Source organism: Dendrobates tinctorius, unplaced genomic scaffold (genome assembly GCF_039654945.1).
Source record: "Dendrobates tinctorius isolate UK_male_01 unplaced genomic scaffold, ASM3965494v1 ptg000045l, whole genome shotgun sequence".
NCBI classification, from domain to species: Eukaryota; Metazoa; Chordata; class Amphibia; order Anura; family Dendrobatidae; genus Dendrobates; species Dendrobates tinctorius.
Genome location: NW_027361713.1, coordinates 13,927,851 through 14,072,029, shown reverse-complemented (window position 1 = coordinate 14,072,029; position 144,179 = coordinate 13,927,851).

Sequence of the window (144,179 nt, the reverse complement as noted above, 5' to 3'; positions counted from 1 at the left end):
TTCAGTAAAATGGCGCCGGATCGCGCTATGAGCATGCGCGATTCCGGCCGCACTGCTGCCCCGGCCTACGGCCAAAGAGAAGTGCCATTGCAACGCTCCTCCCGGTCAGGTAAGTATGTAAATATGGCGCCCAAGATCGCGGTATGCAGTGTGTACGTGTACCGCCATCTCCGACGCCATATACACTCCTTACCGTTGGATGCCTCATTCTGTCTGGAGTCTGACTGCGCAGGCGCGTCACGCTTGTGCAGTCTATAAAGGCTTCAGAGAGAGTGATGCTTAGCCCGTTATATTATAGATATATATAGTACGTATGTACACATATACATGTATACATACAATCAACTATAAGAATGCACTAAAGCCAAAATTCTCGTTTAAACCTTGGGGAGACAAATTCCCCAACCTGAAAATCCATATGCTTTACCCAGGTAGTGACTCAAGTAGAGAAGTTGCAGGAAAACAAAGGTTAAACAGGAGGACAGAAAATAACATGTGCGTCCTATGAGATCCACAAAAGGAAAATGGAGTCTCCCTCATCCCAGAATACACTGCTTCGTTCCCACAAGCATTGCTTCAATCACACAGTGCATTGCTTCTGTTAAAGTCACAGACTGTAAATGCTATCACTATCAATACACTGCTGTAAATTGAGCTACCACTAGATGGTGCTATAACTAACCCAGCACATAATACAAACATATTGCTTTATTTAGAGCACATAACACAACATATTGCCCTATATCAGCGGGCAAGAACACTCCCCGCTTGGCATCAACTGATGCCACTTACAGGCTCTTTAGGCAAAAGCGATAGAATTAGATCTGCAACTGGTCTGAGGAATAGTTTACTCTCCCCAGCCTTCCACACTTTGACCTTGACATTGCGCACCTTCTCATCTTTGCTTGGGAATATCTTGGTGATGAGGCCCAGAGGCCACTCATTTCAATGTGACTGACTGTCCTTCATGAGCACAATATCACCAGGTTTGATGTTCGGCTTGTCGATCTGCCACTTCTTCCTAGGCTGTAAGGTGGAGAGGTATTGCTTTCTCCATTTGTCCCAGAAAGTATTCGAGAGACTTTGAACTTGTCTCCATTGATGTCTGTAGAGGTCCTTGTTGCTGAATTCTCCCAGTGGAGTGCCGGGAGTGTTGGTTTTCTGAGCAAGTAACATGGCGGGAGTGATAATAGTTGGATCAAGCTTTTTCAAGACACTGTCGCCAGAAATGGGTTGACCCTTGCTGAGGTTGTCTATTTCTTTGGCGTAACACTCACGTTGTATGGTACGAATGATCATGTTCTTGGCATTTTCCAGGTTTGGAGCAGTAAAGGCATGCTTGCAGTGGTGCCATCCTTTACAAGGTTTCTGACTGGTGGGTGATGTTGATTTGTAGGACAGAGCCACATGAATTAAGCAAGCAATGGCACGAACAAGCGAGTTCCACTTTGAAAACCTGCTGAAATGGTGGGATTTGAGGTAATTGTCTGAAGTCAACGTACAAAGAACGGATACCTGAAGGTGGATTCCTTCATCTGCATCAGGGTCTACCAGTTCAAAAGGTGTCTGATTCGTCACTGTAAGGCGTTGAACTGTATAAGAATTCAGGGCCCATAAACCAGGTTGTGTCCTTAACGTGTCTTGATTCAACAGATCTAGTAGATGGTCCACAGGATTGTGGTGTGTGGACACATAGCGCCACTGTTTAGGGCAAGTGGATCTCCTGATCCTTAGCACCCGATTGCTGATGTAAACATAAAAGCTTTGAGATCCGTTGCAAATGTACCCAAGCACTACCTTGCTGTCTGAGTAGAATTCAACGTCCTTGATTTCCAGGTCCATTTCTGTCGAGATAAGTTCAGCTAACTCTACTGCTAGCACAGCCGCACAGAGTTCCAGCCTGGGTATTGTGTGCTCCTGGACTGGTGCAAGTTTTGTACGGCTCATAACAAGCCTTACATGGCATTGTTCTTTAATGCCAGTAGTTTTCAGATATGCTACTGCTGCAATCGCTTTGGTTGAGGCATCGCAGAAGATACAGAGCCTTTGCATCTTGACTAGAGTTGAGTGAAACGGGTCGGTCAATTTCAAAAATCGCCGACTTTCGCCAAAGTCTGGTTTCATGAAACGAAACCCGACCATAGCGTGAGGTCGGCCATGATGTCGGCGACCCGAGAGTCAAAGTCGCATTTCAAATGATGCTTCCAGCGCCTTTTTTCAGCCAATGATGGAGGACGCACACTGTGGGCAACGCGATGACATAGGCAGTGGCCAGCACCATCTTGGAAAAGGGCATTGAAGTTATTGGCTGGCTTTGTGTGACGTCACAGTGGGTATAAAAGGCTGTGAACGCCGACCGCCGTCTTACTTCTGCCGATCTTACAATAGGGAGAGGTGCTGCTGCTGCTGATTCTGAACAGGGAGAGCGTTAGGCAGGGAAGAAGAAAAAATAAACTACTTCTGCTAACAGCACCTTTCACTGTACAGTTAGTGTGCAGTGAAAGGGGAGGATTTTTGTTGTGTGCAGCAGCGCTGGTGGTGATTAGGCTGCCTTTTAAGGCTACCTGCTAGCTGCATTGCTGTGTGCACACTGCTGTTGAAACTGCTTTTTTCAAAGCACTCCAAATTTTATTATTTTATCCTGGTCAGTTACTGAGCGTTCATTTTTTCACACATCGTCTAGCGGTGTACGCTCCTCACACACTACCATGTATTCCGGCTGGTATCACGGACAAATAGTAGCTATCTGGGTGTGACTCTGGAAGAAAAGCCGAGGAGTTTGTCCGTTTTTCCAGACCTACACCGTAGATTTGTGTCCGTTGTTCAAACAGTTTCATATATCTGCTGTTTGAATACAGTCAAAACTAGACAGAGACAGCGTGTGTCAGTCCGTATACAAATACACAGAGCTTGACAATTTTCCATACAGACACCGTACAGCGGTGTACTCTCCTCACACACTACCGTGTATTCCCGCTGGTATCAAGGACAAATAGAAGCTATCTGTGTGTGATTCGTAAAAAAAAAGCGAGGAGTTTTTCTGTTTTTCCAGACCTACACCTTAGAGTCATGTCCGTTTTTCAAACAGTTCCGTATATCTGCTTTTTGGATTACGGAACAATACATACTGTGAGCGCGTCTTTGACTAACATAATATATACGTTGATATAATTTGTTTAATACACCTTACACAGCTGGACGCTCCTCATACAGTAGCATCTCTATGCTGGTATTTTGGTTACATTTTCCCATACATGAGGAAGTATGATGGAACAGGCCGCAGACGTGGGCAGGGGGGGCGCGGCTGGTACTGATGGTGGTGGTGCATCGGCTGATTCTGGCAAAAGCACAATAGTAGCTAAGTCAGGTGTTGAGCCTGCGTCATTCTGTGGCCCAAGAAGGCCTGTAAGGTTGCCTTTTCTAGGAGTAGGAAAACCGCTTTTAAAGCCGGAGCATCAGGAACAGGTTTTGGCGTACATTGCCGAAACAGCCACCAGCTCTATTGCCTCCTCTTCTGAACAGCATCTAAGGGGCACATTATACACTGGAGCATAACAAATGTGGCCCATTATATATGGAGCATTATTAGAGCCCATCATACACTGGCGCATCATCCATGAGGCCTATCATGTACTGAAGCAATGTAAATGGGGCAGATCAGACACTGGAGCAGCATCTAAGGGGCACATTATACACTGGAGCATTTCAAATGGGGCCCATTATATATGGAGCATTATGTGGAGCTCATCAGATACTGTATGGAACATTATATACTTATTACTCTCACCCACAAAGCCCTCCATGGCGCAGCACCACCCTACATCTCCTCCCTTGTTTCAGTATACCACTCTACCCGCGCCCTCCATTCTGCTGATGACCTGAGGTTAGCATCCTCAGTAATCAGAACCTCCCACTCCCATCTCCAAGACTTTACACGTGCTGCGCCAATTCTTTGGAATGCACTTCCCAGGTCAATACGATTAGTCCCCAATCCCCACAATTTTAAGCGGGCCCTGAAAACGCATTTATTAGACTGGCCTATCGCCTCAACATATTAACCTAATCTTTCCCTGTGTGGCAAGTTTTACCATAACCAGGTTCCCCGCATCATGTTCCCACATGCTTTATGCATCCGTTAGCCCTCTGTGTCTGTACTGATACACATTATGGCTGGTCCATACAATCAGGGCAACTGTTACCACCCACCTTTCGTGTCTCCCTTTTTTTCCTCATAGACTGTAAGCTTACGAGCAGGGCCCTCATTCCTCTTGGTATTTGTTATAATCGATGTGATTATTGTTATGCTGTAATGTCTATTGTCTGTACAAATCCCCTCCGAAATGTAAAGTGCTGCGGAATATGTCGGCACTATAGAAATAAAATTTATTAATATTATTATTATTATATGTGACTAATTATTTCGTACAGGAAAGATGTATATCTTTGTACCATATCAACCACTGAGGACTCTCAATTCTGAATATTTAATTATTTGGTATGGAGAAATATACGGGGCTCATTATTCTGTATGGCGCACGATGTGGTGGCCATAACACTGTATGGAGTAATATACTGTCCTGTTTTTGAGCTATTGTACAATTTAAAACAGATCAGTCATGTCATGTAAGCAGTGAAGTATGTGTCATTGTACTATACCTATATTTCTGTGGTGTATCGGAGCATCATGAGTTGTGGTATGTGTTAAAGGGGCGCACTGACACTCTTTGGCCCAGGGCACACGAAAACCTGGAGCCAGCCCAACCCCCCCACAACTTTAGCCTAATAACCCCCAGTTTTCAATGCATAACTATAATTAGGAAGTAAATTAAGGTTGACAAGCTTCAGTTATAAGAATTGATGTTTTTGACATTGAAATGGGCACTGTAGGTATGTTTACTGTCTTCCACTCCCTGCCGACTTTGCTTCCCCATTGACTTGCATTGGGTTTTGTGTTTCAGTCAGCCTCTGACTTTTCCCTATAGTCGGCCGATTTCGTTCGACCCGACTTTTGCGAAAGTCTGGTTTCATGAAACCCGACTCGACCCGAAAAAAAGCAAAGTCGCTCTTCTCTAATCTTGACTTCTGTTGATGGTATGGAAGCATATGGTCGTTCCACATAAAGATTTGACAAGGCCTCCAAAGATTTCTTCCATCTTACCCACAAATCTCTCTTCTCTATGGGAAGCAGATCATCCCATTCAGACATCCCTTTGGTGAAGTTTCTCAACATCATTTTACCTTGGATAGTTACAGGGGTTTGAAATCCTAGAGGATCGTACTGGCTGTTTATCATGGACAGGACCCCTCTGCGCATGAAAGGTTTTTCTTCTTTGTTGATCCGATAGGTAAATGCATCTCTCTTCAAACTTCAGACCAAACCAAGGCTCCGTTGCATGGGAAGGGAGTCTGTGTTTAAATCCAAGTCTTTCAGATCAATTGAGTAATCTTGAGAGGGAAAAGCTGCCATGATTTTTTGGCTGTTGGAAGCAATTTTGTGCAGCCTCAAATTGGACAACGCAAGCATTTCTTGTGTCCTTCTTAGGAGACTAACTGCCGATTCATCTGTGGGTGTGGATTTCAAGTAGTCGTCCACGTAGAAGTCCTTCTCTACAAATGATCTAACATCCGACCCGTACTTTGCTTCGCCCTCTCTGGCTGAATGTCTAAGACCATAGATTGCAACAGCAGGGGAAGGGCCATTCCCGAAGATGTGTACTCTCATCCGATACTCCACGATGACTTTGTAGGGGTCATTATCACTGTACCAGAAAAACCTCAAATAGTTTCTATATTCTTTCTTGACAAGGAAGCAATGAAACTTCTGTTGTATGTCAGCCATGAATGCCACTGCATTCTTGCGGAAGAGAAGAAGTACTCCTAGAAGTCTGTTACTGAGGTCTGGGCAAGACAAAAAGACATCATTTAGCGAGACACCTTCATATCTGGAGCATGAGTCAAATACTACTCTTATCTGACCAGGTTTCTTAAGATGATAGACGCCAAAAATAGGTAAATACCAACATTTTTCGGAATCTCGATGTACAGGTGCAATTTCTGCATGACCATTCTGAAATATTTTCTCCATGAAGGCAAAGAAGTGCTCTCTCATTTCAGGTGCCTTCTGAAGTTTGCGTTTGAGGGAGACAAATCGACCGTAAACAGGTTCTCTGTTGTTGGGTAAGCATTGCCTCTGGGGTTTAAATGGTAGAGGGACCATCCAACTCTTTGACTCATCTCTTACCATCTCTCGATCCATGATGTCCAAAAACAGCCTGTCTTCTATGGACATTGCTACCTTGTTGTCTTCTCTGGTCCATCAATGGATGAGATACATCGACGATGTATGGTTCATCTGGGAAGGGAGCACTATAGCGTTGGAAACTTTGATGTACAATTTGAATTCAAATGACAGAAATATTAAACTAAATCACTGTATTGCAAGAAAACACTGATTCTTACCAGATATGCTTTACCCAGATAGTAACTCAAGAATGCACTAAAGCCAAAATTCTCGTTTAAACCTTGGGGAAACAAATTCCCCAACTTGAAAATCCATATGCTTTACCCAGGTAGTGACTCAAGTAGAGAAGTTGCAGGAAAACTTTGTTTGGAAGAGCTTTGTTTGGAAGAGTTTGGAAGAGCATAAAGCTATGAGAGAATTGCAACAATGGAAGGATATAATTTTCAAACCGGCCGATAAAGGCGGAAATTTGGTAATCTGGCCTTGTTCCTCATATGAGAAGCAGGCTAAAAAACTTCTGGGTGACACTAAATGTTATAAAAAACTTTCTTCAAACCCAATCTCCGCTTTTCAGGCCGATTTGATACACATTTTGGAGACAGCATTTCAAGAAGGTATCATCCCAAAAAAAATGCTTTACTTTTTTCAAACTCTGTCTCCCAAATTGCCTACCCTGTATCTCATTCCCAAAATTCACAAGGACTCCCACGACCCCCAGGGGAGACCCATTGTCTCGGGAAATGGGGATCTTTGTGAATTGGTATGTGATACAGTGGATTTTTTCCTTAAACCTCTCGTGGGCACTTTTCCCTCCCAAATAAGGGACACCTCATCTGCCTTACAGCGACTAGACCATATAAATCTTACCGATGATATGGTCATGGTCACGGCGGATGTGGAGTCCCTTTATACATCCATTAAAAATTAAGATGGCATCACAGCTGCTTCATTATTGTTGCATTCTAGTAATTTGGAGCCATGCTTGATAACTTTGATCCTGACAATTTTGGAATTCATTTTGACGCACAACTGTTTTATTTTCAACAAGCAAATATTTCTTCAATTGCAAAGGCACCGCAATGGGCGCATCTTGCGCACCATCCTATGCTAACCTATTCATGGGTTCCTGGGAAAGGGATATTTTCTTATGCAACCCAGTGGTAAGAATAGAGCATGTCCATCAATGGATGAGATACATCGACGATGTATGGTTGATTTGGGAAGGGAGCACTATAGAGTTGGAAACTTTGATGTACAATTTGAATTCGAATGACAGAAATATTAAACTTACATATAAAACTGGCCGTTCTCTTGAATTTTTGGATATCCAGATCAATATCACATCCAGTGGTGAAGTCACCACTGATGTGTACCGTAAACCTACGGCCACTAACTCTTTATTGGATGGTTCATCCTCTCATCTTCCCTCCACTACTAAAGGGCAGTTTTTACGTGTCAATCGGATCTGCTTCAATGACGAATTGTTTGAAAAACAGCCAACTGATCTTCGATGGCGGTTCAGGAATAGGGGTTATTAAAGCCGCATAATTCAAAATGGCTATTGTAGGGCAAAAAGTACGTCATGTGGTGAACTTTTATACAACAACAAGAGTAAGGTAAAATCTAATGACATCAGACTTATAACGACATACAATAGCCAATGGTCTGATCTTTTTAAAATTGTTCAAAACACTGGCCTGTCCGACCCTGCTTTACAAAAATGTCTCCCTGAAAAACCGTTAATAACGGCTAGTCGATCAAAAAACGTAAAAGATTTATAGGTAAGAAGTCACTATGAACCACTCAAGAGCAATGAAGATCAGAATTGGTTGGCAGTAAAAGGCTTTTTTCCATGCGGCCATTGCAAGGCTTGTAATAACATGGAGAAAAGCAAAACATTTTTAAATGCCAAAGTAGACAAAGTATACACGATTAGACACCACCTGTCATGTGGCTCTAAGGGAGTTATATACTATGCTCAATGTCCGTGTGGCAAAATATATATCGGCTTAACCACAAGAGAGTTACGGATTAGAACCAGAGAACACGTAACGGATATTGAAAAAAGTGCATCTGTGGAAGATCCCTCTGGTCTTAAAACACTCTCTAAACACTTTTTTATCCACTATCGTAGTAATTTCAGTCTACTTAAGGTAAAAGGGATTGTTAGCGTTTCCCTGGGATCTAGGGGTGGTGATTTGGGCAGAATTTAAGCCCAGATGGAGAGCAAATGGATTTTCAGGTTGGGGACTTTGTCTCCCCAAGATTTAAACAAGAATTTTGGCTTTAGTGCGTTCTTGTAGATGATTGAATGTACACATGTATATGTGTACATATGCACAGTATACAGTATATGTACATATATATATATATATAATATAACGTGCTAAGCATCACTCTGTCTGAAGCCTTTATAGACTGCACAAGCGCGACGCGCCTGCGCAGTCTGGCTCCAGCCAGAATGAGGCATCCAGCGATGAGGAGTGTGTATGGCGCCCGGAGATGGTGGTATGCGTACTGTACATACCGCGATCTCGGGCGCCATACTTACATACTTACCTGACCGGGAGGAGCATTGCCGCAGCGCTTCTCTTCAGCCGGAGACCGGGGCAGGAGTGCGGGCGGAATCGCGCATGCGCATAGCGCGATCCGGCGCCATTTTACTGGACACATTTGCAGTGTGTCTTTAGCAATATGGCGCCAGACAGCGCTAAGGGCATGCACGTACTCTGGCGCCAGACTCCTCCCCTGGCCTCCAGCAGAATGTGACAGCGCTGGAGCACAGGAAAGATGGGTGAGTAAAAATGTTTTTTTTTGTATGTGTGTAGTTTAAAAGAGGTGAGGGGGACCATACTGTACATATCAGGTTAAGGGGGGTGAGGGGACCATGCATACCAGGAAAGGGGACCATGCATACCAGTACTGGGGGGGTGAGGGGACCATGCATACCACGGAAGGGGGGTGAGGGGACCATGCATACCGCGAAAGGAGGGTGAGGGGACCATGCATACCACTAAAGGACGGTGAGGGGACCATGCATACCACAAAAGGGGGGTGAGGGGACCATGCATACCACGAAAGGGAGGTGAGGGGACCATGCATAACATGAAAGAGGGGTGAGGGGACCATGCATACCATGAAAGGGGGTGAGGGGACCATGCATACTACGGAAGGAGGGTGAGGGGACCATGCATATCACGAAAGGGGGGTGAGGGGAGCATGCATACCACGAATGTGGAGTGAGGGGACCATGCACACCATGAAAGGAGGGTGAGGGGACCATGCATAGCACGATAGGGGAGTGAGGGGACCATGCATACCACGAAAGGGGAGTGAGAGGACCATGCATACCAAGAAAGGGGGTGAGGGGACCATGCATACTTCGAAACGGGAGTGAGGAGACGATGCATACCACGAAAAGGGGAGTAAGGGGTCCATGCATACCAGGATTGGGGGGTGAGGAGACCATGCATACCAGGATTGGGAGGTGAGAGGACCATGCATAGCAGGATTGGGGGGTGAGGGGTAGCATGCATACCAGGATTAGGGGGTGAGGGGACCATGCATACCAGGATAGGGGGGTGATTGGACCATGCATACCAGGATGGGGGGGATGAGAGGACCATGCATACCAGGATAGGAGGGGTGAGAGAACCATGCATACCAGGAAAAGGAGGGTGAGAGGACCATGCATACCCAGATAGGGGGGCTGAGAGGACCATGCATACCAGGATAGGGGGTGAGAGGACCATGCATACCAGGATGGGGGGTGAGAGGACAATGCTTACCAGGATACGGGAGTGAGAGGACCATGCATACCAGGATATAGGGGTGAGTGGACCATGCATTCCAGAATTGGAGGGTGAGAGGACCATGCATACTAGGTTTGGGGTTGAGGGGGCCATGCATATCAAGATTGGGGGGTGGGGGACTATACATACCAGGATAGGGATAAGGGAGTACCATGCATACAAGGATTGGAGGGGGTGAGGGGACCATACATACCAAGATGAGGATTAGGGTGCCATGCTTACCAGGATTGGGGGGGTGAGGGTACCATGCATACCAAGTTAGGGATGAGGGGTGACATGCATACCAGAATAGGAGGGGGGCAGCACATACTAGGATGGGAGACCATATACCAATAAAAATGCTCACCACTTGGGCGTAGAACGGGTTCATAGCTAGTATATATATACTGTATATGCATACTGTATATATATATATATATATGTTGTGAACTCATTTTCTGGTTTACCTCTGGCTTCTGATGAGGGTGGTGGAGCTGGCTGTGTTGACAGAGGAGTCGTGAGTTCTCCATCCGGGCTCCCTCTGGTGGTGACAGCAGGTAATGAAGCTGATCTAAATGGCAGAGACCTGCCACCTGAGGAGGAGGACTGTGATTGGACATCAGGAGTCTCTGACTGGATTTAAGACAGCTGACTCCCTAATTTTGTGCTGGTGATTTTTTCCTGCCTTGAGGTTCTGGTTTCCAGTTCTATTCCTGCCTTCTCAAGCTAAGTGTGCTCTGCTATTTTTTCACATGAGATTTGGTCTGGTTTACTCAGTTTTTGTGGTCAGCCAGCCTCTGCTGGGGCTGTGCTGAATTTCCATTCTTATGTCTCTGTTTATGCCAGTTTGCTTTTTGTCCCTGATCAGATTGGTTTCTTTTTGCTCTGTCTTCAGAATATACCAGAGTGATGATATAGGGAATTGAAGTCTAGCGACTTCAGGGTTTTTGTTATCAGAAAGTGTTGGACATTTTTTGGCAGGGTTTTGTGCGTGATTGCAGACAGCATCTTTCCTTTCCTGTCCTTTCTAGTTAGTGTGGGCCCCATCGTTTGCTCAGCCTATTTTTCTATCTGTGTTTGTGTTTTCATCTTTTCTCACCGGCAATACATGTTTGGGGGCTGTCTATTGCTTTGGGGTCTGCTCTGGGGCAGTTTATATTTCCCCTTTTCTTGCTTTAGGCTTATTTAGTTCTCCGGCTGTGACGAGGCGTCTAGGATCATCGTAGGTACGCTCCACGGCTACTGCTAGTTGTGTGGATAGGATCAGGGGTCTGCAATCCGCTTAGTTACCAACCTCTCTGGTTTTCTGGGGCTTAGCTTGTTTTTTGTTTTTCCTCCTCGGTGACTCATTCATAACATATATATATATACCGTATTTTTCGCTTTATAAGACGCTCCGGATTATAAGACGCACCCCAAATTTTGAGGAGAAAAATAGGAAAAAAACTTTATTTTTAATAAAATGGTGGTGCATCTTATAATCCATGCGTCTTATTGCTTTCCAGGGGTGGTGATGGAGTAGGCCGGAGTGGAACATTGCTGCTGGGATGAGGGGGTGTTTTGATGTGCAGCGTGCCGCTGCTGGTGTCTGTTACTGCCGCCGCCCTCTGTCCCCTGATGCTTGCCACCACCGCCACGCTCTGTCCCCCGGTGCCTGCTTGCCACCACCGCCGCACTCTGTCCCCCAGTGCTTGCCACCACCGCCACGCTGTCCCCCGGTGCCTGCTTGCCACCACCGCCGCGCTCTCCCCCGGTTCTTACCGCCACCACCGCGCTCTGTCCCCCGGTTCTTACCGCCACGCTCCTATCCCCCGGTGTTTGCCGCCATCGCCGCGCTCTGTCCCGTTCTGAGGGTACTTGCCGCGGCACTCTGTGCCCTGATGCTGCCGCTGCGCTGTCCGCCACCGCCGCGCTCCTGTCCCCCGGTGGTTTCTTCCGCCCCACCGCCGCCGCCGCGCTCTGTCCCGTTCAGCGTGGGGGGTCTCTGTCGCTCCATGCCTGCTTTGTTCCTGAAAAATGGCCGCCGCGCATGCGCAGACGGACATCTCGGCACTGAAATCTCGGGAGATGAGATTTCAGCGCTGAAATCTCATCTCCCGAGATTTCAGTGCCGAGATGTCCATCTGCGCATGCGCGGTGGCCATTTTCCAGGAAGAAAGCAGGCATGGAGCGACAGAGACCCCCCACGCTGAACGGGACAGAGCGCGGCGGCGGCGGTGGGGCGGAAGAAACCACCGGGGGACAGGAGCGCTGCGGTGGTGGACAGCGCAGCGGCAGCATCAGGGCACAGAGTGCCGCGGCAAGTACCCTCAGTGGCAGCGCAAATGTATATCCTCTTTTTAAGACGCACCCCCTTTTTCCCCTCAATTTTGGGGGAAAAAAGTGCGTCTTACAAAGCGGAAAATACGGTATACCACGAAAGAAGGGTGAGGGGACCATGCATAGCATGAAAGGGGGGTGTGAGGACCATGTTTACCAGGATATGGGAGTGAGAGGACCATGCATACCAGGATAGGGGGGTAAGGGGACCATGCCTACCAGGATTGGAGGGTGAGAGGACCGTGCATACCAGGATTGGGGGGTGAGGGGGCCATGCATACCAGGATTGGGGGGTGAAGAGACCATGCATACCAGGATTGGGGGGTGAGAGGACCATGCATACCAGGATTGGGGGGTGAGGGGCAGCATGCATACCAGGATTGGGGGGTGAGGGGCAGCATGCATACCAGGATTGGGGGGTGAGGGGACCATGCATACCAGGATTGGGGGGTGAGAAGACCATGCATACCAGGATAGGGGGGTGAGAGGACCATGCTTACCAGGATACAGGAGTGAGAGGACCATGCATACCAGGATTGGAGGGTGAGAGGACCATGCATACCAGGAATGGGGTTGAGGGGGCCATGCATACTAAGATAGGGGGGTGGGGGGCCATACATACCAGGATAGAGATAAAGGAGTACCATGCATACCAGGATTGGAGGGGGTGAGGGGACCATACATACCAGGATGAGGAATAGGGTGCCATGCTTACCAGGATTGGGGGGTTGAGGGTACCATGCATACCAGGATAGGGATGAGGGGTGCCATGCACACCAGGATAGGAGGGGGGCAGCACATACTAGGATGGGAGACCATATACCAATAAAAATGCTCACCACCTGGGTGCAGAACGGGTTCATAGCTAGTATATATATACTGTAAATGTATACTGTATATATATATCTAATATATAAAGCTCAATGTGGGTGTGTATGTATGTATGTATGTATGTGTGTGTGTGTATGTCCGAGATTGGCATCCGCACCGTCGCAGCTACAGCCACAAAATTTGGCACAGTCACACGTCTGCACCCCGAGCGTGTCCTAGGCTATGTTGTGAGGCAAAATTTTTAACCCTGCACGTTCCAAATCACCAAACAATTTTGCCCCTATCTACATAATGGGGAAAAAGTGTGTGTGTATCAAGTCCCGCCCCTCATTATGATGTCATAATGGTTGCCATGGCGACGCTGATGTCATCATAGGTTCAAAGCCCCGCTGCTCATTATGATGTCATAATGGTTGACTATGGGATGGATGATGTGTGATGGGTATATGGGCACTGGACTATGGGATGAAGGATATGTATGATGGGAATATGGGCACGGGACTATGGGATGGAGGATGGGTATATGGGCACTGGACTATGGGATGGAGGATATGTATGACGGGTATATGGGCACGGGACTATGGGATGGCGGATATGTATGATGGATATATAGGCACGGGACTATGAGATGGAGGATATGTGAGATGGGTATATGGGCACTCGACTATGAGATGGCGAATATGTATGATGGGTATATGGGCATGGGACTATGGGATGGAGAATATGTATGATGGGTATATGGGCATGGGACTATGGGATGGAGGATGTGTGATGATTATATGGGCACTCGACTATGGGATGGAGGATATGTATGATGGGTATATGGACGCGGGCCTATGGGATCGTGGATATGTATGATGGGTATATGGGCACGGGACTATGGGATGGAGGATAATTATAATTTGTTATAACTAACCACAGTTACTTACTATGCCCGGGCAGCGCCGGGCTCTTCAGCTAGTGTATATATATATATATATATATATATATACATACATACACATATATATATATATATTGTGAGGTGCCAAGAGGAGAGGTACTAGAAAACAGGTATATTTCTCCCCGTTTCATTTCATATGTCTCCCTGTACTGATGATGAAGCCAGTTTATTTCACTGTAATCCAGTCCTGGTTTCCTTAGTGATCAGCATGGAAAGGACTGGTAGTTCCCCCTCCACTTATTCAATCCAGGTTTTGGTTTCCTGACTGGTCCAGCTGATATAATCAGGAGGAGCTGGGATCTCTCAATCTCTCTCCTCTGCTGAGCTGGGAGCTGACACAGTAAGATTACATGGGCTTGTTTGCTGTTATATAGGTTTATTTTGTAGTTAGCCTGCTATTGTTAGTTAGTGGCCAGACGGCCTTAGATGTTTTATTTCATGTTTGGCATGTGTAACATTGAATAACAAGTGTGCACAATAAATATGCTGTGTCCATATTCATGTGGAACTTGCTAGTCTGCTGAAGTGACTTCATAGCCACACGCTTGTGCCAAAGCAAAGATCCCAGCTGAGCTATCTATTCCCCACAAATGGTGTTTCGAATGCGGGCAACTGTGGCTGCTGGACTGTGACTGCAGAGAAAACGCTGTGTATGTCCTGGCTGAAAGCTTCTGCGCTTTTGAAGAGCCAAGAGTCCAGTAATATGGAGGAACTAGTGAAGCAGTTATTGCAAGCAAATGTGCAACAGCAGCAGACTAATGCTTGCTTCCAGAAGGCTCTGGAGCAGCAACACCAGATGCAGCAAGAGCAGTTGGACGCAATAAAACAGGCCTTGGTTCGGCAACCCCAAGATGAGGGAGACCGTGCACAAAGCGTTGCTAGTGCGCAGAAAGCCGTACAAAAGACTTTGCTTAAAATGACCGCAGACGATGATGTGGAAGCATACCTCACCGTGTTCGAACGTATTGCAGAACGTGAGCACTTACCACTGGACAGATGGGCTGAGGTAGTTGCTCCGTTTCTGAGCGGAGACCCACAAAAGGCCTATTACGATCTGAGTGGAGCGGATGCTATGGACTATATCAAACTCAAAGGCGAAATCCTGGCAAGGCTCGGAGTAAACACGTATGTACGCACACAAAGGGTGCATTTATGGAATTTTGTGGAGCATCAGCCAGCCCGCTCACAAATGCATGATCTCATCCATCTAGTAAAAAAATGGCTGCAACCAGAGGCTTTGACGTCCGCACAGATGGTGGAGCGTGTTGTTCTAGACAAGTACCTGCGGTCCTTACCCGCTAAGATCCAGAGGTGGGTTGGACAGGGTGACCCAACTACCCCTGACCAGTTGGTGAATATGGTCGAATGCTACAATGCTTCTGAAAGCCTACTCCAAGGGATGTTAGCACCCCCCTGGCTCCGCAAGAAAGCGCTGGAGAGTCCTGCAAAACCTACTTCATCTTCAAAAGAAGAGCACGTCACAATGAAGGGTGGCAGACCTACAAAGGACTATGGAGGTGGTACGGGCTCACAGCAAGCCAGCAGACCTCGTCTGAGATCTCCATCGAGGAGGCAAGGGCCTATACAATGTTGGCGATGTCGCGGGCTTGGCCATGTAACAGCTAACTGCCCAATGACTACAGAGCCAATGGACTGTAACGCTATGAGGCGTCTTTCGTTATATGTGCAGTCAGTCTGTGTGGCGGAGACCCTCACAGGAAATGAACAACACGTGTGCCACGTCGAGATTGACGGTTATAGTGTGAATGCCGTCTTGGATTCCGGCAGTCAAGTAACTTTGGTACATGCCAGTTTGGTGGACTCTAGCGCCCTAACGAACTTAACTGTGGGCATTAGTTGCATCCATGGGGATACTAAGAACTACCCCACTGCCTGGGTTACTCTTGCCACGCCAGTAGGGACCAAAAGACATCAGGCGGCAGTCATAAAGTTGGGACACAGTGTAATCCTGGGGAGAGACTTTCCCTTATTTTGGGACTTGTGGAACTTCAAAAGTGGCATGAACCCTCTAGTTGAAGATGGTACTCTGGAGCTAGCCCCTGAACCATTGCAGCAAGATGACGGAGAACCCATCTCAGAGGAAGTACTAGAATCTGCGGACTCTCCTCTGGCTGTGTATGCAGGCGATTCAGACCAGCTAGAGGATGTTTTAGAAATGCCTGATCTTGAGGTTGCCCGTGGCAAGTTCGGGACCTCCCAGCACCAGGATCCTACTCTAGCAAGGGCGTGGGAAAACATAAAGGTCTCCGAGGGAAGACCATTGTACCCAGGGGCTCAAAACGAGTTCCCACACGTGGCGGTGCAGCAGGATATGTTGTATCACATAGACAAGGTGCGAGGGGTGGTGGTAGAGCAACTAGTGGTACCTAAGTCCTTTCGCCAGGTAGTTTTGGAGTTGGCACATAAACATCCCTTGGGAGGACACCTGGCGGTAGAAAAGACAAAACACTGTATTGTGCAACGTTTCTTTTGGCCGGGTCTAGTGGGAGACGTGACCCAGTACTGTCGGTCATGTCCTACGTGTCAATTAACCGCACCTATGTCACATTTTAGAAGCCCCTTAGTGCCCTTACCAATAATAGAGGTGCCCTTCGAGAGGATAGCAATGGATATAGTTGGTCCATTAGTTAAATCTGCCAGGGGTCATCAGTACATTTTGGTAGTATTGGATTACGCCACGCGTTATCCCAAAGCAGTGCCCTTGCGGAATGCCAATGCGAAATCAATTTCAAATGAGCTGGTTAATATGTTTTCCCGCACCGGCATTCCGAAAGAGATACTTACGGATCAAGGGACCCCCTTTATGTCTCGTATACTTAAGGATTTATGTAAACTACTAAAAATCTCCCATTTGCGTACCTCAGTATATCACCCTCAGACTGACGGTTTGGTGGAGCGCTTTAACAAAACCTTAAAGGGAATGTTGTAAAGGGTGGTGGATAAGGACGGGAGAGATTGGGATGCCCTACTACCATACCTCCTGTTCGCTATACGTGAGGTACCCCAATCCTCCACAGGCTTTTCACCTTTTGAGTTGGTTTATGGGCGGTGTCCTAGAGGCCTGTTAGATATTGCCAAGGAGACTTGGGAACAAGAGGTGACTCCTTATCGCAGTGTAATTGAACACATAACACTTATGCAGGACCGAATTGTGGCTGTTATGCCAATAGTTAAAGAGTGTTTAGAGCGCGCACAACATGCCCAAAGCACAGTATACAACCGAGCGGCAAAAACACGAGTCTTTCAACCCGGAGACAGGGTGTTGGTATTGGTGCCTACCGTAGAAAATAAATTTCTTGCGAAATGGCAGGGACCATACGAAGTGCTGGAACGAATAGGTGAAGTAAATTATAAGATACACCAACCAGACAAGAGAAAGCCTGAACAAATATACCACAAAAACTTGCTTAAGGCCTGGCGGGACAGGGAGAGTCTGGTGGCAGGAGCTGCCCTTGAGGATGGGCCTCGAGGGGCACCACCTTCTAAGGTAAAGGACCCCCAGGTAGCTCCGTCAGAAGTGGGTATTGCAGACACGCTATCCGAAAGCCAAAAACGAGAGACCAGGGAGTTCATACAGAGGAATGCAGATATTTTCTCGGAACTTCCTGGCCGGACTCACCTAATTAAACATGACATTGTTACTGATCCACAGGCGCGGGTATGGCTAAAACTATATCGAATTCCGGAGGCTCGGAGACAAGCCATTGCCCGGGAAGTGAAGAAGATGTTAGAGCTCGGGGTCATTGAGGAGTCCCGGAGTGATTGGGCTAGCCCTATCGTACTGGTGCCCAAACCCGATGGGACTATCCGATTTTGTAACGATTTCCGGAAAGTAAATGAAGTATCGAAATTCGATGCCAAGAGTCGATGAACTGATAGAGAGACTGGGTTCGGCCAGGTACATATCCACTATTGACTTAACAATAGGTTATTGGCAGATTCCCCTCACGGAATCAGCCAAAGAGAAAACTGCCTTTGTTACGCCCCAGGGATTATTCCAGTACCGAGATATGCCATTTGGGTTGCATGGTGCCGCAGCCACCTTCCAACGTCTAATGGATATTGTCCTAAAACCCCATGGCCAGTATGCATCCGCGTACTTGGACGACATCATTATCTTTAGCGATGACTGGGACACGCATTTATCAAAAGTATAAGCCGTCTTAGACTCCCTAAAAACAGCTGGGTTGACTGCCAATCCCAAGAAATGTACGTTGGGATTGGAAGAGGCTTCCTATCTGGGATATAGCATAGGGAGAGGCGTTGTGAAGCCTCAAGCCAATAAAGTGGACGCTATTCAAAATTGGCCATGACCGGTAACCAAAAAACAGGTTGGAGCTTTTTTAGGGATCGTTGGTTATTATAGGCGGTTCATCAAACATTTTGCGACCATCGCAGCTCCTCTCACAGATCTTACTAAGGGGTCGAAATCTGTCACAATAAAGTGGAACGCAGAAGCAGAGGAGGCCTTTCAGTGATTGAAAACAGTCCTCTGTGACCAACCAGTGTTGGTTGCACCAGACTTTAAACGGGAGTTTATTGTCCAAACGGACGCCTCTGGGGTGGGCCTCGGCGCAGTTTTGTCTCAAGAAGTAAATGGCGAGGAACACCCAGTGGCCTATCTAAGCAGAAAGCTTACGAGAGCAGAAATGAACTACAGTGTAGTTGAGCGGGAAGCCCTGGCTGTGAAATGGGCCCTGTGCACCTTGCGCTATTATTTACTAGGTCGCCAGTTTAGACTAGTGACGGACCATTCGCCCCTAACGTGGATGTCCCGGGCAAAAGAAGGCAATGCGCGGGTGACACGCTGGTTCTTAGCATTACAAGGGTTTAAATTTTCCGTTGAGCACAGGGCGGGCACAGCGCACACAAATGCAGATGCGTTGTCTAGAACGCACTGCTTGGTGACTCGTCGTGTCCGACCCCACGGGCTCGAACAGAGGAGGGGGGTGTGTGAGGTGCCAAGGGGAGAGGCACTAGAAAACAGGTATATTTCTCTCCGTTTCATTTCATATGTCTCCCTGTACTGATGATGAAGCCAGTTTATTTCACTGTAATCAAGTCCTGGTTTCCTTAGTGATCAGCATGGAAAGGACTGGTAGTTCCCCCTCCACTTATTCAATCCAGGTTTTGGTTTCCTGACTGGTCCAGCTGATATAATCAGGAGGAGCTGGGATCTCTCAGTCTCTCTCATCTGCTGAGCTGGGAGCTGACACAGTAAGATTACATGGACTTGTTTGCTGTTATATAGGTTTATTTTGTAGTTAGCCTGCTATTGTTAGTTAGTGGCCAGACGGCCTTAGATGTTTTATTTCATGTTTGGCATGTGTAACATTGAATAACAAGTGTGCACAATAAATATGCTGTGTCCATATTCATGTGGAACTTGCTAGTCTGCTGAAGTGACTTCATAGCCACACGCTTGTGCCAAAGCAAAGATCCCAGCTGAGCTATCTATTCCCCACAATATATATATATATATATATATATATACCACGAAAGGAGGGTGAGGGGACCATGCATAACATGAAAGGTTATATATACCGTAGCATTATGGTTTTAGTGTGGATTTAGGGTTTTGAGTACATTTACTGCTTTTATATGTTTTTATTTTTAAGTTTTGAACCTAATTGGTATTTGCCCTTTTCCAACTAAATATGTACTTTTATATAGAGGATGATGTCTTTTTGTCTTGCACGCTTCGAATCTTATTATGGTTCTGGAATAATTTCCCTCTATATGGTCATTGATGAAGATGGGAGAATCATGGACAGCACTATGGCACTTTATCATGCACTGGAATGAAATAATGAAAAAATTGATGGAGAAAAAAATATAATGTTCTTTTGTATGTAATTTAATTGTTATTATAATTAATAACTGGCTGAAGAGCCCGGCGCTGCCAGGGCATAGTAACTAACTGTGGTTAGTTATAACAAATTATAATTATCCTCCATCCCATAGTCCCGTGCCCATATACCCATCATACTTATCCACCATCCCATAGGCCCGTGCCCATATACCCATGATAAATATACTCCATCCCATAGTCGAGTGCCCATATACCCCTCACACATCCTCCATCCCATAGTCCCATGCCCATATACTCATCATACATATTCTCCATCCCATAGTCCCATGCCCATATACCCATCATACATATTCGCCATCCCATAGTTGAGTGCCCATATACCCATCATACATATTCGCCATCCCATAGTCGAGTGCCCATATACCTATCACACATCCTTCATCTCATAGTCCTATGCCCATAAACCCATCATACATATCCTCCATCCCATAGTCCCGTGCCCATATACCCATCATACATATCATCGATCCCATAGTCTAGTGCCCATATACCCATCACACATCCGCCATCCCATAGTCCCCTGCCCATATACCCATCATTAGTGTTGAGCATTCCAATACTGTAAATATCGGGTATCGGCAGATATTCGCTGTATCGGAATTCCGATACCGAGTACCGATATTTTTTCAATATCGGATACCGGAATCGGAATTCCCCATAATGCAATGAGCCACTGTTATGGCTGTGATTGGCTGCTGAAATGATGTCATCATGATGCGTGGTCAGTGCCGACAGCCAGGGGTCTGTACGGGCCTGCCGGTGGCCTGTGCCGGCTGCCGGGGGTCTGTACGGGCCTGCCGGGGGCTTGTGCTGGCTGCCGGGGGTCTGTACGGGCCTGCCTGGGGCTTGTGCCGGCTACCGGGGGTCGGTACGGGCCTGCCAGGGGCCTGTGCCGGGGGTCTGTATGGGCCTGCAGGGGGCTTGTGCCGGCTGCCGGGGGTCTGTACGGGCCTGCCGGGGCCTTTTGCCGGCTGCCAGGGGGTCTGTACGGGCCTGCCGGGGGCTTGTGCCGGCTGCCGGGGGTCTGTACAGGCCTGCCAGGGGCCTGTGCCGGCTGCCGGGGGTCTTGTGTGTGTGCAGGCATCGTCCGATGGGACTACAAGTCCCATCGGGCGATGCCTGCTACAATGACAGTGATTGACGCATTAGCCAATGATGGGACAGTAGTAATCCCATCATCCAGCTAATGTGTTCAATGTAGAAAAAAAAAAAATATATATATACATGTTACATACATACTACATACATACATACTACATATATACAACATTCATGCACACTACATACATACTACATATATACAACATTCATACATACTACATACTACATATATACAACATTCATACATACTACATACATACTACATATATACAACATTCATACATACTACATACTACATACATACTTCATATATACTACATTCATACATACTACATACATACTACATATATACTACATTCATACAACATACATACTACATACATACTACATATATACTACTGTTGTGAGTTCATTTTTCCCTTCACCATTGAGGTCTGATGAACTCCCTCCTCTGGTGAAGGAAGGTAGTGAGGCTGATTACCAAACACATGGGCAGCTAGATGATGACTGGGTGGCTGGAATTGAGGACTGGATATAAGGCTGCCGACGCCCTTCTTCCTGGCTGGTGATTTTCCTGCTGGATTCTTGGAGACCAGTCTGATTCCTGCATCTCAAAGCTAAGTTTTTCTGCTCTGCTTTGTACTCTTCAGTTTTGTTTTTGTTTTGCCTTGTTTTTTGGGAGTTCTGCCATCCCCGGCCGGGGGTGAGCTGAACTCCATTTTTGTCTCTGATCTGTTGATATTTTGCTCTGTCTTCAGAATATACCTGAGTGCTGATATAGTCTTTTGAAGCCTAGCGACTTCAGGGCCTGTTTTTCCTATCAGTCGGTTGGCTCATTTTGATAGGGTTTTTGCGGATGGCAGACAGCAGCTTTCCTATCCTGTCCTATGTAGTTAGCTTGGGCCCCATCATTTGCTCAACCTATCTTTCTATCTGTGTTAGTGTTTTCATCTTGCTTCACCGTCATTACATGTTGGGGGCTGCCTATTGCTTTGGGGTCTGCTCCTAGGCAGTTTAGTTTTTCCCCTTTCTGTCTTTAGGCTATATAGTTCTCCGGCTGTGATCGAGGGGTCTAGGGCACCGTAGGAACCCCCCACGGCTACTGCTAGTTGTTGTGGATAGGTTCAGGGGTCTGCAATCCGATAGCTGCCAACCTCTCTGTTTTTTCTGGACTTAGCTGGTATTTTGTTTTTTCCTCCTTCGGTGACTCAGAAAAGTGTCAGAATTTTTTTTTTTTTGTGTGTGCATATTTTTTCCTCTATATCTCTGAGGCCGTAGGAGGAATTTTTCTCTCAATGGAGATGAAGCAAATGTCTGATCGTGTGGAGCAGCTCGCTGCTGAAGTGCGGGGAATTTCTGCCTATCTTGCTCATTCACATGCTGCTGAACCAAAGATTCCTACTCCTGAGGTATTTTTGGGGGATCGGTCTAAATTCTTGAATTTCAAGAATAATTGTAAATTATTTTTTGCCTTGAAGCCTAACTCGTCGGGGAACTCCGCGCAGCAGGTTAAAATTGTCATCTCTTTGCTGCGCGGCGATCCCCAGGATTGGGCGTTTTCTTTGAAACCTGATGATCCTATTCTGAATAATTTGAAGGCATTTTTTCAAGCCTTGGGGTTGTTGTATGATGAACCTAATGCTATTGATCAGGCTGAAAAGACCCTGTTGGCATTAAGCCAGGGTCGGGATTCGGCAGAGTTGTACTGTCAAAAATTCCGAAACTGGGCGGTCCTTACTACCTGGAATGATGGTGCCTTGGCAGCCCTCTTTCGGAAGGGTTTGTCAGAAACTGTAAAAGGTACTATGGTGGGATTTCCTGTTCCCTCTGGTCTTGACGATTCTATGTCATTAGCCATTCAGGTGGATCGGCGTTTACGTGAACGCAAAACTACACGAGAGATGTTACCACCTGTTGAACAAATGTCTGAACCTATGCAATGTGATAGAGTTTTGTCTAGGGCGCAAAGTCAGGAGTTCAGAAGGCGTAATAAGTAGAGTTGAGCGAAACGGGTAGGTCAATTTCAAAAGTCGCCTACTTTTGGCAAAGTCGGGTTTCATGAAACGAAACCCGACCCTAGGATGAGGTCGGCCACGAGGTCGGCGACTTACGCGCCAAAGTCGCGTTTCAAAAGTTTGTTTTGCGCTCTTTTTCAGCCAATCAGGATCCACGGACACTGTGGGCAACATGATGACATAGGCACGGGTCACCACCATCTTTCAGAAGGGCATGCAAGTGATTGGCTTGCTTTGGTGGGCGTCACAGGGGGTATAAAAGCGCGTGCACGCCGACCGCCATCTTACTTCTGCCGATCTTAGCATAGGGAGAGGTTGCTGCTGATTCTGTAGGGAGACCGTTAGGCAGGGAAGAAGAAAAAAAAACTGCTTCTGCTGCTAGCGATTGTGCCTGTACAACACACCAGTCACTGTGTGTGCAGTGCAAGGGGAGGCTATATTGTGGTGTATCAGTGGTGTTGGTTGTTGGGCTGCCTTCTAAGGCTTCCTGACAGCTGCATTGCTGTTTACCCACTGCTCTGCAAACTGCTTTTTTAAAAGCAATCCCAATTTTTTTTTTTTGTCCTGCTGAGGTACTGAGCTGCAAACTGCTTTTTAAAAGCAATCCCAATTTTTTTTTTGTCCTGCTGAGGTACTGAGCTTGCATTTTTTCACACCATACAGCGGTGTACGCTCCTCACACAGTACCGTGTAACGGCTGTTATCACAGCCACAGTGAAGCTATCTGTGTCACTCTGTGAGAATAAGTCGAGGACATGTTCCGTTCTTACAGACCTGCACTCTAGGGAGATTCCTACTCTGCCCAATTCTACATACACCTTGTAGTTTGTGATACACTAGCCAATTTCTGCCTGTGACATAGCGCTGTGATATTCAGTGGGCCTCACACAATCCAAAAGTGTCCAGTGTCCACAAGTGTCTGCAGAAATTCAAAATCTCACTTATCCTCTAGTCACTTTGGTCACAGCTGTGACATAGCGCTCAGATATTCAGTGGGCCTCACACAATCCAAAAGTGTCCAGTGTCCACAAGTGTCTGCAGAAATTCAAAATCTCACTTATCCTCTAGTCACTTTGGTCACAGCTGTGCCATCGAGCCTGTGACATAGCGCTCAGATATTCAGTGGGCCTCACACAATCCAAAAGTGTCCAGTGTCCACAAGTGTCTGCAGAAATTCAAAATCTCACTTATCCTCTAGTCACTTTGGTCACAGCTGTGCCATCGAGCCTGTGACATAGCGCTCAGATATTCAGTGGGCCTCACACAATCCAAAAGTGTCCAGTGTCCACAGGTGTCTGCAGAAATTCAAAATCTCACTTATCCTCTAGTCACTTTGGTCACAGCTGTGCCATCGAGCCTGTGACATAGCGCTCAGATATTCAGTGGGCCTCACACAATCCAAAAGTGTCCAGTGTCCACAAGTGTCTGCAGAAATTCAAAATCTCCCTTATCCTCTAGTCACTTTGGTCACAGCTGTGCCATCGAGCCTGTGACATAGCGCTCAGATATTCAGTGGGCCTCACACAATCCAAAAGTGTCCAGTGTCCACAAGTGTCTGCAGAAATTCAAAATCTCACTTATCCTCTAGTCACTTTGGTCACAGCTGTGCCATCGAGCCTGTGACATAGCGCTCAGATATTCAGTGGGCCTCACACAATCCAAAAGTGTCCAGTGTCCACAAGTGTCTGCAGAAATTCAAAATCTCCCTTATCCTCTAGTCACTTTGGTCACAGCTGTGCCATCGAGCCTGTGACATAGCGCTCAGATATTCAGTGGGCCTCACACAATCCAAAAGTGTCCAGTGTCTGCAGAAATTCAAAATCTCACTTATCCTCTAGTCACTTTGGTCACAGCTGTGCCATCGAGCCTGTGACATAGCGCTCAGATATTCAGTGGGCCTCACACAATCCAAAAGTGTCCAGTGTCCACAAGTGTCTGCAGAAATTCAAAATCTCACTTATCCTCTAGTCACTTTGGTCACAGCTGTGCCATCGAGCCTGTGACATAGCGCTCAGATATTCAGTGGGCCTCACACAATCCAAAAGTGTCCAGTGTCCACAAGTGTCTGCAGAAATTCAAAATCTCCCTTATCCTCTAGTCACTTTGGTCACAGCTGTGCCATCGAGCCTGTGACATAGCGCTCAGATATTCAGTGGGCCTCACACAATCCAAAAGTGTCCAGTGTCCACAAGTGTCTGCAGAAATTCAAAATCTCCCTTATCCTCTAGTCACTTTGGTCACAGCTGTGCCATCGAGCCTGTGACATAGCGCTCAGATATTCAGTGGGCCTCACACAATCCAAAAGTGTCCAGTGTCTGCAGAAATTCAAAATCTCACTTATCCTCTAGTCACTTTGGTCACAGCTGTGCCATCGAGCCTGTGACATAGCGCTCAGATATTCAGTGGGCCTCACACAATCCAAAAGTGTCCAGTGTCCACAAGTGTCTGCAGAAATTCAAAATCTCACTTATCCTCTAGTCACTTTGGTCACAGCTGTGCCATCGAGCCTGTGACATAGCGCTCAGATATTCAGTGGGCCTCACACAATCCAAAAGTGTCCAGTGTCCACAAGTGTCTGCAGAAATTCAAAATCTCACTTATCCTCTAGTCACTTTGGTCACAGCTGTGCCATCGAGCCTGTGACATAGCGCTCAGATATTCAGTGGGCCTCACACAATCCAAAAGTGTCCAGTGTCCACAAGTGTCTGCAGAAATTCAAAATCTCACTTATCCTCTAGTCACTTTGGTCACAGCTGTGCCATCGAGCCTGTGACATAGCGCTCAGATATTCAGTGGGCCTCACACAATCCAAAAGTGTCCAGTGTCCACAAGTGTCTGCAGAAATTCAAAATCTCCCTTATCCTCTAGTCACTTTGGTCACAGCTGTGCCATCGAGCCTGTGACATAGCGCTCAGATATTCAGTGGGCCTCACACAATCCAAAAGTGTCCAGTGTCTGCAGAAATTCAAAATCTCACTTATCCTCTAGTCACTTTGGTCACAGCTGTGCCATCGAGCCTGTGACATAGCGCTCAGATATTCAGTGGGCCTCACACAATCCAAAAGTGTCCAGTGTCCACAAGTGTCTGCAGAAATTCAAAATCTCACTTATCCTCTAGTCACTTTGGTCACAGCTGTGCCATCGAGCCTGTGACATAGCGCTCAGATATTCAGTGGGCCTCACACAATCCAAAAGTGTCCACAAGTGTCTGCAGAAATTCAAAATCTCACTTATCCTCTAGTCACTTTGGTCACAGCTGTGCCATCGAGCCTGTGACATAGCGCTCAGATATTCAGTGGGCCTCACACAATCCAAAAGTGTCCAGTGTCCACTAGTGTATGCAGAAATTCAAAATCTCACTTATCCTCTAGTCACTTTGGTCACAGCTGTGCCATCGAGCCTGTGACATAGTGCTCAGATATTCAGTGGGCCTCACACAATCCAAAAGTGTCCAGTGTCTGCAGAAATTCAAAATCTCACTTATCCTCTAGTCACTTTGGTCACAGCTGTGCCATCGAGCCTGTGACATAGCGCTCAGATATTCAGTGGGCCTCACACAATCCAAAAGTGTCCAGTGTCCACAAGTGTCTGCAGAAATTCAAAATCTCACTTATCCTCTAGTCACTTTAGTCACAGCTGTGCCATCGAGCCTTTGACATAGCGCTCAGATATTCAGTGGGCCTCACACAATCCAAAAGTGTCCAGTGTCCACAAGTGTCTGCAGAAATTCAAAATCTCACTTATCCTCTAGTCACTTTGGTCACAGCTGTGCCATCGAGCCTGTGACATAGCGCTCAGATATTCAGTGGGCCTCACACAATCCAAAAGTGTCCAGTGTCCACAAGTGTCTGCAGAAATTCAAAATCTCACTTATCCTCTAGTCACTTTGGTCACAGCTGTGCCATCGAGCCTGTGACATAGCGCTCAGATATTCAGTGGGCCTCACACAATCCAAAAGTGTCCAGTGTCCACAAGTGTCTGCAGAAATTCAAAATCTCACTTATCCTCTAGTCACTTTGGTCACAGCTGTGTCATCGAGCCTGTGACATAGCGCTCAGATATTCAGTGGGCCTCACACAATCCAAAAGTGTCCACAAGTGTCTGCAGAAATTCAAATTCTCACTTATCCTCTAGTCACTTTGGTCACAGCTGTGCCATCGAGCCTGTGACATAGCGCTCAGATATTCAGTGGGCCTCACACAATCCAAAAGTGTCCAGTGTCTGCAGAAATTCAAAATCTCACTTATCCTCTAGTCACTTTGGTCACAGCTGTGCCATCGAGCCTGTGACATAGCGCTCAGATATTCAGTGGGCCTCACACAATCCAAAAGTGTCCAGTGTCCAGTAGTGTGATCAGAAATTCAAAATCTCCCCTGTCCTATAGACACCTTGTACCTTGTTTTACATTACTATATAGTTTGTTGGATTTTGTCTACATTTCTACCAAAAATGAGGAAGGCTGGTGGAAGAGGCCGTGGAATTGGGCGGGGGTTGGCAGCTGGTAATGATGGTGTTGGTGGTGGATCTGATGGTAGTGGCAAGAGCAAAATAGGACCGAATGCAGGAGGTGTTGAGCCTGCGTCATCGTCTGGCTCCATAAGGCTTCGAAGGCTTAGTTTTCTAGGAGTTGGCAAACCGCTTTTAAAGCCAGAGCATCAGGAAAAAGTTTTGTCTTACATTGCTGACTCAGCCTCCAGCTCTATCGTCTCCTCTTCTTCAGTTGTAAAAAGTATAAGCACTGAGTTATCATTGGAGGCTCATGTTCATGAACCACACCTTTCCTTGTGTCCTTCACCCCAACCAAGATTGAAGGATGACGCAGGCCATACTACTGATTACTCCATGGAGCTGTTTTCACATACCATGCCTGGATTATCAAGTCAAATGGTTAATTACCCAGGCCAAGATGAATCTGACATGGAGTGCACTGATGCACAGCCGCTGATGGATGATTCTGCTGGTACATTCACTCAGAGCACTACATTGTCCTCGCAGTGTACAGAGCCAGATTCTGACCCTGATGAGACTCAGGTGCCCCTTCCCGCACACTATACCACCATACATGGTGACACAGAGGAAGGTGCACATGACATTGAAGAGGAGGTGATGGATGACCCAGTTGTTGACCCAGATTGGCATCCATTGGGGGAAGAGGGTGCTGCTTCCAATAGCTCAGATGAGGAGCATCCACAGCAGACATCGACATCGCAACAGCTGTTATCTGGCAGGCCCGGAGCACTCCAAAGACAGGTTCCAAAAATCAAAAGAGTTGCTGGACAGCTTGTCCAGAGGGTCCAAAGATCACAGTGTGCTAGGCCGCAAAATGTCTGCCAAAGTAGGAAGAGTGCAGTGTGGCACTTTTTTGAACAAAATCCTCATGATCAGGCCAAGGTTATCTGTAAGAAGTGCGCAAAGACCTTTAGCCGAGGGAAAAATCTGAAAAAATTTGAATACCAGTTGCATGCTTAGACATTTAACCACCATGCACTTGCAAGCGTGGACACAACACCAAACCTCAAGTGCCACATGTGCAACTGATCACAACGAAGGTAGTCAGCAACGCTACATTGTTTCCCCCACTGTAAGCCCACCGGTTAGCACAGCAGCAAATGTTGAGGTGTCGTTGCAAGGCCACAGCAGTTAGGGAATCCCACTCTTATATCAGCGAAAGACTGATTCTAGGCCATCAGAAAGAACACCAACTCCATCACCATCATCAACCCTCTCTCAGTCCGCCCTGTCCACTGCTACTTCCACCATATGCAGCTCTCAAGTCCAGCTCACCCTCCCAGACACTATGAGTAGGTCAAGAAAGTACTCAGTCTCTCATCCGCGTACACTGGGTTTGAACGCCCACATTGCCAAACTAATCTCGTTTGAGATGATGCCCTTTCGGTTGGTGGAAAGCGCAGCTTTCCGGGAACTCATGGCCTATGCAGTACCACGCTATGACCTACCCAGTCACCACTTCTTCTCTCGCAAAGCCATCCCAGCCCTCTACCATCATGTGAAAGACCGCATTGTCCATGCACTCAAGCAGTCAGTGAGCGGAAAGGTGCACCTCACAACTGATGCATGGTCCAGTCGGCATGGCCAGGGCCGTTACGTGTCCATCACTGCGCACTGGGTTAATGTGGTGGATGCAGGGTCCACAGGGGACAGCGGTGGTGGGACAGTGCTGCCTAGCCCACGGTATAGGAAACAGTTCGACCCTCCTCCTCCTCCTCCTCCAGAAGCGAAAGCTCGTCCACAGAGCGCAGTTGTACGAGCACTCCATCTGCAGCTGCCACTGTTGCACACGATGTGTCCCCCTATCGAGCAGCTAGTGGAAAGCGTCAGCAGGCTGTGTTGCAGATGATGTGTTTGGGCGACAGACACACCGCCGAGGTGCTGGCCGAGTACTTGAAGCGACAAACTGAGTCATGGCTGGGCAGTGTACATCTTGAGGCAGGCAAGGTAGTTAGTGATAACGGCCGTAATTTTGTGGCAGCAATAGCCCTTTCAAAACTCAGCCACATACCATGCTTGGCTCACACCTTGAACCTGGTGGTGCAGTGCTTCCTCAAAAATTATCCGGAGTTAACAGCCCTGCTCCAGAAGGTGCGAAGACTGTGCGCGCACATCCACCGGTCGCCTGTACACTCCGTTCGTATGCAGAAGCTGCAGCGATTGCTCCACCTTCCCAACCACCGCCTCATTATCGACATTGCAACAAGGTGGAACGCCACCCTGCACATGGTGAAGCGGCTGTGCGAGCAGAGGCAGGCCATAATGCATTTGTGGGAGGATATACGGCCAGGCACTTTGAGAGCAGACATGGAGTTGACAGGTGTGCAGTGGTCGAAGCTGAAAGACCTCTGTAAAGTCCTTCAGTGTTTTGAGGAATGCACACGGCTGGTAAGCGCAGACGACGCCATCCTAAGCATGAGCATCCCACTTATGCGTCTGCTCATGCAAACTTTGACGCACCTTAAGGAGCAGGCTTCTGCAGCCAATGTTGATGAGGAGGAAGAGGAGGAGGGAATCCTTGATGACATTCAGCCATTGTCTGCTCAGGGACCTCTCCTGGACGAGGTGGAGGAAGAAGAGGAGGAGGAGAAGGAGGATGATGGGGATGATTACTTAGGGGAGGAGGATGCATCTCGTGGGGCAAGTGAAAATGTTGGTGTGGCAAGGTCTGGTACAAGGTTTGTGCGTGACTGGAGGGATGTGGATTTGCCAGAAAGTGCTCCTGCAACCAGCACTCGCAGTGCATCATTGACACCGGGAACATTGGCCCACATGTCAGATTATGCCTTGCAGATCCTAAAAAGGGACCCCCGCATTGCCAAAATGATGAACGATGATGACTACTGGTTGGCCAGCATCCTGGATCCACGCTATAAAGGCAAATTACAAAACATCATGCCACAGGAGAACCTTGACCTAATATTGGCTAATAAACAAGCAACTCTGGTAAATCGGTTGCTTGAGGCATTCCCAGCACACAGCAGCGGTGATGGTTCTCACACGAGCCGTACGGGCCGGGGGCAGCTTGGCAGAGGTGTTCGTGGTGCACACAGCAGAAGTGGCGTTGGAGACAGGGGTTTCATGACAATGTTGTGGACTGATTTTTCAAGTACCGCTCACACAACTGGTAATACTGCATCGATGGAAAGTGACAGGAGACAGCAGTTGTCAACTATGGTTACAAACTACTTTTCCTCCCATATCGATGTTCTCCCACACAGGTCATTCCCCTTTGACTATTGGGCCGCTAAACTGGACACCTGGCCTGAATTGGCACAATATGCCTTACAGGAGCTCGCTTGCCCAGCTGCAAGTGTGCTATCGGAAAGAGTCTTCAGTGCAGCTGGATCAATCCTGACAGAAAAAAGGACCCGTCTGTCAACCCAAAATGTGGATGATCTAACCTTCATTAAAATGAACCGTGCATGGGTTTCCAAGGATTTTGTCCCACCTTCCCCTGTTGACACATAGGGTGACAGAAAAATGGCTTGCTTTGGTCCACCTCTTCCTGGGACTTGACCTATTTCGCCTTTTGCATCAGCTGAATGTCCAACATCAACATATGCCACTTTCAAAAACTCCCTAAGTGTGCTGCCTCCCCCCCCATGGCCGGGGTCACCACCTAGCGCACGACACCGTGCGAGTGCCGTTGCCCTGGACAGGTGGGTAGGCCGACTCTTGGGCGCGGGCACTGGCACAGGGTCCCTCATAGTGCAATCAAGTGTCTCTGACAGTGGTGGTGCACACCCGCCGTCAGACACACCGCCATACTATGAGGGGCCCAGTGCCAGTACCGACACCCACGAGTGGGCCCCCCTTGCTTGGGCAGGGCCCCAGCATTTGCAATCTTTACCTCTCCCTGCTCCTCCGCTGTGTAGTCTGGGTCGTCAAATCCATACTGTGCCTGGCACCATTTGAGCCTGCCTCCTGATGTATAGACATATATTTTGAATGTGTACGCTATCCATACATGTTATCTGGGGATACGGTACCCTTTCTAACCTTTGTGCAATCACGTGCAATCCATACTGGGCCTAACACCGTCTGAGCCTGCCTCCTGATGTATAGACATATATTTTGAATGTGTACGCTATCCATACATGTTATCTGGGGATACGGTACCCTTTCTAACCTTTGTGCAATCACGGGCAATCCATACTGGGCCTAACACCGTCTGAGCCTGCCTCCTGATGTATAGACATATATTTTGAATGTGTACGCTATCCATACATGTTATCTGGGGATAGAATCATAGAATCATAGAATCATAGAATCGTAGAGTTGGAAGGGACCTCCTGGGCCATCTGGTCCAACCCCCTGCTCAAAGCAGGATTCGCTAAATCATCCCAGTCAGATGTCTGTCCAGCCTCTGTTTGAAGACTTCCATTGAAGGAGAACTCACCACTTCTCGTGGCAGCCTGTTCCACTCATTGATCACTCTAACTGTCAAAAAGTTTTTTCTAATATCTAATCTGTGTCTCCTCCCATTCAGTTTCATCCCATTGCTTCTAGTCTTTCCTTGTGCAAATGAGAATAAAGTTGATCCTTCTACAATGTGACAGCCCTTTAGATATTTGTAGACAGCTATTAAGTCTCCTCTCAGTCTTCTCTTTTGCAAACTAAACATTCCCAAATCCTGCAACCTTTCCTCATAAGACAGGGTTTGCAGACCGGTCACCATTCTGGTCGCTCTTTTCTGAACTTGCTCCAGTTTGTTGATGTCTTTTTTAAAATGTGGTGCCCAAAACTGGACACAATATTCCAGATGAGGTCTGACCAAAGAGGAGTAGAGGGAAATAATGACTTCACGTGATCTAGACTGTATGCTTCTGTTAATACATCCTAGAATTGCATTTGCCTTTTTTGCTGCTGCATCACACTGTTGACTCATATTCAGTCTGTGATCTATTAGTATACCCAAGTCTTTTTCACATGTGCTGTCACTTAGCCCTATTCCTCCCATTCTATATATGCTTTTTCCATTTTTATTGCCCAGATGTAGTACTTTGCATTTCTCCCTGTTAAAAACCATTCTGTTAGTTGCTGCCCACTTCTCCAGTTTATTTAAATCTTTTTGAATCCTCTCTCTCTCTTCTCTAGTATTAGCTATCCCTCCTAGCTTTGTGTCATCAGCAAATTTAATCAGTTTACCCTCAATTCCTTCATCTAAATCGTTGATAAAGATGTTGAACAATACAGGGCCCAGGACAGAGCCCTGTGGTACCCCACTTGAGACATTCTTCCAACTGGATGTGCAGCCATTTACGACCACTCTTTGGGTCCGATCACTAAGCCAGTTATGAATCCACCTAACAGTTGCCTTGTCCATTCCATACTTAATCATTTTTTCAATAAGGATTGTATGAGAGACTTTGTCAAATGCTTTGCTGAAGTCAAGATATACTATATCTACAGCATTTCCTTGATCCACCCAATCAGTGATACCGTCATAGAAGGAAATTAAGTTAGTCTGACATGACTTATTAGTTACAAACCCATGCTGACTCTGTTTAATCACTTCATTCTTATCCAGGTATTGACATACATGTTGTTTAATAATTTGTTCAAAGATCTTTCCTGGTATAGAAGTCAGACTCACCGGCCTATAGTTACCTGGGTCCACCTTCTTCCCCTTTTTGAAGATAGGAACAACATTTGCTCTTCTCCAGTCTTCTGGCACTTCTCCTGTTCTCCAAGAATTTTCAAAGATTATAGAGAGGGGTTCAAAAATTTCTTCTGCTATCTCCTTCAGTACTCTGGGGTGTAATTCATCTGGACCTGGAGACTTGAATTCATTTAGGCTAGCTAAGTGTTTCCTCACTATCTTTCTGTTTATAGATATCCTGGATTCTTCTATTCCCTTAATAGGACAGTGAATAACAGTTGATGTTACATTTCCTTTCTGAGAGAAAACAGATGCAAAATAGGAATTTAAAAGTTCAGCCTTCTCAACATCCTGTCTTACCATTTCATCATTTTCATCCTGTAAAAATCCTATGGCATCTTTGACTTTTCTTTTACTTTTGACATATCCCCAATATCCTTTATTATTGCTTTTGACATCTCTTGCAAGCCTCAATTCATTTTCAGCTTTAGGTAATCTGATTTGTGCCCTGCAGGTTCTGCAGACAGCATTATATTCTTCTTTAGATATGCCTCCCTCTTTCCATTTTATAAACATTTATTTCTTCCTTTTTAGCATGTGCTTAAGTTCTGTGTTCATCCATCCTGGTTTCCTTAACTGCTTCCTATTCTTCCCTCTTTTCGGAATTGTTAACAACTGTGCTTTGAGAATTTCATTTTTCAAGATTTCCCATCCTTCCTGGACATTTTTGTCTTTAAGGATATCCAGCCATTGGATCCCTCCAATTCTCTTTCTGAATCCCTTAAAATCTGCCTTTCTGAAATCTAACCTTGACGTCTGAGTCTTCACAGGTCTTCCGCCTCTAGTTATCCAAAATTCTAAAATAGCATGGTCGCTACCTCCTAGGGTCCCAGCCACTTTTACCTCCTCAACCATTTCCTCCCTGTTTATAAGGATTAGATCTAAAGTAGCAGTTCCCCTTGTTTTCTCCCTTACCATTTGGAAGATAAAGTTGTCAGCAAGAGAGGATAAGAATTTCCTTGACCTGTTAGTTTTGCCTGAGAGAGATTCCCAACAAATGTCTGGATAGTTGAAATCTCCCATGACAACTATGTCATATTTTTTGGAGAACTTGGCCATTTGATGCATAAAGAGTTCATCCATATCTTCAGCTTGCACAGGCGGCCTGTAGTAAATGCCTACAATGGTGTCCTTTCCATTGTTCTGTCCTTGTATTCTTACCCAAACAGTTTCCACAGAACTCCCAGTCTCTGAAGCTTCAATCTCTGTGCAGATATACGCGTTTCTAACATACAATGCGACACCCCCTCCTCGTTTATCAAGTCTGTTTCTTGCAAATAAGTTGTATCCTTCTAGTCTTGTATTCCAATCATGTGTATTGTCCCACCAAGTTTCAGTGATTCCAATGACATCATATTTCTTTTCCTGTGTTAGTAGTTCCAATTCTCCTTGTTTGTTGCCCATGCTTTGTGCATTAGTATAGAAACATTTTAGTTTGTGATTGGTTTCTCTTTCTCCAATATTTTTATTAATTAGATTCTTTCGTCTTTGTTCTTCCTTTCCACTTCTAATAGCAGAGTTCTCAATAGCATTTGTCAGGTGTATGGCTTTTTCTGGTCTTTTGCTTCCCTTCCCATGTTGTTCTAGTTTAAAGCTCTCCTTACAAGTGTAGCAAGGCGACTTCCAAATACATGCTTTTCAGTCTTCGTAAGGTGCACCCCATCTCTAGCAAGTAGTCCATCGTATAAGTAGTTCACTCCGTGATCCAGAAATCCAAATCGTTGCTGACGGCACCATCGACGTAGCCAGTTGTTCACCTGCAGAATCTTATTCCACCTCCTTGTTCCATGGCCATCCACTGGGAGGATGGAAGAGAAGACCACCTGCGCTCCCAGTTCTTTCACTTTCTTGCCTAAGTCTTCAAAGTCTCTGCAGACGGTACCCTTTCTCACCTTTGTGCAATCACGTGTAATCCATACTGGGCGTGAGAACGGCTGGCGAGCTGTTAAGCAAGCTACAGCACCTGTGGTTTGCACACGTAAGTTTTTCATTTTTTCAGGAATGACGGTTAGGCCTAATTCCGGAACTGCGGTTGACCTGCACTTACTGGGAAATCATTGTTCGCGGGTAATAATTGTAATCAGTGATCCCCATCACTAACGTTGTTCAGCGGGTTATCTGCACCTGTAAGCGACAATCGCTGGCCTTTTCAGTGTAGCGCACATGCAGCCACGGACATGTAAGGGCATGACACACCAGTTATTGGCCAATCTCATGTGCCAGAGCCTCACGTGTCCCTCTAGTAAGCCGGACTCAGACCGCGGGGCATGACGGAGTCTCGTTCGTTAACGGAATTAAGCTTGCAATGTGTGCATCTGTTCTGTAGCTGGCATGGTTGAGGTTTCCCAGGTGGAGTCGAATTTAACCGTAGGCTCCACTCCTGGGGGTGCCCTTCTGGACATTCCTTTAAGGTTCAGCTTTGCAACCATACTGCCCACGTAAAACAAACACTTTGCCTTCATGAACGCTGTTTGGAGGGTCATGACTCGTGGGAATAACGCCGCCCAATCAGTAAACCTGCTAGAGAGATCGTTCGTTGCTCCCAAGCATGAGATCACACTCCCTAGGAAGAAGGTAATGCCACTGTGGCGACCGTACTCCTGGGGGCGACACAAGTGCACTGATGCCCAGCCACTGCTCGATGAATCTGCTGGTACATTGACCCAGACCACTACATTCCCCTCGCACGCTACACGGCCTGAATCTGACCCTGATGAAACTCAGGTTACCCTTCCCATATACAGTTCCATCTTACACGGTGACAAAGAGGAAGCTGCAGATGAAAGTGCAGGTTCGGCCCACCCGCCATCAGACACGCCACCGTACTATCAGGGGCCCTGTGCCAGTGCCGTCGCCAACGAGTGGGCCCCCCCTGCTTGCTCAGGATCACAGCACTTGCAAAGTTGAAATACTGTGCAGTGAGATGGAAGATGGGGACGACGAGGAGTCCAGACAAGTACAGGGATTCCCTAGCGAGGAGACTTATTTGATTGTTTTCAATGTTGGGACAGCAATTTTTGGGGAGCACTATACTCTGGAGAATGATAGATGGGGCCCACCATACACTGGAACATTCCAAAGGTGGACATCAGACACTGGAGCAGCATTTACAGGGCCCATTATACACTAGAGCATTAGAAATGGGGCCCATTATGTTTGGAGCATTATTTGGGCCCATAAGACAGTGGAGCTTCATCCATGGGGACCAACATATACTGTAGCATTATGTGGAGCTCATCATATACTGTTTCAAACATTATATGGGACCAATGATTCTGTATGGAGAAATAGATGGGCCTCGTCATGAGATGTAAAAAGTGAAGTATTTTTCATTGTACTATACCGCTATTTCTCTGCCGTATCGGAGCATGATGAGTTGTGGTATGTGTTAAAGGGGCGCTCTTTCGCCCAGGGCACATGAATTGGAGCCAGCCCTCCGCCCCCACAACTGTAGCCAAATAACCCCCATTTTTCAGTGCGCAACTTGTATTATGAAGTTAATTAAGGTTGACAAGCTTAAGTAAGAAGAATTGATGCTTTTGGCATTCAAATGGGCACTGTAGGTGTGTTTCCTGTCCTCCTCTCACTGCCGACTTTTATTCCCCATTGACTTACATTGGGTTTCGTGTTTCGGGACGACCCCGACTTTTCCCTATAATCGGACGATCTTGCTCGACCCGACTTTTGGAAAAGTCGGGTTTCACGAAACGAAACGCGACCCTAAAAAACCAAAAGTCGCTCAACTCTAGTAATAAGCTGTGTTTTTTTTGTGGAGATGCCTCGCATATTATTTCTGTCTGCCCTAAACGAGAGAAACGTTGTGCACACACGTTTTCTGTGGGTGGTGTTCAACCCAAGTTTCTTCTGGCAATTACTCTGATCTTCTCCCTGTCCACATTTTCCGCCAAGGCTTTTGTGGATTCAGGAGCAGCTCTTAACCTGATGGATTTGGATTTTGCTAAACGTTGTGGATTTCCTATGACACCTCTGCGGACGCCTATCCCTTTGAGGGGTATTGATGCTACTCCTTTGGTGAAGAATAAACCTCAGTTTTGGACCCAGGTGGTAATGCGGGTCGTCCCAGACCATAAAGAAAATTGCAGATTTTTGGTGTTGCATAATTTGCATGATACCATTGTTCTGGGGTTTCCCTGGTTGCAAATTCATAATCCAGTTCTGGATTGGAAATCTTTGTCTGTGGTGAGTTGGGGTTGTCGGTGTGCCCTTGGTGATGCTCCTGTTTTCTCCACCTCTCCCCAGTCGCATGATGTTCCTGACTATTTGGCTGACTTTTATGATGTATTTAGTGAGAATGAGTCTGCGTCTTTGCCTCCTCATAGGAGTTATGACTGTGCAATTGAGCTGAACCCGGGGTGTAAATTCCCCAGGGGTCGGCTTTTCAATTTATCTGTACCCGAGCACGAGGCTATGCGATTCTATATTAAGGAGGCATTGGAGAAGGGTCATATTAGACCATCCTCTTCACCCTTAGGTGCTGGGTTTTTTTTCGTGGCCAAAAAGGATGGTTCATTGAGGCCTTGTATTGACTATCGTGCCCTCAACAAAATTACTGTTAAATATCAGTATCCGTTACCCCTGATTTCTGATCTATTCTCCAGAGTTAAAGGTGCTTGCTGGTTTACCAAGCTTGACCTCAGGGGGGTGTATAATCTTATTCGCATTAAGCATGGGGATGAATGGAAGACGGCGTTTAATACTCCGGAGGGACATTTTGAGTACCTGGTGATGCCTTTTGGGCTCACTAATGCCCCTTCTGTCTTCCAGTGCTTCATGAACGATATATTCCGAGACTTTGTGGATAAATTTTTGATTATCTATCTGGATGATATTTTGATCTTCTCCAAGAATTGGGACTCTCATGTGGAACATGTTCGGACTGTGTTCCGGATTTTGAGGGAGAATTCCCTGTATGTCAAGGGATCGAAATGCCTTTTTGGGGTACAGAGGATTTCATTTTTGGGATTTATTTTGTCTCCGTCACCTATTGAAATGGACCCGGCCAAGGTACAGGCCATTTATGATTGGGTTCAGCCCACTTCTTTGAAGGCCCTCCAGAAGTTTTTGGGTTTTGCTAATTTTTATCGGAAATTTATAGCTAATTTTTCTGGTATTGCCAAGCCATTGACGGATTTGACTAGGAAGGGTGCTGATGTGCTGAATTGGTCTCCGGAGGCTGTTTCTTCCTTTCAGGAGCTGAAGCGAAGTTTCACTTCTGCTCCGGTTTTGCGGCAACCTGATGTCTCAATCCCGTTTCAGGTGGAGGTGGATGCTTCTGAGATTGGTGCAGGAGCGGTGTTGTCCCAAAAAGATCCTGTGACATCTAAAATGAATCCTTGTGCTTTCTTTTCCCGAAAGTTCTCCCCATCCGAACGTAACTATGATGTGGGGAATCGGGAACTGTTGGCCATGAAGTGGGCATTTGAGGAGTGGAGACATTGGTTGGAGGGAGCCAAACACCAAGTCATGGTCCTTACTGACCACAAGAATTTGATTTACCTGGAGTCGGCCAAGCGCTTGAATCCTAGACAGGCTAGGTGGGCCTTGTTTTTCACACGTTTTGATCTTGTGGTCTCTTTTCTTCCGGGCACTAAGAATGTCAAGGCAGACGCCCTCTGTAGGAGTTTCCTTGCTGATTCTCCTGTTGTGACTAAGCCTGCTACCATCTTAGGCGAGGGGGTAGTTCATTCTGCCATCTCGCCCGATTTGAGACGTGCCCTGGAAGAGTTTCAGGAGGACAAACCTGAGCGTTGTCCCAGTGGAAAGTTGTATGTTCCTGACCAGTGGAGGAAGAGAGTGATGTCTGAAGTTCATTGCACTGCATTGGCTGGTCATCCAGGTATTTTTGGTACTAGAGTTCTGGTGAGTCGGTCTTCTTGGTGGCCCGCCTTGTCTCATGATGTCAGGAATTTTGTGCAGTCCTGTGGGACTTGCTCCCAGTCTAAACCTTGTTCTCGCTCTAGTGGCTTGTTGATGCCTTTGCCGGTGCCCAGGAGGCCATAGACCCATATTTCAATGGATTTTTATCTCTGATATGCCTGTCTCTCAGAGAATGACTGTTATTTGGGTGATTTGTGATAGATTCTCTAAGATGGTCCATCTTGTACCACTCCCTAAGTTGCCATCTTCCTCTGAGTTGGTGCCCTTGTTTTTGCAACAGGTGGTTCGCTTGCACGGGATTCCTGAGAACATTGTATCTGACAGAGGAGTGCAGTTTGTGTCTAGATTTTGGCGGACTTTCTGTTCCAAGCTGGGAATTCAGTTGTCCTTCTCCTCTGCGTTTCACCCTCATACCAATGGGCAGACGGAGAGAACAAACCAGACTTTGGAGTCGTATTTGAGATGTTTTATTTCTGCCGATCAGGATGATTGGGTTTCATTTTTGCATTTGGCCGAATTTGCTTTAAATAATAGAGCTAGTTCTGCTACTTTGATGTCACCTTTTTTTTGTAACTTTGGTTTTCACCCTCGATTTTCTTCAGGGCAGGTGGAGCCTTCTGCCTGCCCAGGTGTTGACACTGTGGTGGAGAGAATGCACCAGATCTGGGACCAAGTAGTGGATAAGTTGTCTCTCTCCCAGGAAAAGGCCCAGCGGTTTTCCAACCGGCGTAGGACCGTTGGTCCACAGTTTAAGGTGGGTGATATGGTTTGGTTGTCATCAAAAAATATCGCTATGAAGGTGGCTTCTCCTAAGTTTAAGCCTAGATTTATTGGACCTTACAAGATTTTGGAGATTATTAATCCGGTCTCTTTTCTGTTGGCTCTTCCTGTCACATTTAAAATTCATAATGTGTTTCATAAGTCCTTGTTGAAGAGGTTTGTTGAACCAGTAGTTCCTGTGGTGGCACCTCCTGACCCTATATTGGTTGAAGGTAACATGCAATATGAGGTAGAGAAGATATTGGATTCCCGTCTGGCTAGACGGAGACTCCAGTATTCGGTTAAGTGGAAGGGTTATGGTCAGGAGGATAATTCCTGGGTCTCTGCCTCTGATATTCATGCCGAAAGATTGGTGCGTGCCTTTCAGCGGGCTCACTCGGATCGCCCTGGTGGCATGGATGAGGGTTCGGTGACCCCCTCCTCAAGGGGGAGGTACTGTTGTGAGTTCATTTTTCCCTTCACCATTGAGGTCTGATGAACTCCCTCCTCTGGTGAAGGAAGGTAGTGAGGCTGATTACCAAACACATGGGCAGCTAGATGATGACTGGGTGGCTGGAATTGAGGACTGGATATAAGGCTGCCGACGCCCTTCTTCCTGGCTGGTGATTTTCCTGCTGGATTCTTGGAGACCAGTCTGATTCCTGCATCTCAAAGCTAAGTTTTTCTGCTCTGCTTTGTACTCTTCAGTTTTGTTTTTGTTTTGCCTTGTTTTTTGGGAGTTCTGCCATCCCCGGCCGGGGGTGAGCTGAACTCCATTTTTGTCTCTGATCTGTTGATATTTTGCTCTGTCTTCAGAATATACCTGAGTGCTGATATAGCCTTTTGAAGCCTAGTGACTTCAGGGCCTGTTTTTCCTATCAGTCGGTTGGCTCATTTTGATAGGGTTTTTGCGGATGGCAGACAGCAGCTTTCCTATCCTGTCCTATGTAGTTAGCTTGGGCCCCATCATTTGCTCAACCTATCTTTCTATCTGTGTTAGTGTTTTCATCTTGCTTCACCGTCATTACATGTTGGGGGCTGCCTATTGCTTTGGGGTCTGCTCTAGGGCAGTTTAGTTTTTCCCCTTTCTGTCTTTAGGCTATATTGTTCTCCGGCTGTGATCGAGGGGTCTAGGGCACCGTAGGAACCCCCCACGGCTACTGCTAGTTGTTGTGGATAGGTTCAGGGGTCTGCAATCCGATAGCTGCCAACCTCTCTGGTTTTTCTGGACTTAGCTGGTATTTTGTTTTTTCCTCCTTCGGTGACTCATCATAACATACTTCATTCATACAACATACATACTACATACATACTACATACATACTACATATATACTACATTCATACAACATACATACATACATACTTCATATATACTACATTCATACATACTACATACATACTACATTCATACTACATACATACTACATACATACTACATATATACTACATTCATACAACATACATACATACATACTACATACATACTACATATATACTACATTCATACAACATACATACTTCATACTACATACATACTTCATATATACTACATTCATACAACATACATACATACTACATACATACTACATATATACTACATTCATACAACATACATACATATATACTACATTCATACAACATACATACATACTACATACATACAACATGTGTGGTGTAGTAACCACTATGTCCGCTAGGGGCACTGTGTAGAGGTTCCAAGGGAGAGGATGAGTGGCAGAATCCTGAAGGATGGTTGTGTATCTCAAAGGGGGTGGCTTTGAGATGGAGACTTAGTTATGCGTATTGATCAGCAATGGTATTGCTGAGGTGTTATTTCAAGGTATAAGGGAGAAGTCTCTAGGTAACTTGGGAGTTGGGCGGGCCAGTAACCTACAAATCGCCTGTAGTAAAAGACTATGAGTGTGTGAAGGACCTGTGATGAGGTCATAGTCACGTGACCCGGTGGGTGTGGCTATATACCATATAATGTGGCCAGGGTAGGCCACATGGGGTGAATGCTGGGACCTGGTTGGTCCAGTGTGGAAGGTCCTGCAGAGATGGACCTTCCTCCCAGACAGCACTGTGAAGTGGCTGTGAGCAATGGCGATGTGTGCCTGAGAGTTCCCTGGAGGGAACGAACGTGTGCGGAATGCTGAAGCCGCATGAGGAGCCCTGACTTGGGTGAGATAGTTGTGAGGCTAAGAGAGCCTGCGTACTGGACATTGATAACCAGAGTGAAGCATTATAATGGACGCTATGCTGGTAATGCTATTAAGTGAACTTTCTGTTGCTGCTGTGGTTTATGAGGCGCGAATAAACCGCAAGGATTGTATGATTTGATGGAAAATCCTGTGCCGGAACTGTTTTTTGCTTGCTGCAAGCGAGAATCCCCTAAGTAAATGACAGCGCTACCTCACACATGCTACAGACATACAACATACATACTACATACATACATACATAGTACATACTACATAATAATAAAGTTTATTTTTATAGCGCCGACATATTCTGCAGCACTTTACATTTCAGAGGGGATTTGTACAGACAATACCAAGAGGAATGCCCTCATTCCCTGCTCGCAAGCTTACAGTCTATGAGGAAAGAGGTAGACACGAAAGGTGGGTGGTAACAGTTGCCCTGATTGTATGGACCAGCCATAATGTTAAGTGTGTAACAGTACAAACACAGAGGGCTAATGGATGCATGAAGCATGTGGGAACATGATGCGGGAAACCTGGTTATGGTAAAACTTTTGGCTGTGCCACACAGGGATAGATTAGGTTAATGTGTTGACATACATACTACATACATACTACATTCATACATCCATACAATACATACATATAGACATACAGTACATATAACATAGAGTATATACTCACCAATACTTGTCACTTTGATCCCCGAAGCCAGTGTCATCTGTGGAAAAATATGAATATAACAAACAAACAATATACTCCCTGATCCACAGAAATCCACGCGTGTCTCACGCCGATCTCCCGTGGAGAACAGCAGCGTCAGCTGATGCGACCGCTCTCTACGGGGCTCCAGGAATCCAATGACGGGAGGTAGGTATCCTTCCGCACTGTATTCCCCCACCGCTATAAAAAAAATAGTCCCTGGTCTCACTTTATGGCAAAAGCTGCGTGGTAACTTTCTCACACAGCAATGCCAAAAGTGAGACTAGGGACTAATTTTTTTACAGTGGCGGAGGAATACAGCAGCCGGAACAAGCCCCCGGCAGGCCCGTACAGACCTCTGGCAGCCGGCACAAGCCCCCGGCATATGGTACTTTAAGGACTTTCTAATATTGATATTTCTAAGTTTTTTAGGGAGTATTCTTTTGTCCTTTTTTAGGGAATATAATAGTGTCCTTAATTGATTTTTAAATTTGTAAATGGGATCACCCTCTAGGAAATTTCAACATTTCTGTTTTTTTTCAGTCAAGATGGGGTGCATAGTGTACATTAATGAGAAAAAAAATGAACTTTTTAGAATTTACCAAATGGCTGCAATGCAACAGAGAGTGAAAAATGTAATGGGTTCTGAATAGTCTCCGCACCCACTGTGCGTGGGTACTGAGATGGGTACAGCTTCAGCTTGCCTTTTTTTGCCAATCTTTTGTTAGCATTTTTTTAAACCAAGTATATTACAACTGTATCAAATCCATACATCAAATACATATCAAAGCTTATCTGCGTTATGTGGATGATATTTTTTCTGGTATGGTCAGGGACGGCAGAGCAATTTTTTGAGTTCATTGATTATTTAAATCATTTAAATACAGAGAATATGAAATTTACCCCAGAGGTGGTGACAAAATCTGAGTTTTCTGGATGTTAAAGTAATGGTAAAAAATGGGAAATTCGTAAAAGAGACTTTTAAAAAAACCTACATCCACTAATTCTCCACTCGACCAAAATTGTGCCCATCCCCGACATGTGAAAACAGGACTGCCTTGCAGCCGTTACCTAGGAATAAGGAAAATTAACAATGCAGATGGTTCTTTTTGGTGACAGAGGAATTGCCTAATAATTCCAGAGGAAAAGGTTATCCTAAAAAATGCTAAGCAATGCTTTTAATAGAGTTAAAAACTACACGCAGCATGATTTATTGGGGAATAAACCAGTAAGGCTGGGTTCACATTGCGCTAGGGCAGTCCATTTAATGGACATGTTTTTATGTAGCCAAAACGCAATGTAATGGACATTTTAATGCACCAATAGACTTTCATTAGTGTAACGCATTTTATTGCATGTCAAAATTTGCATTCATTTGCAATTTTACGTTATTTTGTGACGCACCTTCAAACGCCGACTGTGAACGCACGGGTAGCTGAAGCGATATTTCTGCCATTGAAGTCTATTGTCAACGCAGGCAGACACAAATCAAGCAAAATGTCAAAATGAAACCATGCGTTGGATTGTGTTAATGAAGGTTTTCCATGTGGTCATGTGACAGGAAATATGATTTCAGCCATTTTGGAGCATCCACTCTGCAGACACACTCTTCAGAACGCCAGCTACACAGAGTGTCTAGTGTGTGCGTGACCTGTGGCAATGTAAGTACAATTATATAGGTATATAGCCATCCTTTGAGTGTGTAGTGGACATCCGATGTATGTGTACTAAATGTATGGTTTTGTATGTACACAGATGTTGGATAGTGAGGGATCTAGCAGCAGCAGCATGTCTGCCATCTTCTCCTCGGAATCAGTAAAGTCTTGCCCTTTATAAAAAGCCCTAAAAAATGTTGCGTGACACTCTAGGGTATAGAGGGGAATCATGTGTAATCATGTTTTTATTGCAAATTATAGGAATCTTCAGATCCGAAACCAACTAGGCCACCCCCCCAAAAAGCAATCAAATAAAGCGGCCAAAAAGGTACATGCCAGAAAATATTTTTTTTTTCTGAATAAATTGCAACATGAATCGTAACTCCTTTTTCTTCTAAATTGTAGGTTATTACAAAACAACAACAACAAAAAAAAACAGCCTCGCCGTGTTGCATCACCTCCCGTGCAGTGGTAATTATCACACAAAGTATACATTTTTATCCAACCAAAATTAAATTTTATTTTTTTTCACAAAATCATTATAGAAACAAAACATAACAGTTTAAAAAACACATGAAACACCACAAAACAACTTTTAAAACCCTTTTTTTATCCTAACAAGCTATATTCATTTCATAACATTAAGCAAAACAAGCAAGAATACATGGACACCCCCTAACATATATATTACTACAAACAAATAACATTACAATATCATTTTTAAAAAGCTGAAAGTGTTGAAAATGTAAAAATTGCTGAAAAAGGGGGCTGAAAGATATTGTTGTGTAGGGAATGTGATAAACATATTCTGAACAAATCCACTTATAATTTTTTATAAAATAACTTTGTGTTTACATAGTCCAAGCAGCCATCCAAAAAAAGAAGACACATTGAGGTTGATGAAGAGCCCTAGGACATTGAAAATGAGACTCTTATAGCATTGGTGCAGGTAAATCCTTCCATATGTGATCAGAGTGACAGCTCGCACAATGATAATATTAAAAACCGGAGATTGTGGGAGAAAATAATTTGCGAGTTGGATCCGCCTCCTCTAAAAAAAAATTGGTAATTAATGGTCAACTGAAATTTATGTTCATTAAAGATTGATAAAGAGAAATAAATTATTTTTTGGCTTTGTTTTTTTATTATAGCTGATGCAGTCCATATTCGTTGGAGATCAATAACAGATCGTGACTACCAGAACTGCCAAAACACCCCCAGTGGATCTTCCAGGAAATGAATCACCCCTTATGTTCACTACGAGCAATTGAGGTTTCTGCAGAAAACATTGTCCCAGCGATCGTAAGTAAACATAATTTTATTGTTTGTGTTGGTAAAATGTGTGAGAGCAACAAGTGTTTCTGAAAATCTATATTATTTTTTTTTGTTAGAATGATCTGCAGTACAGCTGCGCCTCAAGAGTCAGAGGCACCGGAGCGATCTTGCCAGGAAATAAGCCAACAGACGGGCACTGAAGATGTGTCTGTCCTAAGTCAGCCACAATCAAAGGACAGTAGTACTGTGGCTAAAGTTGTCAGTGCCCGTTTGCAAGCACAGCGTGGATGCAAGCGATCATCTGCCAAAGATGAAGTCGATGCCATAATTGTCGATGGACTCCAACGTTTAGAGGATCTGTGTCACAGCGAACACAGAGATATAAGGCAGGAAATTAAGGACTTGCAATCACGAGAATCAGTGTACGCAGCCAATGATTGGAAGCTCCTGTTTTTTATCGTATGTCCCTTTAGTCCAAAATATACCGCAGCACAGAAATTTACTGCTTCGACAAAGTTTTAACGATCTAGTAAAGGAATTTTTGGCCCCTCAGGAACCCACTTCCTCTAAAACAAAAACAAGTGCAAGCCACTGTACCATGGACATGGTGGCAAGGGTTGCCTAGCCTGGGCCTTTTTGACAACACAAAGGATGAGTCTACTTATGTTATTTGCCAACTTTGCAAAAAAAAAACTCAGTAGATGGAAAAAGTGCAATAATTTGACTACGACATGCATGAACCTTGACATGCGCAATCAACATGCGTTACTCTGGCAATCCCACTATGATAAAATGCATACCAGCAGACTTCAACCACCATCAGCTGCCCCATCAACTGCATCTGCTGCTTCTTCCTCCTCCTCTGTTACCATGCCAAGTATTGTCACACAGGTCTCCGACCATAGAACTTCTGGTTCTTTACACACTCCAGTCAGGTTGAGTGAGAACCTGTCAGCTGTAACGGAAGCAGACATGCCTGCTGTTTTGGACTATTTGAAGACTTGGGTACTGTTCGTCCGTCCATATGCACCGATTGTTCTGTCTCTGACATAATTAATGACTCTTGAACTGCCTATGTTGATAATGTGGCACCCCCAGGAGTATGGTCGTCACTTTGGCTTTGCCTTCCTCCAGGGGAGGGTAATGAAAGGCTTGGAGGCAACGATGGGTCTCTCTCTCAGTCAATCCATACATGCAATACAGTTCCACTCCAGGCCAGCAGGGGGAACTCTGAACCAGGATTAAGGGGAGGAGTGCCCTCTGAGGGCCAGGAGGGAGGAGCAGTCAGTTAGTCTGCGGAGGGTGAAGTGTGCAGACGTGGAGAGAGAAGCTGGAGGCTGAGCTAGGAAGGAGAGCTCCCTCAGCTTGAGAGCGCATGAACTGGAGCCTGGTCTCCACGGTTGTACGGATACTAACGGTCCTACAACAGAAACCAGAGGAGTAGGAGGCTGTAAATGCCCTACTCCCATCTAAGACTTGACGCACAACAGTAGCTTGGATAGTGAGCCAGGACTCAAGAGAGAGGAGTCCCCGAGAGAGGCTACAGCTGTCTGCCGTGCAAGCAAGGTTCTTGGGAACATCTGACAGGAGGAACTTCAGTGTAACTCTGTACTTGGAGTACTTCATTCAAATAAGCACTAGGAAGGAGACTGCACAGCCCGTCTGCTGAGAGAGAATCCCTGAGTTGCTTCCAGGCTAGCCTGCTCCGTTACCATCTGTAATCAGGACCCTGGACTGCAGTTATCAAGTAAAGGTACAGAAATTGCACCCCGATGTGTCTTGTCTGCTTCCTACCCTTACAGTACTGCTACATCCCCATGCCAACCTCTTCTACACTGCCCTGCGACTCTAGCTTCACCTGTGGGGAGCTTTTACATCCTTGCTGCACCCTACCATCAGTCCCAGTGGATCTGCATGCAGCGTCGGCTTAACGCCTCATTTGCTGAGCACCACAGGTGGCGTCACGAACTATTCCATTCCATTAACTACATTCCCCCATTAATTGGGCGCTCAGGGCCACGGACCGGGTCTCCGATGCTGTGACACATTCCCCTGACACTGGCCCGGTACCGAGTACCCCACAGCCCTGGGAGGGCGACCCAACTTGGCGTCACGAACAGGATTACGGAGCCCGGTACCCCCCGGGTCCTGTGTGCCATAGACTGTGTTTGTGCAAAAAGACTGTGTGTATAATTGGCACCAATAGCCGCCATTACCGCGCTGCTTGGTGAGCGCGGGATGAAAGAGGCAGGCCTCCGTGGGCGGAGCCTGCCGCAGAGCGCGAAGAAGCGAAGTGCCGCGTGAGAAGATAGGACAGCGAGCAAGAGAAGGAGGAGCTGAGGCCTACAGCCCGGAGCGTTGGGCCAGTGAAGCGGCCACCGGTGAGCTCCCTTAACGTTAACTAGGGGGGAAGAAGATGTCAGCGCCAAACAGTGATACAGCGGCAGGCGCCGTTGTCAACCCCGCAGCACCGCCAGGAGGAGCGCCCGCCGCAGCGGTCTCCATAATGCCGCTGTCTATGCCCTACATACCGGGAGTGGCCTGGCTACCACAGTACTCGGGTGAGTCGCATACCCTGAGTGAATGTAAAGAGAGACTGTGCAGCTTGTTTAAAGTATACCCTCTGTCTGAAAGCCAGAAAGTGAATATCCTGATTGGACAGCTAACGGGTGCAGCACAGAGAGAGGTGAAAGTCTGGCAGGACACTGATAAAGAGACTGTTGCAAAGATCCTGGCCAAGCTGAGAAGCACCTTTGACACTCGCACTGCAGCTGAAATCAAGATGAGGTTCTTTGACTGTAAACAGAAGGCGCAGGACTGTATCAGGGTTTATGCTCTGAACCTGCAGGAGGTGCTGCGAGCAGTTAAGCAAGTTGATCCTGACAGTGTGAAGGAGGAAGATAAACTGTTAAAGGAGCAGTTCATTGAAGGACTCCTATCCAGTACCCACAGAGGACAGTTGCAGAGGACAGTTGCAGAGGACAGTATAACCCTGCAAAACCCTGATCTGGACTTTGCTGATTTTAAGGACAGGGCTATTCGGGTACTGCAGGAGTCCACTGACAGCCATCCAGCGCCCCCTAGGCGCCCAGCGATCACCTACCACCAGGAAGCAACATCTTTTCCTTCCATCCCTGTGGAGGCTGATGCACAGACTCTGGATAAAGATCCAACTGAGGAGCTGCGTCTTCAGGTCCAGGAGTTGACCAAAGGGATGGCTGCACTTACGAAAACCGTTCAGTCCCTGCAAGTGTCCTCCAAAGAAAAGATCCAGCTTGCTTCCAGTCCAGAGGATGTCCCGTGGCTCCGGAGGAGTAGAGCCCCACCACTTTGAGGAAGGAACAATGATCGCTATGACCAGGACGGACGTCCCATCTGTTGTCGCTGCTACAAGGCAGGTCATCTTGCAAGATATTGTCCTTTAAATGAGCAACCCCTGAGGCAGAGGGCAAACCCCCAGGAATAGGATCCCCAGGCCCAACGAACTGGAGAACCAAGTATGTGGGAGGGAGACCAATCCTTCCTGTGGTGATTGACGGCATCCCCATGAACGCTTTGCTGGACACTGGCTCCCAGGTGACCACTATGATGTACATTCTGTACAAGAGGTATTGGGCTGATTCAGAACTTACCCGTGGCCCCACTAATGAACTGACAGTAGTTGCTAGTAATGGTCAGTCTTTACCACAGATAGGACATAAAGAAATTACTGTCAAAGTGGGGCGGGTAGAGCTAAAGTCCCAAGGTTTAATAGTTGTTGATATTGACCGACGTGAATGTAACCCCATGATGACTCTTGGCACAAATGTAATTGAAAACTGTCTGTCCGAGGTTATTGGCTTGTTGCAACAGGTGGCTGAGACTGCTGTTTCCGGACAACAACGAATCCTGCAGAAGGAGATCTGAGCCCTGATGCAAAGGCAACAGGTAGAACTCTCTGGCGGAGAGATTGGCAGCGTCAGAGTGAGTGATGCTTTCCCCATTGCAATACCCCCCAGATGTGAAATGTTGGTTTGGTGTCGGGCAGCTATAGGTCTTAGAGGGAGAGATTACCAGGTGTTGGTAGAACCAGTATACTCCGAGAGCATGCCCACTGTCCTGACAGCCAGAAGGGTGGTTGACGTACGAAAGGGGAGAGTACCTGTATGCCTTTTGAATTGTGGGGAAGAGGAAGCCACAATACCTCGGTACACCACAGTTGCCAAGCTGCTCACCGTTAATAACAACTCTTTGCAAGCAGCAGAACCCTTGGTCTCATCTGATCAGGTGGAGGACAATGGCTCTGTGAAGCCGCCTGAGGAGTGGTGTCAGCAACTGCAGGTGGGAACTGACTCTACACCTTCATACCAGAAAAATGGGGTTTACAGAGTGACACAAGAGTATGAGCGGGTATTCAGCAAACACCCACTTGATTTTGGGCAGGCAAAGGGGGTTCAACATCATATCCCCATGGGAGACCATCCACCCATAAAGGAGAGGTACAGGCCTATACCCCCAACACAATACAAGTGTGCTAAGAGTATGTTGAGGGAGATGAAGGAGGCAGGGGTCATCAGAGACAGTTGTAGCCCCTGGGCAGCTCCAATAGTGTTTGTAAAGAAAAAGGATGGTACCATGGGAATGTGTGTTGATTACAGGAAAATTAGCAGCATTACACATAAAGATGCCTACCCATTACCTAGAATTGAAGAGTCCTTAGCTGCACTTAAAACTGCTAATTACTTTTCCACCTTGGATCTCACCAGTAGGTATTGGCAGGTTCCCGTGGCAGAGGCAGATAAGGAGAAAACAGCATTTACCACTCCAATGAGTCTCTGTGAGTTCAATTATATGTCATTTGGGCTCTGCACTGCTCCAGGAACATTTCAACGGCTGATGGAGTGCTGCCTGGGACACATGAACTTTGATACATTCCTGTTGTATCTGGATGATGTCATTGTTTTCTCCAAAACCTATGAAGATCATCTGGAACACCTGGCTGAAGTGTTTGAAGCTTTGTCCAATTTTGGCCTGAAGGTGAAGCCCTCCAAGTGCCACCTCCTGAAGCCCAAGGTGCAGTACCTCGGTCATGTGGTCAGTGCAGAAGGTGTGGCACCAGATCCTGACAAGGTCACAGTCATCCGGGACTGGCCGAAGCCCAGCAACCTTCATGAAGTACGCCAATTCCTTGGACTGGTAGGCTACTACTGAAGATTCATCAAGGGCTTTACTGAAATAGCCACCCCTATCCAAAATCTCCTGGTGGGGCAGTCTAAGAAGACCAAACAGAAGAATTCCACCTCTGAATGGACTGAAGAGTTGGAAAGGTCCTTCACCAGATTGAAGATGGCTCTCACAGGAGACGAAGTTCTGGCCTACCCAGATTATGACAAACCATTTGTGCTGTACACAGATGCCAGCAACGTGGGACTAGGAGCAGTACTGTCGCAGGTACAGAATGGGAAAGAAAGAGTGATCTCCTATGCCAGCAGGAAGCTGCGCCCCACTGAAAGGAACCCTGATAATTACAGTTCTTTCAAGCTGGAGTTCCTTGCCATAGTCTGGGCTGTCACCGAAAGGTTCAAACATCACCTAGCCTCTGCCAAGTTCACTATCTTCATGGACAACAACCCTTTGACGCATTTGGACACTGCAAAACTAGGTGCACTGGAACAGCGATGGATAGCTCGGCTATCGAACTATGAGTTTACCATCAAGTACCGGGCAGGGCACAAGAATGCCAAAGCTGATGCGCTGTTCAGAATGCCTAACCTACCTGATGCCGAAGAAGACCCTGAGGATCTTGAAGAGATAGCGCTACCTCCCTTCCACCGGCCACTTGCGGCCCAGCGTGAGTGAGGAACCGACGGTCTGGCTTGAAGGAAGTCACTCTGAACCCATTGCCCCATCATGATTGGGCAGAAACGCAAGATAGTGACCCTGCAGTCCGCCTTGTGAAGGAGCTGCTAACACGCGCTGACTCACGTCCAGAGTCAAATGCTCCTGAAGAAACTCACCAGTTGTGGAAGGAGAGAGGCCGGCTGTTCATTTATGAAGGGAAGCTGTGTCGGAGGAGTATCAATGCCCGTACTCATGAGCTGGTTTGGCAGGTGATAGTCTCAAAGAGAGAGGCATCAATGGTCCTGGAAGCATACCACAATGGAGCTGGACACTTCGGAATGAAGAAGTTGGAAGTATTGCTCCGAGAGAGGTTCTACTGGGCTGGTATGAGGAAAGCCATTGAGAGGTGATGCCGGGAGTGTGGACAATGTAACCTGCGCAGAAAGGATTGGGATAGTCAGAGAGCTCCGCTACAGCCAATTATCACCAAACAGCCCCTTGAGTTGGTAGCCCTGGACCATGTGAAGCTGGTTCCAAGCCGGTCAGGCTACATGTATGCACTTACCATTGTGGACCACTACTCAAGATTCCTGGTAGTTGTGCCTGTCAAAGATCAGATGGCCAGGACAGCAGCCAAAACATTCCAACAGCACTTCCGTAGACCACATGGGTACCCGGAGAAAGTGCTTAAGGTCCAGCTTTCGAGGCAGAAGTGTTCCAAGAATTCTGGAACCTATATGGTTGTAAGAAGATCAGGACAACACCGTACCACCCACAGACCAATGGCATGTGCGAGAAGATGAACCAGGTAGTGATGGATCTCCTGAAGACTTTGCCCTTGGAGGAGAGGAATCTGTGGCCAGAGAAGTTGCCCGATCTGGTAGACCTCTACAACCATATTCCAGTGAACTCTACCAACTGTACCCCAGCCTATTTAATGAGAGCAAGACCTTGTAAGCTGCCTATTGACTTAGACATGGGAGTCCTGACACCCGAAGTAGCGTCCCCAGATGCTGATTGGGACACGGAGAGGCAGCAACAGTACAGAAGAGTTCAAGAATGTGTGGAGAGAAGTTTGGCCCAGGCAAGACAAAAGCAGGAGAAGCTTTACAATCAAAATGCACCTGCTGTTCCTTTGTCGCTGGGAGAGCAAGTCTTGAAAAGAAAGAGAAGATTGCACAAATTGGATGATCAGTGGGAAGCTGAACCTTATACCATTCTGCCCTCGAACTTTGATAACACTGGTATGCCTTGTTAGTAAAGATGGAGGAGAGACCTCAGCAGCGGTATCGAGAGGTTATTTGAAGTTATGCCCTGACCAGTTAAAAGAAAGAAAAGAAGAACCAGATAACATCCAACCCATAGTGGAAGAAGAGAAGGTCAGCACAGTGCTTGGGGAATTCCCTGTGAATTGGACTAAAGTAAACGATGCTATAGTGATGCCAGTGTTGCTGTTTCCCCAATTGGTAGCACAGGAAGATGTGACTCAAGAGAATCAGGAAAATCGGGTAGCAGATGCCACACCAGCAGTGGAGCCAGAGAACCCTCGCCCTGCCAGTGGTGAACCTGTTGTCCCCTTGGTGAGTCTAAAAGTTCACAGTCTAGTATCCCTGTGTGGCATAGAACCCTCAGTAGTGTATCCAGTACATTACCCACTACACCAGTCTTACGCAGGTCTACCCGCACTACACAAGGTATACCATCCCTTAGATATCGCATATAGCAAAATAAATGTAAATGTTGAAATTGTGTATGTGTAAATATGTAACTGTTTTTCAAGTGTTGTGCCTACAGGTAACCTGTAAGAGTTTCCTTTGGAATTTGTTTTATGGACACTGAACCACAGGACTTGTGGGTGGTCAAAAACTTTCCTTGTAAATATTTCACCATTTGCCCAGGAATGGACCATGGACATTGATGCTTGGACTTATCATCATAGGACCATTTTTGAAGCACTGGGTTTTTGTACATTTTTCATTTTTAAATCTTGTACAATTATTATTGTAACTTTTCATATGTTCATGTTTTTGTTCAGCCAAGGAGTGCTGACTTGCACTAGGGCGGAATGTGGCGCCCTCAGGAGTATGGTTGCCACAGTGGCTTTGCCTTCCTCCAGGGGAGGGTAATGCCAGGCTTGGAGGCAACGATGGGTCTCTCGCAGTCCATACATGCAACACAGTTCCACTCCAGGCCAGCAGGGGGAACTTGAACCAGGATTAAGGGGAGGAGTGCCCTCTGAGGGCCAGGAGGGAGGAGCAGTCAGTTAGTCTGCGGAGGGTGAAGTGTGCAGACGTGGAGAGAGAAGCTGGAGGCTGAGTTAGGAAGGAGAGCTCCCTCAGCTTGAGAGCACATGAACTGAAGCCTGGTCTCCACGGTTGTATGGATACTAATGGTCCTACAACAGATACCAGAGGAGTAGGAGGCTGTAAATGCCCTACTCCCATCTAAGACTTGAGGCACAACAGCAGCTTAGATAGTGAGCCAGGACTCAAGAGAGAGGAGTCCCCGAGAGAGGCTACAGCTGTCTGCCATGCAAGTAAGGTTTTTGGGAACATCTGACAGGAGGAACTTCAGTGTAACTCTGTACTTGGAGTACTTCATTCAAATAAGCGCTAGGAAGGAGACTGCACAGCCCGTTTGCTGAGAGAGAATCCCTGAGTTGCTTCCAGGCTAGTCTGCTCTGTTACCATCTGTAATCAGGACCCTGGACTGCAGTTATCAAGTAAAGGTACAGAAATTGCACCCCGCTGTGTCTTGTCTGCTTCTTACCCTTACGGCACTGCTACATCCCCATGCCAACCACCTCTACACTGCCCTGGGACTCTAGCTTCACCTGTGGGGAGCTTTTACATCCTTGCTGCACCCTACCATCAGTCCCAGCGGATCTGCATGCAGCGTCGGCTTAACGCCTCCCTTGCCGAGCACCACAGGTGGCGTCACCAACTATTCCATTCCATTAACTACATTCCCCCATTACTTGGGCGCCTAGGGCCACGGACCGGGTCGCTGCTGCTGTGACAAATTCCCCTGACACCGGCCCGGTACCGAGTACCCCACAGCCCTGGGAGGGCGACCCAATAACATACAATGATTGATTGTTGTATGTATAGAATGTTCAGATTTCTATAGTTTAATGTTTAGTGCTTTTGGCTCCATCTAGTGGCTAAAGTCATAACTGCATGTTATTATGCATTATACTTCCTGTTTCATTCCCTCCAATTCACAAGGTATCTTGGGTAAGTTTGCAAAGTACCATGGTCTATTCCAGCCCCCTTTTTCTCTTCAGTCAGCCATTTCTATCAAGTCTGCATACTGGAAGCACCTCATCCTTCTACTCCCCTTGCGTTAGCATCGCTGGTACGTGACATGTTCCCTCTATACATCCCTATCTCTCATATTAGTCAGCTTAGTTAGTTCCCCCCATTCAGCTAATAGTGCAGATTGTGTATGTCTTTGCATATTGTGTATTCCTATGAACACAGCACTGATTCTATGTAACTGTCTTGTATTGTAGTTTCACCATCTATATACCTACGTTCAATAAACCACAGATTCACTCTCCCTTCTCTTCAGTCACAGATTCAGTCTCCCTTATTGGACTTGTTAACCCCTTCATGCCCAAGCCTATTTTGACCTTAATGACCAGGTCATTTTTTGCATTTCTGACCAGTGTCCCTTTATGAGGTAATAACTCAGGAACGCTTCAACAGATCCTAGCGATTCTGAGATCGTTTTTTCATGACATATTGGGCTTCATGTTAGTGGTAAAATTAGGTTGATAATTTTTGCGTTTATTTGTGAAAAAATCAGAAATTTGGCGAAAATTTAGAAAATTTTGCAATTTTCAAATTTTGAATTTTTATTCTGTTAAAACAGAGAGTTAAGTGACACAAAATAGTTACTAAATAACATTTTCCACATGTCTACTTTACATCAGCACAATTTTGGACACAAAATATTTTTTTGTTAGGAAGTTATAAGGGTTAAAAGTTGACCAGCGATTTCTCATTTTTACAACAAAATTTACAAATCCATTTTTTTAAGGGACCACCTCACATTTGAAGTCACTTTGAGGGGTCTATATGGCAGAAAATACCCACCATTCTAAAAACTGCACCCCTCAGTCTACTCAAAACTACATTCAAGAAGATTATTAAGCCTTCACGTGTTTCACAGGAACTAAAGCAACGTGGAAAGAAAAAAATGGACATTTTAATTTTTCCAACAAAAATTTTCTTTAGCATCAATTTTTTCATTTTCACATGGGCAACAGGATAAAATGGATCCTAATGTTTGTTGGTCAATTTCTCCTGAGTACATTGATACCTCATATGTGGCCATAAACCACTGTTTAGGCGCACGGCAGGGCTCAGAAGGGAAGGACCGCCATTTGACTTTTTGAATGGAAATTTAGCTCCAATCGCTATCGGACACCATGTCGCGTTTGGAGTGCCCCTGTGCACATAAAATTGGAGCTCCCCCACAAGTGATCCCATTTTGGAAACTAGACCCCTTATGGAACATATCTAGATGTGAAGTGAGCACTTTGAACCCCCAAGTGCTTCACAAAAGTTTATAACACAGAGCAGTGAAAATAAAACATAATTTTTTTCCTCAAAAATGATTTTTTAGCATGCTATTTTTAATTTTCACAAGGCTAACAGGAGAAATTGGACCACAAATGTTGTTGTCCAGTTTGTTCTGAGTACGCTGGTACCCCATATGTGGGGGGAACCACTGTTTGGGCACACGGCAGGGCTCAGAAGGGAAGGAGCGCCATTTGACTTTTTGAAATGCAAATTACTTCTAATCGTTAGCGGACACCATGTTGTGTTTGGAGAGCCCCTGTGTACCTAAACATAGGAGCTCCCCCACAAACTGCACCCCTTAAGGTGCTCAAAACCACATTCAAGAAGTGTATTAACCCTTCAGGTGCTTCACAGGAATTTTTTGAATATTTAAAAAAAAAATGAACATTTAACTTTTTTTCACAAAAAAATACTTCAGGTTCAATTTTTTTTATTCTAACCCTAACCCTCTTTCCAACCCTAACCCTAATGGAAAAATAAAAATAAAAATAATTTCTTTACTTTATTAGTTGTTCCTGCCTATGGGGGTGATAATCGGGGGGTTTATTTACTTTTCATTCTATTTTGATCACTGTGAGAGTTTATTACAGTGATCAAAATGAATGAAAGGAAATTGCAGCAGGCGGGCACACTGCGCATGCGCCCGCCATTTTCCAATATGGCGGCGCCCATGGTCCAGGACCGCGGGACACCGGGAGCCATAGCGGCACTCTGTGAGTACCGGGGGGGTGGGAGAGGGGCGATCGGAAGGCGGGGGGAGCGAAGGGAAGGCAGGGGGCAGATGATGACAGCGGCAGCACATCGCCGCTGTCATTCAGTGGCGGGGGCAGATCGCCCCTGTTAACCAGTGGGGGAGGTCGGATCGGTGTCACCAGCCATGTCCGATGCTACAGCAGCATTGGACATAGCTGGATTGTAATATTTCATCAATTTTCATTGATGAAATATTACTATCGCTCAGATTGGCTGTTTCACTTTTAACAGCCAATCAGAGCGATCGTAGCCACGTGGGGGCGAAGCCACGCCCCCCGTGGTGAAGTACAAAGCCCCCTGTATCTGCGGGTCGGGTGACCTTTCCGTGACCTAGGTCACCTGACCCGCAGGGGGGGCTTTGAAGTCATGACACAGGGTATGCGTCATTGGTCGGAATGGCACCGACTTTCATGACGCATATGATGTGTCACTGGTCGTGAAGGGGTTAAGCTATATGAATCCCGTTCATTTAGTGAAGACATGACAGTGAAACGGCAGCTCTACAGCTAGTGGGAATACAGAGAGAAGAGCCTTCCGTCTCCTCAAAGACTGTATCCATCAGCAGCGCAGTTGCCATTGCACGCGCAAATGCTGAAGCCGCCAAAATGCGGGCAAGCTATGCTGAAGAAGAGATACAACTTAAATTAGAGAAAGCACGCCTAGATGATCAAGAGAGAAAGGCACAGTTAGAGAAAGCACACCTAGATGATCAAGAGAGAAGGTCACAGATAGAAAAGGGTATGAGTGGATGCAGCCTTAGAGAGCCTAGCTGCAAAAAAGGAAGCAGCTGCAGCACTAGCCAAGGAAGAATCACTAGAAGCCGCACACAACCCTGAGCTGCATAGCCGTAGCATTACGTCTAGTCTGAAGTTGCCACTGCAAGATTCACCACAATGCACATCTCAATATGTTAATGAACATCCTGATCCAAACTATAACCAAGATCACGACACATCCAGTGAAATGAGCGAGAGTCATCATGAGGCTTAGCTCCAGGAAAATGTGGAGCAAAACAAATCTGCTAATGTCTACCTTGCCCCTCGTCAGGTAACCAGCGTGATTCACCTTGCTGACACACCGCATGTCAGACCGAAGCAATATGACACCAGCTGGCACCACCCTGAGGATACTAACAGGTATGAATGCACCTCACATCACTATCAGGGTGACCCATCACCAGTATACTCTGCTGACAACCGGTTCACAACAGAACTTGCTAAAATCTTCACACGATGTGATCTGGTTACCAAGGGACTCATGAAATTCACTGACCATGCTGAAGGTTACAGAGCTTGGAAAACTTCCTTCCAAAATGTCACTAGAGACTTGGGGATACAACAAAGGGAAGAGATAGACCTCCTAGTCAAATACCTGGGAGAAGAGTCAGTCAAACATGCAGTAAGGATCAGAGTCATTGATATAAACCACCCTCAAATCGGCCTTAAAGAGATCTGGAAGAGGCTAGATGAGTGTTACGGCTCTGCAGACGTCATAGAGAGAGCCATGTTCAAAAGAATCAATGACTTTCCTAAAATATCTAACAAAGGTCTCCCAAAACTAAGAGAGCTAGGTGACCTGCTACAAGAGGTCCTAGTTGCCATATGTGCAGGTGACCTACCAGGACTTGCATACCTCGACACAGCCAAAGGTGCTAACCCTATAGTCCAAAAGTTGCCCTACAATCTACAGGAGAGGTGGCTGACACGTGATTCCACGTACAGATACAAACACAGTGTTTCATTCCCTCCCTTCTCCATTTTTGAAGACTTTATACACAAACAAATGACAATCAGAAATGATCCCAGCTTTGATTTTGCAATGTCATATGCCGCACCACCACCAGCTGCAAACCCACGCAGAACATCTGTGGCAGTGCACAAGACTTATGTTTCTTTTTCAAGTTCCAATTACAGGTCTGCTGGCCGCTCTCAGAGACAAAGGTACAAGAACCTGACAAGCAGTGCCTGCTTCATCAGAAGCCTCATCCTCTCCTGAAATGCAGAGCCTTCAGAGGAAAATCTATGCCAGATCGCAGAAGCTTCCTGAAAGAGAAAGGTATATGCTACAAGTGCTGCTCATCCACCACTCATCTCGCCAAGGATTGTAAGGTCAGTGTAAAATGCACAGAATGTGGCACCACAGATCATAACACTGCCCTACACTCTGGCCCAGCTCCATGGAGTGCACAAAACACACCATCTGACAGTGAGTATGGTGGGGAGGAAAGGAGCACTGATGCAGCTATGCCAGAGATCACTTCACAATGTACTGAAGTCTGTAAAGGGACAATAGACAGTAGAATCATAGAATCATAGAATCATAGAATCGTAGAGTTGTAAGGGACCTCCTGGGCCATCTGGTCCAACCCCCTGCTCAAAGCAGGATTCGCTAAATCATCCCAGTCAGATGTTTGTCCAGCCTCTGTTTGAAGACTTCCATTGAAGGAGAACTCACCACTTCTCGTGGCAGCCTGTTCCACTCATTGATCACTCTAACTGTCAAAAAGTTTTTTCTAATATCTAATCTGTGTCTCCTCCCATTCAGTTTCATCCCATTGCTTCTAGTCTTTCCTTGTGCAAATGAGAATAAAGGTGATCCTTCTACAATGTGACAGCCCTTTAGATATTTGTAGACAGCTATTAAGTCTCCTCTCAGTCTTCTCTTTTGCAAACTAAACATTCCCAAATCCTGCAACCTTTCCTCATAAGACAGGGTTTGCAGACCGGTCACCATTCTGGTCGCTCTTTTCTGAACTTGCTCGTTTGTTGATGTCTTTTTTAAAATGTGGTGCCCAAAACTGGACACAATATTCCAGATGAGGTCTGACCAAAGAGGAGTAGAGGGAAATAATGACTTCACGTGATCTAGACTGTATGCTTCTGTTAATACATCCTAGAATTGCATTTGCCTTTTTTGCTGCTGCATCACACTGTTGACTCATATTCAGTCTGTGATCTATTAGTATACCCAAGTCTTTTTCACATGTGCTGTCACTTAGCCCTATTCCTCCCATTCTATATATGCTTTTTTTCATTTTTATTGCCCAGATGTAGTACTTTGCATTTCTCCCTGTTAAAAACCATTCTGTTAGTTGCTGCCCACTTCTCCAGTTTATTTAAATCTTTTTGAATCCTCTCTCTCTCTTCTCTAGTATTAGCTATCCCTCCTAGCTTTGTGTCATCAGCAAATTTAATCAGTTTACCCTCAATTCCTTCATCTAAATCGTTGATAAAGATGTTGAACAATACAGGGCCCAGGACAGAGCCCTGTGGTACCCCACTTGAGACATTCTTCCAACTGGATGTGCAGCCATTTACGACCACTCTTTGGGTCCGATCACTAAGCCAGTTATGAATCCACCTAACAGTTGCCTTGTCCATTCCATACTTAGTCATACAGTAGGTCTTGTTCTAAAATATGCATCGTCAGAGTGTACCCAAAGGGTCTTAAAGACAAAGCTGTGAGACTGTATGCCATCTTGGATGATCAAAGTAATCGATCCCTGGCTAGATAAACATACTTTGACCTATTCAACATCAAAGGACCAAGCACTCCATACTCATTAAAGACATGTGCAGGTACTGTGACAACAGCGGGCAGGAAAGCCACTGACTACCAAATTGAGTCCTTAGGTGGACAATTCTACCTACCACTACCTACAATCATCGAGTGTAATCAGATCCCAGACAACAGATCTGAAATCCCGTCACCAGATGTGGCAATCCAGCACGCTCACTTGAAACGCATAGCACACCTTATACCGGAACTCGACCATCAGGCACAGATAATACTGCTGTTAGGAAGAGATAACCTGCAGGTTCATAAAGTGAGAAGTCATATCAATGGACTTCACAATGCTCCCTATGAGCAAAGGCTAGACCTAGGATGGGTCATAATAGGAAATGTATGCTTGGGACATATGCACGCCCCATCTTCTGTGACAAGTATGCTAACAAATACATTAGAGAAAGGACACCCATCTCTGTTTCAACCTTGCAACGATTTCCATGTCAAGGACCTACCAAACAGCATCCAACTACCCAATCATTTAATAGACTTTATTCATGACAGCAGTGTGGTGTCAGGAAGCTATGATGATGAGTTGGGGTGCACAGTCTTCCAGAGAACTAAACAAGACAATCAAGTAGCAATGTCAGTAGAGGACAAGTTATTCTTAGAGGTAATGGACAAGGGACTCGTAAAAGATGAAACCAATAGCTGGGTTGCACCTCTTCCCTTCAGAACCCACAGACCACATCTACTAAACAACAGAGATCAGGCATTCAAATGTTTCTCCTCTCTCAAACATAATCTGCAAAAGAAGCCAGAGATGAGAGATCACTTCTTCTCCTTCACGTCAAAGATTTTTGAGAACTGCCATGCAGAACTAGCTCCCACTCTCAGACTCTGAAGAATGCTGGTTCCTACCCATGCTTAGAGTATACCACCCTAAGAAGCCGGGCCAGATTAGAGTGGTGCTTGACTCCAGTGCTAAGTTTGATGATGTCTCCCTGAATGATGTACTACTGACAGGACCAGACCTCAATAACAAACTGCTGGGAGTACTTATGCGCTTCCGTAAGGATTCCATTGCCTTCATTGGATACATCCAGCAAATGTTCCATTGTTTCCTTGTGAGAGAGACAGGAACTTCCTAAGATTCTTCTGGTACAGAGACAATGATCCTACTAAAGAAGTCACAGAGTACCGCATGAGAATGCACATCTTTGGCAATAGCCCTTCTCCTGCAGTTGCCGTCTATGGACTCAAAAGGTCTGCTCAAGAAGGAGAAACAGAATATGGATCAGATGTCAGACAATTCATAGAAACATACTTATGTTGATGACTGTCTATGCCTTCAAATGAGACTGCCTTCAGTCTTCTCAGGAGAGCCCAAGAGATGCTTGCTTGCTCCAACTTCAGGCTTCACAAAGTAGCCTCAAACAGCCAAGAACTCATGAAAGCATTCCCTGCACAAGACTTGTGTAATTGTCTCAGAGACCTAGACCTGGGGTCAGACCCCGCACCAATGCAACGCAGCCTCGGGCTTCTCTGGAATCTACAGTCAGACACTTTCACCTTTCAGGTCAGCCAGGAAGAAAAGCCTTTCACACGCAGAGGTGTCCTGTCTACCATCAACAGCCTGTATGATACCTTGGATTTTGCAGCTCCTGTTACTATACAAGGCAAAGCCATACTAAGAGACTTAACTAAGAAGTCTTCTGACTGGGATGCACCTCTGCCACCTGATAAGAGAAACCAGTGGGAAGTATGGAAGAACTCTCTAGCAGCCCTCTCCAACCTGAATGTACCAAGGCCATACACCCCTGTGCCATCTACAGAGATACAGAGCCAAAGACTGTATGTATTTGCAGATGCTTCTGTCAAAGCAATTGCTGCTGTTGTCTATCTCAAAACGGTGGACTCCAAATGTCAGAGCCACATTGGATTCGTTATGGGGAAAGCCAAACTTGCTCCACAACCAGAGAATACTATACCAAGGTTAGAACTTTGTGCTGCAGTCTTAGCCATCAAGTTAGCAGAGTTCATTGCATCCGAGATGGATATCGACCTGACACAAGCCAAGTTCTACTCAGACAGCAAAGTAGTCCTGGGATACATCCACAATGAAACCAAGCGATTCTACGTTTATGTCAACAACAGATTGCTATGAATTAGGAGATCAGTTCATCCAAAACAGTGGCATTACATTCCTATGGACCAAAACCCTGCAGATCGTGCAACTAGAGCAGTTGACACAAGTCGTCTAGAGAGCACAATATGGCTCTCAGGACTAAAACTATTGTACACTGAGGAATGTTGTCCAGACACCTTTGAACTTGTGAGAGAGGACTCAGGTGATGAAATTCGCCCTCAGGTGTCTACACTTCATACAAAGACTCCAGCTACTTTCCTCACCCAGAAAACAGGACTATCCAGTCTCCAGGAGGATTCGATGCTAAGGACCTCTACATGCGCCAATGGAGGCAGGTACAAAGTCTCACCGATACATTCTGGGACAGGTGGCTCAAACAGTATTTGTCTACCCTGCAGCCACGGACAAAGTGACATCTACCAGGCATAATCTTTGGATTGGTGACTTCATCCTTGTGAAAGACTGTCAGGCCCATCGTAACCAGTGGCCACTTGGACTAGTGACTGCAACATTTCCGAGTAAAGATGGCAATGTCTGCAAAGTCAAACTCAGGATGGCGAAAGTAGATGGACCTAAGACATTCTCCAGACCAGTGACTGAGTTGGCCCTATTGTCTTCAGAGGATCGTAGTGGTGGCATCCGTTCAATGCCAGACAGGGAGTGTTCTGTCTCCGACATAATTAATGACTCTTGAACTGCCTGTCTTGATAACATACAATGATTGCTGTATGTGTAGAATGTTCAGATTTCTATAGTTTAATGTTTAGTGTTTTTGGCTCCATCTAGTGGCTAAAGTCATAACTGCATGTTATTATAACATTATACTTCCTGTTTCATTCCCTCCAATTCACAAGGTATCTTGGGTAAGTTTGCAAAGTACCATGGTCTATTCCAGCCCCCTTTTTCTCTTCAGTCGGCCATTTCTATCAAGTCTGCATACTGGAAGCACCTCATCCTTCTACTCCCCTTGCGTTAGCATCGCTGGTACGTGACAAGTTCCCTCTTTACATCCCTATCTCTCATATTAGTCAGCTTAGTTAGTTCCCCCCCGTTCACCTAGCAGTGCAGATTGTGTATGCCTATGTATATTGTATATTCCTATGAACACAGCACTGATTTTATGTATTTGTTTTGTATTATAGTTTCACCATCTATATACCTATGTTCAATAAACCACAGATTCAACTACAGTCTCCCTTATTGGACCCTGGTATAGAGGTTTAGCTGCTTGTTAAGCTATATAGGAAGCACGTTGGGGCTGCGTTTTTCGGGAACCCTTAGCGAGGGATAATGGGTAAGAGTGGTTATTTTCCATAGCATCTATTGTCGATGTATGGGTTGTCAGGGATCAGATGGGAGACCCTGCAACATGTTATGGCATATTTATTGATCATCTTTTTCATGGCTTACATTTGGGCACATGCACTTTAAGCTGTGCATAACTATATATGAGATTAGTGTTATTTCATAACCACCTCCCCACCTCTTGATGTTTCTCTAAGGCCCGGTCTTGCTTGTCTGTTCCTTCCCCATTTATAAATCTGTTTGTATGTATATTTATATATATTTTGTATCATCTACTTATTGCCTAAATAAAATTTGGATTTTAATATTTGGATTTACACTCAGTTTTTTTGTTAATCATGTTTGAAGGAGTGTACCAATTGGGAAATTTCTCTGGTCCTCATATAATTTGATCCAATTGTGGATCACTTACAATATATCTACAATGTATTCTGTTCTAATTTGTTTATTAGTTTGAAGACTTCCATGGAAGGAGAAATCACCACCTCTTGTGGCAGCCTGTTCCACTCATTGATCACCCTAACTGTCAAAATGCAGATGTATCGAGTACTGCGAGATCATTGAAATGTAAGGCTATGTGCACACGTAGTTGAAGGAGCTGCGGATTTTCTGCGCAGATTAGGAAAAATCCGCAGGTAAATCCGCAGGTCAAAAGACCTGCGGATTAGCCTGCGGTTTAGCCCTGCTAAACTGCAGGTAAACCGCAGGTCTTTTGACCTGCGGATTTACCTGAGGATTTTTCCCAGGGCCAGAAACGCTGTGGATCCTCAGCATATCCTAAGGATGCAACATGTCAAAAGCATCAGGTGACCTCAAACAGCTTCTAGGAAACCTGCTTTGGGGGCACATGTGTAATGAAGTAGAAAAAAGAGAAGACACACTCAGTTAATGCCAAACAGAGTGGCTGCGAGAGAACATGTGACGTATACTGACCACGAGTAGGTTACGTCCGAGAGTGGATCGCGGCACTGGAGCTCCCAGGGGCAAGCGCGCCAGGTGGTGCCGACCCCTATACAGGGGCCGTTAGGGGCAGGCCCTCGGAACACAGATGCCGCGACTGCTAGACCCAAGAGGGGAGGCTCAAAAGACTGAGTGAGGGGTGCAGGACTGAGCACGGAATGAAGAAGGGAATAGGAAGTACAGAGTGGGAGCAGGACGGAAACACGGAGTATAGGACTGGGCACTGGGGTGCAGGACGGAGATACGGAGTACAGGACTGAGCACTGGAGTACCGGACGGAGACACGGAGTACAGGACTGAGACACAGAGTACAGGACGGGGCACTGGAGTGCAGGACGGAGACACGGAGTACAGGACTGGGCACTGGGGTGCAGGACGGAGACACGGAGTACAGGACTGGGCACTGGAGTGCAGGACGGAGACACGGAGTACAGGACTGGGCACTGGAGTACAGGACGGAGACACGAAGTACAGGACTGGGCACTGGAGTACAGGACGGAGACACGGAGTGCAGGACAGAGACAGAGAGTGAGAAGGGGAAACCCCTAAACCCTGGGCCAGGATACCGTAGGAAAGGCACGCGATAATCAGGCGTCTCCACCATGTTGGAGATGCCTGATATACCCCGTGCTGCCGGCTGATTGGGCGCCTAGGCTTCTGGGCGGGCGCTCCAGGGTTAAGAGACCTGGAGAGCACGCGGCCTAAGGCGCCCACAGGAAGCAGGCACGCGCCGGACAGAGGAAAAGGAGGAGGCGGGCACAGAGCGGGGAGGTGAGCACCGGTGAGTATAGGCAGTGGCAGGCCCCAGGGCGGTGGTGGCTACCGCCGCCGACGTGACAGAACATAGCATCTGCTGTTCAAAGACGATAGAGAAAGTGAAAGCAGAAATGATTGCATTAGTAGGAACCTAAAATTAAATTGTATAATACCTTGGGAAAGAGTTTGGAGAAAACACCAGGTCAGGTAATAGCTGTGGCGCTGTAATTATAAATGGCCCAGCAGGGCAGTGAAGGGGAGGAGTTGGCACCTGAACCTGTAGCAGAACTGACGTGTGTTACAGGAGCAAGCTGATGGCTATGAGAGACCAGACCCGAGTGAACACCATAGAGATACCAGATCTAAGTGACAACATCAGAGATAAGAATCCCAGAGAGATCAGACCCGAGTGAAGGTCTTTTATTGAGCCAGCTAGTTTACCAAACCTTTCCTTAGATTTTGTTTTAAGTTCAGATCTCTGCATAGGGGTCAAAGGGTAAAAATTGACATTCTTCTAAGATCTGCCAGATAGGGTGGCTAGTGCCAAGTTTGTCCGTTTTAGCCTCTTTTTTCCAATGGACTCTGACAGACACATCTCTCTGGTATTATTTGTTTCTAATCTACTTTTCTCTCTCATTTTTAAGTCTTTGTCTTGTTTTCCTCATAGACACAGAAATGTAAATAGACAACTATCAAGCCCACTGGCCCTCGACACTGTGACCTAGATTGATGAACAACTACCAACTGTTGTCAAGGGTTATATGTAAGAATTTAAAAGTTTGTCCAAACAGATCTCTCAATAGTCCGTCAAAGAGATCAAGATGCCGTGGTGCACTGATCCTGGGTAGAAGGACCCGCAGGATTGCAGGATGTGGAGAAACGTGGCGGGTAACCATGCAGACAAGTTTGTAGAAAACTGCTTTGCAGTGAATTCAAAGTAACTAGCGCAGACCCGGCTGGTGGCAAGCAGAGAGGGAATTACGGATGATTGACCCGAAACTGCTGATGTATCGGGGTTTTGACATCACTCCCATACAAGAATGTCGGGCTGATAGAGGGCTTGTAATCTAACGCGGATTATACTGCCATATGAAATCCACATGGTGTATTTATATGATCCGTGGTCCTAAGCGCCGTTTGGACAAACTTTTTAAGAAATATAAATAGGCAGCTTAATCCTTGAGAAAAATCTACTTACTGATGAACTATAATTTTTGATACTAGTATATGTGATTGTTTATTGATATACCTCTAATTCAGTAACCTATCTGTCTTCTGTCTACTTAACAGACTTGATGCTTTTGAATTCATCAGACTGAATTATTTAAAGGGAATCTGTCACCTTATTTTTCGCATATATGCTGCGGCCACAGCCATTAGGGGTTTATCTACAGCATGCTGTAGATATGCCCTCAATATAACCTGAAAGATAAGCAAAACAAGTTAGATTATACTCACCTGCGTAGGTCTGGGTCCGGCACCTCCCATCTTCATGTGATGACGTCCTCTTCCTTGCTTCCTGGCGTGGCTCCTTCGCAGGCATACTGATTTACCCTGTTGAGGGCAGAGTAAAGTACTGCAGTGCACAGGCGCCGGGCCTCTCTGACCTTTCCCAGCGCCTGCACACTGCGGTACTTTGCTCTGCCCTCAACAGGGCAGAGAATTACACCTGCATAGGAGCCACGACAGAAGCAAGGAATAGGACGTCATTGCATGAAGATGGCAGGTGCCGGACAAGGACCTGCGACATCCATATGACCGGACCACCCCCCCGGGTGAGTAAAATCTTACTTGTTTTTCTTATCTTTCAGGTTACATTGGGGGCTTATCTACAGCATTATAGAATGCTGTAGATAAGCCCCTAATGGCGGTGGCAGCAGCTTATATGTGAAAAATGAGGTGACAGGTTCCCTTTAAAATGTTTTTGCTATATATATTCCAAATAAACTTTGCACCTTGAAAAGTGAATTATTTACTGCACCTTCATTCTGAACACAAGATTGCCTCACCAGACTTCTGACTTGATGCTTTAGTGGCACCTAAGTGTGACAATGCTGTCTCTTTCATTTCCTCAGTAAGATCCATGGATTTTTTTTTCACTGCCTTTTCTCCACTTTTTCCTCCTTTCTTCTTTGTTATTTTTTTTGCAACTGTAAATTGTAAATACGAAACAACAGAATGAAAGACATTAATTTCATCCCTGGAATTTTGAATAATACTACAACATATACATTTTTGTCTATCATCACTGGTTGAAAAGTTTCTATAATTAGTGGAGGGAAACACAAAACTTGTCCATGTGTAAGGAGGGCAAGGGCTTTGCCCTGCAAATGTTGATAGTGTTGAATATTCTCTGTGCAGTATGCATGTTGTGTGTGTGTGTGTGTGTGTGTGTCTTTGTGTCCACGCAACATTAGTTAGACAAGTCAGGTGTAGTAATAGAAAAGGGCCACTAGATGGGGCACTGAGCTCAACTAGTGAGAAGACGTTAAAAGGGTTAACTTAAAGGAGTGGCTAGACAGGAGGAAAGGAGATAGATTTCCCTCCAAGAGTTAGTTGAGCTGCAGTTAGCGAATAGTGATGGGAAGTTCGGCTCTTTTTGGCGATCCGGCTCATTCGGCTCCGCTCACCATAAAGAGCTGGCTCTTTTGGCTCTTTTAACTGCTTTTTTTTAATATTAATCCGTTTTCCCCAGTCCTCGTTCCAGGTCTTTGCCTGTAAAGTGAGGGTCTCATTCTCCACCTGTATAAGGATCTAGTGAGGCAGTGTAGACTGTTATTCAGCATTGCTGTCTCCTCAGATTGTCAGCTCTTGTGGTCAGGCCTCGGCTCCTTGGTTGCAGTCTTACCATGTATTCCTTTCTAATCTGTGGCGTTTTTTGTACATGTCCTGTCTGGATTAGTAAGTGCTGCAATCTGTGTTGGCGCTGTATAAGAGTATAATCCGTAAAAGGTATGTTGGAAGCACTGTGCCAACACACACACACGCACACTCCAAAATATGTAAGCAAAGCATACTGAATGGTAAAATCAGACACTAAGAGCAGCTGACTGGCAGGGGTGCTAGGTGTCGCACCCTCACTGATCAGACATTGCTGACCTATTCTAAGGCTAGGCCGGTTTCACATTTGCGCTTTATGGCGCTGCGACGGCCTGCTCACGGCCGCCCCCTGCCGGCTCCCTGCCCGCCCCATCCAGTCATCGCCGCCTACTAGCACACATGGTCGCTTGCGATCTGCGCACCCTATCTTTAGCATAGGGTGCGCAGATCGTGCGCTGGCCATGCGCTAGTAGGATTTTGCTGTGCGCTGCGCACTTTTGAAGGTGCGTCTGTGTGCGCCGAACGCAGCATGTTGCATTTCGGCGCGCTCGGCGCATCTTCAAAAGTGTGCAGCGCACGCCAAAATCCTACTAGCGCACGGACAGCGCACGATCTGCGCACCCTATGCTAAAGATAGGGTGCGCAGATCGCAAGCGTCCATGTGCGCTAGTAGGCGGCGATGACCGGATGGGGCGGGGCTTAGCGGCGGCCATGCACAGGCCGTCACAGCACCATAAAGCACAAAAGTCATGGACAACCTCGCAGGTGTACTTATGTAAAGCCTGCAAAATGATTTGGACTAGGGCCAGTTTTGTTTCCATATTACACTGAAAAGATCCTTTCTGTTCACCCACTGGCACCCTTCCTCCTGACTCCCCTATTACTGCATTGTAATAAAGTCATGTGCAGTAAGAATAGTCTCATATCGGCACTGGTGATCTGATAATGAACCAGCAGTAGCCCAGCGGGACATCTATTCCCCCAGACTAGTAGTCCGCACCTTCATTGCTGCAGTCATTCCCTCTTGGACGCGATTTATTCGCATCCGTGTTTTTTCTGCAAATGGATGCAAACGCATGGAACTGTATCCTGATCAGGATTTGGTTGGAAATGTGAAATTCTGACTTCTGGGGCAGAGGATAGGGGGAGAGAGGAGAGGAGAGAGAGAGAGACTGGTGAAAGAAAAAAAGAAAATGGGGCTTGGAGCCTGCGCAGTATGAAATCCACATGCAGATTGGACGCAGGCATCCTGATTCAGGTGCGTCTACATTGACAATCATATGTTTTTGCTGACACATATCAGGATGTCTGCAGATTTTTTTTAACACCCAAAATTTGCACAAAGCTGCATTTTGGGAGCACATGGAAAATCCTCATGCAAACGCAGGTCCGTGCATCCCTATGTTAAGCATAGAGATGCAATCTGGATCAGGATTGCTATGCTTCACAACGCACAGTACCACAACGCTAGTGTGAACGCAGCCCCACTCGTGCAGCCGCTAACCAGGAGCCCCCATGTCACATACATGCTCCCAATACATTTTATCATTACCACACTATAACACAGGGCACAAGCTCTTCTAGTGAGGCGGGAAAGATCACTGTATGACAGAGCAGCATGCGGACATAGTCTATATTATGTCTGCAGACTGGTCCCACACAGCACATCCCTCGCTTCCGACCATCAGTGCCGCAACACGGATCCCTGCACACGGACCCGTGTTGTCCTGGATCCGTGCTCCATGTTAATTCCAGACGTGTAGCCGCGGATCTGTGCGTCTCCCTGTGCCTGCGTGTTTTTCAGATGACACAAAACTGCAACAAGTTGCGTTTTTGTGCATCTGATAAAATATGCAGACATGCGGATCTGTGGGAAAATGGTAACAACTGGATGCACACGCAAGTCCCATCTGTCACCACTGAAAGTCAATGGAGACGAAAACGGATCCGTGTGCAGCCAAAATATGCAAGTGTGAGACCAGCTTAACCCCATAAGGCCATGTGCACACGGTGCGGATTCTGCTGCGGATCCACAGCGTTTCAGGCTCTGCAGCAGCTTTAGGTGCGTTGTACAGTATCATTGTTTTCAATGGTAAACTGAAAAACGCTGTGCACATGCTGCAGATTTTTCCACGCAGATTTGCTGCGGGTTCAAATCCACAGTATGTCAATTCTTTGTGCGGAATCCGCTGCGGTTTCACACCTCCATTGTAGAGGTGTGAAACCGCAGGCTAATCCGCAGGTCTTTTTTACCTGCGGATTTTTCCAAATCCGCAGCACCAAAAATTATGTGTGCACATGGCCTAATTATTGGGGCTGGACATAGATTTCTGCACAGTTTTGCCTGAAATCACTTTATTATATTGCTTACCCTACCATCAGCAAGTACTGACGCTTCTCCCTGTAGGGTTCCTTTCCTGTGTGACTGTCCTGAATCCTCCTCACTCACTCAGTGCTGCACTGCTGCTGATGCTGAGCTGAGGCTGATTTTAACTAATAGTATACTATAGTATATGTGAGAGTCTACATGAGACCAATTTGCTGAGTCACTTGAGTTTAACCCCTCTACAGTCACATGCCATATACTGTATGCCATGCATGCATGTCTGAAGCTAGGAGGAGTATATCACTTTAAATATTTCCACTCACTCCAGCACAGACAGCACACATTTCCCTGTCTCCTGACAGCTCCGCCTCCTCCCAGATGAGTCACTGCCACTGCCTGGGGCCAGAAAAAGAAAAAAAAAAAAAAAAAAAGAACCGGCTCGTTCACAGTGCAGAGCCGGCTCATTTTGTTCCCAGTGGGGAGCCGGCTCTTTGAATCGGATCGTTCATGAACGACACATCACTAGTAGCGAACAGGACAGGACAAGAGTGCAGAACAGCGGAGTGCCTACAGCAGTAGCCAGCACATAGTGGTGCTGGAGGCCTTGCAGTCAGGGAATGGGGACTGTAAGGCTAGCGAGACAGGAGAAGGAGTCTCGTTGGTCAAGTCAGCTAGCAAGGAAGAGCTGAAGTGACAACCCAAGCCAATCCATTCAATCCAGCCCGTGTCTGGAAAATTGCAAGCCAGGGAGGTCCATAGAAGAGTCCCTATGGGAGTAGCAGCTGGAGTACAGAAGCATTGTGGAGAGTTTAGAGAGCTGTGAATCTAGGACACAAACAGGAGCAACAGTGCCTTAAGGGGATGAGCTTTAACAGAAAAGTCAGGTACCTTCGTGGGCTGAAGACGGGCTCTGGAAGAAGGGAAGTGTTCCGTGTTCATCGTGCTCTGTGTGATATGTCAGCTTGCCTGTGTGGTGCATATGTGTGAAGTGAAGGAAGAAGTGACGTACTGGTGTAGATGAAGATGTATTGCTGTTACAAAGCAGAGAGTCCTGTTGCTGTATTGGACGTGCTGTGCCCTGAAGAGAATAAAGCTGAGTTGTTAAAGTTGTTTCCAGACTCTGTCTGCAGTCAATTGGGTCCCCAAAGTGAACAGCATATGGGTGATGAAACAGCCTCCAGCACAGCGAGTACTGGAGCGGCCGCACAAGCTACCCCCCGGCGGCCATGGGCATTACACATGGTCAAGAAAATTAGAGTATTTAATGAAAAAATAGTATTTATTTTGCTAATACTGTTTATTTTTTCCTTATTTTGTCTACCTTCAAAACACCTAGAGACTAGTGATGGGCGAGCACTAAAATGCTCGGGTGCTCGTTGCTCGGGTCGAGTAATTTGTAGTGCTCGGGTACTTGGACAGAACAACGAGCCCAATGTAAGTCTATGGGAAGCCCGAGCATTTTTCCCGCGATCCCCCCGGGGGTCCTTTTAAGGTCTAAAAACATCAGAAAATGATGGAAACACTCTTCAAATGACACAGGAACATCATGGCAAAAGCCCCTGGAAGCATTTCTGACTCCTAGGTCACAGCTGTAAACAATGTTTTCAGAGTTTCATGCCATTTTTACCGGTGCACCAAAAAACATTAAAAAACAAAACCAAAATGGATTTAGCTGGAAAATATGATGAGGAACATCCTTTCCAGGTTAATGACTTGAATATAAGGCAAAATAATTAACCCCAAACAAAAATGTTCCTCCACCACTTGGGCTATGTTCACATGCAGCATTTTAGATGCGTTTTTCAACTTTAGCATTGCTTTCAACCAATACAAATGCATTCACTGGGAAATATCATTGTAACATTTAACAACCCTAGCTGACCATGTGGTGTGTGACACATAAGCAGACATCTTGTTTCATTTATGAAGGAGCGACTCTTAAAGTCACAGAGAGGGGCATCAGGCGGCATTAATATTCTTAAAGGGCCATTATTAAACAGTGGGTCTCTTATATTGTTAATGCCTATGCAGTGAGTGGCTTGGCTGCCAAAAATTAGGACTCACCCCAATACCCCTTTCACGAGACATACTTGAGGGCCTCCTGAAAAAATGTTGCATTGAATGCAAGGCCTGCCCTGCACCAAAGTTGCATGCACCCCAATAACCCTTTCAGCAGACGTACTTGAGGGCCACAATACAAAATTGTTCCCATTAGAAGAAAGTGTGCCGGGGGCGTGGCCTAACTGCACAGGAGACAGGACGTGTGGGCTTTGAGCTCCTCCACATTACCTGCTAAAATCAGAGTTTTGAGAGATGCTACGGCTGTGGTTTGACTCCCAGAGCTGTGATAAACCCATCTGGCACCTTTGAGAATCAGAACTGGAGAGGGGGACTTGGCCTCAGTCGCCCCCGAGGTGCATCACAGATGAGCAGTGGAGTGTGGCTGGAGAAGACAGACACCATCTTGTGAGGCTGAGGGGGAAGATGGACTGCAATCTGCGACAACTGCTGTGAAGGTACTGTTGCTATGGAAGTGTCACTAGATAGAGTCCCGGGTCAGCGTTCCCCTCCCCTGCCTCACTACTCATTCTGTCTGGCCACATAACGCTCTCCAGAGCTCCAAAGAGATAAGCACTGCAGTGATTCATTTCTGACAGCCTGGCTTCCTTCCCCCCCACCTGCTGCACACAGAGGAGAGACTCCTGCAGTGCTGGACCCTGCAAGTTGGCCTTCTGAAAGAATGGGGAATTGACGCTCTCCCCTTGTGTTGGCTCAGAGGAGAGACCCTTTGAGTGCTGTTCCTGTGCAGGTGGCAGCGGGCCCGGAGTTTTTCCTGCAGAGGCGGGCGCCATTTTAACTTCCAGAGCAGTGCTTGGCTACAGAGAGGACGCAGCACAGCTATTCAGTTATATCATCTATGCATAAAGCTAGAAAATAGGATCCCCACAGCCTAGTTTATTATAAATATCAAAAGTACCTACACAGGACCAGTAGAGCATTATATCTGATCTGTGTTACTATACTGACATCTAGTGGCCAATAGCGGGATCTGCTCTTCCTAAGAATTATAAGAGGTCCACTCTCTGCCTCCAGCATAACTTCTCCTACCCACTGCCTATTTTCTAAGTCAAAATGAAATTTCTCGTACCCACAACAGAACTCTTGTAATATAATATTCTAGTTAGCCACCTTGCTGGCCAGGGAAGGTACAAGAATCTGTCTCAGTTTAATCCAATATCCTGCAAAATGGGTAAATCCGGAGTTAAGGCATCCAGATCAACCAGAACGAATAATCCAATCAGATCTTGACAAATACTTAAAAAACACATCTCAACCCCAGGTGCTGATAAAACAAACTATCCACCTAATTCAGCTCAAGAAGGTGAAACAGACACAGATATGGAGAGCGACTCTGATATGGGTACCAACTGCAAAGAACAACCCGTGACGCGCTCCTTTATTAAACAAATCCTATCCAAGGCCCTGGAACCCATTGGAAAAGAATTAACAGATATTAAACAGGAAATCTCTCAGCAAGGACACAGACTCGAAACTTTAGAAAGTACTCAGTCCGCCTATACGGAGCACTCTAATGCCCTTCTCAAAACGCAAGAGGAACAACTGCAACTTGTCCACTCCACATTGGAGGATCTTGAGAATCGAGAATGCAGAAATAACTTTTGGATAAAAGGACTATCAGAGTCTGTTACTTTTGAAGCCTTAAACAATGCGGCAATTGAGATATTCTTCTCGCTCCTTTTGGAACATGACCCTCATGACAACGAAATTGTAAGAATTCATAGAGCACTTAGTCCTAAGCCTAAACAAGGAGAACTGCCCCTCGATGTACTCTGCAGATTCCTAGACTTTCGCACCAAGATCTGGTGCTAAAACGCGTCAGAGAGGCGTAGGACATCATGTACGAAGGAACGCAACTCAGGCTTTTTCAGGACCTCTCAGCAATCAAACTAAGGAAGCGAAAACTACTTAAACCGCTTACTGATGCCGTGCTCCAGAAAAAAACTACAATACCAATGGCTTTTTCCATTTGGGATTCAGATAACCTATGAAGATAAAAGGCTTCAGGCAAGAAATTCAGTGGAAATTAAAAATGTATGCAACACCCTAAGTATCTCCCTAGACCAATACCCTGATATCGAGACTTTTCATGCAGCCTCCATGTTACAACCCCTCCCTCCTCCAACCCCCTGGCACCTGGTCGCTACACCTAAATCACAAAAGATAAGATTTAAAGCGTCAAAATCGACCCCTAGCAAAGATCAAGATACCTGAAGATGACCCCCGAATTGCCGAAAAAGATATTGGTCCGGATGAATGGAATCTCGCATAAACATTTCAATATCTTGTCCAAGAGATGAACTTTCTTGTGGAAACACCCTGTGAAAAAAATATTCCGCGAACCATTTTGAAAAATGTATATGTTGTTATATAAGAAAGGTTCTGTTTCATTAATACTGTGATATCTAAAGTTAAATATTACCTACCCTGCTGGCTGGTAGCATTAGGCTCCTCCCAGTTTGATAAATCGTTAATATGTTATGTTTAGCTTCACATCATATTGAAGTAATTACCAATATAATATCTTTTTATTGTTACCTCTCTCTACTTACTATTGCCTTCCCAGCTCCGACCTCCCCCCCCATCTTTTCCCTCCTCAGGCACCAGGATATTCTCTCCCAGGATATTCTCTGTCAACAAGCACAGCGGACAAGAAAAACACTTCCAAATGGCTAACAACCAAAAGGTATTTAAACTACTTACTCTCAACACTAATGGGTTCAAATCCCCGTCACCCAGAGGCCAAACACTCTCGCACTTTAAGAAAAAAGGTATAGACCTGCTACTTTTGCAAGAAACACACTTCACCACAGATAAATTTCCCTCTTTTGGGAAGGCATATTTTGACAGATGGTTTCATGCCGACTCTCCCCAACCGAAATCAAGAGGGTTCTCGATCACCATAGCCAAAGATATCCCGTTTCTTCTTCATGACCAGCTGGCAGATCCAGACGGTCGCTTCCTTCTGATAAAGGGATTATTGGCGGGAGTCGGGGACACCATCTGTAATATATATGCAGCAAACAAGAAACATCTGAAATGGATACTTGCTGTGTCTAAAAGAGTTAGAGACTTCAGAGAAGGTACACTAATTATAGGTGGAGATTTCAATCTAGCCCTGGAACCTACCTTGGACAAAACAAAAAAAGAAAAGCGCGATCTCTTTGAGGGACCTAGGGAGAATAAAAGCTGCTCTCCAATCCCTGAACCTGGTAGACTTGTGGCGCTACATGCATCCAAGTGTACATGATTACACATACTTCTCGCACCCGCATGGCTCATACCATCGAATCGATTATCTATTTGTTCCCAGATCACTATTGTCCAACATTCAAAAAATAGATATCGCCCCTTCCCTCTTCTCTGACCATTCTTATGTGACAGTTGATTTGCTTCTTTCTAAACAATTCTCGCCCTGTAGATCATGGCAACTAAATGAGTCTTTACTGGATAACCCCTCAGTTAAATCTCGTATCGGCAAAGCCATTCAAACATATTTTGAACTCAACAATATCGAGGGGACCTCACGTTCAGTGCTATGGGAAGCTCACAAAGCTGTGATAAGGAGGAGTTCACCTCTGCAGCGTCTTACTTAAATAGAGCTAAAAATACGGGTATAGATGATTTACTTCGAGACATAACAAAATTAGAGTCCCAACATAAAAAATCTATACTGTTACAGACACTACTAGAACTTACAGCCAAAAGGCAAAAGCTGAAGGACCTCCTTAGCGAAAAATCTGTTACGTTTTTTGCGTCTTGGTGGAACCGTATGTTTGTCCATGGGGATAAAGCCACTAAACTAACCATGTCACTAATTAAGAAGAGACAGGCACGCACTTTTATACATGCCATTAAAACCAAAACTGGCTCCAGGACTCAAAACTACTCCCAAATAGAAGCAGAATTTCTTCACTATTACAAATCCCTCTCTCTCTCCCAAAAGAAATGGAGCAAGAAAAGGAAATTAAAACCTTCTTGCAAAATGTAAACCTTCCAAAATTAACTGACGCACAGCAACAAAAATTCGTCAGACCATTTACTCTTGGAGAGCTCCAGTCCAACCTGTCTAATTGTCCAAAGGGGAAGGCCCCTGGGCCAGACGGCCTTACAGCATACTACTACAAATCCTTCCCTGAAGCATTAATCCCCCACCTCCTTAACACATGCAGCGCTCTTTAAAAGGGTGAAGAGGCTTTGCCCCAATCTCTGGAAGCCAGAATTTCGCTGATCTATAAAGAAAGGAAAGATCCGGAGCAGTGTGGTAGCTATAGGCCAATAACACTGCTAAATACGGACCTAAAATTGTATGCGAGAATGATGGCAAACAGAATTGCAGTCGTGTTGCCTCTAATAATCTCTTTAAATCAATCCGGGTTTGTGAAAGGGAGAGAGGGAAGGGATAATACTTATAACATCCTGCACCTTATCCAATATGCAAAATTACGAAACACCACGCTAGCGTTAATGAGTATAGATGCTGAAAAAACATTCAACAGGGTGGACTGGTTGTTCTTGCAAGAAACAATAAAATTTGGCTTCCCTCCCTCATTTATAACGGCAATTATGGGAATGTACACAGTGCCCACGGCAAGAATTAGACTCAATGGTTCCCTCACAAACTCATTTCAAATCTACAATGGGACACGGCAGGGATGTCCATTATCCCCATTGCTCTTTGTAATGTCATTAGAGCCTCTCCTACAGGCTATCCAGCAAAGCACAGAGGTGGAAGGCATGCGTGTCCAGGACATCCACTATAAAACAGCAGCTTTCACTGATGACTTGCTACTAATCTTATGGTGAGATATCATCACTGCAGGAACCCTTGTGGGAAATTCCTGCTGTGATGAAGATCCTGGATAACTCTAGCAAGCTCACTAACTTTAAAATTAATGAAACTAAAGCCCCCGTTACACACTGCGATATCGCTAGCAATATGAAAAAAGCATATATAGAATGGGAGGAATAGGGCTAAGTGACAGCACATGTGAAAAAGACTTGGGTATACTAATAGATCACAGACTGAAAATGAGTCAACAGTGTGATGCAGCAGCAAAAAAGGCAAATGCAATTCTAGGATGTATTAACAGAAGCATACAGTCTAGATCACGTGAAGTCATTATTTCCCTCTACTCCTCTTTGGTCAGACCTCATCTGGAATATTGTGTCCAGTTTTGGGCACCACATTTTAAAAAAGACATCAACAAACTGGAGCAAGTTCAGAAAAGAGCGACCAGAATGGTGACCGGTCTGCAAACCCTGTCTTATGAGGAAAGATTGCAGGATTTGGGAATGTTTAGTTTGCAAAAGAGAAGACTGAGAGGAGATTTAATAGCTGTCTACAAATATCTAAAGGGCTGTCACATTGTAGAAGGATCAACTTTATTCTCATTTGCACAAGGAAAGACTAGAAGCAATGGGATGAAACTGAATGGGAAGAGACACAGATTAGATATTAGAAAAAACTTTTTGACAGTTAGAGTGATCAATGAGTGGAACAGGCTGCCGCGAGAAGTGGTGAGTTCTCCTTCAATGGAAGTCTTCAAACAGAGGCTGGACAGACATCTGACTGGGATGATTTAGCGAATCCTGCTTTGAGCAGGGGGTTGGACCAGATGGCCCAGGAGGTCCCTTCCAACTCTACGATTCTATGATTCTATGATCGCTATAAAGTCACCGATTTTGTGACGTTGCAGCGATATTGCTAGCGATATCGCTGCATGTGATACTTACCTCCGGCCGGCTCCCCCGCTGGTTATCGCTGATCGCGCGAGAAGCTCCTGGACCATTCCTCGTCGGCCACTTCCTGCTGCGCTTCCTGTGGCGCCGACGAGCGACACGTGGAGCCGGGCGGGAGGACGCAGGATCGCCGCGTCTGACAGGTAAGTAGCGACCCCTGTCCCCAGCGATGTCGCTAGTGAGATCTGCCTGTGTGGCAGCTCACTAGCGACCACCTAGCGATGCACCAGCGATCCTGACCGCGTCTTATAGATAGTCGGGATCGCTGGTGCATCGCTAGGTGTAACAGTACCCTAAGTCTGAAGTGATAAACCTGGGGCTGCCCAATCGCATCGTAGGCAAACTCAAATCTAACTTTCCTTTTGCCTGGCAATCTCAGAGTCTAACGTACTTAGGCATCAAATTAAGAGTATCGGACAAAGATCTCTTTGAACTCAATCTTAAGCCTCTATTGGACTCCACGATCACATGCCTAGGTTCATGGAAAGATATATTTCTGTCATGGATGGGAAGAAAAAACATCTTAAAAAGTCTAATTCTACCAAAATTTATTTACATTTTTAATATGCTTCCTATTAAAATACCCAGGTCATATCAAGCTCAAGTACATTCCTTATTCTTTAAATGTATCTGGCAAAAATGTAAACCTCGTATAAATACTAAATCACTTACACTACCAAAAGATGTGGGTGGAATGGGGGCACCGGATGTTGTTAAATATTATCAGGCTGCAAATCTAACCAGAACAGTGGATTGGATTAGGGGCTCAAGGGACAAACAATGGCTTAAAATAGAAGAATCAATGTCACTGCTCCCCTTACGATCCATCTTGCTGGGGCACTCCGACGTCCCAACCCCACTTGAATGTAAAAATATCCACACACTGGCCACAATTAAAATATGGAACAAGGCTCATGGTGCTCTAGCCCCCCTCTCTCTCACCATTGACCACATTGACCAAAGTCATTGATCTAGTGGGAACCCTGCCTCATCAGGCTGCGCACCTTCTGATCGAGCAGCTGCTTGAGGATGGGGCCCTTCTCCCCCTACAAGAGGCGAAAATTACCAGGGTTATCAGGGCTCACTTTCTTACAACATGGAAAACTTTCCCACCTACTTCGCCATCGAAACTACTCGATCGATCTTGACAGACCCTTAACTCCTTATGAAATCTTATGTGCTACAACAAAAGCACCAGTCAGAGTTCTCTCTACAATCTATCAATCTCTACCTAAGATTGATGTACCTCTAAAACGGGCATAAATAGCACACTGGGAGAGGGACTTGGGTACCTCCTTTTCTAAATTACAAATTAATCATATTTATAAGGAAATCTCACGCCCTTCACAGTGTGTACGAATTCAGGAAAACGCATTCAAAATTACCAAATGGTATATTACGCCCAACCAAATTCACAGATGGCAACATACTGCAAAGACAAATTGTTGGAGAGAGCGATGGCAGCTATATACACATATGGAGGTCTTGTTTGGCGCTTCAACCCTTTTGGAAAGAAGTATCCACAACCACACGCAAACTTTTGGGCAAATACGCCATTTTGAATCCAGAAAATGTTTTACTAAACTTTCCACTCTGGCAGAAAGGTAAAGCGAACAAACTGGCTAAATTTATCCTGGCAGCCGGGAAATCTTTGATCCCTACAAACTGGAATACCGCAGTCACACCCACTAAACAGCAACTTTACTCAAAAATTGATCAAATTTTTTATGTGGAAGAACTAGCAGCAAGAGTAAATCATAGTTTGGTTAAATTTAATAATATTTGGAGATACTGGTCCCAATTTAGGACACAAACATCCTTTCACTCAGTAATTACATTGTAATTTTCTATTAGACACATATCCCAAGGTGCTACCTCCATTCCCAATTCCCTTCTTCACCACTTGCCCACCTGCCCCTTTGATCCCACCCCGTCTTCCCTTTCCTAGTCTCTTGCTATCTCCTCATCAACAAAAATTGAAATCTGCATCTGTGTATTATTCTTTTGCTTGCAGTGTTTGAAAATCTGACATACAAAATAACTTGTGCTGTCTCTTTTGAATATTTGTGCTACTGTTTTTAGCGCTGAATTGATTGTGTTCTCAACCACTGTTTGCTACTTGCAAATTTTTCAATAAAAAGAACGTTGAATGAAAGAAAGAAGAAAGTGTGTCTCCCATACTGTTTTGTTATGCAATGAATGCAAGACCTGCCCTGTCCCAATGTTACATGCACCTCAATAACTCTTTCTGCAGATGTACTTGAGGGCCTCATGACAAAATTGTTCCCATTAGAAGTGTGTCTCCCATACGGTTTGCTTATGCATTGAATGTGGGTCGCCCTCCCAGGGCCGTGGAGTACTCGGTACCGGGCCGGTATCAGCGGGATGTGTCAAGGCAGCGGTGACCCGGACCCTGGCCCTGGGCGCCCAAGTAATAGGAAGATGTGAATGGTGGAATGTAGTTAGATGAATAGTTCGTGACGCCACCTGTGGTGTTCGGCAAGGGAGGTGTTAAGCCGACGCTGCAGACAGATCCTCCGGGACAGATGGTGTGGTGCAGCAATGATGTTATAGCCCTCCACAGGCAGGGCTGTTGTCCCAGGGCAGTGTAGATATGGAGACACTTAGATGGTGTAGTGTTTGGCGCAGGGGATGTAGCAGTGCCAGGCAGACGGACGCAGGAAGGAATGGAGGACACCAGGGCATGTAGTTCCAAAGCATTACTCACAGTCTGTAGTGCCCGCTTCTGTGCCGTGTCCTCCGGGTCAGGGACTCAGTCAACCTCCAGGCAAGATGGAATGCTCCCTTCCAACACTCTGCCAACTTATGTGCCTTTTCTGAATGTCTCCTCTATAGCGCCTTTAAGTGTGAAGATCTAGTACTGAGTTACACTCGAGTTCCTCCTGACAGATGTTCCCAAGAACTCTACTTGTATGGCAGACAGCTGTAGCCTGCTTCGGGGACTCTCTACTCCTGAGTCCCGGCTCTCTATCCGTGTTGCTGTTGTGCCCTCAAGTCTTAGATGGGAGTAGTGCATTTACAGCCCACTACTCCACCGGTGTCTGCTACAGAACCATTAGTGTCCATACAACCTCGGGGATCGGGCCCCGGCCTTGCGCTTAGAACTTCTAGGCAGGGTTCTTCCTCTAACCCACGTCCTCTGTTTTCCCTTTTACTCCTACGTTCCGTACTTGTCTTTCCCTCCTATGGAAGCTCAGGCTTCAGTTCAATGTCTCTCTCCTTTCCTTTCCCGTTCCAGCCGGCTCAGATCACTGAGGCAGCTGCAGCACTCCTTCCTCCATCCCTCTTCCAGGGATCCCCACTCCTCTCCGAGTGGCTTCCTCTCCCAGACTCTTCGTCTGACTCACTGACCGATTGACCTGTAATCCTAAACCATCCCGCTCTTTTACGTACACTAAACTCCACCCACCTCCCAGCACGTCTAGTGTTCCAAGCAGAGAACCACCAAAGGTGCTCTGCTTCTCTCTAAGCAAGGAGCCGCAATGTGGTTTTGCTGAACTACTCTATTGTGTGGGGTGTCAGTGTTGGAGCGTGGTCAGGAGCCTCCAACTTACCTGGATGGTGGGGCACCACACCTTAGGAGAAGGTGCAGTACCTCTGTGGTGACTGAGCCTCAGGGGCACCACATACCCCCCGTTAAACACAGCATGTCCGCAGGCTGCAAGGTAAACAAAGTTGACAATACAGGAACTTACAAATTTTTGTAATGCTGAATAAATATTTCTTATACTAAACTTCCCAATGTGAGAGGCACTCATTCTTGAATGCTGCAAACAATTGTTAATTAACTATCTAAAATCCTAAGTCAAAAGTGCAATTTTCCATACAATACTTATTTCAAAGTGCTATTGCCTGTTACTCAGTATCACTTCAGTATTCTTCATCTTTCCATCTCTAGTACACATTTTCTACTTTCTTTCAACTCTGAGTGGCAACCGTGGTGCCTGGTTTATCTACATTTTCAATTCTTTATTATTCTCTACCCGAATCTCTTATCTCTTTATTTAAACATTCTATACATAAAAACCATTTACTCTCATAAGACACATCATTATCAAATACTTCACATTAAACTTTTCAATAATTCTTGTAAGTGCTGGACACCGCTCCCAGCCGGGATCTCTTGCAGTGTCCTTTGATTGGAGTCAAGCTCCAAATGAGGTAGACGTAATCTTCGCAAAGTGTCCTATTTAAAACCAAGAGAGGGCACCTAAAGAGGTGCAAACTATTTACAATTGCAGTTCTGGACCATTCAATGTCCATGATCTCCTCAGTCCAATGGAAAGGCTGCCAACAAAACAGGGCAACACTGGAAAAACAAAAACTAAAACATAATAGAAAAACAAAGCACAACTGTGCAAATACCCTCCTGGGTAACGAGAGTTAGTTGTAGGTTACTAGTGCTGGTCCACTCCTGGGGTTCTGGAAGCTGCTGATTGGGAACTGCTACCAGATGGGATACTTTGGGTGTCTTCATCCTGTTGCTGGTTGCTTGCTAATTCCAGTGCTCTGTTGTGTGGCCTAGCACCAAGGGATGCCGCAGCTTGTTGGCGCTGATAGGCGACTACATGAGGACTCGGCAACCAAGGGATCCCGAGGTCACTATCCCAAAGCGACCTAGACTCCTCCAATCCCCGAAGATGCCGAATCATGCACGCCTGTTCCAGCCGTACCCTTCTCAGTAGGGACCTCTTCCAACTCCCCATTTCTGACAGTCTAGTGCGCACCGAACCCGATGGCATTGAGTCTCATCATCCTGTTCGTGATGCCAAGTTGGGTCGCCCTCCCAGGGCCGTGGGGTACTCAGTAACGGGCCGGTATCAGCGGGATGTGTCACGGCAACGGTGACCCGGACCGTGGCCCTGGGCGTCCAAGTAATAGGAAGATGTGAATGGTGGAATGTAGTTAGATGAATAGTTCGTGACGCCACCTGTGGTGTTCGGCAAGGGAGGTGTTAAGGCGATGCTGCAGACAGATCCTCCGGGACAGATGGTGTGGTGCAGCAATGATGTTATAGCCCTCCACAGGCAGGGCTGTTGTCCCAGGGCAGTGTAGATATGGAGACACTTAGATGGTGTGGTGTTTGGCGCAGGTGATGTAGCAGTGCCAGGTGGACGGACGCAGGAATGAATGGAGGACACCAGGGCATGTAGTTCCAAAGCTTTACTCACAGTCTGTAGTGCCCGCTTCTGTGCCGTGTCTTCCGGGTCAGGGACTCAGTCAACCTCCAGGCAAGATGGAATGCTCACTTCCAACACTCTGCCAACTTATGTGCCTTTTCTGAATGTCTCCTCTATAGCGCCTTTAAGTGTGAAGATCTCCTAGTACTGAGTTACACTGGAGTTCCTCCTGACAGATGTTCCCAAGAACTCTACTTGTACGGCAGACAGCTGTAGCCTGCTTCGGGGACTCTCTACTCCTGAGTCCCGGCTCTCAAAACAACCTCGGGGATCGGGCCCCGGCCTTGCGCTTAGAACTTCTAGGCAGGGTTCTTCCTCTAACCCACGTCCTCTGTGTTCCCTTTTACTCCTATGTTCCGTACTTGTCTTTCCCTCACTGACCTGTAATCCTAAACCATACCGCTCTTTTATGTACTCTAAACTCCACACACCTCCCAGCACGTCTAGTGTTCCAAGCAGGGAATCACCAAAGGTGCTCTGCTTCTCTCTAAGCAAGGAGCCGCAATGTGGTTGTCTGAACTACTCTATTGTGTGGGGTGCGAGTGTTGGAGCGTGGTCAGGAGCCTCCAACTTACCTAGATGGTGGGGCACCACACCTTAGGAGAAGGTGCAGTACCTCTGTGGTGACTGAGCCTCAGGGGCGCCACAAATGCAAGGCCTACCCTGTTTTCAATGTTTTATTTATTGAAAATTATTGGCAACATGACAGCAATGCAGTAAATCCAACAATGCAGGCGTAATACAGCATAAGTAAGCAATACAGTGTTCAGAGGAACGTGCCGGTCTCAAGAATGGTTATGAAAAAGCTGAAGATTGACAAAGTCTACAGGGATGTAAACACCCACTCCGCCGTCAGAACATCATTACCATGAAGAACAATCAATTCTTACTTGTTATTAACACATAAACATACATTTGGAACAGAACTGGTGCCCCGATGTTCAATAATAAATCTTCTGATGAAACAATTGACTTAGTAGGATCCAAATCAGGACCTAAAGAAAGGGGTGACAAAACCACAGGAGTGCACCAATAGAACAGATGGGGTGGTAGGGAGTCGAGGGGCGGGGGAAGTTGGTGGGAGGTCCGTAGACACGCTGCTCAAGTCTAAGATTCAAGATGTAAGGTCAGGCGTAATCATAGAAATGAATCTTTCTGATTTCCTGTACGACACCCAAGGAGTCCAGACATGCGAGAAGGCAGAAAAGCTTTGTGTAGAAAGTGCTACCAATTCTTCAGAAAGATACAGTTGGTCAATTTTAGCTTATAACTAGCTCAAGCTTGGAATTTTAGACGTATGCCAAAATGTAGGTAGGAGGAGCTTGCCAGCTGTAAGTATGAAGGGGGCCAGTTCAGATATGACTTTATTATTTGGAACAATTGGAAGATTGAGGAAAACATGTTCCGGTGGGAATTTTATATAGGTACTTACTACCTCATTCAAAACCTGGGATACCGTGTTCCAAAATTTTTGTATGGTGTGACAGGACCACCAGATATGTAGATATGACCCTCTGTCCTTCTCGCATATCCAACACAAGTCCGACAAGGTGGGAAGCCATTTGTGCAACATGAGGGATGTTGTATACCAGTGAGTCAATATTTTATAGCTTTTTTCTTGAGCTCTCACACAGTGTGAAGGGCCATATGAAAATGTATATATTAAGTTAGTTTGGGAGTCAGAAAATGAGTGACCTGACTCTCCTTCCCATCTTCGCACAAAGCCTCTTTTTTGAGAAACTTGCTGTACAAGCAACATATTATAGAGGGCGGAGAGCACTTTTTTCGGGGTTTTTGTTTGGGAGCACAGTGTTTCAAAAGTGGTTAAATGTTGCCATTTATCATGGCTTGGCGTAGCGACTTCCTTAGAGATTTATAATGTAAGAAGGTATAATTAGACATTGTGGGTAGTGCTTTCATATCTTGAAAGGGTATAATAGTCCCCTCTTTATATAACTGATCCAATAGAGGTGATTTATCTGTTGATGTAGGTTTCACCAATCCCGCTGCCATGACATCCAAAACCTTAGCAAGCGGCGAGGGGGTCGGCGCTAAATAAAATGCCACTGACTTCAGGTATTTAATCGCCGCCCTAGTAAGGAGATTCGGGAAGGTAATTTTAGGTGTCGCTGCAGGAGAGAGGATAACAGAGTGCAGTTGAGTCGGAGCCATCTGCTCTTCAATATTGAGCCAGGGTTTCTCTTCAGTCTTCCTGACCCATACGACAGTCCTTGATAGGACAGCAGCCAAAGAGTAAGTGTGGATATTAGGGGCTCCCATGCCACCTTTCCCTCTGGGCAATGAGAGTGTATGTGAGTTAAGTCTCGGCCTATGTTTATTCCAAATATACTTAAAGATAGAACAATTGATCTTGGCTAGGAATGACCTAGGCAAATCTATAGGCAGCATCTGAAATAGGTTAATTTAGGCATGAGGATGCTCTTGATCAGGTTTTTTCTGCCCATCAAAGATAGGTATGGGGACCTCCATCTTTTAGTCTGGTCTGCAACTAAACTAAGAAGCGGTTTATAATTTAAATTGAATAAGTCTTTAAAGGACGGACTAATTTTAATACCCAGATACTTTATATAATTGCCCGGCCAGTGGAAGAGGAATTGTGACTTACAATCATTTATAGTGCTAGCAGGTATATGTATGCCCAGTGCTTCGGATTTAGATGGGTTAATTTTGAAATTAGACAGAGAGCCGTAGGTCTGGTTGGTCCTTTCCGTTTGGCCGTTAGACTGCGGATGGAAAGCAGATGACAAATTTACCTTGATGTCCAGAGCAGAACAAAAATTTTGCCAAAATTTTGAAGTAAATTGAACCCCTCGATCAGGTATTACTTCTTCCGGGACTCCATGTAATCGAAAAATATTTTGTATAACAAGGTCCGCTGTCTATTTAGCTATCGGTAACCCAGTACAGGGGATGAAATGAGCAGCTTTGGTTAATCGGTCAACCACTACTAGAATCGTGTTCTTTCCTTGGGATGTTGGCAACTCTACAATAAAGTCCATTGAGATAGACCTCCAGGGACGAGATGGAATAGGAAGAGGTTGCCATAGTCCAGTTGGTGAGGAGCGAGGGACTTTTGATCTGGCACATACCTCACATGATGACACGTACATTCGAACGTCTTTCCGGAAAGTCAGCCACCAAAAGAAGCGAGGCACAAATTCTTGAGTTTTTTTAATTCCTCTATGACCGGCGATCTTAGTCATGCATTAATTTTAATACTCTTAATTTTATCGTTTCCGGGACCTACAGGCGTTGTCTCTGAAACCAAAGGCCGTTTTTCAAGGTTAGATTTACCTGAGTAGGTGGTTGAATCAGAAGTGAATCTGTGGCGTAGGCCTCCTTAATATCCTTTAATAGGTCTTGATTGTGCAGCACACTTACGAAGTTTCATTCTGACAGTAAAGTCCTTGGAGGCGAAGCCGAGGTTACGTCATCCGAATGAATCCTGGACAGTGCATCAGGCTTTCCATTGTGAGAGCCTGGTCTATAGGAAAAACTGAAATCAAATTGATTAAGAAATAGATTCCACCGAGCTTGTCTGGGTTTTAGACACCTTGCCGACCTCATGAATTCAAGATTCCGATGATCTGTGAGCACCACAGTCTGTTGAGATGCCCCCTGTAGCAGATGCCTCCATTCTTGAAATGCAGTTATAATCGCCAACAACTCTTTATTCCCAACATTGTAATTCTTCTCTGCAGCTGACACCTTTTGGGAGAGAAAAGCACAGGGATGTAGAAGATCTTTCTCACCTGTTCTTTGCGAGTGTATGGCCCCTATAGCACAGTCCGAGGCATCCACTTCCACTATGAAGGCCCGATCTGGGTCCGGATGCACGAGGATAGGGGCCGAGGTAAATTTAGCCTTCAATTTAGAGAATGCCAGTTGTGCCTGTGGTGACCAGACAAACAGCGTCTTCTTCCGAGTCAACTGAGTAATGGGTGCGACGATCTCTGAAAAGTTTTTAATGAACCATCTGTAAAAATTGGCGAATCCAATGAATCGTTGAACCTCCTTCACAGACCTGGGAATTGGCTACTCTTGGATGGCTTGCGTCTTGCTTGCATCCTTGCTGTGACCCTGGGGAGAAATAACATACCCCAAGAATTGTATTTCCGCTTTGTGAAACTCACATTTTTCCAATTTGATGTACAAATGATTTTGCCGTAAACGATCCAGAACCATTCTCACATGCCGCTGGTGGTCTTCGATATTGCTGGAAAAAATTAAAATGTCATCCAGATAAATCACAACAAAAATATCAAGTATATCCCTAAAAATATCATTTGGCAGATGTTGGAATGTAGCTGGTGCATTGCGCAGACCAAAAGACATAACAAGATACTCATAATGTCCATAACGTGACTGGAAAGCTGTTTTCCACTCGTCCATGGGGCGAATCTGTACTAAATTGTAAGCACCATGGAGATCTAATTTTGTGAAGATCTTGGTGTGTCGCACCCTCTCGAGTAATTTGGGAATTAGTGGAAGCGGGTACGAGTTCCTGATCGTCACTTTGTTAAGCTCACGGTAATCGATACATGGTCGAAGAGAAACATCCTTCTTTTTGACAAAGAAGATTCGAGCGCCTGCTGGGGAGGAAGATGGTCGTATAAATCCTTTCGCTAAGTTCTCGTCAATATGCTCTTTGAGGGCTTTCAATTCTGGCCCAGACGAGGGATAAATATTCCCAAACGGAATCGCGGCACCAGGAAGTAGCTCCACAGGGCAATCGTATGGTCAATGTGGTGGCAATTTGTCTGCATTTTTTTATCGCATACATCCGCAAAATCTTGATATTCCATTAGTAATTTTAACTCAACTGTGACGGCTGATCTGAGTGAAGTTACTTCTCTAGATGGTGTCTGTTTACTTGGAAACTGCAATTATTTCGTCCTCCAATCGATAATGGGATTTCGTAGCTGTAACCATGGTAACCGTAGAATTATAGGAAAGTGAGGGGAGGAAATTAGCAAAAAAAGACAGTTTTTCAGAATGACCCTCCCCCATACGAATCTTCAGAGGTGTTGTTTGGAAGTCTATTGGTCTGGACACCAACAGGGACACATCTACGGTCTCCATTAACACCTGTGAACGTCTCTTCTGCGAGTGTATACCATGTTGTTTAGCGAATGCAATGTCCATGCAATTGCCGCTAGCCCCAGAATCAATCATGGCCTTACTAGTAATCCAACAGGATTGCACCCAGATCTCAATGGGAATAGTATAAAGCGTGTCCTTTCTGACCTCGCCTGAGATCGCCGTAGCAGCACTTATTGTAAATACTTCCCCACCCACAGGCGATGATGCTCCTGAACAAGAATCGGAGAAATCTGGGGTCTCGTCTGCCATCACTTCTCTACAAGTATTTGGCTTAGAGCAAACAGAAGATACATCGTAAAAGTCACATTCGATTACTGCAGATGCGGACTTGCAATTTTTGCAGGGACAGACCGAGATGTAGTGACCCGATTTTCCGCAGTAGAAACATAAATTTTCTCTGAAGCGATGCTCCTTGCGTGCGTCGATGGTACTCCTCCGAACCGCATCAATCTGCATAGGTTCAGACTCTGCCGGAGAAAACGTCTTGTTTTGGGTTTCCCTGGAGGAAGATGGGAGGAATATGGGGTTATTATGATTGACCTCCGCCCACCTCTCTTGCCGGCGTTCCGTGAGATGAATATCTATCCAGATACAATGATTTATAAAGTCAGTCAGGTTAGTAGGTGATTCACCCAGAGCCAGTTCATCTTTAATAGTAGCAGACAAACCCCTCCTGAACACTGCATATTTTGCTGAGTCACACCATGTAGTGTCCAGCATCCACCTCTGAAATTCCATAACATATTCCACCACAGGACGCTTTCCTTGATAAAGTGTTAATAATGCCGTTTCTGCCGTGACATTTCGGTTGGGATCATCTAACACATGGCAGCAATAAAGTCATTCAGAGAATTCAAACATGCATCATTGGTTTCAATCAGAGGGTTAGCCCGGGCCAAAGCTTTGTTCGTCAGCAGCATTATCATGGTTAACACCTTGTCCCGTTCAGTTGCGAACTGAGCCGCACGTGCAGAAAAATACAACTGACACTGATTCAGAAACCCACGGAATTTCTCTTTCTCCACCAAACCTGAATGGTCCGAGTTTGGGAAAAACTGGACCTGGAGTTCTAGTTGGAACGGGGGCTGGAACCGCAGCTGCGGCTGTTGTCTCCACATTTGAGAGGTGAGAGGCTATAGAAGTATCAGCCACACTAGCATTGTGATTAGTTTGGGACTCTAAATGCCCCCAGCTTAGCCTTAATTGCCTGAAGCCCCTCGTGCAGTCCTGTGACAAATGAGGACAGCTTTTCACCCGTTTCTCCATCGTATCTGACTCAGAGAGCTACATGTTTGGGGCTTGTGTTATGAATGGGTCACCGAGGAGAAAAAAGCAAAACAAGCTAAGTCACAGAAAACCAGAGAGGTTGGTAACTATGCAGATTGCAGATCCCTGATCCTACCACAACAACTAGCAGCAGCCGTGGAGCGTACCTACGATGTTCCTAGATGCTTCGTCACAGCCGGAGGACTAAATAAGCCTGAAGCAAGAAAAGGGGAAAACTAACTGCCCCAGAGCAGACCCCAAAGGAAAGACAGCCCCCACACATGTATTGACTGTGAAACAAGATGAAAGCACAAACACAGGCAGGAAAATAGGCTGAGCAAACGACGGGGCCCAAGCTAACTAGAAAGGAAAGGAAAGACACTGCAACCTGCAAAAAACCCTACAAAAATAATGTCCAATACTTCTGATAGCAAAATTAACCCTGAAGTCACTAGACTTCTCCCACTATATCAGCACTCTGAAATATTCTGAGACAGAGCAAAAAGAGGCCAAACTATTAAGGGACAAAAAGCAAATTGGCAAATACTGATAAATAAGAGAGGAAATTCAGCGCAGCCCCAGCCGGGGCTGGCTGACCACACAAAAAAATAAATAGACCACAAAATCAAGTGTCAAAATTAGCAGAAAAACAGCCTTAGATGACTGGAACAGAGCTGAAAACCATGAGCCGACAAGCCAGAAGGAATCACCAGCAACTGAATAGGGCGTCGGCTGTCATAAATCCAGTCTGAGATTCCAGAGATCCAATCGTCATCCTCATTAACAGGTGGCAGATCTCTACTGATGAAATCAGCCTCACTACCTCCTGTTACCACCAGAGGAAGTCTGGAAGGAGAACTCACAGCTGGTGAACCAGAGAATGTACTCACAACAGGCTTGTGTATTCTGTTATGAGTTTATAGCTAAAGTTCTATGGAGCCCGATGACGTGGGTCAAAAATGAAGACAGACACGGTATATCACAGTTCCAGATGTGTATATATATTGTGAGAATCATGTGGGAATAGTGGATGAGGGCAGGTATATCTTGCCCAGATTCCTTTCCTATGTGGCCTAGTCTGGTCAGTATCGCACCTGCTTACTAATGGATAATGGGAGGTGGATATAAAAGGATGCCAGGTGGTTGTGTGAGTGTCTCAGCCTGGGAACACAGAGAGCCTGTCTGTGTGAGAGACACACGTGAGTGGAAGCAGTGCCCACTGCAACTGTGGTTTGGCTGGACGGGAGAAGCCCGCCAGTTGGTAGTTAGGTTGTCCATTGTTTAGTTAGTGCCGGACAGGCAAGGATTTGTTTTATGTTTTATTTCCTTTTTTGCATTGCTTTCACCGTTAATAAACCTGACCCAGGGTCAGTTTCACCCGAATCCCAGCTCTGCGCCTGAGTTTTATGCTGAACGCACGTGACCTTTGACCCCAGCAAAGGCGATCCCGGAGTGTTTTATCACATTGTGGTGGAGAACGCGGGCATCACATTGCAAGCATGAGCATGGAGGACGTGGTGAAAGCGCTGGTACAGTCCACCGCCGTCCAGCAAGAAGCTAATCGGGTGATGATGGCCCAGCTGAAGGAGTTGGTGGACATGACAGTTACCGATCGTTCGCTTCTCCAGCAGGTGGCGCAGCACTTGGCAAGCTTACCTGAGCTTAACCTGGAAGCCGAGTCGAGAGTGATTCACGCGAGTCGGTACTGGCAGAAAATGACGACCGAAGATGACGTCGAGGCATACCTGACCACGTTTGAACGGACGGCGGTGCGAGAAAAATGGCCGAAGGCACGATGGGCCGGCCTGATTGCCCCGTTTCTTTCCGGTGAGGCCCAAAAGGCGTATTATGACTTGGAACCTGAAGCTGCGCAGGACTTTGACAGATTGAAAGCCGAGATCTTGGCCCGGCTGGGAGTGACGACCGCTGTCCGTGCACAGAGAGTGCATCAATGGACTTATCAGCCGGATAAACCACCGCGGTCACAGATGTTCGACCTGATCCACGTGACGAAGAAGTGGCTACAACCTGAGGTGTTGACAGCACCAGAGATAATCCAGAGAGTTGTCATGGACAAGTACCTGAGAGCTCTACCGCCAGCCCTGAGGAAGTGGGTAAGCCATGGAAATCCTACGACGGCAGATCAACTGGTGGATCTGGTTGAACGTTACTCCGTGGCGGAAGGACTCCGAGACGACGCTACCCCACCTCGTTCTTCATCATCTCCACGTGGAACCGGTAAGACTGTTCCAGGGAGTAGGGGAGATGGAAAAATCCCTAAGAGAGTGGGGGAGGAAAACGGGACTGCCCGCACTGCGAGGCCGAGAGTAACGAACTATGGTCTAAGCAAGGGGCCCGTTAGGTGTTTCCGCTGCCAAGAGATGGGACATATTGCTGCGAACTGTCCGGTCACTACTGAACCCATGCAGTGCGACGTCACAGACTCTAAAAACCGCATGTCTATGGTTGCACGGGTAGTGAGTGTGAATGCCGGTCAAAAGGATGTGGAAAAACACTTGTGTGATTTAACTGTTGATGGCAAAAATGTGGTGGCATTGTTAGACTCGGGAAGTGTAGTGACTCTGGTGAAGGCCAGTCTGGTGTCAGCCCCGACTGGACCATCAGACAAATTTTCTGTAACGTGTGTGCATGGAGACACCTGTTCGTACCTCACCACGGTCATATGCATTACAACTTCCTATGGGTCTGTGCAACATAAAGTGGGACTCGTCCCGGCGTTATTGCATGATGTTATCCTGGGCCGGGATTTTCCCCACTTCTGGCAATTGTGGGAGAATCAGTTGATGCCTTCGGGTAATAGTGTACATGATTCTTCTCCCAGGGCGCGTGTGGGTCCCGAACCCCGGGAAGAGATCTCCCCGAAAGACTCGGGGGAAGAGTCTACGGGAAATGACCTGCAGTTCCCATTTTCAGTCATGGCGGGTGATACGGAGGAGACCGGGGAAGAGGAGGAGGCCGACAGCCGTCCACCTCCCCGTTTGCCGGATTTAGAAGTTCAGAAAGATGACTTCCAAAGCGAGCAAATAAAGGATCCTACCCTTTCTCAGGCTAGGACAAATGTAAAAGTGATAAATGGGGTACCCGTAGAACCTGGCTCTAGGCTGGCATATCCTTACATGGTTCTGGAGAATGATTTACTCTATCAGATAGAGAAAAAGGGGGAAGATACGGTGCAACTATTAGTCGTGCCAAAACCCTACCGGCGGCAGGTGCTGGACCTGGCCCACGGACATGTGATGGGAGGTCACCTGGGAGTCCAGAAAACCACCGAAAGGATATTACACTGTTTTGTTTGGCCAGGCATGCATCACGATATTCGTGTATATTGTGAGTCTTGTCCTGACTGCCAAGCCTCTGCACCTAAGCCCCGTTTCTGTAACCCTTTGGTACCCCTACCTATTATTGAAGTCCTGTTTGAGAGGATTGGGATGGATTTAGTTGGGCCCCTTCCACGGTCTGCACGTGGACACCAACATATCCTGGTCATCTTGGATTATGCCACTCGTTACCCGGAGGCCATCCCTTTGCGTAACACGGCCACCAAGATGATTGCCAAGGAACTGGTGCATGTGTTTAGTCGGGTCGGTATACCAAAAGAGATACTCACCGACCAGGGGACCCCCTTTATGTCCAGGATAATGAAGGAGCTCTGCCGATTGTTACAAATCGAACAGTTACGCACATCCGTGTATCACCCTCAAACAGACGGGTTGGTCGAACGGTTCAATAAAACTCTGAAGCAGATGCTGAGAAAGGTGATAGACAAGGATGGGAAGAACTGGGACTATTTACTTCCGTATTTGCTTTTTGCCATCAGGTAAGTACCCCAGTCTTCCACGGGATTCTCGCCTTTCGAGTTATTGTACGCCCGACGTCCTCGCGGACTGTTAGACGTTGCAAAAGAAACCTGGGAGGGTCAGGTCACTCCATTTAAAACAGTGATAGATCACGTCACACAAATGCAGGACCGTATTGCGGCTGTTATGCCTATCATCAAAGAACACATGATACAGGCTCAGGGAGCCCAAAAAAGAATCTATGATAGGGGCGCCAAGATCCGTACGTTTGCACCCGGAGATAGGGTGTTGATCCTGGTCCCCACGGTGGACAGTAAGTTCCTGGCAAAGTGGCAGGGCCCCTTTGAGATCAAGGAAAGAGTTGGTGAAGTAAACTACAAATTATACCAGGCAGGTAAACGGAAACCTGAACAGATTTATCATGTGAATCTGATAAAGCCCTGGAAGGATCGGTCTGCCTTGTCAGCGGAGCTGGCCCGTCCTGTCTGCTCGCATACCGTACCGGAGGTACGGGTTGCAGAGACTCTCTCGGAGCGGCAAAAGACTGAGGTCCGGCAGTTTCTACTTCACAACCAAAAGTTTTTCTCAGAAAAACCCGGGCAGACTACGCTAATAAAACATGACATCGTAACGGAACCTGGTGTCACAGTTCACGTAAAGCCCTGCCGAATCCCGGAAGCGCGCCGTGAAGCCGTTTCCCGAGAAGTGAAGGCAATGTTAGAGTTAGGTGTCATTGAGGAATCGCACAGTGCTTGGTCCAGCCCGATTGTGCTAATTCCTAAACCGGACGGCACCATCCGGTTCTGCAATGACTTCAGGAAACTGAATGCGGTCTCAAAATTTGATGCCTACCCCATGCCCCGGGTCGACGAGTTAATAGATCGGTTAGGAAAAGCCTGGTATATTACGACCCTAGACCTAACAAAGGGGTATTGGCAGATCCCTCTGGTGGAGGCTGCCAGAGAAAAGACAGCATTTGCTACCCCAGAAGGTCTATTTCAGTATGTGTATATGCCGTTTGGACTGCACGGAGCACCGGCGACCTTCCAGAGACTGATGGATCGAGTCCTGAGGCCACATAGGCAGTACGCTTCGGCCTATTTGGACGACATTGTCATTTACAGCTTGGACTGGGAGACTCATCTCCAGAAAGTACAAGCTGTGATTGACGACCTGTGGGAGGCAGGTCTAACCGCGAACCCCAAGAAATGTCACATCAGGCTAGAAGAAGCCCGGTATTTGGGGTATGTAATTGGGAGGGGTGTTGTTAAACCCCAGGTTGATAAGATTCAGGCGGTTCAGGACTGGCCACAACCTGTCAACAAGAAGCAGGTGCAAGCCTTCCTGGGGATCGCCGGTTATTATCGCCGGTTCATACCCAATTTTGCAGCCATCGCTACCCCCCTGACGGATCTTACAAAAGGGAAAGACTCCGTCATGATTAAATGGAGTTTAGCGGCTGAAGAAGCCTTCCATCGCCTAAAACGGGCACTTTGCTCTCAGCCCGTACTGGTGACTCCGGACTTCCGCAGTGAGTTTGTGGTACAAACGGATGCCTCTGATACCGGTATCGGGGCCGTACTCTCACAAGTGAGGGACGGAGTGGAACACCCAGTCCTCTATCTCAGCAGGAAGCTGAATAAACACGAGCAAAGGTATGCAGTCGTAGAAAAAGAGTGCCTCGCCATTAAGTGGGCTCTAGAGGCCCTCAAATATTACCTGGTGGGCCGAAAGTTCAGGCTGATCACTGACCATGCCCCTCTCAAGTGGATGCACTTGAACAAGGAACGGAATAGCCGGGTGACCCGGTGGTTCCTTGCCCTGCAGGCCTACACTTTTACGGTGGAGCACCGCCCAGGGGTGCAGATGGGAAATGCAGATGCCCTGTCCCGAGTGCACTGTTTGGCGGGTGTCATTGCTCGACCGGAGTGGTCTGAGCAGAAGGGGGGGATATATGAGAATCATGTGGGAATAGTGGATGAGGGCAGGTATATCTCGCCCAGATTCCTTTCCTATGTGGCCTAGTCTGGTCAGTATCGCACCTGCTTACTAATGGATAATGGGAGGTGGATATAAAAGGATGCCAGGTGGTTGTGTGAGTGTCTCAGCCTGGGAACACAGAGAGCCTGTCTGTGTGAGAGACACACGTGAGTGGAAGCAGTGCCCACTGCAATTGTGGTTTGGCTGGATGGGAGAAGCCCGCCAGTTGGTAGTTAGGTTGTCCATTGTTTAGTTAGTGCCGGACAGGCAAGGATTTGTTTTATGTTTTATTTCCTTTTTTGCATTGCTTTCACCGTTAATAAACCTGACCCAGGGTCAGTTTCACCCGAATCCCAGCTCTGCGCCTGAGTTTTATGCTGAACGCACGTGACCTTTGACCCCAGCAAAGGCGATCCCGGAGTGTTTTATCACAATATATATATATATTGCAGAGATATGAACTTCAGATGAGATGCTAACTGTGACTCTACAGATAAGCAGGCAAATAAGACTGTCTGAAAGTGTGCAGATGTAGTAGTACAGACCAGTCCAGCAATGCACGATCCAGGGCCCAGAGCCCGGGCCGGCTCCTAAAGGAAAGCAGACCATAGCGGAGGTGGGTGCAGAGCGGGTGTAAAGCAGCAGAGTCCTTCTGTGGTACGTAGATTCAAAAGCAGGCGGGGTATCCCAAAGATTAGAAGAAGCAAGCAGGTTGCAGGTCCTTCCAGCTTGGCAGCAAGTAAGGTACAAGATACACAAGAAAGGTACAATGTGCAGAGTTCCTTTATATGCACAGCAGACAGGAAACCAGGAGTATCAGACAGGAAGCAAGATGGCCCCTGTGAAGCCAGCAACTCCATTTTGGTTAAGGGCAGAATCCAACCGAACTAAGGGCAAGAGCAGACAAAACAGGTACACAGTCCTAGTCCTTACAGTGTCTCCCATACTTTTTGCTTATGTATTGAATGCAAGGCCTGCCCTGCACCTATGTTACATGCACCCCAATAACCCTTTCAGCAGACATATTTGAGGGCCTCATGACAAAATTGTTCCCATTAGAAGAAAGTGTGTCTCCCATACTGTTTGCTTATGCATTGAATGCAAGGCCTGGCCCAAATTTGCACCACAATCCCCCTTGGAACAAATGTGGTGGAGGGCCTCATAAAAGAAATATCCCATTTCAAAGGATTGGGTCTCCTATACTTGGAATGCCCATACACTAATAACACAAATCCGTTTAGCACAGCTATAAAGTGGTGGTGCAACAAGTAGGATCCTAGTCCGTAATCATATGAATATAGAAACTTGGCACACACAGTATGTATGATTTCCAGTGAAAAAATGATTTTTAATATACAGTACATACAGTATAGATGTTTCAGTCACATTGACCTTCATCACAGTACTGCAAAAAATAATAATTGAAATAATAAAAATAACAGAAGTATGTACAATAATCAGAGTATCTGGGACACAAAGAAGGTTGCAGATGATGTCCGTAACATATCAGACATACACTAAAGCCCCCGTAACACACAGCAATCTCGCTAGCAAGATTGAAGCTGAGTCACAAGATCGCTGTGTGTGACACCTATCAGCGACCGGACCCCCTGCTTGGTATTGCTGATCGTGCTGGAATGGCCAGGACTTTTTTTGGGTCGTTAGTCTCCCGCTGGTCAGCACGCATCATTGCATGTGGCAGGCAGGAGACCAGCGATCAGCGAGCAGGAGCTAGTAACCAAGGTAAACAGTGGGTGTTTAAGCGCCCCGCGGCTCTTAGAAACCCTCTGTGTACCTTAGTTACCAGCACGCTGATGCAGGGAGCTGGTAACCAAGGTAAACAGGGGTTTCTAAGCGCCGTTCGGCACTTAGAAACCCGCTGTTTACCTTGGTTACCTGCTCCCTGCATCAGCGCGCTGGTAACTGATGTACACAGCGACGCCAGAGCTCGTCGTCGCAGGTGCTGATCGCTGGTGAAGCTGCCTGTTTGGCAGCTCAGCAGCGATCATGTAGCGACACACCAGCGATCCTGACAAGTTGATATCGTTGTCGAGATCGCTGGTGAGTTGGTATGTGTGATGGGGCCCTAAGTGTATGGGCTGACAAACATTTCCCCCTGGGGGGTACACATCAACATAGTGTGTAAACTTTTTTTACTTACGGCCATCAGAAAAATTATGGAAAACCGTAATGTGGTTTGCTACACAGTGGCTGCTGGGAAGGTGTAGGTTTATATTAAAAATATTGCGGACAAATCGTTGGATGAAATGATCAGGAAAAGGGGCATGGTGATGGCAGGAATGGGAATGTACAGGATTAATAACAGCGGTGGCTATGGAAGAATGAGATCCAGGAGACAGCCTACAATAATTAGTTATTTAGCCACCACCAATAACCAGAATGCGTATCATGCCCATCAGAAGACCAGTGTAACAGATGCGCGTCTGAAGCTCAGCATAAAAGATGCCCGTAGAAATAGGTTGCCAAAAACCCATGTGTCTGTATGAAGGGCAAAGTGCAACATGCTGGTGAGATGCTGAATTAGAGAAAGCAGATCAGTGTTGGAGGAAAACCAAACAAACTGATGGATGCTCATGAAAAACTAAGTTTAAAGAGGAGTGCAGCAGCTGTAACTATCAACACACCCATGGCACAAGGTTCTTCAAGTTCTTCACCCACACATATAACCAAGAATATCCAAATGTCACAGCCGAAAACTACTTGTTCCAGTGTAATAAACACTGTTACTAGCACTTGCTGCTTACTGTTACATATATTTTACAACAGAGTATTTATGCACGTTTGTCATACTGCGTGTTTTTTCTGTGTCTTAGTTCTTGGGTGGTGTGAACAGGGTCTTACTGACCTGTTCATTTTTTGTGCATGTGTCATGTGTTCTGAATCTATTGATTTCTTGCTTATGCAAGCTTTGGGAGATCCCTGCCTCTCTCCTTTGGGACATGCACATAAAAAGCCATTTTGCCCAGCGAGCCCATACCTGGCAGCACCTTTCTGAACCCTGCTCATGAAGGTATTGTTCACATGTTCAGGTTTTGAATACATTAGATAGGACTGCTCCGAGAAGGGTATACCGTGACGTGGTGGAGTGGCTTAGCATACATTTTTTTGCAAAAAAAATATAAAAAAAATACCCTGGTTTTGTTAATATCTCTTACTAGCACTTGCTGCTTACTGTTACATATATTTAACAACAGAGTATTTATGCACGTTTGTCATACTGCGTGTTTTTTCTGTGTCTTAGTTCTTGGGTGGTGTGAACAGGGTCTTACTGACCTGTTCATTTTTTGTGCATGTGTCATGTGTTCTGAAACTGTTAGAGGAATGCCAATAAATGTAATTAACCACTACCCTGGGAAACACCAAATTTCCTCTTTACAAGATATGGATAATGATGGTGTTAATGACGAATGACAACCCCACAAGAACATGAAGATCACGGCGACAAACAATGTGCAAAAAAGTCCGTGAATGTCTGGAAATTCATTTTCTCTTCACCAATCGACACCTTTATTGCACACAAAGTCTCTAACCAATGTGTCAAAGACACTTGTCACAAAGGTGGCCAGCTCATCAGTAGGGCCTTCTCATAAAGAGTCTGTCTTTAGCTCTTTAGAAGGCCCAAAAAAGATTGACACCCCATCAAAGAAGGAAGGTTAATGTTGAAGAAACTCCTCCTCCAGTGTTGCTTAACTCCTTTCTCACATATGACGTACTATCCCGGGGAGAGCGCCGCTGATCACGGCCGGGTGTGAGCTGATTATCACAGCTGACACCCGGCACTATGTGTCAGGGGCGGTCACGGACCGCCTCCACCACGTTAACCCCTGGCACGCTGTGATCAAACACGATCGCAGTGTACTGGGGGCATAGGACAGAAGCATGCAGGAAGGGGGCTCCCTCCATGCTTCCCTGCGACCCCCGGAGCAGTGCGATGTGCAGCGTCGCTCCGAGGGTCTCCTCTCTGCAGGCCCCTGGATCCAATATGGCTGTGGGGGCCTTCAGGGGCCTGCAGAGAGGCGGCTTCCACAGTGCCTGCTAAGAGCAGGCACGAGGAATCCTGCAGCAGCCCCTGTCAGATCGCTGATCTGACAGAGTGCTGTCTAGTCTAAACTGTCAGATCAGCAATCTGACACCTTATAGTGATGTCTCCCCCGGGACAATATAATAAAGTAAAAAGAAAAGTGTGAAAATAATTTATAAAAAATCCCCAAATTTAAAAAAAAATCCCCAATAAATCCTTTTTTTTTTGCAAAAAAGTTATAGCTCGCAGAATAAAGCGATGCAAAAATAATTATTACTTATATAAAATTGTTGTAATCTTACTAATCCGAATAATAAAACCGCTTTATCAATTTTACCTTTTACCACACGAGGAACGAAGTAAACGCACCAGAAATTTTTGAAATGCTGGTTTTTGTTCATTCTGCGTCCCAAAAATCGGAATAAAAAGCGATCAAAAAATGTCACATGCCCGAAAATGGTACCAATAAAAACGTCTACTTGTCCCGCAAAAAATAAAACCTCACATGACTCGGTGGGTCAAAATATGGAAAAATTATAGCTCTCAAAATGTGGTGATGCAAAAACTATTTTTACAATAAAAAGTGTATTTTAGCGTGCGACAGCTGCCAAACATAAAAACCCGCCATAAATAGTAAATCAAACCCCCCTTTATCACCCCCTAAGTTAGGGAAAAATAATAAAATTAAAAAAATGTATATATTTCCATTTTCCCGTTAGGGTTAGGGCTAGGGTTAGAGCTAGGGATAGGACTAGGGTAAGGCTGTGTGCACACGATGCGGATTCTGCTGCGGATTTTTCCGCGCAGATTTGGCTAAATCCGCAGGTCATCTTGGAAAATGGCGGGCGCATGCGCAGTGCGCCCGCTCGAATCTGCACTGCTGCAGATTCATTCATTTATTTTGATCACTGTGATAAAGTCTCACAGTGATCAAAAGAAAAAAAAAGAAAATCTCCGCCCACCCTTATCACCCCCATATGTAGGGACATATAATAAAATAAAGAAAATATTTTTTTATAATTTTTCCATTAGGGTTAGGGCTAGGGCTAGGGTTAGGGCTAGGGTTAGAATAAGTTTTAGGGTTAGAAATAGGGTTAGGGTTAAGGTTGTAATTAGGGTTAGGGTTGTAATTAGGGTTAGGGTTGGAATTAGGGGTACGGTTGGAATTAGGGTTAAGATTAGGGTTAGAGTTGAGATTAGGGTTAGGGGTGTGTTGGGGTTAGGGTTGTGGTTAGGGTTATAAATAGGGTTGGGATTAGGGTTAGGGGTGTGTTGGGGTTAGGGTTGGAGATAGAATTGAGGGGTTTCCACTGTTTAGGCACATCAGGGGGTCTCCAAACGTGACATGGCGCCACATTTTTTCCAGCCAATTTTGCGTTCAAAATGTCAACAGTGCTCCCTCCATTCCGAGCCCCGACGTGTGCCCAAACAGTGGTTTACCCCCACATATGGGGTATCAGCGTACTCCAGAAAAATTGCACAACATCTTTGGGGGTCTAATTTCTCCTGTTACTCTTGGGAAAATAAAAAATTGGGGGCTAAAATAAATATTTTTGTGGAAAAAATAGCGCTCTAAAAAATCATTTTTTGAGGAATAAAAAAATATTTTTATTTTCACGCATCTGCGTTATAAACTTCTGTGAAGCATCTTGGGGTTCAAAGTGCTCACTATGCATCTAGATAAGTTCCTTGAGGGGTATAGTTTCCAAAGTGGAGTCATTTGTGGGGGAGCTCCAATGTATAGGCACACAGTGGCTCTCCAAACGCGACATGGTGTCCGCTAACGATTGGAGCTAATTTTCCATTCAAAAAGTCAAATGACGCTCCTTCCCTTCAGAGCCCTGCCGTGTGCCCAAACAGTGGTTCCCCCCACATATGGGGTACCAGCGTACTGAGGACAAATTGGACAACAACTTTTGGGGTCCAATTTATCCTGTTACTCTTGGGAAAATAAAAAATAGAGGGCTAAAATATCATTTTTGAGGAAAAAAAAATTTTTTTTATTTTTATGGCTCTGCCTTATAAACTTCTGTGAAGCACTTGGGGGTTCAAAGTGCTCACTACAAATCTAGATAAGCTTCTTGGGGGTTCTAGTTTCCAAAATGGGGTCACTTGTGGGGGGTTTCTACTGTTTAGGCATATCAGGGACTCTGCAAATGCAACATGATGCCCACAGAACATTCCATCAAACTCTGCTTTCCAAAATGGCGCTCCTTGCCTTCTGAGCTCTCCCATGCTTCCAAACAGTGGTTCCCCCACATATGGGATATCGGTGTACTCAGGACAAATTGCACAACAACTTTTGTGGTCCAATTTCTCCTGTTAGCCTTGTGAAAATAAAAAATAGCGGGCTAAAAAAATCATTTTTGAGGAAAAAAAATGATTTTTTATTTTCACTGCTCTGCGTTATAAACTTCTGTGAAGCACTTGGGGGTTCAAAGTGCTCACTACACATCTAGATAAGTTCCTTCGTGGGTCTAGTTTCTAAAATGTCACTTGTGGGGGAGCTCCAATGTTTAGGCTCACAGGAGCTCTCCAAACGCGACAGTGTTCGCTAACGATTGGAGCTAATTTTCCATTCAAAATATCAAATGGCGCTCCTTCCCTTCTGAGCCCTGCCGTGCGCCCAAACAGTGGTTAATGACCACATATGAGGTATTGGTGTACTCAGGAGAAATTGCCCAACAAATTTTAAGATCCATTTTATCCTGTTACCCATGTGAAAATGAAAAAACTGAGGTAAAAGAAAATTTTTGTTGGAAAAATGAAAATGTCCATTTTTTCCTTCCTCATTGCTTTACTTCCTGTGAAGCACCTGAAGGTTAATAATCTTCTTGAATGTAGTTTTAAGTAGCTTGAGGGGAGCAATTTTTAGAATGGTGTCACTTTTGGGTATTTTCTGCCATATAGACCCCTCAAAGTGACTTAAAATGTCAGGCGGTCCCTAAAAAAATGGTTTTGTAAATTTTGTTGTAAAAATGAGAAATAGCTGGTCAACTTTTAAGCTTTATAACTTCCTAGCAAAAAAATTTGTTTCCAAAACTGAGCTGATGCAAAGTAGACATGTCAGAAATGTTATTTATTAACTATTTTGTGTCACACAACTCTCTGGTTTAACAGAATAAAAATTCGAAATTTGCGAAATTTGCGAAATTTTCAAAATTTTTGCCAAATTTCCATTTTTTTTCACAAAGAAATGCAAAAATTATCAACCTAAATTTACCACAAACATGAATCCCAATATTTCACGAAAAAACAATCTCGGAATTGCTAGGATGCGTTGAAGCGTTCCTGAGTTATTGCCTCATAAAAGGACACTGGTCAGAATTGCTAAAAATGGCCTGGTCATTAAGGTCAAAATAGGCTTGGTCATGAAGAGGTTAAAACCGCAGCAAATCTGCGTGGAAAAATCCGCAGCATGTTCACTGCATTTTTCATTTGCCATTGAACATGCAGATACTCTACAACGCAGCAGAAACTTCTGCGGATCCGCAGGGCCAAATCCGTTGCAAATCTGCAGCAGAATCCACAACGTGTGCACACATCCTTAGTTTTAGGGATAGGGTTAGGGCTGAGATTATGGTTGGGGTTAGGGTTGAAGTTATAATTGGGGGGTTTCCACTGTTTGGGCACTTCAGGGACTCTCCAAATGCAACATGGCATCTGATCTCAATTCCAGTCAATTCAGCATTCAAAAATTCAAATGGTGCTCCTTCCCTTCCAAGCTCTGCCATGCGCTCAAACAGTAGTTTACCCCCACATATCGGGTATCAGCTTACTCAGGACAAATTGCACAACAAATTTTGTTGTCAAATTTCACCTGTTACCCTTGGGAAACTAAAAAATTGGGGGCAAAAATATCATTTTTGTGGAAAAAAAATATGATTTTTTATTTTTATGGCTCTACGTTATAAACTTATGTGAAGCACTTGGGGGTTCAAAGTGCTCACCACACATCTAGATAAGTTCCGTGGGGGGTGTAGTTTCCAAAATGGGGTCACTTGTGGGTGTTCCCACAGTTTAGGCAATCAGGGACTCTCCAAAGGCAACATGACAACCGCAGACCATTCCATCAAAGTCTGCATTCCAAAACGTCACTACTTCCCTTTCGAGCCCTGCGTGTGCCCATACAGTAGTTTTCTCCCACATACGGGGTATCAGCATACTCAGGACAAATTGGACAACAACTTTTGGAGTACAATTTCTCCTGTGACCCTTGGTAAAATAAAAAAATTGGGGACTGAAAGAAATATGATTTCTTTATTTTTACGCCCGGGAGTTATATACTTCTGTGAAGCACTTTGGGGTTCAAAGTGCTCACCACACATCTAGATAAGGTCATTGGGGGGTCTAGTTTCCAAAATGGTGTCATTTGTGGGTGGTTTCCACTGTTTTGGCACATCAGGGCCTTTCCAAATGCGACATGGCGTCCGATCTCAATTCCAGCCAAAAAAGTCAATTGGCGCTACTTCCCTTCCGAGCTCTGCCATGCACCCAAATAGTCGTTTAGCCCCACATATGGGGTATCAGCGTACTCAGGACAAATTGCTCAATATTTTTTTGGTCCTGTTACCCTTTGGAAAATAAAAATTGGGATGAAAAGATCATTTTTGTGGAAAAAATATGATTTTTTAATTCTACGGCTGTACGTTATAAACTTCTGTGAAGCCCTTGGGGGTTGAAAGTTCTCACCACACATCTAGATAAGATCCTTAAGGGGTCTAGTCTCCAAAATGGTGTCATTTGTGGGGGGTTTCTACTGTTTTGGCACATCAGGGGCTTTCCAGATGCGACATAGCATCCGATCTCAATTCCAGCCAAAAAAGTCAAATGGCGCTGCTTCCCTTCTGAGCTCTGCCATGCGCCCAAATAGATGTTTACCCCCACATATGGGGTATCAGCGTACTCAGGACAAATTGCACAATAACTTTTGGGGTCCTGTTACCCTTGGGAAAATAAAAATTGGGGGTGAAAAGATAATTTTTGGGAAAAAATATGATTTTTTAATTGTACGGCTGTACGTTATAAACTTCTGTGAAGCCCTTGGGAGTTCAAAGTTCTCACCACATATCTAGATAAGCTCCTTTGGGGGTCTAGTTTCCAAAATGGGGTCACTTGTGGGGGGTTTCCACTGTTTAGGCACATCAGCGGCTCTCCAAACGAGACATGGCGTTTGATCTGAATTCCAGCGAATTTTACGTTGAAAAAGCTCCTTCCTTTCTGAGCTCTGCCATGCGCTGAAACAGTGGTTCCCCCCGACATATCAGGTATCAACGTACTCAGGACAAATTGTACAATAACTTTTGCAGTCCAATTTCTCCTGTTACCCCTGGTAAACTAAAAAAAAATTGGACCTGAAGTAATTTTTTTGTGAAAAAAAAATTAAAATGTTCATTTTTTTTAAACATTCAAAAAATTCCTGTGAAGCACCTGAAGGGTTGATAAACTTCTTGAATGTGGTTTTGAGCACCTTGAGGGGTGCAGTTTTTAGAATAGTGTCACTTTTGGGTATTTTCTATTATATAGATCCCTCAAAGTAACTTCAAATGTGATGTGGTCCCTAAAAGTAAAATGGTGTTGTAAAAATTACAAACCATTGTTTAACTTTTAACCCTTATAACTTCCTAACAAAAAAAAAATTTTGGTTCCCAAATTGTGCTTATGTAAAGTAAACATGTGGGAAATGTTATTTATTAAGTTTTTTGTTTGCCATATCTTTGTGATTTAAGGGCAAAAAAATTTAAATTTTTGCCATATTTCTATTTTTTTCACAAATAAACGCAAGTTATATGATTGAAATTTTACCACTAACATGAAGTACAATATGTCACGAGAAAACAAAGTCAGAATCACCGGGATCCATGGAAGCGTTTCAGAGTTATGACCTCATAAAGGGACAGTGGTCAGAATTGTAAAAATTGGCTCGGTCATTAACGTGCAAACCACCCTTGGGGGTAAAGGGGTTAAAATCCTCCAGCTGAAGTTGATCCTGATACTTTCTTAAAAGCACTCTTTAGATACTCAGGGTCATCAACAGTCATCCAACCACATGCATTTAAGCTTAAGCTCTGATGACAGCAACACAACTTGGAGACTGTAATTAAAGAGAATCACAATTCACATATGGGCCCAGAGACTCCTTTAAAAAAAATATTTATTCTTTTTGATTTTTGTTTAATGCTGGTGATGAACACCAGCAGGTAGTTGATGTTTGAAGGAGTCTGGCATCTGACATTGGACAATTTATCCTGTTCACAGCATTCAAGTACAGTTCACCTTTAGGCTGTGTGCCCACGTAGCGATTTTTAAGCGTTTTTGCAGCGATTTTCGATGCAAAAACGCTGCAAAAACGTTTAAAAATCGTGTACAGAACGTACCCCAGAATGAAGGCGACGGTAGAAATGTGGCACAATAGGTGGACGATGATGAGACACAATTGCCAGAAAGTCTGGAGGACTAGGGTGCGGAAGTGGATTTTGAGGTGGTGGATGATATTATTATTATTAGTCATTTTTATAGCACCATTTATTCCATGGCACTTTACTTGTGAAAAAGGGGCATACATAGACAAGTAAACTTGAGCAATACAAGTCACACACAAGTACAGAAGGAGAGAGGACTCTTCCCTTGTGGACTCACAGTCTACAGGGGATGGGTGTGGATACACTAGGAGAGGGTAGAGCTGGTCGTGCGGTTTAGTAGACTGAGGATGACTGCAGGTTGTAGGCTTGTCAGAAGAGGTTGTTCTTCAGGTTTGTTTTGAATGTTTCCGTGGTAGTCGGTAGTCTGATGTGTTTGGGTAGAGAGTTCCGGGAGAAGTCATGCATGTTGTTTGGGGAATAAGAGATAAGAGGGGAGTAGAGAAGATGTTGAGAGGATTGAAGGTTGTGTGTAGGTAAGTCCAGGGAGACCATATCACAGATTTATAGAGAACAGGTTGAGGATGGCTTTGTATGTCATATTTTTAGGGTTTAGAGAGGAGAGGCTGGGTCATGCGGGATTGGGGAAAGTAATCAGCCATTAATATTGATGGATAGTTCTGGTGGAGGAGTACAGTGAGATGACGGAAAGCTGATGAATTCTGTTTTGTACATGTTCACTTTAAGAAAGCGAGCAGAAAAGAAAGCTCAAATAGCGGACAGACATTGTGATTTTGGTCTGTAAGGAGGTGATGTCAGGTCGAGATAGGTAGATCTGCGTGTCATCGGCATAGAGATAATATTGCAAACCATAGGATTATATGAGTTGTCGCAGGCCGAAGGTGTAGATGGAGGAGAGTAGGGGTCCTAGAACTGAGCCTTGGGGAACCCTAAAACACAGGGGGGAGGTGAGGAGGTGTTGTGGGAGAGGGAGACACTGAATGTCCCCGAAACACAAGCACGACGGAAGTTGCCAGTCCAACTGTTAGGTGTTCTTGGGTCTGGTGTTTTTTTTAAAGACTCTGCTGAAAACCTCAAACAGGCCATTTGCACCACCGTCCATGCCTGCATCAGCAGGGGTAGCAAAAATTCCAGCCTGTTCACCACCGGCGTAATTATAGAATCATAGAATCATAGAGTTGGAAGGGACCTCCTGGGCCATCTGGTCCAACCCCCTGCTCAAAGCAGGATTCGCTAAATCATCCCAGTCAGATGTCTGTCCAGCCTCTGTTTGAAGACTTCCATTGAAGGAGAACTCACCACTTCTCGTGGCAGCCTGTTCCACTCATTGATCACTCTAACTGTCAAAAAGTTTTTTCTAATATCTAATCTGTGTCTCCTCCCATTCAGTTTCATCCCATTGCTTCTAGTCTTTCCTTGTGTAAATGAGAATAAAGTTGATCCTTCTACAATGTGACAGCCCTTTAGATATTTGTAGACAGCTATTAAGTCTCCTCTCAGTCTTCTCTTTTGCAAACTAAACATTCCCAAAACTTGCAACCTTTCCTCATAAGACAGGGTTTGCAGACCGGTCACCATTCTGGTTGCTCTTTTCTGAACTTGCTCCAGTTTGTTGATGTCTTTTTTAAAATGTGGTGCCCAAAACTGGACACAATATTCCAGATGAGGTCTGACCAAAGAGGAGTAGAGGGAAATAATGACTTCACGTGATCTAGACTGTATGCTTCTGTTAATACAGCCTAGAATTGCATTTGCCTTTTTTTGCTGCTGCATCACACTGTTGACTCATATTCAGTCTGTGATCTATTGGTATACCCAAGTCTTTTAGAAATTCCAGCCTGAATTAAGCACATGGCAGCAAAGCACCCAACTTTGTGGGCAGAACAGCAGGCTCCAGGTACAATGTCGGCGGGTAATACCACTGTGTCTTCCACTGTTGTGCATGCAAGCAAATCCCCTGTCCATGCTGCATGTGAAGATGCCTCCTGCCCTGCATGTAGAAGGACAAAAGGTAGGGGGCACAGCTGAAGGGCATATAACATCAGAGATTAAATAAACAGGAGTGCTGCATAATGCACGGAAAGAAACATAGAATAATTAGGCTATGTTCATACGTCACGGTTTTTTCACGGTGGTTTTAAACGCACGATTTTGCCACGAAAAATAAGCATCCCATGCGATTCCGCAATGCTGTGCTAATGCTGCATTTTTTTTCTGTGGCAGATTCGCTTCGCGGTAAAAAACGCAGCATGTTCATTAATTTAGCAGAATCGCGGCGATCCTGCACCCATAGGAATGCATTGTTCTGCTTACTTTCCGCATGTGGCTGTGCACACCATGCGAAAAGTAAGCAGAACATTTGCGGATAGCACCCACAATCCAGAGGAGGGGAGACTCTCCTCGGGGCTGTGGGTACCATATCCCTGTAAAAAATAGAATTAAAATAAAAAATATTGTTATTCTCACCTTCTGGCGTCCCGCGCAGCCTTCCCGCTTCTCTCCACGCTCCCGGTCCCAGTAATCCTTTGCGAGAATGACCGCGATGACGTCACGATCTCGCGGGAGCACGATGTCTCGCGGTAATTCACGATGACGTTGCGGGAGCGCGAAGTCTCGCGGTCATTTGCACAAAGGATTACTGGGACCGGGAGCGTGGAGAGAGGCGGGAAGGCTGCGCGGGACGCCGGAAGGTGAGAATAACAATATTTTTTATTTTTTTAATTATTTTTTACATCCTATCTTTTACTACTGATGCTGCATAGGCAGCCTCAATAGTAAAAAGTTGGTCACCCTCGTCAAACACTATGTTTGACGAGGGTGACCAAGCTGTCAACGAGTTCTCCAAGTGATGCTACAGATCGCTTGGAAAACGCTAGCATTCTGCAAGCTAATTATGCTTGCAAAACGCTAGTTTTTCCGCTGGAAAATCGCGGGAATTTAAATGCGATTTTCCCACGGAATGGAATCCGGAATTCTCGCGGTAATTTCCGCGAGAATTCCGCTACGTGTGCACATAGCCTTAGAGAAAAAGATCCATGCACAAAAAAGCGCGCACCTATGAGTAAAAAATGTATAGACCATGATACGTAAGAAAGTGTATAAACAATTTTTATTAGTAGACAAAACAAACCACAATAAAATCAATTAAAAGACAAAACACATCACATAGGTCCCATAGAGCAGCATTATAGCACACCACAATATAATATAATATGGGTGAAACAAGAATTCCCATGACAAAGTAGTATATATATATGAATCCTGAATATTTGCAAAAATAGTGCTAATCTGGGCGTCCCCAGAAGTCCCTCACACCTGCACTGACTCATGTTAATTACCCCTTTTTTCTCCAGTGACCCTCATCTGGGCCTGCGTTTATCCTGGCCAGGATAACCTCTCTGGTATGTACCGCTAAGAGTTGGTTTTTACACACCATTTAGCTATCCTACCTAATTGATTGGCTATTTAATGACTGTTGTTCCCCCTCATGACACACTTCCCCTTACGAAGCTGCGGTCAGCAGAGATATGCGTGGGGCTCCCCACATCACCTTTGGTCCCGGGACCACTGTCCCATTTGTCTTGCTATCCCCAACACCCTGACATGTGCTCTCCTGGTTGGTGACTTGCTGGCTATTTTAGCCCTAAGCCTTACCTTGGTGCTTTCTTCTATGCAGGTTATTTTCATTTTAGGGGGTACTCCCTTTTCATAGGGGCACCATCTTTACAGGTATCTCATGCAAATACTCTGATCTCATAAAGGGCTCTGTCTCTCTTTTTTTGCCTTCTGGGGACGCCCAGATTGGCACTATTTCTGCAAATATTCAGGATTCATATATACTGTATACTACTTTGTCATAGGAATTCTTGCTTCACCCATATTATATTATATTGTGGTGTGCTGCAATGCTGCTCTATGTGACCTATGTGATGTGTTTTGTCTTTTTTAATTGATTTTATTGTTTTTTGTTTTGTCTACTAATAAAAATTGTTTATACACTTTCTTATGTATCATGGTCTATACATATTTTTACTCATGGGTGTGTGCTTTTTTTGTGCATGGATCTTTTTCTCTAATTGTTCCTGCCCTGCATGTGTCGTTTCACACAAACTCAAATAGCACTGTGAACAAGCCTGTCCACGTTCTTGTCCCAGCTCAGTGGTCAGTTGTCCATACTCCAGTCCTTGGAACGCAAGGGGAAATATCCAGTCAAAGCCCCAAAGAACCCATTAATAAATTCACATATTTCTCTTCTGCTTCCACTCGAAATGTTGCCTTTTCACCTCGTGGAGACGGAAGCTTTCTGCTAACTGATTTCTGCGTCCGTCTAAGAAAAGGACTATGTCCCAGCCGCCACTATTTCTCCCGGTGTGTCATCACGGCATGACACAAGAACATGTCCCACTACATTACCCAGGCCCTCAACCATGCTGCTATTGGGAAAGTCCACCTAACCACAGACAAGTGGACAAGTGCTTGTGGCCAGGGATGGAACATCTTGCTGACTGCACACTGGGTTAACAAAGTGGAAGCCGGGACCCAGACAGACCTTGGAATGGAATACGTCCTCCTGACGCTGTGAATTGCGTGCCCTACGTCAATCAGGGTTGCCCCCACAGTCTACAGCTCCTGCATCCTCCTCCTCCTCTTCAGCCTCCATCTCCGAAATGAGCACATTAGTCACAAGCTTGAAGGACTGAAGCACTGCCTCAGCCAAGCGTCAACAGGCTGTACTTAAGCTAATATGCTTAGGTGACAAATCATACAATGCTGAAGAGTTGTGGACAGCTTTGAAAGAGCAGGCAGATCTGTGGTTGACAACGCTGAACCTACAGCCAGGCATGGTCATGTGTGACAATGCCCAGAATCTGGTGGTGGCTCTGAGGTGAGGCGAGCTCACACACATACCATGCCTGGCCCATGTGCTTAACCTCGTTGTTCAAAGGTTTAAGAAAAGCAACCCAGAGCTTCTGGATCTACGTGCCCTTTTTAGAAAGCTACAGCTTCATCTGCCCTTGACGTGCTTCAGCAGCGTTTGCATCTTCTGGCTCACAGACTGATGTGTGTGACGTCCCCATGCATTGGAACACTACACTGCACTTTTTGTAAAGCATTTGTGATCAGAAGATGGGCAGTTGTTGCCTACCAGCATCAACAAGGCCGTCGGTATTCAGTTCAGATTTTACACATAAAATCTCAGGAGTGTACATGGATGTCAGACATATGTACCAAAGGCTACTTTCTCACTAGTGTCGTGTGACGTACGTCACAATGCGCCGTTTTGGAGAAAAAATGCATCCTGCAACGTTTCCCGCAGGATGCGTTTTTTCTCCATAGACTTGCATTAGTGACGCATTGCGACGTATGGCCACACGACGCAACCATCATGCGACGGATGCGTTGTGTTTTGGCGGCCGCGACGCACAAAAAAAATTACATGTAACGTTTTTTGGTGCATCATGTCCACCATTTTCGACCGCGCATGCGCGGCCGAAACTCTGCCCCCTCCTCCCTGGACATTACAATGGGGCAGCGGATGCGTTGAAAAACTGCATCCGTTGCCCCCATTGTGCAAATCTTTCACAACGTGCGTCGGTACGTTGGCCCGACGCATTGAGAAGGGCCCGTACCGACGCAAGTGTGAAAGTAGCCAAAACTGTGAGGAATCCACCAAGATTGTGAGAGGCGATGATGCCATAATTTGAGTCAGCATTCTGGTTCTTTGTGTTCTAATAATACTAATAATCGTCATTTATATAGCGCAAACATATTTACAGTTTAACATTTTCAAACACAACAGTCCTAAGTAACATTAACAATCTTAATGATAATACAATAATTTCATCAAAAGATAACAATAACGACCCTGCTCGTGAGACCTTACAATCTACAATGAGGTGGGGGAGATACAAAGAAAAGGGGTGTATCTTCAATTATGTATTTACAATTATATATTTACAATGCTAGTGCAGAGGTTAGTGCAAAGTTGGGGATGGCCTGAGAACAAGGAGGAGTAGGAGGATAGCATGGTCAGTCGTCCTCTTGGTGAGGACATGGAAGTCTTGCCTGTTAGCAGTCTGGCCCGCATGGCTGACTTTATGTTGCGCTGCCTTTCACGTAACCCTCACATTTTCAAAATTTTCATTGACTCTCATTACTGGTGACACATCTAGACCCACTCTACAAGGAGAACTTTCAATCTCTTCCAGAGGCAGACAGGTGTATAAAAATGTGGCAGTACCAGAGGGCCCTTCTTGCAGAATTATTAAAAAAATTCCCATCTGAAAACGCTGGCAGTAGAGGTCACAGTTCGTTTGACAACTAAGGAGTACAGGTGAGAGACACAACTCCAATCCAGCAGAGGGAGTGGAATACTGTGAAACTTATGGGAGAGTTTTCTCAGACCCTTCCATTGCCCTGGTCCTGAGGCATGGGGTACTCTCATATGGATTGCAAAGTTCTGGAAGATGCTGAGGGAGTACCTTGCTGACTGTACCAACGTCCTCTGTGCCTTATAATTATTGGTTATCCACGCTGGACACATGGCATGAACCGATCTCTTTATTGTGCACGTTTGCTGTACTCATGGTCAAGGAGCGCACGGCGCCTCGCTCTCTGGTGGTCACTAGCCACGCAATGCCTCACTCTCTGGCAGTAACGCTTGTAGCGGCGGGAGCCGATGGGAACAGTCCTACGTGGCACCAGTGCTATAACGACAGAGGACGTTGATCAGCCTCCTACACGTTGCTTGTCCCCGGCAAAAATCTCTGCTGTTTTGCACACTTTTTCTTAAGCTGGCCCCCCTGCCTCTAGGTCACCGGGTCTGTCTGCTGCAGTCCGTCGCTGCGCCGGCGCTTCGGGTGTGTAGTGCACTGCCTCCCTTGCTGCTCACATGCTGACAGCGGAGGACTCACTCCTGCTTTCCGTGTTTTTTCCCTCAGCTTACGGCCAGGTTCCCTGTCTAAACACCTCCCCTCTTCCTGGGTAATGGGGCCTGTCCGTTCACCTATTCCTTCCTCCGGGAAACAGGTGACACAGCCTTAACAGTTCCGGACCCGGCGCAGCACAAGTACCTGAAGCCCGGTCTTCCTGCGTCCATACATATCTGGCCAATCAGTTCTTTAATGCAAGCATCAAAGAAGGCAGGTTCTAATTTTCTAGAGCAAATTGCACTTTACATCCATAACAATTTCACTTTGAAGGACTTTGTGGCTCACATCAATCCACAAGATAATACTAGCCTCAGTGTCATGATCCTATGGTATGGACAAAAGCAAGGAAAAGACCAATGCATAAAAATAGCGCACACCTAAATAAGAAAAAAAATAAGAAAAAATATTTATATATAAATCAATAATTTTATTCAAATACCAGACCACAAAAAGACACATACATAATAAAACACCATTAAAAAACTACAATGACAATAACACATCACCCAAGGCCCCGTGCTTATAACAGGTGGTGTATAAACCTGATCCTACATGACACAGACATATGTATGATTAAATGACCAATACACATCAAAACATGAATACGCTCCAATGAATGAACCTTATGTTAGCATATGAATAAATAATCCAAAATTGGGCGTCCCCAAGATTGCAAAAAAAAAAAGGTAAACAAATGACCCTATAAACCTCACAGAATAGCTCCAAATGAGGAGAATGCAACAATCAAGAATAGTGATAGGCCAGCCACTAGTAGGAATATGCAAATGTTCTAGCATAAAATAGCATCCAAGCACAATAAATGTGTGTGTGGATAGTAGGCTATAGGGCAAGTTACCACAGGAGCCGTCCAGTCAAGCTGTCAGGAAATAGTCATGATAGAAAGCAAGGTCCCGGGACCTAAGGTGAGTGGGGAGCCCCATGTGTAGCGCTGCTGCTGCAGCTTCGTCAGGGGAAGTGTGTCCAAGTGAATGCGGTCCAACATTAAGTACAAAAATTTTCCCCAGCACAATTGCTTACCGGTGTGTAGGAGGGAGGAAATAGAAACATCTGCTGAGAACAGCATCACAGGCAAATAAGGACATGCTCAGAAGCGCAGAGTTCAGACACAGACATGTGGAGTCCTTATACACAAGTGCCAGTAGGCGTGTAGAAGGAAGTAAGGAGTGTCAGCTAATCATGTTGTCACAGCTAGACAGTGCGGCAGCTGGATATGAGCAATGGCAATGCTAGCAGTAGTAGCTCAGTCAGCTTGTCCTGACATAATCCCAGGGTCCTGCCACTTTAACCAACCTTAGACCCAGTGCCTTCTTTTCCAAGCAGTTCTTGTCCACTGAAAGAAATTATGATGTATACCAGGAAAGATCTTTAAACAAATTATTAAACAACATGTATGTCAGTACCTGGATAAGAATGAAGTGATTAAACAGAGTCAGCATGGGTTTGTAACTAATAAGTCATGTCAGACTAACTTAATTTCCTTCTATGACGGAATCACTGATTGGGTGGATCAAGGAAATGCTGTAGATATAGTATATCTTGACTTCAGCAAAGCATTTGACAAAGTATCTCATACAATCCTTATTGAAAAAATGACTAAGTATGGAATGGACAAGGCAACTGTTAGGTGGATTCATAACTGGCTTAGTGATCGGACCCAAAGAGTGGTCGTAAATGGCTGCACATCCAGTTGGAAGAATGTCTCAAGTGGGGTACCACAGGGCTCTGTCCTGGGCCCTGTATTGTTCAACATCTTTATCAACGATTTAGATGAAGGAATTGAGAGTAAACTGATTAAATTTGCTGATGACACAAAGCTAGGAGGGATAGCTAATACTAGAGAAGAGAGAGAGAGGATTCAAAAAGATATAAATAAACTGGAGAAGTGGGCAGCAACTAACAGAATGGTTTTTAACAGGGAAAAATGCAAAGTACTACATCTGGGCAATAAAAATGAAAAAAGCATATACAGAATGGGAGGAATAGGGCTAAGCAACAGCACATGTGAAAAAGACTTGGGTATACTAATAGATCACAGACTGAATATGAGTCAACAGTGTGATGCAGCAGCAAAAAAGGCAAATGCAATTCTAGGATGTATTAACAGAAGCATACAGTCTAGATCACGTGAAGTCATTATTTCCCTCTACTCCTCTTTGGTCAGACCTCATCTGGAATATTGTGTCCAGTTTTGGGCACCACATTTTAAAAAAAACATCAACAAACAGGAGCAAGTTCAGAAAAGAGCAACCAGAATGGTGACCGGTCTGCAAACCCTGTCTTATGAGGAAAGGTTGCAAGTTTTGGGAATGTTTAGTTTGCAAAAGAGAAGACTGAGAGGAGACTTAATAGCTGTCTACAAATATCTAAAGGGCTGTCACATTGTAGAAGGATCAACTTTATTCTCATTTGCACAAGGAAGGACTAGAAGCAATGGGATGAAACTGAATGGGAGGAGACACAGATTAGATATTAGAAAAAACTTTTTGACAGTTAGAGCGATCAATGAGTGGAACAAGCTGCCATGAGAAGTGGTGAGTTCTCCTTCAATGGAAGTCTTCAAACAGAGGCTGGACAGACATCTGACTGGGATGATTTAGCGAATCCTGCTTTGAGCAGGGGGTTGGACCAGATGGCCCAGGAGGTCCCTTCCAACTCTACGATTTTATGATTCTATGTAGGCAATGGAGAACTTCTTGCGGTCAAAATGGCATTCAGAGAATAGAGGCACATTTTGTAAGGTGCGGCTCATCCGATTACAGTAATCATGGATCATAAAAATTTGGCGTATATTGAGCCTGCTAAAAGGCTGACTCCTAGACAAGCTCGTCGGTCACCTTTTTTCACGTTTTCAGTTTTCTATTACTTTTCATTTTGGTTCCAAGAATGTTAAAGCGGATGCCTTGACCCGAAGTTTTGAGCCTGTATCTCCCCCCGAACTGCCGTCCTCCATTCTTTGTCCTTGGTTGGTGGTGGTGGGGGTCTCATCTGAGTTGGAACTAGAAATTATGGGGGCCCAGTCTCTGGCCCTTACTTCTAAGCTAGGAGATAAATTGTTTGTTCCGGAACATTCGTGGTCTAAGCTCCTGGAGTTTCATGAGTCCAAGCTAAGTGCCCATCCCGGTATTACGGCCACACGAGAGGCGGTGGCCAGAGTTTTTTGGTGGCCTTCACTTGGTTCCGAGGTCAAGAAATTTATATCTGCATGTGGGGTTTGTGCCCATTCCAAAAGCACTCATAGCCGGCCGGCTGGGGAACTGATGCCTTTCCCGGTTCCTGACAGGCCATGAACTCACCTGTCCATGGACTTTATCTCTGGTCTCCTGCCTTTCAAGGACAATATCGTGATATGGGTGGTGGTGGACAGATTTTCTAAACAGGCTCATTTTGTTCCCTTGGCGGCATTGCCCTCAGCGGAAACTTTGTCTAGGTTGTTTGTGCAGCATGTGGTCCGATTGCATGGGGTACCCCTGAATGTGGTGTCTGAGGGAGGTGTGCAGTTTGTTGCAAAGTTTAGGAGGGCATTCTGTAAGAAGTTGGGAATTTTGTTATCTTTCTCTTCTGCATATCACCCGGAGAGTAGCAGCCAGATTGAACGCACTAATCAATCCCTGGGACAGATTCTTAGGTGTTTGACGTCTGCCAGACAGGATGACTGGTGTGATGCATTACCGTTGGCCGAATTCACCTTTAACAATCGGGTGAATCAGTCCACCAGTATGTCTCCATTTTTTCATCAACTAAGGGTTTAGTCCACATTTTGGGGAATTCTCTTGTTCGGATTCCGGGTGCCCGGGGGCAGAGGAATCCGTTCAGCGGTTAAAAAATCTATGGGCGAAATATCTCCAGGGCTCAGGGGAGGTATATTTTTCGCAGACAAAATGAGAGTCCAGGGCAGGCCCGGATTGGCAATATAACCAACCGGGCATTTTCCCGCTGGGCCGCTGTCATGTGGGCCGCGGGCGGCAGCTCCCGATCATCTGGTCGCTTGCCAGCTGCTGCGGCCACTGTTGCTCCTGCCGCCGGCCCTCTGCGGGCATGGCGGTGATAGTTTAAAGTTCCTCCTGCACTGCAGGGAGATAAGCCGCCACGCCCCCCCACGCACCCCATCCTTGCCTTAGCGTGAGACCCGCCACAGCCACAGCCACTCACAGCGTCGCACTCGCTTGCCTGCTCGCTCTGTTCGCAGGACCTGTGATGAGGTCACAGGAGGGGAGGAGTCAGGGGGTCACATGATCAGGAGCCTTTGTCCAGACACCCGTTCATGTCACCCCTGACTCCGCCCCTCCTGTGACCTCATCACAGGTCCTGTGCGCACAGCCTTGCCTCTACCGTCTGCAAGACTCTGCTTTGCTGTTGTCATGGTACTGGTTGAGGTAAGTATGTGTGGGGTCAGGATTTACAGTGTGGATGTAGCAGAGCCGTGTGTGTACGAGGTGTACGGAGCGGAGCCGCGTGTGTACGGGGTGTACGGAGCGGAGCCGTGTGTGTACGAGGTGTACGGAGCGGAGCCGCGTGTGTACGAGGTGTACGGAGCGGAGCCGCGTGTGTACGGGGTGTACGGAGCGGAGCCGTGTGTGTACGAGATGTACGGAGCGGAGCCGCGTGTACGACGTGCACGGAGAGGAGCCGCGTGTACGAGGTGTACGGAGAGGAGCCGCGTGTGTACGAGGTGTACGGAGCGGAGCCGTGTGTGTACGAGATGTACGGAGCGGAGCCGCGTGTACGAGGTGTACGGAGCGGAGCCGCGTGTACGAGGTGTACGGAGAGGAGCCGCGTGTACGAGGTGTACGGAGCGGAGCCGCGTGTACGAGGTGTACGGAGAGGAGCCGCGTGTACGAGGTGTACGGAGAGGAGCCGCGTGTACGAGGTGTACGGAGAGGAGCCGCGTGTGTACGAGGTGTACGGAGCGGAGCCGCGTGTACGAGGTGTACGGAGAGGAGCCGCGTGTGTACGAGGTGTACGGAGAGGAGCCGCGTGTGTACGAGGTGTACGGAGAGGAGCCGTGTGTGTACGAGGTGTACGGAGAGGAGCCGCGTGCACGAGGTGTACGGAGCGGAGCCGTGTGTATGAGGTGTACGGAGCGGAGCCGTGTGTATGAGGTGTACGGAGCGGAGCCATGTGTATGAGGTGTACGGAGCGGAGCCGTGTGTATGAGGTGTACGGAGCGGAGCCACGCGTGTACGGAGCGGGGCCGCGTGTATGAGGTGTACGGAGCGGAGCCACATGTACGAGGTGTACAGAGCGGAGCCGCGTGTACGAGGTGTACGGAGAGGAGCCGTGTGTACGAGGTGTACGGAGCGGAGCCGTGTGTACGAGGTGTACGGAGCGGAGCCACGCGTGTACGGAGCGGAGCCGTGTGTACGAGGTGTACGGAGAGGAGCCGCGCGTGTACGAGTTGTACGGAGAGGAGCCGCGTGTACGAGGTGTACGGAGAGGAGCCACGTGTGTACGAGGTGTACGGAGCGGAGCCGCGTGTACGAGGTGTACGGAGAGGAGCCGCGTGTGTACGAGGTGTACGGAGAGGAGCCGCGTGTGTACGAGGTGTACGGAGAGGAGCCGTGTGTGTACGAGGTGTACGGAGAGGAGCCGCGTGTACGAGGTGTACGGAGCGGAGCCGTGTGTATGAGGTGTACGGAGAGGAGCCGCGTGTACGAGGTGTACGGAGCGGAGCCGCGTGTATGAGGTGTACGGAGCGGAGCCGTGTGTATGAGGTGTACGGAGCGGAGCCGTGTGTATGAGGTGTACGGAGCGGAGCCGTGTGTATGAGGTGTACGGAGCGGAGCCACGCGTGTACGGAGCGGAGCCGCGTGTACGAGGTGTACGGAGCGGAGCCGCGTGTACGAGGTGTACAGAGCGGAGCCGCGTGTACGAGGTGTACGGAGAGGAGCCGTGTGTACGAGGTGTACGGAGCGGAGCCGTGTGTACGAGGTGTACGGAGCGGAGCCGAGCGGAGCCACGCGTGTACGGAGCGGAGCCATGTGTACGAGGTGTACGGAGAGGAGCCGCGCGTGTACGAGTTGTACGGAGAGGAGCCGTGTGTACGAGGTATACGGAGAGGAGCCGCGCGTGTACGAGGTGTACGGAGAGGAGCCGTGTGTATGAGGTGTATGGAGAGGAGCCGTGTGTACGAGATGTACGGAGCGGAGCCGTGTGTGTGTACGAGGTGGAGCCGTGTGTGTATGAGGTGTACGGAGAGGAGCCGTGTGTACGAGGTGGACGGAGCGGAGCCGCGCGTGTACGAGGTGTACAGAGAGTAGCCACGCGTGTACGAGGTGTACGGAGAGGAGCCACGCGTGTACGAGGTGGACGGAGTGGAGCCGTGTGTGTATGGAGTGGAGCCATATGTGTATGGGATGTACGGAGCGGAGCCAAGTGTGTACGAAGCATACAAAGCGGGCTTTTCCCACGGACACAGGAGTACACGGCGGAGCCCCGAGGAGCATTTTAAAACACACACATGACGTTCCACCTGAAGTGATATGCTGAAAGCTGACCGGAAATGAGATAATTTCTTGAGGAGATTGTGACGGAACCAGGAATGCTTCAGATCCATCACCGTGTCCTCCTCCGACAGCGCAGACAGCAGGATCGCCTTGGAATCGGGGATGCCGGCCATGTGATCGGATCATGATAGGTCCTGCACCGGGAGGCTCAGGTGAACACTACAATGGGAGCCGGGCTGCTATAGTATCTTTGTAGAATCTTTCTTTATTTCTTTCTCTCTTTTTCTTTCTTTCTCTGTTCTTTCATTCTCTGTTCTGTCTTTCCCTCATTTTCTTTCTCTCTCTGTTCTTTCTTTCTCTCTCTGTTCTTTCTTTCTCTCTCTGTTCTTTCTTTCTCTCTCTGTTCTTTCTTTTTTCTCTCTCTGTTCTTTCTTCCCCTCTTTCTTTCTTTTTCTTTCCTCTCTTTCTCTCTGTTCTTTCTTTCTTTCTTTTCTTTACTTCTTTCTTTCTCTCTCTGTTCTTTCTCTGTCTCTGTTCTTTCTTTCTTTCCCCTCTTTCTTTCTCTCTGTTCTTTCTCTGTCTCTCACTGTTCTTTCTTTGTCTCTCACTGTTCTTTCTTTCCCCTATCTTTCTCGCTCTCTCTGTTTTCTTTTTTCTCTCTCTCTCTGTTTTCTCTCTTCCTTAGTGCCAGTCAGTGTGCCCATAATGCCAGCCACTGTGCCCTCAGTACCAGTCAGTGTGATCAGCAGTGCTAAATGGGTGCGATTAGGTGTGGACATGGGTGAGACTAGTTGTGAAATGGGTGTGGCTGGGCGTGGCCAAAATTTGCGCGCCGCAGTCTTTGTCCGTCTTTCCCTTCTTCAAAAGTTGGGAGGTATGATAGGGGCAGCTATGACCAGGGGGTCTGGTTGCCCAATAGAGAGCAGTTCTGCCAGGAATTCTGTAATCATGCATACAAAAGGGGACAGAGATTTGGGAGGAGTACTGTACCTAAAAGCAATAAATAGGACTGAGCTGAAATAATGGGCACAGCTGTGACTGCATATTATATAGTCATGTTAATCTCCTCTCACTTCTTGTAAACTACAAGTGTACAAAGATATTATATAGTCACCATGTGACTAGTGGGCCTGTGTAACTTCAAATGCCAGGGCTGAATTTTAGTCCCAGTCCGGCCCTGGTCCAGGGGCACATGGTTCAGGTGGGGGAGGTTTGGCTTTCCACTTGGAACATCAACCTGAAGGTTCAGTCGGCCAAATTGGGACCAAAGTTCATTGGTCCATACGAGATTGTGAAGATATTCAGTCCGGTGGCATATAGATACCAAAAAGAGGCTACCAATATTACAGCTCATCCATTGAAACAATATATAAACCAAAAAGAAAAAAAGGAGCCAGAAGCAATAGATAAAATATAAAGTTTTTTATTATTATCCAAAAGAGGGTAAAATACAAGTTTATGAAAAATTAATCATAAAATTTGAGATAAGGGAATCAGCGACACCCAGTTACCACACACAGATATAGGGATATAGGTAAAATTAAAAATGGCAATATATTTCATAAAAGAAATCACGAAACAATCACTGACCTCAGGGAGACCAGTGAAAGAAAACACTGTGGCAGCCTGCAAAGGCTGGGACTGGTTTTCCAGTGGTTAATCATTGTGACCTCTCTCTGGATCTGGGAAAGCTTTTTATACCCTTGGGTTGCTCAAATCCTTGTCAGTTATACTCCTGTCCTCGGCTGAGTTAAGTTGACCCCTGTGTGTCTGTGCTTTGTGCTGTTCTCATGTGTGATATCTTGGTTCGGACCCGGTCTGTTTCCTGTTGTGTTTTTGCCTTCTGATTTGGTACTGTCTGCTTGCTCGACTGGTTCTTCGACTTCTGTGTGGTTATTGACTATCCATTCTGTCTGTCCCCTTGGTACCGTTATTGCCTCTCCTGGTTTCCTGACTCCTTTGGCTTAACCCTGACTACTTTCCTGCTTCTGGTGCTCTTACCCATTGGCCCCGACTTGTGTTATCATTCTGCGGTCTGGTCGGACCCCGACATGTCTCGTTAGCTCCTCCGAGTTTCCTGCTGTTGGCTACGTCCCAGTCCCACCCCCTGCGGTCACAGGCCACAGGACTTGTTTGCTGGCAGTCGCATGCCGTCCTGTCTCTTTCCCCAGACGCTGTGAACCCCATTTGTCTGCACTGCACAGGACAAGTACGTACTGGTGGGAGCCTTTTAAACGTTCCTGATACTCAGACTTCAAAATTTTGGTGTTAAATCATTGCCACACAGATAGATTGTATGTTCTGACTTCTGTAACATCATTTGGGTGATAATTATTCATACCTATTTGCTTCGTAATATATTCATCATCTTCTTCAATGCTTCGGAATATAATCTTGTAAAAGTGAAAGCAAGTTGGTGAAGTGTGTAATTGTAATCTTTACTATTTCTACATTGCGTGTTCAGCTAACCACCTCATTGATCTTATTTAGTTTCTTTGGCAAGAAAAAAACAGCTCCATCAAAACCACGTGCTTTTCCTATTAATTCATCATGCTGCTAAAGTTGAGGTGAGATTAGGGATCTAGATAACATCTGGGGACTGTAGTCAACATGGCACAGTGACAAGACCCACTGCGGTCTAGCTATCTATTTGACATAGTTTGTGCAAAGGTGAATAGAGTTGCGAGCAAAACCAGATTTTGACTCAATAACATGTTGGATGGATTGTCTAGTGGAAACACCCATATCAAAGAAGTCACATCTTCGACCACCACGCTCTCCAATTGACACATCTTGAAATCCAGCTGAAATGTCTAAATCTATAGCTTCTGGTCTAGAAACTGCAGGGACTCCTTTTTTGACATCCTTGTTGTCAGGAACACCGCACTGCACTTGCTCACTGTGCCAGTGCGGGTGTCCTGAGTACAAAGACAGTACTCACAGATACCTGTGGAGCAGGGCAGCAGCGGTGACGATGCGTGCTTCAGAGTATCAGGACCTGAAGCACATGACTGCTGGGGGCGTGGCCTAAGCTCCACAGATCTAGGAGCTGCAGGGAAACTCCTAGAAAGGTAACTACGGGGCAATGTTACCAAGGGGCATAGACAGAGACAGAAACCAGACAAAGCCAGGGTCAAAGCACCAGATAGCAATACAGTACCACGGGGTTTAGACAGAAAGGATAGTCAGGACGTAGCAATAGGTCAGAAAACCAGAACGGGCAATAGACGGTACAATAGGGACAAACTGTAACGGAGTAACTATAGCCAAGCCAGGAGGTCAGAACCGGAGAAGACAGTAGTACGAAAGCGAGAGACGGAGTACAGAGTGAGGGAACAGGCCGGGTCATACACGGGAATCAAACAAGCAACGCAGAATACACGCACACCAGGGGTCAGACACACCAGAACAACAGTATAGCTGACAGAGAACCCTGGTAAAGAGTGAGTATAAATACCCCTCCCAGATCCAGAAAGAGGCCACGAACACTTAACCCTGTGAGTGCAGGGCAAGAACCCTGTTCAAACCATGACAGTACCCCCCTCTTAATGGGGGGCCACTGGACCCCCAGGCTTGTCTGGGTATCTGGCGTGGAAAGCCCGCACCAGACGATCGGCATGCACCGAACTGGCCGGAACCCATGACCGATCCTCCAGACAGTACCCCTTCCAGTGTATCAGATACTGGAGTCTCCGGCGCACCCACCGGGAGTCAACAATGCATCCTACTTCATACTCCAGCTGCCCCTCTACCAGCACTGGCGGAGCATTTGATGAGGGATCCTCTCTCACCGTCCCCACAGGCTTTAACGGGAACCTGTGGAAGACATTAGAAATTTTAAAGGAGGTGGGCAGCTGCAGTCGGTAGGCTACTGGGTTAACAACCTCCACAACTTTGTATGGGCCAATAAACTTGGGGCCCAGCTTTATAGAAGGTATCTTAAGCTTGATATTGCGGGTGGATAGCCACACCTTCTCCCCTACTGCAAATGCTGGACCTGGCCCCCTCCTCCTGTCAGCAAACCGCTTATAGTTTTCCTGGGCCTTGGAAATATTCCTCTGAACCTCCCTCCAAAGAATTCTAAGACGTTGTGTCACATCCTCAGCACCAGGACAACCTGAATCCATACGGGAAAACTCTCCAAAATGTGGGTTAAAGCCATAGTTGACCTGAAAAGGAGACTTCCCAGTAGACTGACTCACACGACCGTTGAATGCAAACTCTGCCATGGGCAATACCTCACACCAGTCCTCCTGCCTGGAAGAGGCCAAGCATCTCAGAATCTGCTCCAACGATTGGTTCGTGCGCTCCGTCTGTCCATTAGACTCTGGGTGGTAGGCAGAGGAGAAGGACAATGAAATCCCCAGCTTTTTGCAAAAAGCCATCCAGAACCTGGCTACAAACTGTACCCCTCTGTCTGACACCACATTCATAGGCACTCCATGTAACCTAATTATATGCTGCATAAATAAGCGGGCCAGGGTTTCAGCAGATGGTAACGTGGGGGGAGGTACAAAGTGAGCTTGTTTTGAAAACCTATCCACCACCACCCATATCACCGAGTTGCCCCTGGAAGGAGGAAGATTTGTGATAAAATCCATGGACAAATGTGTCCATGGTCTATCCGGAATTGGCAAAGGCACCAATTCCCCGGCCGGCCGGACCTGAGAACTTTTAGAACGAGCGCACACCCCACATGCAGTCACAAACTTTTTAATATCTGTTACCATAGAGGGCCACCAGAAATCCCTCGCAATTGCCCCCCGGGTAGCTGCAATCCCAGGATGAGCACTCAACACAGAATCATGAAATTCTTGCATAAGTCCAAGACGGAAACGTTCCGGTACAAACAATTTACCCGGGGGTTTACCACCAGGAGCCCGAGCCTGGGCCTCCAAAATCCCTCTCTGTAACTCAGATGAGATTTCGGCCACCACTACTCCTGGCTGAAGAATGGAGGAGGGAGGTTGTGGAGGGGACACTGAATCAAAGCTTCGGGATAAGGCATCAGCCTTGATGTTTTTAGATCCCGGGCGGAATGTGATGGTAAACTGAAAACGAGAAAAAAAAAGTGCCCACCGAGCCTGTCTGGGGGTCAATCTCTTGGCAGACTCGATATAGGCCAAATTTTTGTGATCAGTGATGACTGTAATGGGATGAACAGACCCCTCCAGGAAATGCCTCCATTCTTCAAAAGCCAACTTTACCGCCAACAACTCTCTATTGCCGACATCGTAATTTCTCTCAGCAGAGGAAAATTTTTTAGAGAAGAAGGCGCAAGGCCTCAGGTTAGTAAGGGTAGGAGGGCCCTGAGACAAAACTGCCCCCACCCCCACTTCCGAGGCGTCAATCTCCACGACAAAAGGTCTTGACGGGTCGGGTTGTACCAATACAGGGGCTGAAGAAAAGCACTTTTTTAATGTCATGAAAGAGTTTTTTGCAGCTACAGACCAATTTTTTACATCAGCTCCCTTGAGAGTGAGGTCCGTTAGAGGCTTTACCACCTGCGAAAAGCCCTTAATAAATTTCCTATAAAAGTTGGCAAAGCCCAAAAATCGTTGCAACCCTTTCAAGTCATGAGGTTGCACCCACTCCGTAACAGCCTGGACTTTCTTAGGATCCATGCGGAACCCCTCTCCTGACACAATCAACCCCAGAAAGGATACTTCTTGCATGAAAAATGAGCATTTTTCCAGCTTGGCATACAAATGATTCTCCCTCAGTCTCATGAGAACCATCCGCAAATGGTGCAAGTGAGATTGACTGTCCACCGAGTACACCAGAATGTCATCCAAATAGATAACCACAAAACGACCGATTAAATCAGAGAAAATTACATTAATAAAATTCTGAAAAACAGCAGGAGCGTTGGTGAGACCAAAGGGCATAACCAAGTTTTCGAACAGCCCTTCAGTCGTCAGGAATGCTGTTTTCCATTCGTCCCCTTCACGGACTCTTATAAGGTTATATGCCCCACGTAAATCCAGTTTAGAGAACCACTTGGCCCCAGTGAGTTGGTTACATAGATCAGGAATTAGGGGGAGAGGGTATGTATTTTTCACAGTAATTTTGTTTAATTCCCAAAAGTCGAGGCACGGCCGCAAACCACCATCTTTTTTCTTATCAAAAAAGAAGCCCGCTGCCACAGGTGAAACAGAAGGCCTAATATGCCCTTTGCCAAGACTCTCAGTAATGTACTCCTTCATGGCTAGACGTTCGGGCCCGGACAAATTGAACAGGCGAGCCTTGGGTAACTTGGCTCCAGGGACTAGATTAATGGCACAATCAAAGGGTCTATGTTGTGGTAGCGCCTCAGCCTCACTTTCAGAAAATACGTCTTGAAAATCTTTCAGGCACTCCGGAATACCTTCCAGATTGACAGACGACACTGACACAGATTTTACTGGGGTGACAAGGATTGTCAAGTTACAACATAGACCATTAGCCATTCAACCCCACTGAATGATCTCCCCTGTGACCCAGTCAATAGTAGGATTGTGATGTTGAAGCCAAGGCATACCCAGTATCAGTCCAGCCGGCAGATTATTTATGACAAAACATCTTAATTTTTCCACGTGAGTGGAACCCACTTTCAGAGAAAAGGTATCAGTCATGAAACAAATTCCCTCCTGGGTGATAGGAGAAGAATCAAATGCCACGATTTTAACAGGATCTTTTAACCTGACTGTCCCTATCTTTTGAAAAGTCACAACTTTGGCATCGATCAGATTAATAGAAGAACCACAGTCAACAAAGGCGGTAGTCCCAACCGGACCGCCTGTAAGTTCCAGTTCCACCGGAAGCAGAATTTTAGTAAGAGAGTAAAAGGGTACCTGGGAGTCTGGGCAACCTCCTCGATTGTTACCCAGACTCAGTCGTTTTCCTGACGGCTTCACTGAAGAAGGGCAAGAAGGACAGTTCCTTCTCCAATGTCCAGCGGATCCACAGTAAAAGCACAATTGATTGTTTCTTCGGTGTCTCCTCTCTTTTTCCTCCAATGACGTGGCACCAACCTCCATGGGCTCAGGACTAGATATAGAGTCTCTCAGATTGGAGAATAAAGGGGTCTCCTGCAGCATGACCCCTCTTGCCCGCAGCCTACGGTCCATGCGGACAGTCTGGATCATAGCGTCCTCCAAAGAATCCGTTGGAGGATGAAGGGCTAGGGCATCTTTCAAATGTTCGGACAGGCCTCTACAGAACAAACCCCGGAGGGCAGCGTCATCCCAGGAGACCTCCGCTGCCCAGCGTCTGAACTCAGAGCAGAACCATTCAGCAGAGTTCCTTCCCTGTGTCACACTCATCACCATATCCTCTGCCAGACGCACTCTATCAGGCTCATCATAAATGTGCCCCAGAGCCTCAAAGAACAAATTCACAGACATGCGTTCAGGAGCAGAGGAAGAGAGAGAGAAAGCCCATGCCTGTGGAGCCCCCCGAAGTAGGGAAATGACGACCCCCACCCTCTGGAACTCATCCCCGGAAGAGCGGGGCCTCAGAGAAAAAAAAAGCTTGCATCCTTCTCTGAAAGACCAGAACTCCTTTTTATCCCCTGAGAAAAGGTCTGGCAATTTGACCGGAGATTCTGGGAATGCCAATGACACATCTCTATCCCCAGCACAAGAATCCCCTGTAGAGGCAGCCCCCTGTACCGTATCCACCAACTGTTGCTGGGTCTGGGCCATCATGCGCTGTTCCACATTAAGTTTGTGGAACATTTGGGTCAGGTGCTTGACCTGATCAGCCAAGGCTTGTATGGCCAAGGTCAAGCCAAGGCCATGAGGATAACACACTTTTTTTTTTTCTTTTTTTTTTTCTCAGAGGGGGAAAAAAAAAATGAAATGGTCAGCTATAATGTCAGGAACACCGCACTGCACTTGCTCACTGTGCCAGTGCGGGTGTCCTGAGTACAAAGACAGTACTCACAGATACCTGTGGAGCAGGGCAGCAGCGGTGACGATGCGTGCTTCAGAGTATCAGGACCTGAAGCACATGACTGCTGGGGGCGTGGCCTAAGCTCCACAGATCTAGGAGCTGCAGGGAAACTCCTAGAAAGGTAACTACGGGGCAATGTTACCAAGGGGCATAGACAGAGACAGAAACCAGACAAAGCCAGGGTCAAAGCACCAGATAGCAATACAGTACCACGGGGTTTAGACAGAAAGGATAGTCAGGACGTAGCAATAGGTCAGAAAACCAGAAAGGGCAATAGACGGTACAATAGGGACAAACTGTAACGGAGTAACTATAGCCAAGCCAGGAGGTCAGAACCGGAGAAGACAGTAGTACGAAAGCGAGAGACGGAGTACAGAGTGAGGGAACAGGCCGGGTCATACACGGGAATCAAACAAGCAACGCAGAATACACGCACACCAGGGGTCAGACACACCAGAACAACAGTATAGCTGACAGAGAACCCTGGTAAAGAGTGAGTATAAATACCCCTCCCAGATCCAGAAAGAGGCCACGAACACTTAACCCTGTGAGTGCAGGGCAAGAACCCTGTTCAAACCATGACACTTGTCCAACAAATTAAATACTAGTAGGTGATGGATTGTCAAAATCCAGCCTAGGAGCAACAGGCTACGGTAGTTTTGAGTCCTCACCCCGCGCTCTTCCACTTGCTCTGGCTCTTACAGTCATGATTTAATCTTGAATATTTTGCTTTTATAATCCAGAGACAGACTACAACACCACCTAACTGTTCACCCTATGCTCCTCAGACTTTCTATCTGCACAGTAATTGCCTCTAGGCAGAAGATGATGATGGTGGTAGTATCTGGTGCATTTAAGACACAGTCATCAAGCAGCCATAACAATTTGAAACAGAAGTATTTTTAAAGAGATACTAAACTGTTCAATATGTGGCCTGTATTTTTGCTTCTGACAGCAAAATAGTGTTTATAACTAGGGTAAGACACAGCAAACACAGTTGAATGTAGCCCTAAAATGCCACTTTTTGTAGATCACAGATATATGAGGCATGTCAGGGAGATAACACACTGTGACATATTTGGTCTGTATAAATAATTTTGACAGAAAAATAGGGTATAGAAATAGGGTAACACACAGCAAAAAAATGTTTCATGAAGGCCTTAAATGCCACAATTTGTAGGAAACAGATACATCTGGCGTTTGACTGAGATACTGTCATGGTTTGAACAGGGTTCTTGCCCTGCACTCACAGGGTTAAGTGTTCGTGGCCTCTTTCTGGATCTGGGAGGGGTATGTATACTCACTCTTTACCAGGGTTTTCTGTCAGCTATACTGTTGTTCTGGTGTGTCTGACCCCTGGTGTGCGTGTATTCTGCGTTGCTTGTTTGCTTCCCATGTATGACCCGGTCCGTTCCCTCACTCTGTACTCCGTCTCTCACTTTGGTACTATTGTCTTTGCTGGTTCTGACCTCCTGGCTTGGCTATCGTTACTCTATTACAGTTTGTCCCTATTGTACCGTCTATTGCCCGTTCTGGTTTTCTGATCTATTGCTACGCCCTGACTATCCATTCTGTCTAACCCTTTGGTACTGTATTGCTATCTCGTGCTTTGACCCGGCTTGATCTGGTTTCTGTCTCAGTCTATGCCCCTTGGTAACATTGTCCTGTAGTTACCTTTCTAGGAGTTTCGCTGCAGCTCCTAGCTCTGTGGAGCTTAGGCCACACCCCCAGCAGTCACGTGCTTCAGGTCCTGATAGTCTGAAGCACGCATCGTCACCGCTACTGCCCTGCTCCACAGGTATCTTTGAGCACTGTTTTTGTACTCAGGACACGCGCACTGGCTCAGTGAGAAAGTGCAGTGCAGTGTTCCTGACCTTATAGCTGACCATTTCAGTTTTTTTTTCCTCTGAAGAAAAAAAAAGTGTGTTATCCTCATGGATCTCATACAAGCTTTGGCTGATCAGGTCAAGCACCTGACCCAAATGTTCCACAAACTTAATGTGGAACAGCGCACGATGGCCCATACCCAGCAACAGTTGGTGGATACTGTGCAGGGGTCTGTCGCTGCAGGGGCTCCTAGTGCTGGGGATAGAGATGTGTCATTGGCATCCCCCGAATCTCTGGTCAAATTGCCAGACCCTTTCTCAGGGGATAAAAGGGAGTTCAGGTCGCTCAGAGAAGGATGCAAGCTTTTTTTTTCTCTGAGGCCCCGCTCCTCTGGGGATGAGTTCCAGAGGGTGGGGGTCGTCATTTCCCTACTTTGGGGGGCTCCACAGGCATGGGCTTTCTCTCTCTCTTCCTCTGCTCCTGAACATATGTCTGTGAATTTGTTCTTTGAGGCTCTGGGGCACATTTATGATGAGCCTGATAGAGTGCGTCTGGCAGAAGATATGTTGATGAGTGTGACACAGGGGAGGCACTCTGCTGAATGATTCTGCTCTGAGTTCAGATGCTAGGCAGCGGATGTCTCCTGGGATGATGCTGCCCTCCGGGGTTTGTTCTGAAGAGGCCTGTCCGAACGTTTGAAAGATGCCCTAGCCCTTCATCCTCCACCGGATCCTTTGGAGGACGCTATGATTCAGGCTGTCCGCATGGACCGTAAGCTGCGGGCAAGAGGGGTCATGCTGCAGGAGACCCCTTTATTCTCCAATCTGAAAGACTCTGCATATAGTCCTGAGCCAATGGGAGGTTGGTGCCACGTCATTGGAGGAAAAAGAGAGGAGACGCCGTAGAAACAACCAATTGTGCTTTTACTGTGGATCTGCTGACATTGGAGAAGGAACTGTCCTTCTTGCCCTTCTTCAGTGAAGCTGTCAGGAAAACGACTGAGTCTGGGTAACAATCGAGGAGGTTGCCCAGACTCCCAGGTACCCTTTTCCTCACTTACTAAAATTCTGCTTCCGGTGGAACTAGAATTTATAGGAGGTCCGGTTGGGACTGCTGCCTTTGTTGACTGTGGTTCTTCTATTAATCTGATCGATGCCAAAGTTGTGACTTTTCATAAGATAGGGACAGTCAGGTTAAAAGAACCTGCTAAAATTGTGGCAATTGATTCTTCTATCACCCAGGAGGAAATTTGTTTCATGACTGATACCTTTTCGCTGAAAGTGGGTTCCACTCACGTGGAACAATTAAGGTGTTTTGTTCTAAATAATCTGCCAGCTGGACTGGTACTGGGTATGCCTTGGCTTCAACGTCACAATCCTACTATTGACTGGGTCACGGGGGAGATCAATCAGTGGGGTTGCATGGCTAACGGTCTATGTTGTAACTTGACAACTCTTGTCACCCCAGTAAAATCTGTGTCAGTGTCATCTGTCGATCTGGAAGGTATTCCGGAGTACCTGAAAGATTTTAAAGACGTATTTTTTGAAAGTGAGGCTGAGGCGCTACCACCATATAGACCCTTTGATTGTGCCATTAATTTAGTCCCTGGAGCCAAGTTACCCAAGGCTCGCCTGTTCAATCTGTCCGGGCCCGAACGTCTAGCCATGAAGGAGTACATTACAGAGAGTCTCCACAAAGGGCATATTAGGCCTTCTGTTTCACCTGTGGCGGCGGGCTTCTTTTTTGTTAAGAAAAAAGATGGTGATTTGCGGCCGTGCCTCGACTTTCAGGAATTAAACAAAATTACTGTGAAAAATCCATACCCTCTCCCCCTAATTCCTGATCTATGTAACCAACTCACCGGGGCCAAGTGGTTCTCTAAACTGGATTTACGTGGGGCATAAAACCTTATAAGAGTCCGGGAAGGGGACGAATGGAAAACAGCATTCCTGAAGACTGAAGGGCTGTTCGAAAACTTGGTTATGCCCTTTGGTCTCACCAACGCTCCTGCTGTTTTTCAGAATTTTGTTAATGCAATTTTCTCTGATTTAATTGGTCGTTTTGTGGTTATCTATTTGGATGACATTCTGGTGTACTCGGTGGACAGTCAATCTCACTTGCACCATTTGCGGATGGTTCTCCTGAGACTGAGGGAGAATCATTTGTATGCCAAGTTGGAAAAATGCTTATTTTTCATGCAAGAAGTATCCTTTCTGGGGTTGATTGTGTCAGGGGAGGGGTTCCATATGGATCCTAAGAAGGTCCAGGCTGTTACAGATTGGGTGCAGCCTCATGACTTGAAAGGGTTGCAGTGATTTTTAAGCTTTTCTAACTTTTATAGGAAATTTATTAAGGGCTTCTCTCAGGTTGTAAAGCCTCTAACGGACCTCACTCTCAAGGGAGCTGATGTAAAAAATTGGTCTGTAGCTGCAAAAAATTCTTTCATGACATTAAAAAAGTGCTTTTCTTCAGCCCCTGTATTGGTACAACCCGACCCGTCAAGACCTTTTATCGTGGAGGTTGACGCCTTGGAAGTAGGGGTGGGGGCAGTTTTGTCTCAGGGCCCTCCTACCCTTACTAATCTGAGGCCTTGCGCCTTCTTCACTAAAAAAATTTTCCTCTGCCGAGAGAAATTACGATGTCGGCAATAGAGAGTTGTTGGCGGTAAAGTTGGCTTTTGAAGAATGGAGGCATTTCCTGGAGGGGGCTATTCATCCCATTACAGTCATCACTGATCACAAAAATTTGGCCTTTATCGAGTCTGCCAAGAGATTGACTCCCAGACAGGCTCGGTGGGCGCTTTTTTTTTTCTCGATTTCAGTTTACCATCACATTCCGCCCGGGATCTAAAAACATCAAGGCTGATGCCTTATCTCGAAGCTTTGATTCGGTGTCCCTTCCAGAGCCTCCCTCCTCCATTCTTCAGCCAGGAGTAGTGGTGGCCGAAATCTCATCTGAGTTACAGAGATAGATTTTGGAGGCCCAGGCTTGGGCTCCGGGTGGTAAACCCCTGGGTAAATTGATTGTACCGGAACGTTTCCGTCTCGGACTTATGCAGGAATTTCACAATTCTATGTTGAGTGCTCACCCTGGGATTGCAGCTACCCGGGGGGCAATTGCAAGGGGTTTCTGGTGGCCCTCTATGGTAACAGATATTAAAAAGTTTGTGACTGCATGTGGGGTGTGCGCTCATTGGATGGATTTTATCACAAATCTTCCTCCTTCCAGGGGCAACTCGGTGATATGGGTGGTGGTGGATAGGTTTTCAAAACAAGCCCACTTTGTACCTCTCCCAGCGTTATCATCTGCTGAAACCCTGGCCCGCTTACTTATGCAGCATATAATTTGGTTGCATGGAGTGCCTATGAATATGGTGTCAGACAGAGGGGTACAGTTTGTAGCCAGGTTCTGGAGGGCTTTTTGCAAAAAGCTGGGGATTTCGTTGTCCTTCTCCTCTGCCTACCACCCAGAGTCTAATGGACAGACGGAGCGCACGAACCAATCGTTGTAGCAGATTCAGAGATGCTTGGCCTCTTCCAGGCAGGAGGACTGGTGTGAGGTATTGCCCATGGCAGAGTTTGCATTCAACGGTCGTGTGAGTCAATCTACTGTGAAATCTCCCTTTCAGATCAACTATGGGTTTAACCCACAATTTGGAGAGTTTTCCCGCATGGATTCAGGTTGTCCTGGAGCTGAGGGTGCGACACAACGTCTTAGAATTCTTTGGAGGGAGGTTCAGAGGAATATTTCCAAGGCCCAGGAAAACTATAAGCGGTTTGCTGACTGGAGGAGGGGGCCAGGTCCAGCATTTGCAGTAGGGGAGAAGGTGTGGCTATCCACCCGCAATATCAAGCTTAAGATACCATCTATAAAGCTTGGTCCCAAGTTTATTGGCCCATACAAAGTTGTGGAGGTTGTTAACCCAGTAACCTACCGACTGCAGCTGCCCACCTCCTTTAAAATTTCTGATGTCTTCCACAGGTCCCTGTTAAAGCCTGTGGGGACAGTGAGAGAGGATCCCTCATCAAATGCTCCACCAGTGCTGGTAGAGGGGCAGCTGGAGTATGAAGTAGGGTGCATTGTCGACTCCCGGTGGGTGCGCCGGAGACTCCAGTATCTGATACACTGGAAGGGGTACTCTCTGGAGGATCGGTCATGGGTTCCAGCCAGTTCGGTGCATGCCGATCGTCTGGTGCGGGCTTTCCACGCCAGATACCGAGACAAGCCTGGGGGTCCAGTGGTCCCCCGTTAAGAGGGGAGTATTGTCATGGTTTGAACAGGGTTCTTGCCCTGCACTCACAGGGTTAAGGGTTCGTGGCCTCTTTCTGGATCTGGGAGGGGTATTTATACTCACTCTTTACCACAGTTCTCTGTCAGCTATACTGTTGTTCTGGTGTGTCTGACCCCTGATGTGCATGTATTCTGCATTGCTTGTTTGCTTCCCGTGTATGACCCAGTCAATTCCCTCACTCTGTACTCCGTCTCTCATTTTGGTTTTGTCTTTTCTGGTTCTGACCTCCTGGCTTGGCTATCGTTACTCCGTTACAGCTTGTCCCTATTGTACCGTCTATTGCCCGTTCTGGTTTTCTGATCTATTGCTATGCCCTGACTATCCATTCTGTCTAACCCTTTGGTACTGTATTGCTATCTCGTGCTTTGACCCGGCTTGATCTGGTTTCTGTCTCTGTCTATGCCCCTTGGTAACATTGTCCTGTAGTTACCTTTCTAGGAGTTTCCCTGCAGCTCCTAGCTCTGTGGAGCTTAGGCCACACCCCCAGCAGTCACGTGCTTCAGGTCCTGATAGTCTGAAGCACGCATCATCACCGCTACTGCCCTGCTCCACAGGTATCTTTGAGCACTGTTTTTGTACTCAGGACACGCGCACTGGCTCAGTGAGAAAGTGCAGTGCGGTGTTCCTGACAGATACCAGACTATTCAATATGTGCCCTGTATTTTTAAAAATGGAACCCCAAAATAGTGTATAGAAAAAGGGTCACACACAGCAAACACAGTGGAATATAGCCCTGAAATGGCACAATTTGTAGGCCACAGATACCTATATTTTTAAAATTTGTACCCCAAAATAGTGTATATAATAGGGTAACAGACAGCAAATACAATGGAATGTAGCCCTGAAATGGCACAGTTTTCAGGCCACAGATACATCTAGCGTTTGACTGAAATACCAGACTGTTCAATGTGTCCTGTATAATTTCTATTTTTTACCCCAAAATAGTGTATTGACCTAGGGTAGCAGACAGGAAAAAAAAGTGGAATGTAGGCCTGAAAAGCCACTATTTGCAAAGCACAGATAGACCACGCTGTTATGAACAGGTCACCGAGGAGGATGGCAGGGATAGGTTAGGTTACCAGGAAGTCAGAAAGGATGATAACTTAGCGGATTGCAGAACCCTAATCCTAACAACACAACTAGCAGTAGCCATCGAGCATACCTATGATGCCCTAGATGCCTCGGCACAGCCGGAGAACTAACTCAGTCTAAAGCAAGAAAGGTGAAATCTAAACTGCCCCGGAGCAGACCCCAAAGGAATAGACAGCCCCCAAACATATATTGTCAGTGAGACAAGATGAAAACACAAACGCAGGCAGAAAAATAGACTGTGCAAATGATGGGGCCCAAACTGACTACACAGGACAGGAAAGGAAAGACACTGTCTGCAGTCACGCAAAACCCCTGAAAAATCCAACACGCCAGATGCACAAAAAACACTGAAGCTGCACGACTTCGCCCCCACTGTATCAGCATTCTGGTATATACTGAAAGCAAAGCAAAAAGAGACCAATATAACAGGGGACAGAACAAACTGACACAAGCAGTAACATATGGGCGGTGATCCAGCACAGCCCCAGCAGGAGCAAGCTGTCCCACACAAAGCAGAGATAGACAAAACCAGGTCAAATGCAAAAAGATTTTGCACTTAGCTGAACCATGCAGGAACAGAGCAGGAGCCATCAGACATCAGACCTCAGAGGTACAGGAACAAAATCACCAGCAGGGATTGAAGGAAGTCAGCTGTCTTAAATAATCCAGTCAGAAACCCCAGATCTCCAATCGCCATCATCATTATCAGGTGGCAAGCGTCTGTCAATCTGACCAGCTCCACTACCTCCAGTAACCACCAGAGGGAGCCCAGAAAGAGAACTTGCAACACCTTTGTCAATCTGACCAGCTCCACTACCTTCAGTAACCACCAGAGGGAGCCCAGAAAGGGAATTCACAACAGGGCCCGAACTGAGTAGATAGGATAGGAAAGGAAAGACACTGTCTGCAGTCACGCAAAAACCCTAAAAAATCCAACTCGTCTGATGCACAAAAAACACTGAGGTCTCACGACCTCGCCCCCACTGTATCAGCATTCTGGCATAAACTGGCAGCAAAGCAAAAGAGACTAATATAACAGGGGACTGAACAAGCTGACACAAGCTGTAACATATGGAGCGGGGTCCAGCACAGCCCCCAGCAGGGAGCACGCTGAACCCACAAAGCAAAGCAGAAAGAGGCAAAACAAGATTAGAAGCAAAGGACTAGCAAATTAACAACTTAGCTGACAAACGCAGGATCAGGCAGGAGACAGCAGACCTCAAGTTGCACAGGAAGAACTAATCACCAGCAACAATTGGGGGTAGCCTGCGCAATTAAATACTCCCAATCAGTAACCCCAAATCTCCAATCATCATCATCAGGTGGCAGACCTCTGTCAATCCAGCCAGCTCCACTACCCACAGCAACCACCAGAGGGAGCCCCGGCTCAGAAGTAAGAGAATTCACAACACCACGTGTCTTATGAAGATACCAGACTGTTCAATATATGGCCTGTATATTTTTATTTTTTACCCCAAAATAGTGTATAGACCTAGGGTAGCAGACAGCAAAACAAGTGGAATGTAGCCTGAAAAGCAACTATTTGTAGAGCACAGATAGACCAGGCGTCTGACGGAGATACCAGACTGTTTAATATGTGGCCTGTATTTTTTTATTTTTTACCCCAAAATAGTGAATAGACCTAGGGTAGCAGACAGCAAAAAAGTGGAACGTAGGCATGAAAAACTGGATGGAGATACCAGACTGTTCAATATGTGGCCTGTATCTTTTTTATTTTTTTTTGTCCCACCAAAATTGTGCCAATAAGTAGGTTTTGAGAAAATGGAAACGGTCTTAGGAGCGCAGGAAAGAGACTCAGACAAGAGATGGGGTTAAACCACAATGCGTTTCGACGGAGGATCCGTCTTCATCAGGTGGCAGTTTCACTTCCACCTGATGAAGATGGATCCTCCGTCGAAACGCGTTGTGGTTTAACCCCATCTCTTGTCTGAGTCTCTTTCCTGCGCTCCTAAGACCGTTTCCATTTTCTCATTGCTCCTATCCTCCATTGGAGGTTTTCGGCTGGAGCTGCGGTGGAGACCTGACATTTTTGTCTGCCCCTGGGTTGCTTCCTAAGCGCTCCTCTATGACCGCTTATCACTGACTCTTAATAAGTAGGTTAAGACACAAAAAAAATTGAAAAATTGTTAAAGTACTAAAATTGTAAAATATTTAGCGCAATGTTATGCGATGTGTGTGGCATATAAAACACAGTGATAAATATATGAACTGTAGCTAAATATTTTTTTGCCCACTAAATATTTTTTGGTCAGTAAAATGGTGTCCAAAAATGTTGTAAGACACTCCAAAACATACTACAGTATCACAAAAAAGGCCAGAATTTTCTGCGCACTCAAGTCTGAGGCCTGGGATGGACAAAGCCGTTTTAAACTGCTAGATTTTCACGCTGTTGTATTAAAATGATCTAGCTGTAGTCTGCAATGTGAACAAGCAAATAATTGTAGAAAAAATGGGGGCCCTGGATTACTGCAAGAACAGAAAAAGTCAGCTGACCCCTTTAATACTCCAGGAACTCAAGCATGGAAGCCTGCGGTGCTGCAGGAAAGTAATCCAATGAAAAAAGTAAATCTAGCTTCACAGGTCCTAGAGAAATTTTCTTTATTGGATAAAGAGATTAAAATCCGACTTCATATATGCAGCATCTTGTCATTCTAAAAAAAACTATACAGAATATTCCTATAGGTGTGTGTCAAGAGTGGGTGAAGAGGGTTGCATTGACAATCCAACACAATGAGCAGCAATTTGAACACATTTTACAAATGGTCATAAACTTGTAAATAACTCATGTAAGAATAAAGCTCACCATTGTTTTTCTTGTGAAATTCTCAGTAAGTTTGATGTGTCATATGACCCTCTTCCCATTGATAAAAATAAATTTGGATCCAAAATGGCCAACTTCAAAATGGCCGCCATTTCACCACCCATCTTGAAAAGTTTCCCCTCTCCCATATACTAATGTGCCACAAACAGGAAGTTGATATCACCAACCATTCCCATTTTATTTAGGTGAATCCATATAAATGACCCACCGTGGTTATGAATGAGTCACTGGAGGTGGAAAAAACAAAAATACAAGCTAAGTTCAGAAAACCGGAGAGGTTGGTAGCTAGCGGATTGCAGACCCCTGATCCTATTCACAACAACTAACAGTAGCCGTGGGGTGTTCCTACAGTGGTCCTAGACACCTCGTTCACAGCCAGAGAACTAAATAAGCTTAAAGAAAGAAAGGGGAAATCTAAACTGCCCCAGAGCAGACCCCAAAGCAATAGACAGCCCCCAACATGTATTGACGGGGAAAACAGATGAAAACACAAACACAGACAGAAAGACAGGCTGAGCAAACGATGGGGCCCTCACTAACTAGATAGGACAGGAAAGAAAAGCAACTGTCTGCAATCACGCAAAAAACCCTGCCAAAAATAATGTCCAACACGTCTGATAGAAAAGGCCCTGAAGTCACTAGACTTCAAAACCACTAAATCAGCACTCAGGTATATTCTGAAAACAGAGCAAAGAGATCAACTGATTAGAGACAAAAATGGAGTTCAGCCAGTCCCAACCAGGGCTGGCTGAACACAAACACTAAGTAAACCAGACAAAATCTCATGGAACAATAGCAGAGCAAAAACTTAGCTTTAGTAGACAGGACTAAACTGGAGGCCAGAGCTCAGAGTAGAGAGGATCACCAGCAACCCAGCAGGGCGTCGGCGGCCTTATATCCACTCAGAGATTCCGGATGTCCAATCACACTCCACCTGTTCAGATGACAGGTTTTTCCCATCCAAATCAATTTCACTACCTCCTTTCACCAGCAGAGGGAGTTCATCGGACATCAAAGGTGAAGGAGAAAATGAGCTCATAACAGTACCTCCCCCTTGAGGAGGGGTCACCGAACCCTCATCCACGCCACCAGGCCGATCAGAATGGGCCCGATGAAAAGCACAAACCAATCTTTTGGCATGAATATCGGATGCAGAGACCCAAGAATTATCCTCCTGGCCATAACCCTTCCACTTAACCAAATACTGGAGTCTCCGTCTAGCCAGACGAGAATCCAGTATCTTCTCAACCTCATATTTCACATTACCTTCAACCAATACAGGGTCAGGAGGTGCTACCATAGGAACTACTGGCTCAACAAACCTAACAGAGACTTATGAAACACGTTATGGATCTTGAATGTAACAGGAAGAGCCAATCGAAAAGAGACCGGATTAAGAATCTCCAAAATCTTGTAAGGTCCAATAAATCTAGGTTTAAACTTTGGAGAAGCCATCATCATAGAGATATTCTTTGATGACAGCCAAACCATATCACCCACCTTAAACCGGGGACCAATGGTCTTATGCCAGTTGGAAAACCGCTGGGCCTTTTCCTGGGAGAGAGACAACTTATCCACCACTTGGTCTCAGATCTGGTGCATTCTCTCCACCACAGTGTCAACACCTGGCCAGGCAGAAGACTCCACCTGCCCTGAAGTGAATCGAGGATGAAGCCCAAAGTTACAAAAAAAAGGTGACATCAAAGTGGCAGAACTAGCTCTATTATTTAAAGCAAATTCGGCCAAGGGCAAAAATGAAACCCAGTCATCCTGATCATCAGAAATAAAACATCTCAAATAGGACTCCAAAGTCTGGTTTGTTCTCTCCGTCTGCCCATTGGTCTGAGGGTGAAACGCAGAGGAGAAGGACAACTGAATTCCCAGCTTGGAACAAAAAGTCCTCCAAAATCTAGAAACAAACTGAACTCCTCTGTCAGACACAATGTTCTCAGGAATCCCATGCAAGTGAACCACCTGTTGCAAAAACAAGGGCACCAATTCTGAGGAAGATGGCTACTTAGGGAGTGGTACAAGATGGACCATCTTAGAGAATCTATCACAAATCACCCAAATAACAGTCATTCTCTGAGAGACAGGCATATCAGAAATAAAATCCATTGAAATATGGGTCCATGGCCTCCTGGGCACCGGCAAAGGCATCAACAACCCACTAGAGCGAGAACAAGGTTTAGACCGGGAGCAAGTCCCACAGGACTGCACAAAATTCCTGACATCACGAGACAAGGCGGGCCACCAAAAAGACCGACTCACCAAATTTCTAGTACCAAAAATACCTGGGTGACCAGCCAATGCGGAGCAATGAACTTCAGACATTACTCTCTTCCTCCACTGGTCAGGAACATACAATTTTCCAATGGGACAACGCTCAGGTTTGTCCTCCTGAAACTCATCCAAAGCACGTCTCAAATCGGGCGAGATGGCAGAAAGAACTACCCCCTCACCTAAGATGGTAGCAGGCTTGGTCACAATAGGAGAATCAGCAAAGAAACTCCTAGAGAGGGCATCAGCCTTGACATTCTTAGTGCCCGGAAGAAAGGAGACCACAAAATCAAAACGTGTGAAAAACAAGACCCACCTAGCCTGTCTAGGATTCAAGCATTTGGCCGACTCCAGGTAAATCAAATTCTTGTGGTCAGTAAGGACCACGACTTGATGTTTAGCTCCCTCCAATCAATGTATCCACTCCTCAAATGCCCATTTCATGGCTAACAGTTCCCGATTCCCCACATCATAGTTGCGTTCGGATGGGGAGAACTTTTGGGAAAAGAAAGCACAGGGATTCAGTTTAGATGTCACCGGATCTTTTTGGGACAAAACAGCTCCTGTACCAATCTCAGAAGCGTCCACCTCTACCTGAAATGGAAGTGAGACATCAGGTTGCCGCAAAACCGGAGCAGAAGTGAACCTCCGCTTCAGCTCCTGAAAGGAAGAAACAGCCTCTGGAAACCAATTCAGCACATCAGCACCCTTCTTAGTCAAATCAGTCAATGGTTTGGCAATACCAGAAAACATTAGCTATAAATTTACGATAAAAATTAGCAAAACCCAAAAACTTCTGGAGGGCCTTCAAAGAAGTGGGCTGAACCCAAACATAAATGGCCTGTACCTTGGCCGGGTCCATTTCAATAGTTGACGGAGACAAAATAAATCCCAAAAATGAAATCCTATGTACACCAAAAATGCATTTCGATCCCTTAACATACAGGGAATTCTCCCTCAAAATCCAGAACACAGTCCGAACATGTTCCACATGAGAGTCCCAATCCCTGGAAAAGATCAAAATATCATCCAGAAAGATGATAAAAAATTTATCCACAAAGTCCCAGAAAATATCATTCATGAAGCACTGGAAGACAGATGGGGCATTAGTGAGCCCAAAAGGCATCACTAGGTACTCAAAATGTCCCTCCGGAGTATTAAACGCCGTCTTCCATTCATCCCCATGCTTAATGCGAATAAGATTATACGCCCCCCTGAGGTCAAGCTTGGTAAACCAGCAAGCACCTTTAACTCTGGAGAATAGATCAGAAATCAGGGGTAACGGATACTGATATTTAACAGTAATTTTGTTGAGGGAATGATAGTCAATACAAGGCCTTAATGAACCATCTTTCTTTGCCATGAAAAAAAACCCAGCACCCAAGGGTGAAGAGGATGGTCTAATATGACCCTTCTCCAACGACTCCTTAATATAAGATCGCATAGCCTCGTGCTCGGGTACAGATAAATTGAAAAGTCGACCCTTGGGAAATTTACACCCAGGGCTCAACTCAATTGCACAGTCAAAACTCCTATGAGGAGGCAAAGACGCAGACTTATTCTCACTAAATACATCATAAAAATCAGCCAAATAGTCAGGAACATCACGCGACTGGGGAGAGGTGGAGAAAACAGGCGCATCACCAAGAGCACACCGACAACCCCAACTCACCACAGACACAGATTTCCAATCCAAAACTGGATTATGGATTTGCAACCAGGGAAATCCCAGAACAATGGTATCATGCAAATTATGCAACACCAAAAATCTGCAATTTTCTTGATGGTCTGGGGCGACCCACCTTACCACCTGGGTCCAAAACTGAGGTTTATCCTTCGCCAAAGGAGTAGCATCAATACCCCTCAAAGGGATAAGCGTCCGCAGAGGTGTCATAGGAAACCCACAACGTTTAGCAAAATCCAAGTCCATCAGGTTCAGAGCCGCTCCCGAATCCACAAAAGCCTTAGCGGAAAATGTGGACAGGGAGCAGATCAGAGTAATTGCCAGAAGAAACTTAGGTTGAACACCACCCACAGCAAATGTGTGTGCAAAACGTTTCTCTCATTTAGGGCAGACAGAAATCATATCAGAGGCATCTCCACAGAAAAAACACGCCTTCTGAACTCCTGACGTTGCGCCCTAGACAAAACTCTATCACATTGCATAGGTTCAGACATTTGTTCAACAGGTGGCAATATTTCTCGTGTACTCTTACGTTCACGTAAACGCCGATCAACCTGAATGGCCAATGACATAGAATCATCAAGACCAGAGGGAACAGGAAATCCCACCATAGTATCTTTTACAGTTTCTGACAAACCCTTCCGAAAGAGAGCTGCCAAGGCACCATCATTCCAGGTAGTAAGGACCGCCCACTTTCGGAATTTTTGACAGTATAACTCTGCAGAATCCTGACCCTGGCTTAATGCCAACAGGGTTCTCTCAGCTTGATCAACAGCATTAGGTTCATCATACAACAACCCCAAGGCTTGAAAAAATGCGTCCACATTAGTTAGAATAGGATCATCAGGTGTCAAAGAAAACGCCCAATCCTGGGGATCGCCGCGCAGCAAAGAGATGACAATTTTAACCTGCTGCACAGAGCTCCCCGATGAGTTAGGCTTCAAGGCAAGAAATAATTTACAATTATTCTTAAAAATCAAAAATTTAGACCGATCCCCAAAAAACACATCAGGAGTAGGAATCTTTGGTTCAGCAGCATGTGAATGAGCAATGAGCAAGATAGGCGGAAATTTCCCGCACTTCAGCAGCCAGCTGCTCCACACGATCAGACAATTGCTTAATCTCCAAAAAGAAAATTCCTCCTACGGCCCAAGAGAAAAAGAGGAAAAAATATACATAAAAAAAAAAATTCTGACACTTTTTTTTTTTTTTTTTTACAATTCTTTCCTGCTATTGAGTACCCTAGAATCTGCGGTATGGCTGGTGATTCTGTTATGAATGAGTCACCGGAGGAGGAAAAAACAAAAATACAAGCTAAGTCCAGAAAACCGGAGAGGTTGGTAGCTAGCGGATTGCAGGCCCCTGATCCTATTCACAACAACTAACAGTAGCCGTAGGGTGTTCCTACGGTGGTCCTAGACACCTCGTTCACAGCCGGAGAACTAAATAAACCTAAAGAAAGAAAGGGGAAATCTAAACTGCCCCAGAGCAGATCCCAAAGCAATAGACAGCCCCCAACATGTATTGACGGGGAAAACAGATGAAAACACAAACACAGACAGAAAGACAGGCTGAGCAAATGATGGGGCCCTCACTAACTAGATAGGACAGGAAAGAAAAGCAACTGTCTGCAATCACGCAAAAACCCTGCCAAAAATAATGTCCAACACGTCTGATAGAAAAGGCCCTGAAGTCACTAGACTTCAAAATCACTATATCAGCACTCAGGTATATTCTGAAAAATGAGCAAAGAGATCAACTGATTAGAGACAAAAATGGAGTTCAGCCAGTCCCAACCAGGGCTGGCTGAACACAAACACTAAGTAAACCAGACAAAATCTCATGGAACAATAGCAGAGCAAAAACTTAGCTTTAGTAGACAGGACTAAACTGGAGCAGAGAGGATCACCAGCAACCCAGCAGGGCGTCGGTGGCCTTATATCCATTCAGAGATTCCGGATGTCCAATCACACTCCACCTGTTCAGATGACAGGTTTTTCCCATCCAAATCAATTTCACTACCTCCTTTCACCAGCAGAGGGAGTTCATCGGACATCAAAGGTGAAGGAGAAAATGAGCTCATAACACCACCCAGGTTTAACCATATAAATGGCCCACCCTGTATGTACTCACATACAGTGCCTGCATGCCTTACACTGATGTGGATATAAAGAAGCAACCGAAAAAACAGTGCATAAACATCCAGGATAAATAGAAATAATATGAATCTTTATTGAAGACACTCCGTCGACATTGCGCAGCTTATCTCAAAGCGTGTGCACTTCGCTTTCCCTAAACATATATATTATATTATATATAAACATATATATTATAAACATATATATTTATATATATAATTTATACATATATTATACATAATTATACATAATTTATACATATATATTTATATTATAA